Below are 116,444 nucleotides of genomic sequence, written 5' to 3'. Positions count from 1 at the left end.
AGCACCGTGACCCCGGGAAACTACAAACCCCAGAGTCCCCTGCACAGGGTTTGGGCGCCGCGAGGCGGGCGGGTGCCAGGCTCCGGGCTTTTCGGGAGCGCCGCGAAGAGGGGGTCCGCCCGGCGCTGGGGGTGCGCGGCGCCGCAAGCCAGGACACAGGCGCAGAGCACGCCGGCTCTCGGGCCCCGCGCAGCGCCTCCGCCGGCCGCTGCGCTCCGCGCCCCGGGGCAGGGCTGGCGCTTGAGCCCGCGCGCGGGAGGACCCAGCCCGCGCGTGGCCCGGGGCGGGGACGCTTCGGGAGCAGCTGGGGCAGCGCAGCCAGCGGTGGCCCCGAGGGAGATCGGGGGCGGGATTCGAGGGCACGTCGCCAAGCCCGGCAGCTAACAGCCGCCGCTCCCCGGGCACCATGAGGAACGACTTGCCGGTGTCCTTCGCTGGACTCAGCGGGCCGGCAGGCTTCCTCAGGAGCAGCGAGCCTCTGTCCTTGTCTCCCGTGCCAGCCCCAGCGACCGCTTTGCTGGAGGAGGCCGCGGATTTGCTGGTGGTGCACCTGGACTTTGCTGCCGCTCTGGACAGGTGTGAGCGGGGCTGCGAGAGCCTCGCCTCAGACCCTGACGGTGAAAGGTACGGGGGGGGGGGGTGAGTTCCCAGTCACCCCGGGGCATACAGCAAAAGAGGTTCCCGCTGCTTAGTTATTCAGGGCAAACGCAGGCAGGGCCTGTGCAGCCGGTTCCCTGCGAAATCTCAGATCCAAGCGCAGACGAAATCTGTTTCTGAGTGACCCCTGGACCGAGAAGTCTTGGCTTTTGTTCGTGAACACACTGGACTACAGCAGTCCTGAGATGTTTGACAGGACTCAGCTAAGGTCTAATGTATCAGTGTAACATCTGTTATGTCCTGCCTTCAGGGACTCCATCGTGAACTCCTAGAGGGATGCATCGACACTGACTATTTTTAATAAATCGCTTTGAAATATTTTGCTTAGAAATAATTTTGCTGTGGGTTCTGGTTTTGGATTTTTTTGCCCCTCTTTCCCCCTCAGCCTTCTACGTGGGTAGAGTTGCAAGTGTTACTGGTCAGAGTCAGTGCTGTTGTCTTTTGTGTGACAGGTAGAGATCCATGACCATCTTGGTAGTTAAAAATTTCATAGCATTTTTTTACAGTAGTGAGAGCATTAATATTAGTGTCCTGGCCAAATTCTGATTTGTCTAATTACTTTTTAACTCCATGCTGTTCCATTTGGAAATAATACATTCTTTTTTGCTTTCAACCCTGAAATGGGGTGTAATGTTGCTGTTCTGTATACAAACAGCTGATTTGTTTCAGGCAGCAGTAACTGCATGCCCTAGGTAAGGGAAATGATTCCTGTATATGAATTGCTTGGAGATCCTTGAGAATCAAGGCATTTTGATGATAATAGGTCTAAGAATGTATAAGAACTCAGAAAAACGAAGCGTGGGATTACTGATCACGCTTTATATTAAGGTTCTATTTATAAAGGATTAATGAATGATTAGTGCATGTTTTAGTAAATGGTTAATCTATTGTTTTAGAGTCCAAGTAGTCAATACACGACTGATAGCCATCTGTAACACTTGCTGACCTGCTTACAACTCTGTTTGCATTTTAATATGCCTAAATACATCTAGGAACAAAGAATGTAGGCCATACTTACATGATGGGGGACTCTCTCCTGGGAAGCAGTGACTGAAAATAATTTGGGGTTCATGGTGGATAATCAGCTGAACATGAACACCCCGCATGATGCTGTGGCTAAAAGGGCTAATGTAATTCTTGGATGCATAAGCAGGGGAATCTCAAGTAGGAGTAGGGAGACTATTTTAGCTTTGTATTTGGCATTGGTGGAACTGCTGCTGCACTATTGTGTCCAGTTATGGTGTCCACAATTCAAGACAGATGTTGATAAATTGGAGAAGGTTCGGAGACGAGGCACGATAATGATTAAAGGAGTTGAATCTGTTTTGCTAGAGAAGGTTAAGGGGTGACTTAATTACAGTCTATAAGTACCTGCATGGAGAATATTTAATAATGGATGCTTCAATGTAGCAGAGAAAGGTATAATATGATCCAATGGCTGGAAGTTGAAGCTAGACAAATTCAGACTGGAAATAAGGCATATCGTTTTAAGTGTGAGAGTAATTAACCATTGGAACAATTTACCCAGGGTCAAGGTGGATTCTTTATCATTGACTACTTTGAAATTAAAATATGCTCTGGGAATTATTTTGGAGACGTTTTATGGCCTGTGTTGTACTGGAGATCAGACTAGATGATCACAATAGATTCCAAGGATAGAAGGGACTAGGAATTTCTCTTATTGTTTATCTCTGTAACATGCTTAGAATATCTCTAATTTATTAACCCTTTATAAATCACTATATTGAGGAATAGTTTTATTCCTTTGTCTATGACTAGGGAGATGCATAGAAACAGAATCCAAGTGCCTTAGGTCATCTAGTCTTGTTCCTCATTCCCCCCCCCACCCTTCCCCGTCTGAACACAAAAATACTCCTCTTGCTCCTCTTCATTTCCAAAGCTGTGTATATAATACAGGTTTATTACTTGTGGTGGAGGAAATGAACAGCTGGAATAGATGAACTCTTAAGGGACTTAAGCATAGCTCCTCCAATGTATTTAGGCCTGTAACTCCCATATCTCTGGAGGTCCGGCCAATCAATAGATCTGGTCTGGCTCTGCTTTGCTTGTTAGTTATGATGAGTTCAAAAGCCATCAGAATGATGTAGTTTATTGACCTTATTATGCCCCACTGCAATATAGTCCAGAGGTTCTTATGGTTCTACTAGATACTAAATGACCCACAAACACATTTAAAAGTGGGGAGGGGCGTGAAGATGAGAATTCCCTGGAAGAATGTGTGTAAAATAGCATTGGAATTATGTTAGGATTAGTCACAACAAGGATAGAGCCTATACTTGTTACCTGGCCGAAGAACCAGGGAGGGACACTTAAAAAAAAATCCCCCAGATGGGAAAGGAGCAGTTTAGGTTTATATTTTACTTGCTATATTATAGTCACACTCAGAGACCCCAGTGGAGATGAAGGCCCCATTGTGCTAGGTGCTGCACAAACACATGGTCTATCTCAAAGAGCTGATGGTCTAACTAGACAAGACCAACAAAGGGTGGGAGGGAAGAATCCTCATTTTATAGGTGGGGAACTAAGGGCTTGTCTACACTTAAAATGCCACAGCAGCATAGCTGCACCGCTGTAGCATTTCAGTGAAGGCACTGCCTACACGAATGGTAATCCACCTCCTCAAGAGGCAGTAGCTAGGTCTATGGGAGAATTCTCCCGTCAACCTACTGGTTTCTACACTGGGGGTTAGATGGGTTTCACTGTGTCACTCGGAAGTGTGGATTTTTCACACCCCTGACTGACGTAGTTATACCAACCTAATTTTCTAGTGTTGACCAGGCATGAGGCAGAGAGAATGATTGAATCACTGACTCTGTGTCGCACAAGCAGGGCAAGGAATTGAACCCAGTTCTCTTGAATTTCAGGCCAGGGCCTGAACCCGTTCTCACTCACTTTTTTATTATTTGTTTTTGGTCTTAAAGAGTGTTTTATCAATCATGCATTATTTAGGTTTGGAATCTCTTACAATCACAATTTCAGCACATTGCCAGTCCTAAAATAATAATAATAATGATGCCAACGGTCCTTGTCATGATTTCTAGTCACCAAACCATTACTGGAGGCTAGATCGTTGTTAAAAGCCTAAACTAATTTACAGGTAAATTTGGCTCGTTTTGGCTGCTTTAATACCTGTGAATATAGACAACTCCTGAGGAGTATGAAAAGGGATCTGTGCATGATTGAGAGTTATGGGACTTCTGCTGGAGATCTGTAACAAACATGTCCAGCAAAAAAGGCTGAACATGGTCTGCGCTTTTGGGGAAAAGCTGCTGAGGAGGAATTAGAAAGCCCCTAACATCAGATGTGTCAGGCGGGGAAGGATTTTGAAACAGCATTTCTCACAAGTGCTCATTTGGCCTGTCTTCTCCATTGGACAGCTTTGTGGAAGTGAAGAGCTCCCTGTGCATTGTGGGGATCCAGGCCCTGGCAGAGATGAACCGGTGGAGAGAAGTTCTGTCTTGGGTCTTGCAGTATTACCAGGTCCCTGAACTTCTGCCTCCAAAAATTCTGGAACTGTGGTGAGTAATTATCTCTACTTTCCAGATATGTCCTGCCTAAAATACCCAGGTTCCACAACCTATATGTGTAGTCTGTTGTATGGAGTTTGAGTTGGGCTTTTTCCTCCTGTGTCCCTCCTCCTTTCTTGTCATCTCCCTGTGCATGGCGGGAGGGGGGGCAGGCAGAGCTGTTCAGAGGGAACCTTTTCAGAATGAAAGAACAGAGCTGAACTTGGTTTTCTGCAGCATCTTTCATTTTCAAGGAATGCCACAGTGATAGGTTAGAGACTGTTACGTAACAAGTTTTGCCTCTTCCACAGCTAGAGACACTGGAACCTGTTAGTGTGAGAAGGGATGTTGCCCTGACACCAAGATCACACTCCCCCAGTGTTATGTGATCTTTATCTAGCACCTGTAGTCAGGCAGTGGTTTAACATCTCCCCTAGAATATGTTGTCTCAATCAGTGCAGCATCTCCCTAGTGCTTTAATGCAGTGAAAGACATGTTCTTCCCTTCTCTCCTTCACTAGCAGGGCTGGACTACTGTGACTGTCTCCTGACAAAAGCGAACAGAATGTGAGGAACCATTAGGAAAGGGATAGATAATAAGACAGAAAATATCATATTGCCTTTATATAAATCCATGGTACATCCACTTCTTGAATATTGTGTGCAGATCTGCTCACCCCATCACAAAACAGACACATTGGAATTGGAAAAGGTACAGAGAAGGGTAACAAAATAATTAGGGGTATTAGCTTAAAAAGACTGGGACTTTTCAGCTTGGAAAAAGAGATGACTGAGGGAGAACATGATAGAGGTCTATAAAATCTTGACTGGTGTGGAGAAAGTGAATTAGGAAGGGTTATTTACTCCTTCACGTAACACAAGAAGTAAGGGGTCACCCAATGAAATTAATAGACAACAGGTTTTAAACAAACAAAAGGAAATATTTCTTCACACAATGCACAGTCAACCTGTGGAACTCCTTGCTATGGATGTTGTGAAGACCAAAACTATAACAGGGTTCAAAAAAAAGAACTAACGTTCATGGAGAATAGGTCCATTAATGGCTATTCGTTAGGATGGGCAGGGATGCAACACCATGCTCTGAGTGTCCTCAGCTTCTGTGTGTCAGAAGCTGGTAGTGGATGACAGGGGATGGATCACTTCATGATTACCTGTTGTGTTCCGTCCTTCTGCAGCACCTGGCATTGGCCACTGTTGGAAGACAGGATACTGGGCTAGATGGACTTTTGGTCTGACCCAGTGTGGCCGTTCATATGTTCTCATTGCAATCCTTGTGATGAAAGATGCTGTGGCAGTGACATCTGACCTATGAATAGCCAAAGAACCACTTAATCTATGAATGGAATGGGGCTATAGTAAATACCTATGAAAAATCCAGAGAATCTTCTCTTTATCAGAAGTATGTTTTTTAAATTTAGTTTTTAGCATGAAGAGAGAGTGCTGCAAAAGTTGAATATATAAAAGTATTAAGTACTTATAATTTACAGGGCTTTCCACCCGTGGATCTCAAAGCACTTTATAAAGGCAGGCAAGTACCATTCCAAGTGACTGCTGGAGCAAATCTAGTCTCCCTTAGAAGTACAGGCATCTTAGAAGAAGGTGTGTAGGAGTCTTATTACTGAGAGCATGGAGTCGTGGAAGGATCTGGCCTCTCTAGGAAGGAGGGGAAAATGGATTTGATGCTTGTTATTGGGGGAGGAGATTGAGGAGGGCTTGGCAGCTGTGGCAAGGGGGTTGGGTCATGATTAACCAAGCCTGAGCAAAGAGTATTATTCAGGGCTATGAAAAGCCACATGCACCTTGAGAGCCTTAAATGAGTGTAATGGGTCTCGGGACATTTGATTCTCAGATTACTGCATTTCACCCATTAGTCAAATCTGTGTATTTGCCAGCCTTTAGGACCCCTCATGTCAAAACCCAAAGGGTCTGAGAACTGCCCAGGAAAGTACTGCCTGATGTGTCTCGTTAAGTCATGAATTTCATGGCCTTAGCAAAGACTCAGACTCTGTGATGCCATCAGTAAGTGCAGGGAGAAGGTCACATGTCACCCCCAGTGAAGAGCATGTGTTTTAAGATGATAAAATTTACATCTTAACAGTGACTGCTGTACTAGACCTTTGCTCCCTGCATCAGGTGATGAAAGTTTGGGAACGTTGCTGGGGGAGGAAGGAAGCTTGGCCTCTGTGGGTGTCTGCACTGCACCGGGGAGGTGTCATTCCCACTGTGGGTAGATCGACTCGCCCTAGCTCAGCTCAAGCTAATGCACTAAAAATAGTGTGGACGTTGTGGCACTGGTGATAGTTTAGGCTAGCCATCCGAATCCCAGCCCCCTGCCTTCCCCTTGGGTCCGAGCTCGGGTGGCTAGGCCAAGCTGCCACCAGTGCTGTAGCAGCTACGCTGCTGTTCCTAGTGCAGTAGCTTGACCTGACCTAGGAATCACACCTCCCTGCTGGGAATCATGTCTGTCTACCCATGCTGGGAATCACACCTCCCTGCTGCAGTGTAGACACATGCTGAGGGGTTGCTTCATATTGCTTTCTAGGGACTCCCTCCCTCTCTGCGTGGAGTGCAGATTGTCACTGAGGGATCTATGTCCAGTCCTGGGTATAGATGACTGAAGTTGGTAACTGTAAGTGATCTCAACTTTGCAAATAGTTTGTAGTGTAACATTCATTTTTTTCTTGCATTCTAGCATCCTATTGTACAGCACAGTGAAGGAGCCCCACGTGATGTTGGAAGTTGACAATTATTGGCTGAGAGATCTAACCAATCAGAGTCTGCCTTCGTATGGCACCTTGATGGAGTTGCATCTGTTGCACGTGTTGCTTCCCCTTGGACAATTTGTGGAAGCAGAGGATCTGGTACAGGGCTGTGAAGCTTTCAGTAAAGAGCAACAACTTGAGGCCCTGAGCACCATTAACAAGAGGAGGTGTCAGTGGGTGCAGCAGGAAGAGACACAATCAGGCCCTGAAGAGCAACCAGCCACAGCAAGGGAGAAGTTGTTAGGTAGGCGCTCTCTCTAAGCCTCACAATCCTGCTTTCCTCTTCCGAGGTGTAGAAGAGGGAGTGATTGAACTTGGGCCAAATCACTCTTTATTTTTATTTAGACTTATGTTAAGTGTTTTACCTACTTGCTCTTGGTGCTTTCACTATAGTTACAACTCACAATGTCGAAATGCAGCTCAACGCGTACAATCTCCAGATTGCCTCTCCCCCTCACATAACCACTGTCTGCTGATAAATAATAATTCATCTCAGCCCCCTTTCTTGTACCCCAGTTCCCTCAGCTTGGCTCCTTCCCAAATGTTCAGGAGAAAAGCTAGACTTTGCAGCACATCCAGAAGGCCAGCAAATCTGGCAGGTAGAGAGGAGAAGCGAGTTTCAAATCTAAAAGTCCTTCACAGAGAACTGCCCTGCGAGTAGCCTCCTCCCATCTACAATGAGGGAGTTGCAATTTTGCAGTCCTCACAACAGTGGCAGCATTGTATGAGGGAAGAGGTGGTACCTCAACAAACCCAAACTACTTAGGGGCTTTTAAATTAAAATAAAGACTTCAAACTGTGCTCAGAAATCCACAGTATTCCAAGCTCCCCATGTCTGTTTAGTTTTTGACTTCTCTGCTGGATGCCAATTGCAATGGTGTTTTTTTGTGGGATTTGAATATTGTCCACTGGGAACAGAGGTGAAAGCTACCCACTTATTTCCACACATCAAGCTGCCAATACATGGGTTGACTGTTCAGTGTTCATTACCAACTAGGGCTAGATTCAAACTGGTGTTTTAGGAGGAAGAGGCTCTGTATCCATTACCAGTTTTATCTTTTTCTTTTTTATCATGCCCAGTTGGATGACTGAACAGCCAGTTCCCCTTTCTGAACCTATCCAAGGTTGGTAGTGACTGAAAGTCTTAGGGGAAGTGGTTTCAGTTTCAGCAAGTTTCTAGGTCTCAAAATTCCATCACAGCTGGCACTAGTTGGTACCCATTTCTGCTGCAGCAACAGGAGCAGCTACCCAACATACTGTTAGGCCTGGTCTACACTTAAAATATAGGTTGACCTAGCTACAGTGCTCAGGGGTGTAGAAAAAAGCCACACCCCTGTGCACCCTGACTATGCCAACCTAACCCCCAGTGTAGGCACAGCTAGGTTGACAGAAGAATGCTTCCATCAATCTAAAAAAGAAAAGGAGTACTTGTGGCACCTTAGAGACTAACCAATTTATTTGAGCATAAGCTTTCGTGAGCTACAGCTCACTTCATCGGATGCATACTGTGGAAACTGCAGAAGACATTATATACACAGAGACCATGAAACAAAATCTCCTCCCACCCCACTCTCCTGCTGGTAATAGCTTATCTAAAGTGATCACTCTCCTTACAATGTGTATGATAATCAAGGTGGGCCATTTCCAGCATAAATCCAAGTTTAACCAGAACGTCGGGGGGGGGGGGGGTAGGAAAAAACAAGGGGAAATAGGCTACCTTGCATAATGACTTAGCCACTCCCAGTCTCTATTTAAGCCTAAATTAATAGTATCCAATTTGCAAATGAATTCCAATTCAGCAGTTTCTCGCTGGAGTCTGGATTTGAAGTTTCTTTGTTTTAAGATAGCGACCTTCATGTCTGTGATTGCGTGACCAGAGAGATTGAAGTGTTCTCCACTGGTTTATGAATGTTATAATTCTTGACATCTGATTTGTGTCCATTTATTCTTTTACGTAGAGACTGTCCAGTTTGACCAATGTACATGGCAGAGGGGCATTGCTGGCACATGATGGCATATATCTCATTGGTGGATGTGCAGGTGAACGAGCCTCTGATAGTGTGGCTGATGTTATTAGGCCCTGTGATGGTGTCCCCTGAATAGATATGTGGGCACAGTTGGCAACGGGCTTTGTTGCAAGGATAGGTTCCTGGGTTAGTGGTTCTGTTGTGTGGTATGTGGTTGTTGGTGAGTATTTGCTTCAGATTGGGGGGCTGTCTGTAGGCAAGGACTGGCCTGTCTCCCAAGATTTGTGAGAGTGCTGGGTCATCCTTCAGGATAGGTTGTAGATCCTTAATAATGCATTGGAGGGGTTTTAGTTGGGGGCTGAAGGTGACGGCTAGTGGCGTTCTGTTATTTTCTTTGTTAGGCCTGTCCTGTAGTAGGTTACTTCTGGGGAACTCTTCTGGCTCTATCAATCTGTTTCTTCACTTCCGCAGGTGGGTGTTGTAGTTGTAAGAATGCTTGATAGAGATCTTGTAGGTGCTTGTCTCTGTCTGAGGGGTTGGAGCAAATGCGGTTGTATCGCAGAGCTTGGCTGTAGACGATGGATCGTGTGGTATGGTCGGGGTGAAAGCTGGAGGCATGTAGGTAGGAATAGCGGTCAGTAGGTTTCCGGTATAGGGTGGTGTTTATGTGACCATTGTTTATTAGCACTGTAGTGTCCAGGAAGTGGATCTCTTTTGTGGACTGGACCAGGCTGAGGTTGATGGTGGGATGGAAATTGTTGAAATCATGGTGGAATTCCTCAAGGGCTTCTTTTCCATGGGTCCAGATGATGAAGATGTTATCAATATAGCGCAAGTAGAGTAGGGGCGTTAGGGGAGCTGAGGAAGCGTTGTTCTAAATCAGCCATAAAAATGTTGGCATACTGTGGGGCCATGCGGGTACCCATAGCAGTGCCGCTGATCTGAAGGTATACATTGTCCCCAAATGTAAAATAGTTATGGGTAACGACAAAGTCAGAAAGTTCAGCCACCAGGTTAGCCGTGACATTATCGGGGATACTGTTCCTGACGGCTTGTAGTCCATCTTTGTGTGGAATGTTGGTGTAGAGGGCTTCTACATCCATAGTGGCCAGGATGGTGTTATCAGGAAGATCACCGATGGATTGTAGTTTCCTCAGGAAATCAGTTGTGTCTCGAAGGTAGCTGGGAGTGCTGGTAGCGTAGGGCCTGAGGAGGGAGTCTACATAGCCAGACAATCCTGCTGTCAGGGTGCCAATGCCTGAGATGATGGGGCACCCAGGATTTCCAGGTTTATGGATCTTAGGTAGTAGACAGAATATCCCAGGTCAGGGTTCCAGGGGTGTGTCTGTGCGGATTTGATCTTGTGCTTTTTCAGGAAGTTTCTTGAGCAAATGCTGTAGTTGCTTTTGGTAACTCTCAGTGGGATCATAGGGTAATGGCTTGTAGAAAGTGGTGTTGGAGAGCTGCCGAGCAGCCTCTTGTTCATATTCCGACCTATTCATGATGACAACAGCACCTCCTTTGTCAGTCTTTTTGATTATGATGTCAGAGTTGTTTCTGAGGCTGTGGATGGCATTGTGTTCCGCACGGCTGAGGTTGTGGGGTAAGTGATGCTGCTTTTCCACAATTTCAGCCCATGCACGTCGGCGGAAGCACTCTGTGTAGAAGTCCAGTCTGCTGTTTCGACCTTCAGGAGGAGTCCACCTAAAATCCTTCTTTTTGTAATGTTGGTAGGGAGGCCTCTGTGGATTAGTATGTTGTTCAGAGGTATTTTGGAAATATTCCTTTAGTTGGAGACGTCGAAAATAGGATTCTAGGTCACCACAGAACTGTATTATGTTCGTGGGGGTGGAGGAGCAGAAGGAGAGGCCCCGAGATAGGACACCTTCTTCTGCTGGGCTGAGAGTATAGTTGGATAGGTTAACAATATTGCTGGGTGGGTTGAGGGAACCATTGCTGTGGCCCCTTGTAGCATGTAGTAATTTAGAAAGTTTAGTGTCCTTTTTCTTTTGTAGAGAAGCAAAGTGTGCGTTGTAAATGGCTTGTCTAGTTTTAGTAAATTCCAGCCACGAGGAAGTTTGTGTGGAAGGTTGGTTTTTTATGAGAGTATCCAGTTCTGAGAGCTCATTCTTAATCTTTCCCTGTTTGCTGTAGAGGATGTTGATCAGGTGATTCTGCAGTTTCTTTGAGAGCGTGTGGCACAAGCTGTCAGCATAGTCTGTGTGGTATGTAGATTGTAATGGATTTTTTACCTTCAGTCCTTTTGGTACGATGTCCATCTGTTTGCATTTGGAAAGGAAGATGATGTCTGTCTGTATCTGTACAGGTTTTTTCATGCAGTTGATAGATTTCCACTCCATACGGCACTTTAAATAAGCTATTACCAGCAGGAGAGTGGGGTGGGAGGAGGTATTGTTTCATGGTCTCTGTGTATATAATGTCTTCTGAAGTTTCCACAGTATGCATCCGATGAAGTGAGCTGTAGCTCACGAAATCTTATGCTCAAATAAATTGGTTAGTCTCTAAGGTGCCACAAGAACTCCTTTTCTTTTTGCGAATACAGACTAACATGGCTGTTACTCTGAAACCTTCCATCAATCTAACAGTTGCTTGGGGAGGTGGATTTCCTAGAGTGATAGACAGACCCCATCCGTCACTGTAGACTGCATCTACACTACAGGGTTATGCCAGCATAGCTACAGTGCCATATCTATATTATGCTAGTTTCCATAGTGTAGACATGGCCTTAGTCTGCTAGCTTAGTGGGTATTAACTGTTAACTAACAATATTGCCAGGGGATGTTCCTTTTGACCTCTTACATGGCATGTGCATAAACAAAGTAGTAAACCAAATGCTCTTGCTTGGTAAGAGTTGCAAGGGCGAAGTTTATCTTTCACATTGGCAAAGACTAAGAAAATTATTTTCTAGTTTCTAAAATATACTACCAAAGAAATATGTAAAAACGTGCAATTAAAACTTAAGACAGATGACTTTTCCTCTAAGGGCTTATGTAGTTGCCAGTGTGAACTTTCTACTATCTTCCCATTAATAATTTTCTTTATTTTATTCTCCTTTTTTGAGCCCATGTAGTAGAATCTATGGGTGGGATTTAAGCACCTATTAAACCTAAGAATTCCCAATTAATCCAGGAATTCTTGTCTCCACGGGGCTCCAGCACCTGGCTGGGGTATCCCTCCCTTATGGGACATCAGTATTTATAATTGTATAAAGTCCTTTGGGTACAAGCTTCCCACAGAGTTTCGTCCTCAGTAACAACTACCACAAAGCTTTTAGAAAGAAAACAGGAAAAGAAAGCAACACACCTCTGTTAATAGCTGCCCAACTAGGAAGATGTGGATTGCGGGAGCCAATCTGATGTTACATCCTTGCTAATAGCAGACAGGTCAGGAGTGCTTGAGGAAACCAGGGGTGAACACAGTATTCCTCTTTGAATAGCTGCCCTGTCATGGGGGTGCATCACTCACCAGCAGGCTGGTACCTCCTCCTGGCCACTCTGGAGATTAGCTGGAGGCCACCACCCCCGTCCATGGCTTGCACATCATCACTCTGTCTCTGCATCTGGCAGTAGCCCCTCTTGCAGCCTCAGGAACCGCAGCATCCTCTTTTGTGACTTGACCCTCCAGCTGTGTCACCATCTGGGTTCCTCCCTTTTAGGGGTTAGGGTCTCAGTCCACCCACTACTCCAGGTCCCAACCCAGGGACCTTACAGATAGCAGCCTCTTGCTGCGACTTTTTAATTTCTCCCAATGCTGTTATGTTTCCCTGGGCCACTTCCCCGTGGCCCCAGCACCTTCTTCGCCCTAACCTCAGGATATCCAGCTACCCAGCCCCAGCAGCCAATTAGGAGCTCCTTCTTGCTCCCCCATCCTGTGAGTAGTTGCTCTGTCCAATATGTACTAGAGACACAGTCCTCACTCCTTGAGCTCCCAACAGCAGCTTAACTTGCTCTGCTCTGCCCTAAAGCTCCTTTTATGTGAGCTTGCTGGGCCCTGACTGGTTGTTCCTGCAACTCCTCCCTGATTGGCTGCACTCATGCAGTCTCTCTGGACCACTCAGAGGACTCACCTCCACTGCTTGCTGCTGAGGTTAACCCTTCCTAGTCTAGTGTGGGGCAGACACCCCATCACATGCTCCATCGAGAGAGTTTTTGGAACCCAGCAGCTCTTCTGTGCGGTCTTATTTTCCTTGCTTTAACCCTTTCATTTAACCACCTCTTGTCCTTGTATTCCAGGCTCTGTGTCCCGAAAGTTGTTGAACATATTAACAGTGCTGCGTAGAGCACTGGGATCCATGTCAAGCCACTTCTGTTCCAGTTCTTACAAAAAGACACTCTTGGCTGCTCTTATAGTGTGCCTTGTTGTGGTGAGACTAGACCCAGGTATGTGATTAAGGCTTCTGAATGTTATTTGTTTTCTGTCTTATGGTTAAGAACAAGAAACTGGGCATTGCTAGCGGTGGGCTTGGAAGAGGAACATTTATTCAAGCCTCTCTCCGTAGGAGTGACTGTGAGATAGGGTGCAGGAGTGGTGGGTGTGTGGGAGCTCACAGCTACTATATTTCCAGCTTTTTCCACTAAAAATCACTGAAGGCAGATGTGTAGGACAGCTGGCTGTAAATAAACCTATAGCTACTACATCCACAGCCTTTCCTAACGAAAGGTACTGTCGGAAACTGTTCTGAAGCACAGGCTATGGGCAGTTCGCAGCTATCCAGTGCCAGACTGTGCCTCTGTCAGAGAAAGATGCTGGAAGGGTGTTGGCTGTGGGAAGTAAAGTGGTAAGAATGGTTGTGATTGGTGAACTTTAGCAAAGTAATTTAGCTGTAACCTCGACCTTGATCTACTTAAGCTACAAGCCAACCCAAAACTACCCTAAAAAGCACTCATTAGCATTTAGAAAGTGTGTGGATATAGATTTCCCCCTCTGTTTTGTAATGAATGTCTCTGCTAGTCCTAAGAATCTTCATTACTGAGGCACATGCTAATTACCCCCCTGCAGAGGGGACTTTTGAGTCTTCAGTGTTGTTCTGTCAATCAGCCTTTGCAGGGTGAAGCATAGCTTACTGGGGATGAGAGCAACACCCTCTTCTCTATGCCCTGCAGCTTCTGCTAGGTGAGAGTCTGAGCACTCACCTGGGCGGGAATAAAGAGAAAGCAAAGCTGATGGCTTCCCTTGACCCGAGTGGAGATCAGCTCTTTCTAAGTCTGAGTTTATAAAGAGAAGGGTAGGAAACATTAATGAAATACTTTTGTTTTATTCTGCAGCTGCTCCCACGTCCCTACCCTTCCTTTACAGGCTGGTCCAGCTCTGCCATCAGGCATGGGTGGCTGTATTTTCTCTGCTCTACAGGCCTCCACTTCAAGACTAAGCGGCTTTATGAAGTGTTAAAAGTCTTTTGTCTCTGTCGCTGTGCAAGTGGCAGCTTGTCTTGAGGATTTTAATCAGGCTCTTCAAGGGCTCCTGAGACCAATGTACTAATTAAAATGACCACAAATGGGTCCCATGCAGTGACATCTTCCTCTCTTGCCAGACTAAGAATCTGGCCTAGTGCTGTCTGGATTTTGAAACTGCCTCCGCTACTTGTCTCCCTGTGCTATGCAGCCATGCAGCACAGTACTAACCCTGGAGGAATGTGCACATACAGGGTTTTAGCCGTGCTCCTCTAATCCATGTCTTATTTAGATGCTCCTTAAAGTGGTTGCTTTTGGTGTGGATCCCAAGTGAGAGTCTGTAGCCAAAGGCAAAGAACAATGACAGGCATTTTGAGAGATTGCACCATCCTTGCAAATGTTTTTGAAGTTGTCCAAGAAGTGGGAGTGGAATTTCAGAGGGTATGGTTATGAAGATCTGAGCACCAAGTCTACACTGAACACTAGTAGCCAAAAAACTGTCCTGCCTTGGGACCCTTTAAATGCCCAGTTTCTGCAGCATGGGATTTAAGCCAAATATGTGGAACACAATAAAATATTGCAGACTGAAATTGGAGCCCATTCTGGTCTGAAGGCCAGAGTTTCTCTTGTGACCCTGATGTGTCTTGGCATAGTCATTCTCACTTTGGATTTAACAATCGTGGCTAAGCAAGCATATCAAGGTGACGGGGTGCATTATAAAGATGGATCTGTCAGCCCATTCTGTCCCCTGTCTGGGTGTACTGCATCCAGCACAAGCAATTATAGACCTTTCTGTCTTTCAGATGATCATTAATATTAAATATTTGACACTGGATAAGTTAGAATAGGGGACAGCAGAAAAATGGAGATAGCGAGAGACAAGAGGCAACAGAGTTGCTCTTATTAATCTTAATATGCTCCATATTTATTAGTCTAACCTGCCCAATTGCTTGAATTGTCATGTAGTTTCACTGCATACTTTGTGTCTCTGTATCTCCCCTTGCTGTGCTTTCTATTTACCTATTTAGATTTAGTATATAAATAGACTCCTGGCCACATGCCTAGACATCCCAACAAGTATTTAGAATCATAATCCACAAAGAGTAATCATCCAGCAGCAAAACTGCACTCTTTCACACCAAGAGTAAATTAACAGGCCTCAAAATACATTTCCTCCAAAACCCTCCACCCCAGCACATAGTGTTCTGATGGTCAATAGATCAAAGCTACTTCAGACCAGTGGTTGGGGGAGCGACTTCCAGAGTCAAAGGGCCCTCCTGGAGAACACTGCCAGCAGTGCCTGCCCCCATACCAAGTTGGCTTCACAGCTCAAGTGCCTCTGCTGATTGTAGCTTTAGCAATATAAAACAGGGAGAGAAGTGATTATTCAGGTAGATAAATCCCAGACCACACCCTGAACTCCCCACCTCCCTGATAACCAAGAGGCATCCAGTGCAGATCCTTGTGCAACGTCCTAAATCATCCCCCCACAGCCTTCTGCCTTTGCAGTAACCATACAGTGCGGTGGGGGCTATTTCTAGTCCTTCAAAAATGGCAGCAGCACACAGGTGTCACAACAGCTGGCTGCATGCACTACAATGGTTTGTTAGCGGTTCCTCCTCGTTTAAAAGAGTCCGAGGTTCCATCTTCACTGCAAAATAACACACCTGTTTTTCTGTGGCATAACTAACATGAACTAGCCTGCTGTGAAATCCTAGTGGAGACAAGGCTCTGTCGTTTTACTGAGAGGTAAACCAGGAAAGGTCAACAATGCAGTGGGCGGTGGTAATATTATTAACTTTGCCTACCTCTCGCTCAGAAGAAAGTACAGGAAGCTTGTCTCCACTAGGATATTACAGCGAGGTAACTATTGCCCATTTATCTTGCTGTGAAAAACACGTGTAGGCAGTTAAGACAAAACCTTGAAGACCTTACACATATAAGGCAGAGCTCTTTGGAGCTTCATGTTATTATTTACGTGCATGTGTAATGCACTTATGGCCATCATATCTCCATGAGCTCAGTCACTGGATTCATCATTTCAAAGACTTTCAGCATAAAATAATCATATCAAGACTGTAAGGAGAAAGGCTCTCGCTTGTTCTTATGTTCTTGTCTACATGGTGTGGCAACGGGCCGTATGGGGGTGTGATTTCTAAAATGCACATTTGCACAATTGGTCCATGTGTTCCCTCCTGGTATGCACTAAAAGTTCCCTACTGTGCTTTAACATAGTTCTGTTTCAAATAGTACTATGTTAAAGTGTACCAAGGAACTCCTGGTGCACACCAGCATGGTCTACATGCTCTGATAACTGTGCAAACGAAGTGAAATTTAGAAATCACACCCCTGTAGAGTGCACTGCCGCACAACTTAGACAAACCCTCTCTGTAACTCTTCTAAGAATGACTAGTTTGTACTTCCCAGTCTCCTATATTGCAGGATCTACCTGTGTACATAGCTTTGTGACCTAGTCACTGTAGTATCTGAGTGAGTCAAATGCACTTACTGATCATATGTAGTCTGTCTTCTGCTAACTAGGTGGTAGTTAACATTTCCTCTGGCTCATTGTTTCAAATTTCTGTTTGTAGCCATGCTTGTGATATTGGGATTATGGTCTGGGAGGAGCATGCATGGTGATCTTGATTTCTGCTTAGAGGTTGCTTGATAATGTCTTAACTGTTCATTTCCATGGATCTTTTTAATATGTGTGAATGATGCATAGATTAGCCACCTCAAATTTCTCCTAGTACTTTGTTTTTTAATTAGAATGTTTTTCATTGTGTTTAGCACATAATGAGACAAAGGATGGTGGAAACAGAAAAATAACACTTATGCAGTTTTAATGGTTTTATTAATTTAATTTTAAATACTTAATTTTCAGAATAAAAATTACTATTTATGTAGTCCGTTATATTGTGATGCTCCGTCTGGCTAGTCACAAAACAGTCTTTCACCACACTGGCATATATTGTTAAAAATATTTACATTTAGTGCATTGACACTTGGCAATTTCCAAATAATTCTTTGGAAATAGGTTTCACTGCAAACAGTGGCCTTGATTCTGCAAACACATGCTTTAATTAGGTGACTAGTACCATTCAGTTCTATGGGACTAACTACCCAATTAAAAAGAAAAGGAGGACTTGTGGCACCTTAGAGACTAACAAATTTATTTGAGCATAAGCTTTTGTGAGCTACAGCTCACTTCATCGGATGCATTCCGATGAAGTGAGCTGTAGCTCACGAAAGCTTATGCTCAAATAAATTTGTTAGTCTCTAAGGTGCCACATGTCCTCCTTTTCTTTTTGCAGATACAGACTAACATGGCTGCTACTCTGATACCCAGTTAAGTCTACTCATGTGCAATAGTGTTTGCAGGGTCACAGCTTGTATTTTCATATAATGGATCAGAGTATTGAATATTTTTTTGCATATCTTCCCAGATGCTTTCAATTAAAGATGCAACATATATTGTTCATATGTTAAACTTTTTAATATGAAGCAGTATTTATCTATTCATGATTTATGTATGTTTGTATATACTTAAATGGCCAAAAATTTACAGAAACATGCAACAAAGAGTAAAGTATTGAATAATTCTTCATCTGTAGTTACATTATTTTCCCCTATCCCTTACCAGAGTCAAAGAGCTTGTTACCATGAAGGAAGATGCCAGTATACATACCTTCTGTAGATGTGATAATTCTGCCACCAAACCCTTGCTGTAGGGGGGAGGGGTGTTTACACTTTTTCTGACTGTCTCCAGGAGTTTGAGATGATTCTACTGCTATCTGACCTCCTGTTGTAGGAGGCTGAAGGTTATATTGACACATATTCCCTACAGGGAACTGAAAAATGCCAGGGGAGAAGTACAGCAGCATCGACTGCTTCTAAGTGGAGACTATGGAGAGCAGGAGGAAGATGAAGTTTGGTGACTTTTTGTTGTGCACAGGTGATCAAATAATCTACCACTGAGATCTTGATACATTTCTCCTTCCCTTCACTGACACATTTCAATCAACAGAATTTACCACATGCTAAATAACTCAATCACCATCATTTCTCTCCAGTTACCTCTGATGTCACGTAGGCCCACATCCTCAAAGGTATTTAGGTACCTAACACTTGCTGAATATCTGGACCTAAGGGCTTGTCTACATTGGTGCTTTACAGCGTTGCAACTGGCTCGCTCAGGGGTGTGAAAGAACACCCACCCTGAGCGCTGCAAGTTTCAACGCTGTAATGTGCCAGTATAGACAGTGCATTAGTAGCTACGCCCTTCATGGAGGTGGGTTTTTTTTAGAGCGCTGGGAGAGCTCTCTCCCAGTGCTGGGCTGCGACTACACAAGCCATGTTAAAGTGCTGCCATGGCAGCACTTTAACGTTGCCAGTGAAGACGTGCCCTGAGACACAACATGAAAATGACCTCAGCTATTGACATTGCCCTGACTATAATTATAATAATTAGATATAACAGTTAAAAAGGTTGCTCAATTACAAACATTTCTTTATCTGCAGCATATTCACCACTTAATGAGTTTTAACTATATGGAAAGTTTAGTTAAATCGCAGTTAGCTCATGTGATTAACTCAAAAAAATTAATCGGGATTAATTGCACTGTTAAACAGTAGAATAACAATTGAAATGTATTAAATATTTTTGGATGTTTTTCTCTATTTTCAAATATATTGGTTTCTGTTACAACACAGAATACAAAGTGTACAATGCTCACTTTATTATTTTTTATTACAAATATTTGCACTGTAAAAATGATAAAAGAAATAGTATTTTTCAGTTCACTTCATACAAGTACTGTAGTGCAATTTCTTTATCGTGAAAATGCAACTTACAAATGTAGATTTATTTATTTTTTTGTTACGTAGCTGCACTCAAAAACAAAACAAGGCAAAACTTTAGAGCCTACAGGTCCACTCAGTCCTACTTCTTGTTCAGCCAATCGCAAAGACAAACAAGTTTGTTTACATTTACGGGAGATAATGCTGCCCACTTCTTATTAACAACGTCCCCAGAAAGTGAGAACAGTCATTCACGTGGGACTTTTGTAGCCAGTATTGCAAGGTATTTACGTGCCAGATATGCTAAACATTCGTATGCCCCTTCATGCTTCGGCCACCATTCCAGAGGACATGCTTCCATGCTGATGACACTCATTAAAAAAAAATACATAAATTAAATTTGTGACTGAACTCCTTGGGGGAGAAGTGTATGTCTTCGGCTCTGTTTTACCCATATTCTGCCATATATTTCATGTTACAACAGTCTCAGATGATGACTCAGCACATGTTCATTTTAAGAACACTTTCGCTGCAGATTTGACAAAATGCAAAGAAGGTACCAATGTGAGATTTCTAAAGCTAGCTACAGCACTCGACCCAAGGTTTAAGATTCTGCAGTGCCTTCCAAAATCTGAGAGGGACGAGGTGTGGAGCATGCTTTCAGAAGTCTTAAAAGATCTACACTCCAGTCTGGAAACTACAGAACCCGAACCACCAAAAAAGAAAATCAACCTTCTGCTGCTGGCATCTGACTCAGATTATAAAAATGAACATGTGTCGGTCCGCTCTGCTTTTGGTTGTTATCGAGCAGAACCTGTCATCAGCATGGAAGCATGACCTCTGGAATGCTGAATGAAGCATGAAGGGACATGTGAATCTTTAGAGCATCTGGCATGTAAATATCTTGTGACGCCGGCTGCAATAGTGCCATGCAAAATGCCTGTTCTCACTTTCAGGTGAGATTGTGAACAAGAAGCAGGCAGCATTATCTCCTGCAAATTGTAACCAAACTTGTTTGTCTGAGCAATTGGCTGAACAAGAAATAGGACTGAGTGGACTTGTAGGGTCGAAAGTTTTACATTGTTTTATTTTTGAATGCAGTTATTTTGTACATAATTCTACATTTGTAAATTGCACTTTCGTGATAAAGAGATTGCACTACAGTACTTGCATTAGGTGAATTGAAAAATATTTCTTTTGTTTTTTACACTGCAAATACTTGTAAAAAAATAAATATAAAGTGAGCACTGTATACTTTCTATTGTGTTGTAATTGAAATCAATATATTTGAAAATGTAGAAAATATCAAAAAATATTTGAATAAATGGTATTCTATTATAACAGCGCAATTAATCGCAATTAATTTTTTTAATTGCGTGATTAATCGCGATTAATTTTTTAAATTGCTTGACAGCCCTAGTAACAAGCCATTTGTTAGCGATAGAAGTGTGAAAAAATTAGTTTTTAAATGAACCATTTAAAAATAATTATTGCTCAAACTAATAGATTTAAACATTTGAAAAACTCGTTATTTAATGTTTGGGGAGGATACACTAAATTATTCATACATAACTAAGAGGTTTAATCTCTGCTTTAGGTGTAAATCTCAAAGTAACTTAACTATGGAACCAGAAAGATATCTCCATAATTAAAACAGTATTAAATGGCATGTCTTCCACACAAAGATCCAACACTGCACTAAACCATTCAGATGCAATTACCTCTGAAGTGAACCCCCCCCCCCACCTATTTAGTAGTGCACAGTAACAGCACAGGAGTGAAAAATACATTAAATTGAAGGGAAACTAAGGGGGAAGTTTATGGGAAGAATATAGTTTCCCAGCTCACAATTTGACCAGAGGCCTGCTTTTTTTGTAAGTGCTGACCACCCGGATTTCCAGCTGAAGTAAAGAAGAGCTGTGGGTGCTCAGCCCCTCTGACAATCATATCCCAAGATACCAAGGCTATTCTTCTGACAAGTGTCATGAAGTCTTTAAGAGCCTCATTTCTGTGTCTGTTTTTAATGCACTCTTTTCTAGTGCAATCCAAAGGTAACACTTGTAGTTTGCTATGAACGTAGCAGTGGCACAAGCTAAACTCAAGCTAACTAATGCTCGGTGTTCACACCCAGGTGTGACAAAATTTACAAAATTACACAACTCATTTCATGGTTTGATACCTTTGCTTTTCACTTGATAAATTAATAATCACAATTGAGGGCAGTGGAAATAAACCAGAAAAAAAGTTCATGATGAATTTTGTAACATACAGTCTGCAAAGCGTAGATTTTTGTTGGTGCTCAGACTTATCAGCCATTTTCCTAAGTCCTGCAACACAAAAGCCAGAAAATATCTCAGTATTAATGAATCCTTTAAAAACAGAACATGTCTTTAGAACAAAGGGTTTTAAGATCCAGTGCAGATGTCAATCAACCTATCTTTCCCTGAAAAAAAAGTAAAAAAAAGGACTGCTTCAATGCTTTTAGCTTCATGACTAAGCTAAGCTTCATATGATTTAGTCACAGCATTTTTAGTAAAAGTCATGGACAGATCACAGACAATAAACAAAAATTCACAGCCTGTGACCAATCCATGATTTATACTATAAATACCCTTGGCTAAATCTTGGGGGGCGGGGGGGCACTCCCGGGCGGCTGCTACTGGGGGTGGGACAGTGGCACCAGCTGCTGGGGGCTGCCGGAGCACAGTCTGCTCCAGCCATCCCAGGGGCCGCTGCTTGGGCTGTTTCTGGGGCTGTCTGATCAGCTGGCCCTGGAGGCAACTGCTTTGGCAGCCCTCAGGTCAGCCATGCTGGCTGCTCCAGAAGTCATGGAAAGTTATGGAATCCATGACTTCTGCAACCTCCATGACAGACACGGTGCCCTATTCATGACTGATTGGTATTCTAGAGCTCATGATCCTGAGTGCAGAACAGAGATTCTGGGTTTTCCAGGGATATTCAGCAAAAGCATGAAAACACCATTGGCCAGATTTTGATTTTGGTTACGCTGCTGCAAATCTGAATTACCTCCATTGCCTTTAGTGGAGTTGCTCTGGCTTTACAGTGGTGTGACTGAGATCAGAATCTGGCCCCAGTTGTCTGATGATGATTTTTAAACAAATCAACTCCAGTAAAGTAAGATCACTCCAGAAATAACATTTTAGTTTTCAACATAACTCAGAGAGGTTCTCACTTGATTACAGATTCTGCAGTAAAAGAAAACATCCCTGAAGGCGGGTTCCTTTCCAAATGTTCTAGCAAGGATAAAGTTGTACACGATGGAAAACTGAATATATGTTTACGCTTTACAAATAACTTGGTAATTCATAGGTGCTGAGAAGGAATTCCATACCTTTTGCCTATATCTTCTGTGTCTTTTTTTCAGCCATGCTCCTTGATGTACCAGCTTGACTTTTTGCCACCAGCACAACCATTTTAGAGAACAAATCAGTCAGGAACCAATTTACAAAAATGACTACTAATTTTGGGTGTCCACTTTGGATACTAAGTGCCTGATTTTCAGCGATACTGAGCACTCACAGCTGCCACTGACTTACTCCATTTGGCATTGTGGATGCTTAATATGTCTGAAAACAAATCCCTCTGTTGCTCAAGTTGGGCACCCAACAGATCCAGATGAGTGGACACTTCTTTACTCATTTCAGCTCTGAGGAAGAGAAACATTTCAATGAATGAAGATGAAAACACCACTCGAATAGCACTTGGAGTCAGAATATTATTAAAGATACAGAATAAAGTGAAAATAATAGTATTTTATCTAATAGTTAAAGTTCAATGGTAATCATATTATTTTATGTTTATCTAGTTCGTTTAAAGCACTGTGGGATACATGGACTGTAGATTGGGCCACTCGCCATCAAAAAGGTATAAAGTAGAGAGGGCCGGAGAATGGCAAGTCTGTCTTGCAAAAACTTTTGGGGTTTCCAAATTTGTTTTCATTCTTCATTGGAATGAGAACAAAAACTTTTCAAAAGTTTTCATGAAACAGAATTGTGTTGACACGTCCATTTTCATATTGAAAAGGTCAGGTTTCCAGTTCAGGTCTCTCTCTCTCTCTTTCTCCACTCTGGACCTCAGAATCCTTCCTGATGAAAAAATTGTTGAAATTGATACATTTCCATGAAATGGTTCAGTTTTGATTAAATGACATATTTGGATGAAGTATATTTAGTTGAAAATCTTCCAACCAGCTCTAGTATAAAGGATTCTTTGGAAGGAAATTTTTTGTCAAGAATGAATAGAGGGTACCGGGGTGGGGGGGGGGATAAGCATGGGGGATTCCTGGAGGGAGAGAATGGAATTTGGGGTGTATCTGGTTACAGGGGGGTGGTCTTGTGTGTGTGAGAGGGTTAGTGATGCAAATAGGCAAGGGGTGGTGGAAAGTGAGGGTTGCCTTGGGGAGATTGTGACCTCCTCTCGGCACTGTGATGCTGTAGGGCACCAGCTGGTGTGGGGTGCATGGCCTGGACTCCCTCCCACCAAGCTGCGTAGAGTGATACAGCAGTGGAAACATCACTATCCAAAGCTGCTGCTTTTCATCCAAAAGGGAAGGCAGCACCACTAGAGGCACTATGGTAAGGACAAATGCAGCAACTCCCCATTCAAGGCGGGAACAAGGTATTCTGGGAATGTGAGGACATGAGACTGTAGTCTCTCTATTACCTGATCTGCTCTGGAGCTGCATGAGAGGGAGAGGATTGTGGTTGCTTTTTGCTTCAGTGTTTGGAATCTGGGATGGGGGGGCTGAATGGGACCAGAGATTGATGTCTTTGATTGATAGACTATAAGGTCTGCAGAGCCCTAATAATTCAACTAGTAATTCCTGCACTGAGCCCAATAATTTGCAACTGAACTTGAGTAAATTTTTTAGAAAGACACCCAGCCTTGTTTTAAAGACTTAGAGTGAGGGAAAATGTACTACACCCCTGGCTAAGGTGTTCCAATGTGTAATGACCCTCATTTAACAATTTATGCCTTATTTCCCGTATGACTTTTCCTAGCTTCAGGTTCCAGCAATTTTATCTTGTTACGCTTTTGACAGCTAGATTGAAGAGTCCTCTGGTTAGTACCAGATACCTTCTTCCTGTGTAGGTACTCAGAGGCCATGATCAAGTTGCCACTGTAAGGTGTGTCCTACAGTCCTGGAATAATTCTTGCAGCTCTTTACTAAATCCTCTGCAACTCTTCAATAATTGGATCAAATCTGGCATGCACAGGGTTTGGATGCACAGACCCTGTGATGCACTAGATGGGGGCTTTTTATTCTGCTCCATCTCATAACAGGGGAACTGAAATGCTGGATTTGAGAAGCTAACTAACGCTCACACATTCAAAGGGGAAGAAGAGGCAGATATGATTTGGGGAGAGACTACTACTTCCTTTTCCATCCCCCTCTCCGTCTCCGTCCCCCCCCACACACACACTCTTAAAAACATGCTGGCAAGGTCTGCATTTTTAACTGAGGTGTGAATTTTTTTTTTAACTTAATAAAATTTTTAAAGTACAATGTACCCTCAATATATCCAGATGACACACGACGAAATGCCTATAATCTAGAAAATGACAATGTTAAGTACTTTTGGATTCTTACAGTGTATGTGTACATGTCACTTCTTATTCAATCTATAACTTCAAGATATACCAAGGTAATAAATACATCCAGATTAAAACTGACAAAATTACATCTGATTAAAGGGAAAAAAACAATACTTCTAAATCGTATTATTTTTGACAACACAGCGGGAAATCCAGGAGCGTGGTGAAGTAGCGTGCAGAGAAATAGGTCATGGACATGTACAGCCTACATTTTCAGAAGGGGCTAGTGACATTGGGTCCCCAGTAGGAGACACCACCAAAGCCCGAGTCTCAGAAAGGGCTGAATACTCACCCACAGAAAAATTGGGCTCATTAAAGGGTCTCGGTTTGTAACCCCAACAGTAGAGGCATCCAAAATCATTAGCCACTTTTGAAAATTTAGATCATATTAGAAGATCTGAGCACCCATTCATTGGTGCCCACAGTCCTAGTTATGACATCATACCCCTGCTGATCATCAATGGCTTGTGTCACAGACCCCTGACCTCACTGACAGGACACTAAGTAAAGGGAGAGACTCTTGCTATTTATCACAGAGAGCACATGGGATTTATAGTGTGTCAAATACAGGCTGGGAAAAACAGTGAGGCAAATTCATCCTGGGTGAAACACCATTACATCAGTGGAATTACAAAGAGGATGAATTTGGTCTTCTGAACTATTTGGTGCCTGCTGTTTATGATTCTGTGTCTTTACTTTAGTAACATTGAATGGTTCTCATAATAGGAGATAAGATAGGAATCTAGAAACGACACAAAACTATGAGAAATGTAAAAGGGTCATAATTTCAGGAACATAATTAACAAACTATTTTTTTCTGATTATTTTTAACTTAACTCCTCATTTATGTCCTATTCATCCTTCTGATTCTCATCTAAACTAAAATCCCTTTACACAGTGCTGGAAGTATAAAGTAGCCTTAAAGTGGGTGTAAACATAATTTATTTCCACTTTAAGGTCGTTTTACCCTGCCACAGAGGGGTAAAAGGGGTTTAGTATAAATGAGAATCAGGCCCTGTGTGGGTGTGAGAAGGGTAGCAACCCCTCCAAAACAGAAAGAAAAATGGGCAAAAGACCTGATTCAAAGCCTACTGAAATAAATGGAAGCACCCCCATTTCACTCCCACTTCAATAAGCACAATCGAATTAGCCATTATTCCATGGAAATTCTCATGCTTACAATTAGCAATAGCATATTCTGTCCATAGGCCTCCTGAAGAACTATGATGGGAAGAAAACATTCCCAATTAATTCCCTTTCATTTTAGTCCCTACAATTATATTTAAATTCTTTCCTAGTACAGAGCTTTGCTCTGGAGATCCATTCCCCACCACACACACAGCTTCACCATCTACTTAGATGGATCTAACAACATGTGTGGACTCATGGTAGTGAGTACATATGAAAAACAACAAGGTAGCTGCTACCTTGAAGATAAGACTATACCTCAGTACGGATGAAGCCTAAATCAGACTGTGCTCTAAATGTCTGCAAACTGTATAGGATCTGGTTTTCTAGTACTGCAGTGTGGATACAGTTAATAAGAACAAATGTGAACCCCAAACTGTTAGACTGGGAATTCAGTATACAAGTTTGGAGTAGGGTCAGGATTTAAATATCCTAGAGATCAGTTTACCATGCCTGGGACTCTGAGGAAGGTCCACTCTCTTCATTGTTAAAGGAACAGCAACTTATTTTAAAGCCATTTACTTTGAAACCCCCTGTTTCAAATCTCTTGCTTCTCTTGGCATTTCTCCCTGTGTCAGTCAGAGCATTTCCAAATTGTAGCAAGTGCAGTGAAGAAAAGGGTTTCGTGCGAATCTGCTCTGCCTTTGGGATTTATCACAGAGAGCTGATTCAAAAGGTAGAGTTAAGATATTCACTGGAAAGGAACAATATCTGATTAGGGAAAAAGGAGGCAGATCTGCAGCCTTTATGAGGCACAAGTCCTATTATGAAATGAATAACTCTCCAGAACAAGCTTCCCACTGTGTGAGAAGATATAGAAAGAAGGTTGATTACCAGAAAACAGCTCCTGTCTTCATCTGAACTGGGCAGAGGTTTTTCCTTTTTTGATGAATGAGTTGGCATATTCAACTTATTTACAGCACAGTGCTCGTTATAACAGCAGGAGAAGACATGGGCCAGAAACCAGAATGAAATCCAACCTCATCTGATTCTTACACTCACTAAAAACAAATAAAAATCTTATTTGTGTTTAAATAAAAATGGAACATGGCTTCACTCCTAGCTTTGGGTTTGGTTCTTGAAAACCTGAGACATGGTCAACAAGGTTTTATAAAATCAAATCCACCCTTGGTTTTGGTATCTTTAACTATCAAGGAGGCTGAGATGGTACTTTAAAACTTTGAGAATACACAGCATGTTTTTGTTTTTGACTCCAGAAACACATTCCAAAGTATAATGGTCAGGATCTCTGTGCTGTGGAGAGGGATGAGAAAAAGAAACTCTTCTTGATGATCATTCAGCACATTTGTAATACACAATTCTTAGGAGAGCATGGTTGTGTTGATCCAGCCGTGTCTGATTCCTGAGCATGACTGAGCCAGGTCAGCATTCAGATAGGAAGGTTCCAAGAAAAATGGAGTCTGTGGAAGACATGCACATCTTTTGGGTATCAAATTGTTGCTTATAGACTACAACCAGATTACTGTACCAATGGGAGAAAACCAGAGTTTCTATTAACTCAGTAGGTAGCCTCACTTCTTTTCAGTTCAGAGGTCTGGGCTCCAGGTCTTGCTGGAATGGATTTCTTAGAAATAAGGATCATCTCTGGTTTAATCTTTAATTTAAAAACAAATCCTGAGCCCAGAATGTGCCACACTATTTGATGTGCAAGCCTCAGAAGCCTATAGCCAGCCTATCTTGGGGGAAATCTATAAATAGGGGTTAGGGGGTGCAGTATTACTCTTGCACGGTCATGGGAGCTGCCCTAGATATATACTGAACATACCATGTATAGTCCTTTGTGAATTGTCCCTCCATGCTGGAGCCATGAGTATGAAGGATAGGAAGACACTTTCCTTGTGAGTAGGTTATTCCATAAGTGACTTCTGCAGGGTCTCTAGCACTTTGCTTTGAAGTAGTTAATAGTGGCCACTGCTAGACAAGAAGTTAAATGATGGTTCATTGGTCTGATCCAGTACGGCAATCCCTGTATTCCTATTCCTGCTACATGAAGAGGAAGGTAATTGAGAAAGAGGTAGCAATACAATTCTATACACCTCAGAATTCTTTGATCTCTATCAGTCTGGGGTCAGACCAGGTTATAGATCTGGAACTGGATTACTATTGATGGGAGACAATCTCCTTCTAGTAATGAACACGAGTAAGATGTCCATACAGATTCTATTAACTCTCTGTAAATAGATTCTGATGCCACTGATAAGGTACTGTTGGTTCAGGTAGAACTGCGGGCTCTTAGCAAAATCGTTCTACAGTGGGTTTGCTCCTTCCTCTGATCCCAGAGAGTAATGCTGGGCTCTTAAGTGTGGCTCTGCTTCAAGAGTCACTCTAAAACTGGCAGCATGAGTGTCATGTTCGTTGTTTCATATCAAATTTGCTTAATTTACAAATAAAAAGATGCAAACTCAATATGGAAATCAACAAACAAGCTGAATTCTATCTTTCCGGTGCAGCATTGCAAGTAACAAAAGATTCTTTAGACCAAATTATGCTTTCGCTGATACCCCAGTGAATTTAGTGGAATTGCACAGGGGTATATAACGGCTTAATTTGAAGGCATGGCGTATAGCTGTTACAGCACAAGAAAACCAGCTTGATTATCGGATCTCAGGCTGAATTTCAGGGCTGGCAGTTAGGAAACCCATCCCAATCATTTCACTTGTAAGATGAGCAAATTTAAACAGACAACAACATGGAGCCGAGGATGACGTTTTTCCGGACTGAATTTCAGAGCAGGGCTGCACTGAGACCAGTTCCAGTCTGTTCAGGACTTTTATCTTCAAAGAGTGCTTCTCAGCTTATATAATGTAAAGGCAGTTAATGGCTTGTCTTCACTGCAAAGTTAACTTGAGTTATAACTCGAGTGTGGTTGTACTTGGAGCTCAGGTTGGCTAGTCTGTCAGGGAGTACAGGCTAAAGCTTGAGTTAGCACAACTCACTCACGACGGCTCTGCTGTATGGACCCAGGCTAGCGCCATTTGAATGCTGCTAGTTTAGTCCTCCAGCTTTTTCCTGTGATTCCCCCCATGTGCCCAAGCAGGACAGAGAAGTTCTACCACAATTCACTGAGAAAGAAATCATACCGCATCACAGCTTGCAGCATTGTAAAGAACCATGCGATATGCCCTCAGACGTTTCAGTGAGTGGAGCATCAGCGTGGACACAGCAGATTGAGTGTTGTTTGGCAGTGTGACTGCTCTCATTTGAGCTAGTTTAACTCCAGAGGATTAATTCAAGTGTAGATAACACAAGTTCACGCTGCAGTGAAGACATACCCTAAGACTGACTAGGAAGTGCTTGCTAAAATATCTTATGTTTCACTATACCTCATCCAGCAGCAAATGCTTACCCAAAGGGGTTTTTGTAATTCATACTCTTTGGTGGTCTATAGAGCAAACTTCGGGGCAAGAGACATTTATTTTGTTAAGCATTTAATTATTTTTGGTTTGTGTTTTAGTTTTATGTAATTATAGTGCTTAGCTGACGTGACAATAACCACTTTGGAAATTGGTTAAATATATATATGTGCTTGCTCAAAATATGCTTCAATGACACTAACTGCTGCACAGCCATGTCGAAATGTGCAGGGTGCACACCTGCACGTGTGTGAATATGAGCTCTCAGGAGATTAGTTTTCACATGTTAAGGATCTTAAGTGCCAAGGGAATGAGGCTGAGTCAACAACTGCTTGAGCTGGGCACTGATGAAAGCAGGTTTTCCCATCCTCCAGTCCAGTCTCCCAGTTGAGGGCTAATAGCACAGAAGACACCTCACCCCTCTTGAGTTATATATAGTTAGAAAATGCTGCATACTGTGTCAGGTCCCAGCCAAGAATAAAAATAAATGGACCTTGCACGTGCTGTTCATTTGGGATCTGTCATAGTGTTTACATGTTTGTGTGCATATGGGTATGCAAATACACGAGGGCATGTATTTGGTGGACACAGGTATGTGTGTGCATGCCTGAAAAGCTCCACATTTCTTTGTGATTTGCTATTTATGTCCTTGTGTAGCTCTGCAGAAAAATACATTCACCATCCTATTTGTAAATAAGAGTTGGAACTTCTACAACAGGCAAAGAACAAAGGCTAGGCCCCAGTTCCATGGGTCTATGTGCACACCAGTTCCAGTTGGGTATGTGAGGTTGGAGACTCCAAACCAGTCAAGGTTAGAGGTTGGTTTGAGATTTCTGAATGCAGCTATGACAAGCATATGTGACTATCAGGAGGAAGAAGGGTTGATGTGTATTAATTCTTCTGACCTGTGCTCTGTTCTCCCTACAGCGTGAGTGCATCTCTGTTCATGTTGGCCAGGCTGGAGTTCAGATTGGCAATGCATGCTGGGAACTTTTCTGTCTGGAACATGGCATTCAGCCAGATGGCACCTTCAAGAATCAGTCCAACAAGGTCAACGATGATGACTCCTTTGCCACATTTTTCAGAGAGACAGGCACAGGAAAACATGTGCCACGGGCTATTATGGTAGACTTGGAGCAAACTGTAGTAGGTCAGTATAGAATTAACAATGGAAAATGGAAAAGATTCTACTCTTATGTGGGTCAGGGTTGGGGTCTAGCTGTCTCCAGCATATTGGTGGGGCAATCCCTTCTTTGCATTTCAATATGACCCCATAACTCGGATAAAACTAACCTATTTCAGGCTTTTAATGTCCGGCAGTTATAAACACTCATCTCTCAAAGGAAATTAAGTCTACTGATGGGAGAAGGGGAGAACACTGACTACACTTTCCCATAAGTGCCCCACCTTGCTATCAGCTCAGTCAGACGGTTATCATTGCTAAGTATGGCTAAGTGTACCTCTCCTCATAAGATCCTCTAACTCTGATCTTGTTTGGGGTGATATTTTCCTTTGCCATTTGGGCGTTGTTCAGACTGGAGACAAGAGAAGCTGCTGCTGGTGGAAGGTGTTTCCTGAGAATTTCCCATCCCTTTTATCTGCAAGTCTCTTCTCTTGTCTGATGACTTGCCCTCTGGTCAGGTGATTTCATCCCTGGCCAAGCACAAGTCATTCCTTAAATTGGCTAACTCTGCTAAGAGAAAGAGACTGGTTTATAAAGCAACATTCACTTCTCCCTTCAGAACTTAGAGAGCATCATCTCCGTGACACACCTTCATTTTTGTACAAACTCAAGGATATTTCTAACACCCTGCTCTCCCATGTCACGTGCCTGCCAACAAACAGCACTGCCAATTAACAACTGTTTGGGGTGTTGAACAAAAATCATCAAAATTGGAGTATGTCCATTCAAGGCTTCTTATGGTTTCTCTTTCTTGGACAGATGAAGTGCGGACTGGCACTTACCGGAAGCTTTTCCATCCAGAACAGCTGATCACTGGAAAGGAAGATGCAGCTAATAACTATGCCCGTGGTCACTATACCATTGGCAAAGACAGAATTGACTTGGCATTAGATCGTATCCGTAAACTGGTAAGTGATAGTACATCAGAAACAAAATTTGGGGTTGGTGGCAGAACTAGGTGAATAGGACATATATGTCAATTGGAAGCTCTTGTTTTGCTCCCAATAGTGTCATTGGTTCGTAGTAGAGGCTGATTGTATTGTAGGTCAGATTGGATGGTAGGTCAGTTCCCAGAGGGACGGAAGATTCAGACAGAAGCCTAAAATGTAGGTTCCTGCAGCTTAAATACTTTACATTTGTCACTGTAACAGCAAACTAGAAGTGATACCTATGGAGCTTACACCATTATGTGAGAGGGTGTTACCGAGTCCTTTCCCAGGAAGACCTGGTGTGATCTCCGTGCTGTGTTACACACGTCCCGGCATCAATCTCAGGATGTGCTCAAGGAAGTCTCAGAGATTTAGACTGATTCCTTTTGTTCTCTGTTTGGCTTTTCAGACCGATGCCTGTTCTGGGCTACAGGGATTCCTGATTTTCCACAGCTTTGGTGGGGGCACTGGCTCTGGCTTCACCTCTTTGTTGATGGAACGCCTCTCCCTGGATTATGGCAAGAAGTCCAAACTGGAGTTTGCCATCTACCCAGCCCCTCAAGTCTCCACTGCCGTAGTGGAGCCGTACAACTCCATCCTGACCACCCACACCACCCTGGAGCATTCAGACTGCGCCTTCATGGTGGACAACGAGGCCATCTATGACATCTGCCGTCGCAACTTGGACATTGAGCGCCCCACTTACACCAACCTTAACCGTCTCATCAGCCAGATAGTCTCATCAATCACTGCCTCTCTGCGCTTCGATGGTGCCCTCAATGTGGATCTGACAGAGTTTCAGACCAACCTGGTGCCCTACCCTCGCATCCACTTCCCCCTGATGACATATGCACCCATTATCTCCTCCGAGAGAGCCTACCACGAGCAGCTGTCAGTGGCAGAAATCACCAGTTCCTGCTTTGAACCCAACAACCAGATGGTGAAGTGTGATCCACGTCATGGAAAATACATGGCCTGCTGCATGCTGTACCGCGGTGACGTGGTCCCCAAAGATGTCAACGTAGCTATTGCTGCCATCAAGACCAAGAGAACTATCCAGTTTGTGGACTGGTGTCCAACAGGCTTCAAGGTGAGAGGGACAAAGACACACTGGTACTGTGTATTAAGGGACATTGCCAAGTAGTCCAACCCAAATTGTGATTTCAACTCTTGAACATTTTCCATTTGTGAGAAAAGGGAATGGTTAGAAGTGAGTGTGTGTGTGTAATCTTCAGTTAGTCCTTTGGAGAATGGACATATCCTACTTACACAGCCTCTTAAGCAGTCACGTAGCTGGCAGTCTGGCAAATGTCAACTCTATGAGAGTTAAAGTGTTTAGCAGATGGGGAGATTGTTCTCTAGACTAGTAATATATTTTGTTAAAAACGAGAATAAATTCTGGTAAATTAAACATTAGGAGCATTTCTCTGTGAAAATTCTTTTTTTTAAAGAGCCTCCAGTTTCACATAATTCTCCACACATTCTATGCTCCCCTTACTGCCTATGTAGCAGCACTGACCGGCCTGATTTCCAGAGCAAAGCTGTCAAAAGCAATAGATGGAAAAATTTATCTATTTTTCTCATACGTATTAATGGGCTCTAAATTTGAAGATTTGTAGATGGAAAATACTTACTGTATTAGTTCATACGGAATAGCTGTGAGTTCAGTAAGCAACAGCAGCAGTTAAAAAAAGGAAGTAAGATGCTGGTGTTCATTAAAAGGAAAAAGATAAAGATGATTGTAGTGATGATTACAATGTCTCTGTGCTCCCTGATCTCATGTCCAGTTTTGGTTGCTCTCCCTTGTTTTCTCATGGGTTATCACTGAGAAATGAATAGTCCAAAAAGGGCAACATGGATGACCTTTGCCATTATGGTAATTTAATACTGTGGTTTCAGCCCCCTAACCCCTCTCTTGCCAACCACGTTTTAGGCTACTCCAACTTTTCCACCATATTTATTTGACTTTTGTTGTCTCTCTGGATCCTTCTTTTCTCCCTCACTTTTTCGTCCATCTTTCTTGTTCTTATTACCAGGTTGGAATCAATTACCAGCCTCCCACAATAACACCCGGAGGAGACCTGGCCCAAGTGGAACGTGCCGTCTGCATGCTAAGCAACACTACAGCCATCGCTGAGGCCTGGGCAAGGCTGGACCACAAGTTTGATCTGATGTATGCCAAGAGGGCATTTGTGCACTGGTATGTTGGTGAAGGCATGGAGGAAGGGGAGTTTGTAGAGGCCCGAGAGGACTTGTCTGCACTGGAGAAGGACTATGACGAAGTGGGAACAAACTCATTTGGAGAAGAAAATGACGGGGAGGAATTTTGAAATACACGTTGCCCCTTGCTGCACGCAGGATTGTCTTTGTGTTTCTTTATTGCATGTGTCTGCATTTCTGTTTGTTTTATACACACAACAGTTCTCATAGACTGAATATTACGAGGTCTATGTTCCAAGAATGCTCTTTCCTACCCCTCAAATCACAGGACAATGATGATATGAGATATGTCCACCTCCTCCTAAATCATAATTCCAACAAACCTTAGATACTATGCCAATGCACCCTGGGAGAAAGTTTCTTTTTGAGCCGAGCCCCACTGTATTATAATATAATATTTACTATATTTTACTAATCTAAGGATTCACTCATGCATCTCCAATATCATTATTTGACAAGTTTTATTTGTAATATTTGCTTTAAAATGCTATATACAGTTGTGGCAGTGAGACTGTGAAAAGCTAAAGGATTGCTATTGCAGGAACCAATGTTACTGAGCAGCAATGCTTATCCATAGGTTCAAATTAGTTGGAAGATAAGTCAATAAAGCCTTCCTAGTTTACAATGCTATGAGACCCCTCATACTATTTCCTGCTCTTTCAAACATTTGATGTAGGACTCCTTGTTGTAGCTTTCTGAAAACTTTGTAAATGCCTCGGATAGGGCTTTTGCAAATGACAAAAGGTCTGATTTCTCCTTTATATTAAGTGCCCTTTATACTGTTTTTGTGCTGTAAAGGGCCTTAAAGTTAGATTTATCCTCCCTTTTGGATCCCTTATTACACTAGAGCATAAAAAATAGCCTTAATGTAAAGAAGAATCATGCCCATGATTTTTAAATGTTCACGTATTCGTTATTATCAACGTTAAAAAAATATGTCTGACACTAGTCTTCATTCATGATCATTTACATGCAAAATAATAAAAGCGGTTTAACCTGATGGAGTCAAAGCAAGATGGCGTTTACAAAGGGGAAGCCACACTTCTCTAACCTAAGCAGATTAACTGAAAAAGTTGGATAGTAAATAAACAACTATTAAAACAAATAAATAACGAGTTTTTAATCATGACATTGTCACTTCCCTCACGATCAACGGATAGAAAACAGAGATGTAGAAAGAGATTAATAGTGAAAGGCTTCAGGATATATTTTTAGAAATCATGCACAAAAACATTAAGGTTGCAAAGTTGACCACTCCAAAGTTAAGAAATGCCATAATTAAGATGGCCTGTGCTACCTGAATTCATCCCCCCTTGTCCATATGCATTATGATACTGTCTTTAATTACATGATCACATCCTATTTTTCCCACAGGGCCCCTGCCTCATTCAGTGCACAGGATGGACAGTACTCACTTAATGAGCAGTGTGACAGGGTCAGGCCAGATGGCTACAGGAGAAGGCAGATATATTAGCCCGAGGTTAAGTAGGTCCCTTTTCCCTGGGTAAGGTAACAGGGAAGGTTCCAGAACAATCAGGAACTTTCTGGAAACAATTAAGGCAGACAGGCTGATTAGAACACCTGCAGCCAATCAAGAAGCTGCCAGAATCAATTAAGACAGGCAGGGTGATCAGGGCACGTAGGTTTAAAAAGGAGCTCATTTCAGTTTGTGGTGTGCGTGTGAGGAGCTGGGAGCAAGAAGTGCAAGAAGCTGAGAGTGAGCAGGCGTACTACTAGAAGACTGAGAAGAACAAGCTTTATCAGACATCAGGAGGAAGGTCCTGCGGTGAGAATAAAGAAGATGTTGGGAGGAGACCATGGGGAAGTAGCCCAGGGAATTGTAGCTGTCATGCAGCTGTTACAGGAGTCGCTGTAGACAGCTGCAATCCACAGGGCCCTGGGCTGGAACCCGGAGTAGAGGGTGGGCCCAGGTTCCCCCCATTCCTCCATTCCCCCAACTCCCTACTTGATACCGGAGGAATTGACCTGGACTGTGGGTTCCACCGGAGGGGAAGGTTTCTGGCCTGTTCCCTGATCCACTAGGTGGATCAGCAGAGACTGCGGGGATTGTTCTTCTTCCTTTTCCCCATGCTGGCCAGTGATGAGGCTAACTGAGTGAACGGCAGATTTGAGCCATGAAAGTGGCCAAACTGAGGACTGCCGTGAACCTCTGAGGTGAGAAAATCTGCCAATAAGTGCAGGACCCACCAAGGCAGAGGAGGAACTTTGTCACAGCAGCTATTCAATATTTTGTTTTCTCTTAATTTTTTAATGTGTGGTCCCTGGCCTTATTTACTTAATATTAAACCCTCTTCTGATGACAGAATCATTCATTTCTTCATGGGCTTTTCTCATGCACTTATCATTGTAGTATCAAAGTGCTTCACACATTAAATTATTTTCACAACAACTGTGTGAATTGAAGGGATGGCATAATCCCTATTTTACAGATAGGAAACTGAGGCACAGAGTGATTAGGCGAACATTTTCCACTAATTTTGGGAGTCCAATTTGAGATGACCAGGACCTGATTCTTCAGAGGACTTATCATTATACAGACCTTTATATGTTCAAAGCACAGCTCCCACTACTTCAGTTGTAGCTCTGAATGCTCAGCACATCTGCAGATCAGACCTCAGGATATCAAGCTGGGCAACCTGAAAATGAGGAACACACAGTTAGTGGCCACCTATGAAAAGTTTGATTTAAGTGACTTGCCCAGAGTCACATAGGAACTTTGTGGCAGAGGCAAGGATAGAATCCAATTCTCCAGGGCAGCATTCAACTACCTTAAACATGAGAATGTCCTTTCTCTTCCTGCAGTTCCTTGTCTCATTCACTACAGACCTTCTAACTCCTGATACAAATGAGGAAGGGTCCTATAGACAAAGTGTCCTTTACTACACGACCCTGATTCATCCCCAGAGCAGTTCTATTCTTCAGTGCACTGAATGAGAGAGAGGATTTTATGCCCTGGTTGGTAGGTAAAATATAAGCTGGAAAGCTGGATGTGGTCCCCGGGCCACCAGTTGCCCATTCCTGATTCAGGGCTTGTCTCCATTTACCGTGGATTGATGCTGTGGCGATCGATCCACCGGGGATTGATTTAGCAGGTCTAATGAAAACCCACTAAATTGACTGGTGATCGCTCTCCCATCGATTACGATACTCAACCGGAACGAGAAACATAAGATAAGTCGAAGGGAGAGTTTCTCCCATCTATCCAGCATTGTGTAGACACTGCAATAAGTCGACCTACGGTACGTTGACTCCAGCTATGTTATTCACGTAGCTGGAGTTGCGTAACTTAGGTCGACTTAACCCTGTAGCGTAGACCTTCCCTTGATTGACCTACAAGAGAATAGCATGCATTTGGACAACAGAGAAGTTTATCAGCCTTTCATGAGATAAATACGTAGTTTACCAGTGCCCTCATGCTAGCATATAATAATCCTGCAGCCAAAAGTAAAGTGAAAGTTCAGTAGGTTCAGGGGCTATACTGGGCCAAGATCAGGAGGACTTAAAAGGCTGTATATTATACAAGCAAGGTACTTTCAAATTCAGAGTGCTGACACTCCCAAACAGAGAAAAAGGTTTTAGCCGTTGTTTGGGTATGTGGACAAAAATGACACTTTGAGACTGCATTTGGTTTTATTACAGACAGTAAACCACTCAAGATTATATACACACCAAAATCAAAATCCTTTGCCAGAAGTCACAGATGGGAATTAAGGCTGTTGCAATATTGATTCAAAATTTTATCCCAACAGAGTATATGCATCAGTGCAGCTGATGCATTATCAAGGCTATCCCTCTAGAGCAAATAAAATTTGTAATCCGGCAGCAGAATATGTCTATTTTATAATTTACGCTGTTGTTCCCCACATTTTTCCTCCTTAAGGGGTAGAGGCAGCTTCTGAAAGAGATCCAGACATTATCCACCTTAGACACATTAAGGAGTCATTGAAGTGAACTTGTATAGTGGTGCCCAAAGAGCTTTGCAAACAGACATTGAAAATTAGCACATGAAGAGCTACCAGTGTTGTGTGGATGAAACCACACTGGGGAATGTTGATGGCCAAGTGTAGACACACAAGCAGAACCCACATCTGCTGCATGTCCATCCTGTCAATTATTGGGCCTTTGGCCAAGGCAAAACTTATATCCAGTACACAAATATCATTAATACCCTGTTGCCATGGTGGGCCATTTGTTGGTTCTTGTTGATTATTGTTCACAGTGGCAGGAACAACAAGGAGTCCAGTGGCACCTTAAAGACTAACAGATTTATTTGAGCATAAGCTTTCGTGGGTAAAAACCCCACTTCTTCAGATGCATGGAGTGAAAATTACAGATGCAGACATAAATATACTGACACATAAAGAGAAGGGAGTTACCTCACAAGTGGAGAACCAGTGTTGACAGGGCCAGTTCGATCAGGGCCAATAATAGATGAGGAGGTGTCCATTCCAGGAGAGGCAAAGCTGCTTTTGTAATGAGCCAGCCACTCCCAGTCCCTATTCAAGCCCAAATTAATGGTGTTAAATTTGCAAATGAATTTTAGTTCTGCTGTTTCTCTTTGAAGTCTGTTTCTGAAGTTTTTTTGTTCAAGTATACTGTCAAGGTTCCTTCCCCACTCTGAACTCTAGGGTACACATGTGGGGACCTGCATGAAAGACCCCCTAAGCTTATTCTTACAAGCTTAGGTTAAAAGCTGCCACCACCAAAGTGTTACACAAAGAACAGGGGAAGCGCCCACCTGGAAACGTCTCCCTCCCCAAAATATCCCCCCAAGCACTACACCCCCTTTCCTGGGGAAGGCTTGATAAAAATCCTCACCAATTTGCATTGGTGAACACAGACTCAAACCCTTGGATCTTAAGAACAATGAAAAAGCAATCAGATTCTTAAAAGAGAATTTTAACTAAAGAAAAAGTAAAAGAATCACCTCTGTAAAATCAGGATGGTAAATATGTTACAGGGTAATCAGATTCAACACACAGAGAATCCCTCTAGGCTAAACCTTAAGTTACAAAAAGACACAAAAACAGGAATATACATTCCATTCAGCACAGCTTATTTTATCAGCCATTTAAACAAAACAGAATCTAACTCATATCTAACTAGATTGCTTATAACTCTTTACAGGTGTTCTGACTTGCATTCCTGCTCTGGTTCCACCAAAAGCATCACACAGACAGAGAGAGATCCTTTGTTTCCGCCCCACTCCAGCTTTGGAAATTTTGGTCAGGTGCCAGTGAGATTATCTTAGCTTCTTAACTCTTTACAGGTGAAAGGGTTTTTCCTCTGGCCAGGAGGGATTTAAAGGTGTTTACCCTTCCCGTTATATTTATGAAATATATGTTCAAATCTGTTATAGAATGTCCAGGAAGATTGAAGCATTCTCCTACTGGCTTTTGTATGTTACCATTCCTGATGTCCGATTTGTGTCCATTTATTCTTTTACGTAGGGACTGTCCGGTTTGGCCAATATACATGGCAGAGGGACTTTAAGGTGCCACCGGACTTCTTGTTGGTTTGTGGATACAGACTAACATGGCTATCCCCTGATACTTGTCAGGAGCAGGAAGTGTCCATAGTGAAAAGGCTACAACCATCACCATTCTTAATAGCCTTGAGAACATAGTGGAAAGATATGGGATATCTAAACTCTTTTTCAGTGATAATGATTCTTAATTTTTGTCCAAGGAATTTTGGTGTTTGTTACTGGATAATAGTATTTTGCATGGTGTGACACCTCATTTGTCTCAAGCCAATGCGATGGGTGTCAAAATAGAACACTTTGCAAAGTACTTAGAATAGTGCTTAGAAAAGGATCCAAAAAATGAATGCCCACATTTTTTGGCATCTCATCATACATCCTATACAACCATTGGGAAAAACCCAGCAGAGCTACACTTTGTTAGGAGATTCCATACCAAAATACCAGGAGTCTCAACTGGTTTAACAGAACAGGACTGTATTGAACAAGAAAGAGACCACAAAAGAAACAACAGTGGAAATTTTGAGACCAAGAATACATTAATCACAGATGACAAGTGTCATAGTACCTGGTATGTGACTGCAACTGAGAGAGCCAATCTCAGGTCAGACTGTCAGAAAAGAGGGCGGACACCCCAAACTGGTGGTATATTCTGTAATTAGATTTCATCAAACCAGTAATAAACGGGCACTCCTAGACTATGTATTAGTCTAACCATGGAGCCAGAGACAATCCCCTTAAGCTCTCCAGCCCCTTTTTGCCACCCACACAAACTGGACTTTATGATGAAAGGTTATTAAAATTGAAATCACCACACATTAGGTTCTTCCAACCCCAAAGGATTGATCACTTACACCAGGTCAGTGGATGCTTTGGATCACACACCAAAAACAACACTGATAACCAATTTCTTTAGTAAACTAAAGATTTATTAGCTAAGAAAAAGAAATGAGAGTTATGTATATTACCTGCTTTTAACCTTTCAATAACAGGTGAGTCAAAGTTTGTAAGTCAGAGATAGCAGAGATGGGTTTCTGCTTAGTTCTCCATAAATGTCTCAGGACTGCCCAAAATGGCTTTGGGGACCTCTGCTCTGTACCTGGGATGCCCTCTGACAGCATCAAAATAGATCAGAGAGCTAAAGGATCATTTCCAGAATCCAGTATTTTATAGATCCTTCCCACAGAAGATAAGCCTAAAATAGTTTGGCAGGTGTTCCTAGCACAGCATAGGCTCTCGTTTTGTTGACTCAACACAGACAAAATTTGCAGATCTCCCCTTGTCCTACACAATGACCCATTCTTTGAAGTTAACAACCATCTCATCTAAAGTTCTAAGGTTTCAGTCATGGTTGATGGGCCATCCAATTACAGAGACATACAAAGGGAGGAAGTGTTGCCTTATATATTAAAAATGTATACACTTGGACTGAGGTTGTCAAGGTTCCTTCCCCACTCTGAATGCTAGGGTACAGATGTGGGGACCTGCATGAAAACCTCCTAAGCTTATCTTTACCAGCTTAGGTCAAAACTTCCCCAAGGTACAAAATATTCCACCCTTTGTCCTTGGATTGGCCGCTACCACCACCAAACAAATACTGGTTACTGCGAAGAGCTATTTGGAAACGTCTTTCCCCCAAAATACTTCCCAAAACCTTACACCCCACTTCCTGGACAAGGTTTGGTAAAAAGCCTCAACAATTTGCATAGGTGACCACAGACCCAAACCCTTGGATCTGAGAACAATGAAAAAGCATTCAGTTTTCTTACAAGAAGACTTTTAATAGAAATAGGAGTAAATAGAAGTAAAGAAATCCCCTCTGTAAAATCAGGATGGTAGATACCTTACAGGGTAATTAGATTCAAAACATAGAGAATCCCTCTAGGCAAAACCTTAAGTTACAAAAAAGATACACAGACAGAAATAGTTATTCTATTCAGCACAATTCTTTTCTCAGCCATTTAAAGAAATCATAATCTAACACATACCTAGCTAGATTACTTACTAAAAGTTCTAAGACTCCATTCCTGGCCTATCCCCGACAAAAGCAGCATATAGACAGACACACAGACCCTTTGTTTCTCTCTCTCCTCCCAGCTTTTGAAAGTATCTTGTCTCCTCATTGGTCACTTTGGTCAGGTGCCAGCGAGGTTACCTTTAGCTTCTTAACCCTTTACAGGTGAGAGGAGTTTTCCTCTGGCCAGGAGGGATTTTAAAGGGGTTTACCCTTCCCTTTATATTTATGACACAGAGGTTGAGATAGAAATAAGAGACAGATTTGTTGAAAGTCTCTGGGTAAGGATAAAAGGGGTAAAAAACAAGGATGATGTCACGGTAAGGGTCTACTACAGACCACCAAACCAGGAAGAGGAGGTGGATGAGGCTTTTTTTAAATAACTAACACAATCATCCAAAGCACAGGATGTGGTGGTGATGAGGAACTTAAACTACCCAGACATTTGTTGGGAAAATAACACAGCAGGACACAGATTATCCAACAAGTTCTTGGAATGTATTGGAGACACTTCTTTATTTCAGAAGGTGGAGAAAGCTACTGGGGGGAGGCTGTTCTAGATTTGATTTTGACAAATAGGGAGGAACTGGTTGAGAATTTGGAAGTGGAAGGCAACGTGGGTGAAAGTGATCATGAAATGGTAGAGTTCATGATTCTAAGGAATGGTAGGAGGGAGAAAAGCACAATAAAGACACTGGATTTCAAGAAGGCAGACTTTAGCAAACTCAGGAAGTTGGTAGGTAAAATCCCTTGGGAAGCAAGTCTAAGGGGAAAAACAATTGAAGACAGTTGGCAGTTTTTCAAAGAGACATTATTAAGATTACAAGAGCAAACTATCCCACTGCATAGGAAAGATAGGAAGTATGTCAAGAGACCACCCTGGCTTAACCAGGAGATCTTCGATGATCTAAAACTCAAAAAGGAGTCCTACAAAAAGTGGAAACTTGGTCAAATTACAAAGGATGAATATAAACAAATAACAAAAGTATGTAGGGACAAAATTAGAAAAGCCAAGGCACACGAGATCAAACTAGCTAGGGACATAAAAGGAAACAAGAAAACATTCTACAAATACATTAGAAGCAAGAGAAAGACCAAGGACAGAGTAAGCCCATTACTCAATGAGGGGGAAAAGACAACAGAAAATGTGGAAATGGAAGAGGCACTTAATGACTTCTTTTCAGTTTTCACCAAGAAGGTTCGTGGCGACTGGGCGTCTAACATAGTGAATGCCAGTGAAAATGAGGTAGGATCAGAGTCTAAAATAGGGAAAGAACAAGTCAAGAATTACTTAGACAAGTTAGATGTCTTCAAATCACCAGGGCCTGATGAAATGCATCCTAGAATACTCAAGGAGCTGACTGAGGAGATATCTGAGCCATTAGCAATTATCTTTGAAAAGTCATGGAAGACGGGAGACATTCCAGAAGACTGGAAAAGGGCAAATATAGTGCCCATCTATAAAAAGGGAAATGAGGACAACCCTGGGAATTGCAGACCAGTCAGCTTAACTTCTGTACCCGGAAAGATAATGGAGCAAATAATTAAGCAATCAATTTGCAAACACCTAGAAGATAATAAGGTGATAAATAACAGTCAGCATGGATTTGTCAAGAAGAAATCATGTCAAACCAACCAGATAGCTTTCTTTGACAGGGTAAGAAGCTTTGTGGATTGGCGGGAAAGCGGTAGATATGGTATATTTTGACTTTAGTAAGGCTTTTGATACTGTCTCGCATGACCTTATCATAAACAAACTAGGGAAATACAACCTAGATGGAGCTACTACAAGGTGGGTGTATAACTGGTTGGAAAATTGTTACCAGAAAGTAGTTATCAGTGGTTCACAGTAATGTTGGAAGAGCATAACGAGTGGAGTCCCATAGGGATCGGTTCTGGGTCCAGTTCTGTTCAATATCTTCATCAATGATTTAGATAATGGCATAGAGAGTACACTTATAAAGTTTGCGGATGATACCAACCTGAAAGGGATTGCAAGTGTTTTGGAGGATAGGATTAAAAATTCAAAATGATTTGGACAAATTGGAGAAATGGTCTGAAGTAAATAGGATGAAATTCAATAAGGACAAATGCACAGTACTCCACTTAGGAAGGAACAATCAGTTGCACACATACAAAGTGGGAAATGACTGCCTAGGAAGGAGTACTATGGAAAGGGATCTGGGGGTCATAGTGGATCACAAGCTAAATATGAGTCAACAGTGTAATGCTGTTGCAAAAAAAGCAAACATAATTCTGGGATGTATTAGCAGGAGTGTTGTAAACAAGACATGAGGAGTAATTCTTCCGCTCTACTCTGCATTGATTAGGCCTCAACTGGAGTATTGTGTCAAGTTCTGGGTACCACATTTCAGGAAAGATGTGGACAAATTGGAGGGATAGCTCAGTGGTTTGAGCATTGGCCGGCTAAACCCAGGGTTGTGAGTTCAATCCTTGAGGGGGCCATTTAGGGATCTGGGGCAAAAAAAATTGGGGATTGTGCCTGCTTTGGGCAGGGGGTTGGACTAGATGATCTCCTGAGGTCCCTTCCAACTCTGATAGTCTATGAGTCTAACAGCAACAAAAATATTAAAGATCTAGAAAACATAACATATGAGGGAAGACTGAAAAAACTGGGTTTGTTTAGTCTGGAGAAGAGAAGACTGAGAGGAGACATGATAACAGTTTTCATGTACATAAAAGGTTGTTACAAGGAGAGGAGAAAAATTGTTCTTCTTAACCTCTCAGGATAGGACAAGAAGCAATGGGCTTAAATTGCAGCAAGGGAGGTTTAGGTTGGACATCAGGAAAAACTTCCTGTCAGAGTGGTTAAGCACTGGAATAAATTGCCTAGGGAGGTTGTGGAATCTCCATCATTGGGGATTTTTAAGAGCAGGTAGGACAAACACGTGCAGGGACGGTCTAGAGATAATACTTAATCCTGCCATGAGTGCAGGGGACTGGACTAGATGACCTCTCGAGGTCCCTTCCAGTCCTATGATTCTATAACACATTTAGTTACAGACATCCAGACAATTAGTTTTCCTGAACAATGTGACATCAAGTAAACTCTTATCCCAACACATATTAAGGTTAAGTAAGAACAAAGATAGCAATCACAGGAAATAGGTGAAGACAAAAACATTATCATTTCACTAGCTTTCATGCATTTAAAGCAATTGTAATTACTGGGCACATGCCAAGTACAGGTAATGTGATAACATCCCCTTTTGTTCTGTTCTAACAAGTGACTTGGTACATTTAACACTTCCTTGAGGGTGTGACCTTAGCTGGCTAGCTGTCAGCGCCACAGCAAGTTAGATCTAGAATTCTTGAGACCAACCGAGCTGCATTGGAACAAGAACACCAGAACTAACTATTCTTCAGCCATTGCACTAAAGCCTTATTGTTTGCTGGAAAAACATGGGAATCAAGTAGCTTTAGAAAAACTGATAGAAAGAACACCTCATATGGAATTCTTCCTTTGTAAAAACATTTACTGAACCAAAGATATAACTCTCCATAGTCAAACCAGGGGAAGGAGACTTGGACACTTACATAGAGTTCCAAAATGTAGACTGTATGTACCAGAAACAAAAGGAAATTGATCAAAACAGATATGAAGTCCCCTCAAATATCTAAAAAATTATGAGTGGAATTGAAGGAAGATATAGTTAGATGCTGGGTGCCAACACAGGCTCAATAATTTACTTACCAGTATTGGGTGAAGGTAGTATACTCTTAACCTAAAGTTTAGGAATTATGTATTTAAATGGTTATTGTTTAAATGTCATGTTAAATGTAAACAGTATGGTTCTAAAGAAAGGCGGGAATGTAGAGTCTTCCGATCCTAAGGAGTTAACTGTGTTGTACTGCTTGTAACCTGAGCTCTGACACTGACAGGTGTCCTCTTTCCTATGCTCAGCCTGGAATAGAAACAGCAGACAGTAAAGCAGTAACTGGAAGCAAGACAAGTATCTTTGTATATCTGCCCATCCAGCCACTCCTTTGCTATAAACACTGCAATGAGAAGTGATTTCTCTCTCTCTCTGTTTGGGCAGATCAGTTGGACTGTGGCCCTCATGTTGCACGGCACTGCTGATGTTCCAGCTGCCTGCATATCCAGAGAGAAGCAGTAAAAGTAAATCAGAACATGAGAGGAGAGGCAGATGGGAGAAAGGACAGAAGGGAAGCCATAGAAAGGACTGGGCGACAGCTAAGACCACTCTGTGGTATAGCACTCTTAAAAAATGGTAAATGTATGTATTCTCTCTCTCTCTCTTTCTTGCTCTATTTTTCTGTCCCTCTCTTTCCCATTCATTTGTTCTCTCACACTTTTTTGTTCTCAGGCACTGGAGGGTAGGAATGATTCTCAGATGCATGTAGCGGTTATTTGTGAGGGAATATTGAATTTGGATTGTAATTGAATACTGTGGTGTAGGGTTTGAATTATTAGAGTGTGTTTGTGTGTGGAATATGGGCTGATTCTGTGTACACTCAGATGTAGTGTATATGTAGGGATTTGTAGTGAAAGAATATGGTTACCGGGCGTAGGGATGGCTTTTGTGTGTGTATGTGTGTGTGTGTTAGTAAGGAGCTGGTGATGTAATAGCGCAGAGGTGGGAGGATTGTGACCTACTCCCTGCCCTGCACTGTGACACTGAAGGATAGTAGCAGGTGTTTGGTGCATGGCCTAGGCCCTTCCTACCTATCAGCTCAGAGTGATAAAACAGCAGAGAGAGCAGTATCAAAGGCTGTTACCGCTGACTGAGACGGGAAGCAAACACCACTGGCGACAGCATGGTAAGGAGGGGACTGTGGGAACTCCACACTCATCAAGGGAACAGGAGGATTCTGGGGGGTGGGAAGAGTCAGGGAGATCTGCCCTATTGTGAAGCTTGATGAGGGGTGGAGGATTCAGATTGCTTTCTGCTTCAATGTCTGGATTCGAGGTGGGGAGAGTGGGGGTGAGACCAGAGACGGACTTGGTCAGGACTTCCTTGTGCTACACTGGATGGGCAGGGTGATCCTGGCCCCACCCTTGCAATATGGCACCCTTTTTACTGCTGGGTAAGTGCTACATCTGGACATTTTATTCTGCTCCATCCCTTAAGAGGCAGATTGAAACCCTTAAGCCTTGGAACTTGCCCTAATATGGTGCACCTCCCTCTGCTGTAGAAGGGCAGGTAGAAGAAGAGGAAATCTGAGGATGGATGAACCCTTCCTATTCAATCCCTTTTTCTTACAAAAAGCCATGCTGGCAGACTAGGAAGACAAAAAGACTAGGAAATCCAGATAACATGAAAATGACCATAACAAATAAAATGTTGGCTTCATTCATCTTCTGTGTATATGGACACAAACACTACTTTTTCCACAATCCATCACTTCAACCATCACAAAGGCAATACAACCAGACTAAAAATACAGAAATTTACACCTGATTAGTCCAGAGAGCTGGCATTTGGACTCTACAGTCTTAAAATATGTGAGCATTCCCACGTCACCGTGGGTCCAAGGCAACTTCAAGGGTGCCCACAGCTCCAGTTATGGCATCAGACCTCTGGTGATCATCAATAGTTTGTGTCACAGAACACTGACCTCACTAAGTAAAGGGGGAGCATGTGAGGTTCAGAATGGGTCAGATACAGACTGGGAAAAACAGACTGAGGCAAATTCAGCTTCACTGGAACTCCAGTTAAATCAGTGGAAGTACAATGAAGATTTTAATTTGCTTCTGTACCTCTTAACTATTCAGTGGCTTCTGCGTATGATCCTATGTCTTTCTTTTTAGTAGCATAGAGTGGTTCTCATATTGAACAGTATGAGATTTGTTAGTTGCATATCATTTGTAGAGTCCTCTAAACTCAAAAGAAATCATTTTAGAAAAATACTTAACAAAATGCTTATTTTTGTGCGTGTTTTTAATTAACTTAGACCCCCCCCCACCCAAAGACGATTTTCATCCCTCTAGACTTGTAGGTGTTTGAATGTTCCTTTTTAAATGGGAAATAAACAAGGCATTTAATCATTGGGAGTTTCTTGAAAATTCATTAAAATCTCTCAGGGCTTCTTATAAATTCACCTGCAAATCCCACCTCATCTTGCATACCAATCTACATCTGGAAGAGGGTTTTATTTTGGTCCTGAGAATTTCATTATTCTCCACTGGTATAGAGCTATGCTCTGGAGACCACTCCCACCACACATGGATACACACATGTGCAGGTGCCTCATCTACTTAGGTGGACCTAATCTTACAATTGGGCTTGCTGCAGCAAGTACATCTCAGAAATAACAGTACAGATACAGCTAGAGGATTTAAATCTACCTCAGTACAGTTAAGACCTACACCAGATTGTTCTCCACATGACTGCAAACATGACAGGGTCTGATTTTATCAAAGAACAGTGTGGATAGAAGGCCAGATCCAAAACCTACTGAAGTCAATAAGAGTCTTTCCACTGACTTGGACTTTGTATCAGATCCACAGTTAGTAAGAGCAAATGTGAGCCCCAGACTCTTAGAGAACAGATTTGAAATATGAGTTGAGAACAGGGTCAGGATTTAAATATCCTATTGGGATCAGTTTACAATGCTAGGGACTCTGAGGAAGTACTATGCTCTTCATTGTTCAAGCTATACTGACCTATTTTAAAGCAGTTTACTTTCAAAAACCCTGGTTTCAAATCTCCTGTTTTTATTGACATTTTTGTCCTTGCATGTTAGAACATTTCTAAACTGTAGCTGGTCTGAGGTAGAACTGGGATTGGTGCAGATCACCTCTGACACCGGGAAGTCATCAGAGCAGGCTGGCTGAGACAAGGAGCTGAGATATTCAAAGGAAAATGGACAGGATTTCAAATCAGAGGGACTGAAAACTCTGAATAGTGGGGAGGGGAGCAGATCTGTGGTCTCTATCAGTCATAAATTAAGCCATGAAACTACTAAGTCTCTCGGAGCAATCCCCAAGGTGTGTGAGTCTGTGAAGAAATGGAAAGGTTTAAAAGGCTGACTCACCTGTAGCTTCTTGAGAAGAGTGGCTCTGTGGTGGGTTTGCTGCTTTGTCTCAGAAAGGTTCCAGAGGGTTATGCTGGACAGGCTTTTAAATGTGGTTCTGGTCTGCAAGTTGCTCTGTAATAACCATATTAAGGGCTCGGCATGCTTTTTGTCTCTTTTGATTCAACAACATAATTGCTCAGTTTACAAGGAAAACTGTTTTTCTAACTCACAGCCCTGTAAACTCACACTGGGATCCGACAGACAAGCTAGGGTCTTTCTTTACGGTGCAATATCACCAGTAATTAAAATTCTCCAGGTCAAAATACACCTCCAGTGACACCTAAATATCCCCAGATTATACCTTCAACTACCCCAGTGTCTGTCCAACCCCATCATCTTCAAATAAAACCCTCAGAAACACTTGTGCAACTCCATGGAAGATAACATGGCTGTAAGGTGCTCCTGACAACAGAATTTGGCCTGGGGAATCTATTACATATGATGGCACTTGTGAAAGATTGTCAGACGTGTGGGTGAGTTTATGGCTTGGGGGTGGCATCTCTTATACGTATACTGAACAAATTTGATATGGAGACCACTGAGGGACATTAATCATGTATTCCCACAATGCAATTTTGGGAGTCACTTTTCAGTCTTCCTTTGCACTTCTGGGTTCAACTGAGGGTGATCGTGATGACTTCTGAAATGCAGTTCTCTTCTGAAAAAAATCTTCAGTTGGGTTTCACAGATGTAACAGGATCTCAGCTTGTGAAGACTGCTTCACAGATGTCACTGGAGGAATATTTAGTAATTAAGTATTTAAGTATTCTGTTAGTAAAAATATCTTTTGACTTGTAAACTGAACAAATTTGACCGGAATCAGTGAGACAACAAAGACGGAGTCATATAATGTTATGTTTCCAAACTTACTTCAGAACAGAACTGCACTTAACAGCCCTGAATGATCTGGAACTGCTTCCTTTTATTAGAAAGACTGCCTCCCACCTTACCCCATGTCATGGCAATTGAGACTGGCTCAGAAGTGTTTGCTACTTGAACTTGTGTTTGCACATATTATATCTAAGGCTGTGAGTTTGTCACAGAGGTCACGGATTCTGTGACTTTCTAGAACCTCCGTGACTTCTGCAGCAGCTGGTGCAGCTGGCTGGGGGCCACCTGTGCAACTCAGACAGTGGGCCACCGCCCTCCTGCCCCCCCAGCAGCGGCAGCAGGGATTTGGGTGAGTGTGGGAGGTGGCTCAGGGCTGGGGCGCAAGAGGGGGTGAGGGCTTCGGGCGGTGTTTACCTTGGGAGGCCCCCCAAAAGCAGCGACATGTCCACCCCTCAGCTCCTAGCTCCATGTGCTACCTCTGCCTGCAGGCACTGCCCCCCGCAGCTCCCATTGGCCACGGTTCCCGGCCAACGGGAGCCGCAAAGCTGGCACTTATGGGGTGGGAGCAGCGTGAGGAGGTAGGAGCTGAGGGAGGGATATGTTGCTGCTTCGGGGGAGCAGCAAGGAGCCGGGTAGGGAGCCTGCCAGCCCCAGCAAACCCCTCCCTCCAGCACCCATGGAGGTCCCGGACCAGCCCCCTCAAAAGCACCAGTGGCACACCCCAGGCTGTTCCCCCCCTGCAAGATTTAGTCAGGGGTATATAGTACAAGTCATAGATTGGTCACGGGCCATGAATTTTTGTTTACTGCCTGTGACCTGTCCATGACTTCTACTAAAAATATTTGTGACTAAAATGTAGCCTTAATTCTATCCAATAGCAGTGCTTTCCCAGATGGACCTTTGAAATACATAATCCTGTGCAGACTACTGGGCAAGAAATATTTGTTTTGTTTAGCATGTAATCACTATTTTATTTTTTGTTTTACTGTTCTCTAATTAAAGTGTCTGTCTGCTATTGTAATAACTATGTTCACAATTAAATATTTAAGCACGTGTTCTCAATATGATGTGATGATGCCAATTGATGAGCCATATCTAAACATGCAGGGTATAAATCCATGGGTATCTAGGAATGCTCAGGAACATTTGTTTCACATTTGGAGAGTCACAACTCTTTTCTTGATGTCAGTTCTTCTCAGTCTCCAGCCCAGCCTGCCATAAGAGGGTTAAGGGATCAGAAGACACTGCACCCCTCTTGAGTTACATATGGCTGGAAAATGCCACAGTGCTGTGTCAGGTCGCAGCTAGGAATAAAAATAAATGGATCTAGCACATGCTCCTCAGCTGGAATTTATCATAGTCTGGATAGGAGCAAGATAGCATGTGGTGTACTTGCATGTATTTTTACGTTTGTATGTGTATACATGTACATGAGGGCAGGTATCTGGTGTGCACAGGCATAAGTGCATGCCTGCACATTTCCAGTTTTCTTTGTGCTTTGCTGTTTATTTCCTTGCATAGCTCTGCGGCAAAACACTTTCATCTTCGTATTTGCAATCAACATTTGCAACTTTTACTGCAGACAGAGAACAGTGGCTAAGACGCAGTTCTATGGGCCCTTGCATACGCTGCTTCTTGTTGTATATATGGTGTTAGGGATGCAAACCAACCCAGGTGGAGGTTGATTTCAGAGATCTGAATAACAATGTACCAGGCACTAATAACTGTTAAGAAGGAGGAGAAGAAATGATGTTCTTTGGTTCTCCTGACCTTTCCTCCCTCTCTCTACAGCGTGAGTGCATCTCCATTCATGTTGGCCAGGCTGGAGTTCAGATTGGCAATGCATGCTGGGAACTCTTCTGTCTGGAGCATGGCATTCAGCCAGATGGCACCTTCAAGAATCAGCCCAAAGAAGTCAACAACGATGACTCCTTTAACACATTTTTCAGTGAAACAGCCACAGAAAAGCATGTGCCACGTGCTGTCATGGTGGACTTGGAACCGACTGTAGTAGGTCAGTATAGAATTAACATTGGAGAATGGAGAAGCGCCTTTTGTGTGTCAGTGTTGTGTTTCTCTAGTCCCCAGTGTATCACGGGAACAACTACATCTTTGTATCTTGGTCTAACCACTAGGATGGGATAAAATTAGTCAACCTAAGACTTTTAGTGTCAGATTCTATTCATGACAGGTTTCAGAGTAACAGCCGTGTTAGTCTGTATTCGCAAAAAGAAAAGGAGTACTTGTGGCACCTTAGAGACTAACCAATTTATCTGAGCATAAGCTTTCGTGAGCTACAGCTCACTTCATCCGATGAAGTGAGCTGTAGCTCACGAAAGCTTATGCTCAGATAAATTGGTTAGTCACTAAGAAAAGGAGTACTTGGCACCTTAGAGACTAACCAATTTATTTGAGCATAAGCTTTTTGAGCATATGCTCAAATAAATTGGTTAGTCTCTAAGGTGCCACAAGTACTCCTTTTCTTTTTGCGAATACAGACTAACACGGCTGTTACTCTGAAACCTGTTAGTCTCTAAGGTGCCACAAGTACTCAGATTCTATTCATGACTCCATTATCTCAGTAAGGAGAAGACACCTACAGGATAGTTAGGGTAGAAACTTCAGCTAGACTAAACTTTGATAATGATGCTGCTATCTTTCAACATCCTGGATCAATAAGGTGCCATGCTTAAATAGCTATCCGCTTAGTTTTGCATCTGCTCTTCGTAAAAGAGTGTCTAAGTCTCTGATTTTGTTTGTGATATTTTCCATTGCTGTCTAGGTGTTGCTTTCCTCCTACTCAGATCCAAGACAGGAGAATGAAGGGGTGGGTTTCCTCAGAATTTCCCACCCCTTTTTAGGGGGGAAACCATCATTTTACTCCTGCAAATCTCCCTCTTTTCTGATGGCTTGTCCTCAGAACAGACAGGTGATTTCTTCCCTGGCTGGGTACAACTTCCATGTTTGACTCTGGATTTCATTACTCAGGCTCCTTTATTTGGCAATACAGCAAAGCTATGCTGAGTTGATCAGACTTAAGCATCGGGGGGTGAGTTTGGGGCCTACCACACATCCAAAGTCACACAGGCCAATGGTTCTCAACCAGGGGTATGCCTATGGGGTACACAAAGGTCTTCTAGGGCATAAGTTAACCCTTCTAAATATTTGCCTAGTTTTACAACAGGCTACATAAAGCGCTAGCGAAAATTTCATACAGAGAGACTTGTTATACTGCTCTATATACACTATACATTGAAATGTAAGTACAATATTTATACTCCAATTAATTTATTTTATAATTATATGGTAAAAATGAGAAAATAAGCATTTTTGAGTAAGTGTGCTCTGACACTTTTGTATTTTATGTCTGATTTTGTAAGCAAGTAGTTTTTAAGTGAGGTGAAACTTGGGGGTAACGAGACAAATCAGGCTCCTGAAAGGGGTACGCTAGTCTGGAAAGGCTGAAAGCCACTGATACAGGCCACCTCTTCCTTTACATATTACATTTCATTTGCTATACATCAAATCACACAGTTTTGAATTGGATTGGTTACTCTGCAGGAACCAAAACCTGTAGAGCATGCTCGGTCCTTGTGCTGTTCACCTGGAACCTGATCTTTACTTTCCAAGTTTATCTTGTCCATAGTCCCTAGCATCAAGGTGTTGTTGCTTATCTTGGCAAGCAGAGACATCCTGACTCCAGCAAACTGTTTGTCAAGCCCCTATTTACAACTTAACCTTCCATTCACCTTCCCACTTATGCCCATTAAGAAATGAGCCAAGTTACTTATGTCAAGCCAGACTTACCCTTTCTACCAGTGTCCTGAAACAGAAGAAGACCCAAGTTTGTTTCTAACCCTCAGGTCTTCCTTGCCTCACATCATACAACACAGCCAGTTAGCAACCCTATGAGTGTTCAACAGAACTCATCTACACTGGAGTGTCTCCATTCCAGGCCTCTCATAGTTTCTCTTTCTTGGACAGATGAAGTGCGGGCCGGTGCTTACCGGCAGCTTTTCCATCCAGAACAGCTGATCACTGGAAAGGAGGATGCAGCTAATAACTATGCTCGTGGTCACTACACCATTGGTAAAGAAAGCATTGATCTGGTGCTTGATCGTATCCGTAAGCTGGTAAGTGCCAGTACTTTTGAAATAGGACTTGAGGTTGTTGTGAAAGAAGGGGAACAGATAGCTCCTTTTGCTTCCGATAGTGTACTTTGTTCAGAGCTGAGAACGTCAGATCCATGGGGATTCCATTGTTGGTCCAAGTGAGAAAAGGGTCTGTTGGTCTCTCAGTCAGACAGATGCTCTTGAAAGGTGGTTCTTGGGATTAAAACCTTTAACTTTATTGTGGTAATAGTAACGCAAGACTGATATATCTTGGTGCGAGAGGAGTTAGTTAAATATCTGTTCACTTTCTGTTTTAGTAAACCTAGATTCTAGAGGTATGAATTTCACCAAGATAAACTCCATAGACAGAGTCTGATTTATATTTCATTGATTGGGCTGCTGAAGGAGAGCATAGGAGAGAGCGTTAACAAGTCTTTTCCCAGGAAGACCTGGTCTGATCTCTGTGCTGTGTTTTGGATACACACGTCCCAGCATCAATCTCAGGATGCACTCATGGAAGTCTCAGAGATTTAGACTGATTCCTTTTGTTCTCTGTTTGGCTTTTTAGACTGATGCCTGTTCTGGGCTACAGGGATTCCTGATTTTCCACAGCTTTGGTGGGGGCACTGGCTCTGGCTTCACCTCCTTGTTGATGGAACGCCTCTCCCTGGATTATGGCAAGAAGTCCAAACTGGAGTTTGCCATCTACCCAGCCCCTCAAGTCTCCACTGCCGTAGTGGAGCCATACAACTCCATCCTGACCACCCACACCACCCTGGAGCATTCAGACTGCGCCTTCATGGTGGACAACGAGGCCATCTATGACATCTGCCGTCGCAACTTGGACATTGAGCGCCCCACTTACACCAACCTTAACCGTCTCATCAGCCAGATAGTCTCATCAATCACTGCCTCTCTGCGCTTCGATGGTGCCCTCAATGTGGATCTGACAGAGTTTCAGACCAACCTGGTGCCCTACCCTCGCATCCACTTCCCCCTGATGACATATGCACCCATTATCTCCTCCGAGAGAGCCTACCACGAGCAGCTGTCAGTGGCAGAAATCACCAGTTCCTGCTTTGAACCCAACAACCAGATGGTGAAGTGTGATCCACGTCATGGAAAATACATGGCCTGCTGCATGCTGTACCGCGGTGACGTGGTCCCCAAAGATGTCAACGTAGCTATTGCTGCCATCAAGACCAAGAGAACTATCCAGTTTGTGGACTGGTGTCCAACAGGCTTCAAGGTGAGACGGACAAAGACACACTGATACTGTATGTTAAGGGACATTGCCAAGTAGTCCAACCCAAATTGTGATTTCAATTCTTGATCATTTTCCATTTCTAAGAAAAGGGAAAAGTGTGTGTGTGTGTGTATATAATCTTCAGTTAGTCCTTTGGAGAATGGACATGGCCTGTTTACACATGTCCTATTTACATATCCTACTTACACAGCCTCTTAAGCAGTCACATAGCTGGCAGTCTGGAAAAAGTCCAGATGGGGGGACTATCAATGTTTAATTAAAAGCAAAAACTCAGAGATATATAGTACTCATATTTCATTTACCAGATTTTTTTTTTGAGAAACTCCAGTTTCACCAGTCATCACACAAGTGTTTATGCTCTCCCTGCTGGCTAGACAGCAGCATGGACAGACCTAGTTTCCAGAGCAATGCTGACAACAGCAATAATAAAAAAAAAATCTATTTTTCTCATACGTATTAATGGGCTCTAAACTTGAAGATTTGTAGATGGAAAATACTTACTGTATTAGTTCATGTGGAATAGCTACGGGCTCAGTAAGCAGCAGCAGTTAAGAAAAGCAAGTAAGATGCTGGTTTGCATTAAAAAGGGAGAAAAAACAACATGGATGATTTTAATGAGATTTGGTTGAACGCCTTCATTTGGGGTCCAGTCTCCATTTTTGGTTGCTCTCCCTTGTTCTCATGTGCTATAGCTGAGAATGGGTTAGTCCAGAAAAAGGCAACATGGATGACATTTTCCATTAGGGTAATTTCAATACTGTGGTTGAGATCCCCATCCCATGTCTTCTCAACCCATTTATTTTATTTTTGTTGTCTCTCTTGATCCCTCGTATCTCTTTCTCCTCCATCTTTAATCTTATTTCCAGGTTGGCATCAATTATCAGCCTCCTACTGTAGTTCCTGGGGGAGACCTGGCCCAAGTGCAACGTGCCGTCTGCATGCTAAGCAACACCACAGCCATCGCTGAGGCCTGGGCCAGGCTGGACCACAAGTTTGATCTGATGTATGCCAAGAGGGCATTTGTGCACTGGTATGTTGGTGAAGGCATGGAGGAAGGGGAGTTTGCAGAGGCCCGAGAGGACTTGGCTGCACTGGAGAAGGACTATGAGGAAGTGGGAACTGACTCATTTGAAGAAGAAAATGATGGGGAGGAATTTTAAAATACACGTTGTTATTCAATAGCACTGAATTGTCTCTGTGTCTCTTTACTGCATGTGTCTGCATTCCTGTCTGGTACCTTCTCCATGTGTGTAATATATAGAGAATGAAGATCAGAAGGGCCCTTGAAACACAAGAAAGCTAACATGTTTAGTATGACCACCTAATCCTAATTATGCATGATCCTCACTCAATACAAGGGAGTGTGACAAGCATTAGATTCTCTGCCAGTCCACCTTGAGAGAATTTTCTTTTCCAATCCCAAATGTAATTAGCAATTTAACCCTCTGCATACAAGCTAAAGTCACCATAACTGAGCATCTAATTTCAGTTTTACAAGCCTTCATAGGGCCACGGGAAAATAGAATAGACCTCACATTTGACCTACCTCTACCTTTTGCTCCTGAGGATATCAGGGAATAATGTAAGTGGATAACTGAGTCCTCCTTTGCTCTGTGGGACATGCTGTCTCATCAATCTCCACCTGAGGGATTCAAATGGGACATGTCTGTTCTTTTGTCCTGTGAAACATCCATTTCTGATATATGTGTGGAATTTCCTTAGAAATGTTACAGCAATAGGAAACTTTGCGCATATTTTTAGTAAAAGTTTGTACTTCCTTGTGAAAGCAAGAATCAGTTGTTGCTGGGTACAAAAATCACTAATAAAACTGCAGCAGACAAAAGGGGATTTTTTTCCCCTTCATGTTTATGTGAAATTGCTGAAAAGAGAACATTTCCTGGCTGATGTAAAACTTTTCCCACCATCTCTGGTCTGCCCATGGTCCTTGGTCCACATGAAGAGCTCCTTCTCTCCAAGTGAGATCCTTGCTGCATCTAGAAGTCCTCTGTTCTGTTTGTGGCATCCTTGATCTTGTGGAGGATGGTGATATCTGAAAGTGGGTTTGCAACACAGGCATTAAGTGTACACCTAAAGATACTTTACAGTGGTGCATACAGATCACAATTTATCTGATTCACAATATGCCAGGCAGTGCCAGTAATTCCTGCCAAGGAAACCTCCTTTGCATACCTTTGTCTAGCACTGTAGACATGGAGGCACAGCTTGGGTGAGTAGAGAGCAATGTAGGGCATGTACTCGGGTACATACACACACCTTTCAGGCGTGTCTGTACTCTGCCCACCTAAGCCAGGCTTTATGTCTACACTATGGCAGGTTTCAGAGTAACAGCCGTGTTAGTCTGTATTCGCAAAAAGAAAAGGAGTACTTGTGGCACCTTAGAGACTAACCAATTTATTTGAGCATAAGCTTTCGTGAGCTACAGCTCACTTCATCGGATGCATAAAGTGGAAAATACAGTGAGGATGTTTTTATACACACAGACCATGCAAAAATGGGTGTTTATCACTACAAAAAGTTTTCTTTCCCCCCACCCCACTCTCCTGCTGGTAATAGCTTATCTAAAGTGATCACTCTCCTTACAATGTGTATGATAATCAAGGTGGGCCATTTCCAGCACAAATCCAGGGTTTAACAATAATGTCTGAGGAACGGGGGGGGGGGGGGGGGGAGAATAAACAAGGGGAAATAGGTTACTTTTTATAATGACTCAACCACTCCCAGTCTCTATTCAAGCCTAAGTTAATTGTATCCAATTTGCAAATTAATTCTAATTCAGCAGTCTCTCGTTGGAGTCTGTTTCTGAAGTTTTTCCGTTGTAATATCGCAACTTTCATGTCTGTAATCACATGACGAGAGAGATTGAAGTGTTCTCCGACTGGTTTATGCATGCTATAATTCTTGACATCTGATTTGTGTCCATTTATTCTTTTATGTAGAGACTGTCCAGTTTGACCAATGTACATGGCAAAGGGGCATTGCTGGCACATGATGGCATAGATCACATTGGTGGATGTGCAGGTGAACGAGCCTCTGATAGTGTGGCTGATGTTATTAGGCCCTGTGATGGTGTCCCCTGAATAGATATGTGGGCACAGTTGGCAACGGGCTTTGTTGCAAGGATAGGTTCCTGGGTTAGTGGTTCTGTTGTGTGGTATGTGGTTGTTGGTGAGTATTTGCTTCAGGTTGGGGGGCTGTCTGTAGGCAAGGACTGGCCTGTCTCCCAAGATTTGTGAGAGTGATGGATCGTCCTTCAGGAGAGGTTGTAGATCTTTGATTATGTGTTGGAGGGGTTTTAGTTGGGGGCTGAAGGTGACAGCTAGTGGCGTTCTGTTATTTTCTTTGTTAGGCCTGTCCTGTAGTAGGTGACTTCTGGGTACTCTTCTGGCTCTGTCAATCTGTTTCTTCACTTCAGCAGGTGGGTATTGTAGTTGTAAGAATGCTTGATAGCTAGCTCGTAGGTGTTTGTCTCTGTCTGAGGGGTTGGAGCAAATGCGGTTGTATCGTAGAGTTTGGCTGTAAACGGTGGATCGTGTGGTGTGGGCAGGGTGAAAGCTGGAGGCATGTAGGTAGGAATAGCGGTCAGGAGGTTTCCGGTATAGGGTGGTGTTTATGTGACCATCGCTTATTAGCACTGTAGTGTCCAGGAAGTGGATCTCTTGTGTGGACTGGTCCAGGCTGAGGTTGATGATGGGATGGAAACTGTTGAAATCATGGTGGAATTCCTCAAGGGCTTCTTTTCCATGGGTCCAGATGATGAAGATGTCATCAATATAGCGCAAGTAGAGTAGGGGCGTTAGGGGACGAGAACTGAGGAAACGTTGTTCTAAGTCAGCCATAAAAATGTTGGCATACTGTGGGGCCATGCGGGTACCCATAGCAGTGCCACTGATTTGAAGGTATACATTGTCCCCAAATGTGAAATAGTTATAGGTGAGGACAAAGTCACAAAGTTCAGCCACCAGGTTAGCCGTGACATTATCGGGGATACTGTTCCTGACGGCTTGTAGTCCATCTTTGTGTGGAATGTTGGTGTAGAGGGCTTCTACATCCATAGTGGCCAGGATGGTGTTTTCAGGAAGATCACCGATGGATTGTAGTTTCCTCAGGAAGTCAGTGGTGTCTCGAAGGTAGCTGGGAGTGCTGGTAGCGTAGGGCCTGAGGAGGGAGTCTACATAGCCAGACAATCCTGCTGTCAGGGTGCCAATGCCTGAGATGATGGGGCGCCCAGGATTTCCAGGTTTATGGATCTTGGGTAGTAGATAGAATATCCCAGGTCGGGGTTCCAGGGGTGTGTCTGTGTGGATTTGATCTTGTGCTTTTTCAGGGACTTTCTTGAGCAGATGGTGTAGTTTCTTTTGGTAACCCTCAGTGGGATCAGAGGGTAATGGCTTGTAGAAAGTGGTGTTGGAGAGCTGCTGGAGATAGAGACTGCTTGAATAGAGACTGGGAGTGGTTGAGTCATTATAAAAAGTAATCTTCCCCCCCTCTTCATGTTAGGAGGGCTACCCAACTACATACTCTACGTGCCGCCGAAAGAAGTGTGCAGCATAGATGTAGACATAGAGTAGTACCTTACTCTGCAAGAAGAACTAATGATTTCAACAGGACTACTAGTGGATTAAGATACTTTTCAATGTAAAGGTATCAGAATCTGTCCCTGATGAGGCAAACCCTGACTGAACTAGTCATAGAAGAGAAAGGAGGGGCAAGAGTTAAAACAAATAAAAATGTGCCAAATTAGATAGAAAGCTAGTCACATAAGTTCTCATATTTATAAGTAGAAGTGGAGGTAGGTCCAGAGGGGAGTAGTAGACAGCACAAGAAGGATTCTAGCATATTAGCATAGTGGAATATAGCTCCAGGCTATAGAAAACAGCTTGAAAAACAAAGGTACAACACCAAGTTTACCAATTTTGAGGCCTTGTCTACACTACCGGGGTAAGTCGACCTAAGTTATGCTACTCCAGGTACATGAATAACGTAGCTGGAGTTGACGTAACTTACGTTGACTTACTGTGGTGTCCACACCATGCTGCGTCAATGGGGAGATGCTCTCCTGTCGATTTGCCTTACTCCTCTTGTTCCGGTGGAGTACTGGAGTCAACTGGAGAGCGCTCTTCACCCGTTAAATCGACCCCCACTGCATCGATCACAGCAGTGACGATCCCCAGTAAGTGTAGATATGGCCTGAGTAATTGCTGCACTTATAAGTCATTTTAAAAAAGTGACAAAATAACATTTTACAGAAATAGAGAGAGAGAGAGAAAAAATCCCACAACAGACAAGCCATACAACAGAATATAGGAACTACCATTCCATATCAGACCAACAGTCCATCTAATCTAGGAGGAGCCTGTTTCTGACTGGCCAGTAACAAGTGCTTGAGATCATTGAGTGGGCTTCCCTGACTCAGCTATAGTTCCCTCAGCTGGGCTCCACTTCTGGCAAGGGCCTGGGGGGTTATCTCCCTGGGATCATGTATGCTACCTTCAATTTAGCTAGCTACCAATTAACCTTGTTCTACCTTTCTCAGATGATCCACTGGGTTGGGTGCACGTACAACCCCTGGACTCTCCCGGACTCCTTAGTTGGGCTTTCTCTGGTGGGGTGTGTTTGGTTTCCCTCAGTATGAGCAGCCTGTGGGGTAGCTGTTCCTCTCAAGAAACTGAAAGGGCAGCTCCTGCAGCTGTTCTCCCTTCTCTCAGGCAGAACATCCCTATGGAAAAATCCTATAGAAGCTAATAGGAGACAGGAACCTTATAGCACTGGATCTAAATCACTGCTGGGTACAGAACTCCAGCACAGTTCTAGCCCTAATTTGCAGCCCCAGGAAGAGACAGGAGCTGTCACCTGTGGCTCAAAATGCATGGCCTTCTGCTCACACCTGGAGGAGCCATTGCTGAAACCTGTGCCCATCTGCTGTCCCTCTGAAGCTCCAGGAAGTTCTCCATTACCACTGCTGCTGCTTCCACTGAAGGGACTTGGCAGCTAGGCAACTGCATCCCTGCTAACAGAATCCTGTAACAGGAGAAGAATTCTATACAACTCTGTCAGAGGGAATGCAGTTGCCTAGCAGCTGGCTCTCTTCAGTGGAGGCAGCAAAAGTGATGGTGGCAGTGGAGAACTCGTCAATCCCTTTCAAAACCCCATAAATACTTCCATCTTTCTTATGCCTTCACTTAAATACTGATATGAGGATTTACATATATACTAGCTTTCGAAAATTTAGGCCGAAATTACTTGGCCAATGTCACAGAGGAAATCTTTTCTAGGAATAAAATCTATGTCTCCTGTTTCGTAGGTATGTACTGTGCCTAATCCACTACTAGAGCATTTTTTCTTCTACCTATAGTACATAACAAAGATATTTCCTAATATAGGAAAACAGCCTTGCCCATTATTCATGATTAACATATACATCAAGTATTTTTTTCTCCACATGTCTAATGTGAGCAATTTAAAAGACTATTTCCCACTGAAGTACAAAACAAGCAAAAAAAGTAATCTGACTCCTCAACTGCATTTCCAGGCAGCTTGACGCTCTCATTCAGCTGTTGCATCAACACATAGTGTTATGTAGCTGCTATGGCACTGTGACAGATTACACTCCTGTCTCCATACCTTACCCTACACACTATTGTAATAATCTTTGTACAAAGTATGCCTTGTGAGGTCTCATTTGAAAACTTATAATTTGCGGATCAGTATTGTCTTGGTAACATATATGTGGCAACATTGTATGTGAAGTTATAAGATTCTCCTATATGGTGTTATTAACACACGTTCCAAACCCCACTGACCTGTCCAAACAGAAGCTGGCAAATAAGTCTGTCCTAAACAAAGGAATGTGTGTGCTGCTTAATTTGCGTTTAAGAAGTAAACAAAGTCATCAGGCAGGGAAGGAAACAAAGAAACCATCCTTCCACATAGACTCTTTGTCTCGTAGTGCCCAGCAAGAAATGTTTTTCAAGAGAGGAACTGAAACTATAAAAAGGAGGGAAACACCCTGAGGCACCCCGTCCCCGCCTATCACATTCACTGCACCTGAAGCACAAAGGAATCATTTGTTGGACTCCGGGAGAGGGATTCCTGACACAGAGGGTTTGATCAGTAGGACTGCTGAAAACATGTAGTGAGAGACTTTGCTTGCATCTGATATAGTTTGTTAAGTATTAGTAAACATCTTATATTTATTTTTCTTGTAACCATTTCTGATTTTTGTGGCTCATTTCTTGTACTCACATAAAATCTCTCTTTGTAGTTAATAAATTTATTTTATCTAATCCAGTGTGTTTCAATTGAAGTGTCTGAATAACTATTTGAGATAATAAAATGCATATTAGTCTCTTCAAGGAATAACAGACTTAAATTATTTTGTACTGTCTAGGAGAGGGCTGGGAAGTACAGAACATACAGTTCTGGGGTAAAATCAGGGACTGCGGTTGTGTTGAGGTTACCCTTCAGTATAACCAAGGCTGGTGAGAGCCGGAGTGTAACCCAAGTGCGACTGGCAGGCTGCAGTTACAGACAGACACTCAGAGTTTGACTTGCGTGCTGGAAGTCTGTTTCTGAGTAGCCCAGGGAGAAACTCCTTCAGCAAAGCATTGTAAGGCACCCAAAGTTGCAAGGTAGGTGTGACACAGCTGCTCATCAGTTTGGATTGTACCCTGGTATATCACAAGCACATCCTGCCAGTTTCCAAGTGGGTTTCTATAGCTGAACTTGAACTAGATGGTGTGAATTAACCTTTGAGTTCTCACAAAAGACTGCTTGATGGCTTGTCTGCTTCAAATGCTTTCTAAATTATCTAGGGTCATTTTAGTTGCTCTGGTTCTACACATTCTGTCCTCACTGACAGATTCAGAGACTGAGGTGAGCAGTGGAGGATAAAGAAAAATAAAGATGCATTTCCTTGTCTGGAGGTCTTCTTACCTCCACTAGAGTTAGCAGCTGCCTGAATCCTGTGGTCTATAATCTCACACCTAAGTAGATATTTTAATAATCATGACGCTGGAAAGAGAATTGCCTTGAAATGGAAGGCATTTTCAATACAGATCTTGCAAAAAGATTCTAATCCTAAAACTTCCACAATTTCCATACTATTAGGACATCATCACTTAAACATTCTGGACTGCCTGTGAGTACTATTAGGATACAGCCATAGCGCTCTCTCATCCTAAAACATACTTATATGGATACTACATTGCAAAATGTATTGCTAAACTGTAACAACTAATTGGGAATGATTTCACTTTGTAAACGAGTGTAACCCCTTTGGGGTTTAGAGAGAATGGCCCCTTTAAATCTTTTTCTTGAGGGTGGGAGGGGGAGCAGTGAGAGAAAGGAGGAAAACTCCAGAATGTGTGGCTCTGGAGCTCCAAAGAGAGAAAGGCTGCAGCCCGCAGGCCCTCACAAAGTGAAGCAGCGGAGAACCTGCCTGAAGACTGGGAGGGACAGAGCAGCCGACCGGGACATGCCAGGACGAGCACCGTGCCAGGGAGGAATTGCCTGAGAAGGACAGGCTGGAGCTCGACCCAGTATCACTGCTGCCCAGAGCTGCATGGGGTTGTGAGTACTGGGGCTTGTGACTCTGCATTGGGAATAAGGAGGGAGGCTGCTAGCTAGTTAAGTTGGGAGGTGGTCGCTTTGTGTGGCTTTGCAGAGAGCAGCAGAAGAGGGTCCCGGAGGGGTTTGATGGGGAAAGTTCACTGGTGCCGAAGCTGACCACAAGCACCCAAACCTCACCACTGGACTGGAACTTTGCTCAGGACTCCTGCTCAGTATCTGCCCTTTCAGACTGGGCTACCATTGGGCCTGTGGGGCCTTGTGTTGAATGTAACCCTGTTTTACTGCTCCCCCTATATTTCCCTCCATAAATAAATATTTCCCTTTCTTATATCCATTGTACTTTTCCGGTGCATGTGTGTGTTCACTCTGGGGGCTTTGGAACAGGTGCATTCCTGTGCGCACTTTCTCTTGGCCAGAGCTGCTTGCAGAGCAGACTCCATCTTGGCTACGAGGGCGCTAAAGTTACACGGGCTATCACAATCCTTGCAAAAGTTTCTTTTTGAAAGGGCAGTAAAAGACAGTACGTCATAACACCTCATCTAATGAGTTCCTACTTCAAGATAGTACAGGACTGTTAATTCAGTACCTCCTAGCACTGAAACAGTAGCTCTAGGACTAGCCCACTGAGGTACTTATTAAAGGATTGAACTAGCTGGGGGCGGGGGAAAGGAAAGATCTTTTACAGAATTTAACCCCCCCACTCAATTTATGGGTCCTTTCAGACCTTGGTAGAAAGCCTAATCATTTCCCTAATGTGGAGGATAGGTCTGTGACATTCTATACCTTGGGAGAATGTCCTGTAACCCCCATATTCCTAATTTTCATATAATCGTGATCTTACATATAAAGCATGCCTTGTAAGGTAACAGGGGAAAGGTTATGATTTGCTGAAAGTCATTTCTCTATCCATATATGTGTATCATTAATGCATATGAAGTTATGAGACTTGTGTTGTACGGCTGTCATTAAAACATGCTGTAAACTGGGGAATCAGCCAGATACTAGCTCTGCAGAGGCAACAGCAAGGAAAGTAATCAACACCTGGATGGGGTATCAATCAACCCGTCAACAACCATTGTCCAGCAAGGGAGCTACAATGCAATGAATCATCTGCATGAGGCCACACCAGGGGAATTGATCAGCCTCACCTGGAGACTCAGAGCTTGTCTAACTTGCTGGCTCAGGGGTGTGAAAAGTCACCCCATTGAGTGCAGCAAGTTTGAGTGCTTTAAAGTGCTAGTGTGGACAGGTTCCGAGCACTGGGAGTCATACTCCCAGCGCTCCGAGCTATTTCTCTCATGGAGGTGGATTACCAGGAGCACTGGGAGAGCTCTCTCTTAGCACTCACGCATGACCACACTCACACTTCAAAGCACTGCTGTGGGCGCACTCCCGTGGCAGCACTTTGAAGTTTCTAGTGTAGAGGTAGCCTCAACAATGCCCCCCAACATGCCTGGACTTGTGTTCCCCAAGCACATGGGACTGAGGTTATAAAACAGACACAGTGGCTATATGCAGGGCCTTTTCTCCTTCACCTCCCTACAGTGAAAGCAACAAAGACACAGAGAAGAAGACTAAAGACTCCAACAGAGGAGACTGGCCCAGATTTAAGGGACAAATCTGTATATTAAGGACTGCAATATCCAGTGGGGTGAGAAAAACTGCTTAATCTAGATGTTGCCCACTCTAATAGGGATGAGAGTTTAGTCTGTGTGCTTATATTTCATTTTTTTTTTTTCGGTAGAAAAAACTGACTTTTTGCCTATCATTTAATATCACTTAAAAATCTCTTTTTTTGTAGTCAGTAAATTTGTTTTACTGTTTATCTTTATAAGTGAGTTTGTATGAAGTGTGTGGCAAATCTGCTCAGATTTTGCAAAGGCTGGTGTGTATCCACTTTCCATTGATGAAGTGGTGAACCAATTAATAAATCTGCATTGCTTGTCTTGAGCAGTGCAAGATGGTATATTCCTGAGGTACAGTGCTGGGAACTGGGGGGGGATTTGGCTCTGGTGCCTCTCTGTGTGATTCATGAGTGGCTCTGGGAGCATTCATGCAAGAAAGCTGGGTGTGGGGCTCCACACGCAGCTGCGCTGAGTGATAACAGTGCCTGGAGGGGCTTGCTGCTTGTCACTAGCAAAGCACTATGAGACAGCCCATGCTGGAGAGAGATAAGGGAGCCCAGTGGTCCCACAGTCCCAGGCTGCACCCTGGTGATCCCGTCACAAGGTCCACCAATGGCTATTAGCCAAGATGGTCGGGACGCAACCCCATGCTCCGGGTGTCCCTAAATTCCAGCTGCAGAAGCTGGGAATGGACAATGGGATGGATCTTCAAAACTGTCCTGTTCTGTTCACTCCCTCTGAAGCATCTGGCCAGGGTCATAAGACAGGATAGTGGGCTAGATGGACCATTGATCAGACCCTGTATGGCCGTTCTTATTGATTGAAATGTCTACAGCAACCGCTTCTTTGACAGAATTTGTTGTTGGAAGACTTGCAGTCTTGTTAGAGCAAATCCAGTGAGGGGATGGATTAGCAGGCAGAGGGCAGATGAGGTAAGTCAAAGATCAATTTTTTCACTTGCCTGTGCAATGCATTACGCATCTGTCACTTCTCTCAGATAAAAAAATTAAACCAACCACCAAACAATGCTGATTGAGAAAGCATGTCTCAAAAGCAGAAGACAGTTTAAAGAATGCAGACAAATATCACTGGATGGAGACGTCCCTACCCCTACCCTACCCTCAAACTGTGGGTGGAGGAGACGTCCCTACCCCTCAAACTGTGGGTGGAGGAGACGGTTGTGAAAGGATATTGCCGCACAGGAATCATGCCTTCTCTAGGAAACACCTTTTCCAATCTAAAACGTCAGGGAAATTTATCACAGACCCCTTTGACAACACCCTCCTCCCAGTAATCCGTCTTCCTGGAGCAGGCCACTTTTCAACCCCTAACCTTCTTGGAGCAGCCACCTTTTAAAAAAAAAAGCTTGCCAGACAGAAGGATTCCTCTTTCCCCCACAGATGGCAGGCACCCTGTCCCCTTCCCATACCACTGCCTGAGAGTCCGGGGCGTGAGACAGCCCTAGTGGTCCCAGAGTGCTGGCGAGACAGGACGGGTGAGGTTCTGTCTCACCCACCTGGTCTCTCCAATTGCCTTGCACTCTTGTTTTTTAACCTAACCGCATTTGAGGGCGGAGGGATTTTCAGTCCCCCGTGACTCTATGCGAGCGCCTCAGCGTAGTTTAGAGGTTTCCCTTTTCTGTATCCCCCCCTTTTGGGCTCCCGACTCCTTTCCGTCACCCCCGTACCTGTGCTGGGACTCCCCCCCGACGCAAGGGAGTGCCGCGTGGAACAGCGTTAGCAGCTCGCCTCGGAGCTGACTCGCTGCACCCTGCTAGCTTATGGGTCCCGGCTGCAAAGGGAGGAGCAGCCTCCTCCTGCCCATATAAGACCGCGGCAGCTCTTGAGTTTCACTTTCCATGCTCCTCACCGCGGATCAGTGGGAAATCAAAACTGAACGGAGGGCGGTGCGCAACGCCGCCCCCTGAGGCCGCCGCGGAGAACAGCTCCCAGGCAGAGTCGGGGGGAGCCGCCTTGAGGTCGGAGCTCTGGCGAGCTCGGGGGGCTGAAGAGACGCCGAAAGCAGTCCAGGGGGGCTCTTCTTTCTCCCCACAGCTGCGGTAAGTACCTCCCTTTTCACTCATCCTTCATATGATCGGTGTTGCTGCATGGCAGGACTTTTGTTTCTAGCGGCAATTTCTGGAGAAAAAGCATGGCTCACACGGAGGGTGACCAGATGTCCCGATTTTATAGGGACAGGCCCGATTTTGGGGGCTTTTTCTTATATAGGCACCTATTACCTCCCACCCCCGTCCCGATTTTTTACACTGGCTGTCTGGTCACCCTACTCACACGGGGTGAAGCCTTCATCTCTAGGTGGTTAGCTCACGTCTAGTCCAGGTCAATAGAAATGGGCATAACTTGGTGGCAGTCTCAGAATAAAGACCAAGCACTTAAAGGATATGGAAACCTAGTTACCGTCTCATCGCTGTAAGTGTTCTCTCCGAGTCAGGGCTTAGGCATCCTGGCAAGGGAGCCAGCAAAGTTTGTACTGCAGGTGGCTATGTGGATGTTAGGAGCAACAACGACGGATGTTAGGAGCAGCAATTCTGCAGGTTCCATCTCCCCTAAAGTAACTTTATTTAAAAAAAATAAACTTCAAATACAAACTACCAAACTGATATGTTAAAGCTTTTCAGGGGACACAGAATTATTAAGATCTATGAGCTATATTTTTGTTTTTACTACAGCACTGGGGTGAATTACTTTGTATTGAGCAGAAAAGTTTTCTTTCAAATTCCCATATCGTTCTGTGACCATTATAAAAGTAGAATTTTCAGCAGGCTCTTAATGAAGTTTCACTTGAGCCACAAACATTTTTGCCCTAGCAAACCGGGGTTCCCACTGAACCCAGAAAAGAATCTTTTTGTGGGGAACCGAGATGGGTCAAGGATATAGGAAAGACATTGAAAAAGTTTGTCACAAAGGTGCTGAAATTAGGGATGCTGCAGTTTGGTTCAATGGCTCCCAGCACCCCCACTATACAAATTGTTTCAGCGCACTTGTTGTTCTTCACTAAATCAGATTAGGAGATGTGTTTTATGAAATTAAGAGACTAGCCTATTAAATGTAACCCCCCCACAAAACTATATGCAACATTATGGGTTCACTTTCTTTTGAACTAGAGAAAGAGAAATCTGTAAATCATACAGAAGAACAATAAAACATTCTATATAGTGCAGCATAAACATTAAACAAACAAACCTAACACAACGATTCACTGAAGTTGATAATGTTCTCTCTTTTACAGATGAGACACAGAAAAGTGAAATGACTTGTCCAAGATCACAGCCAATAAGTGACAACTGTGGTTAGAACTTTTGTATTCCTAACTCCTAGACCTGAGTTCAGTTCTTAAATCTTGCTGCTTCTCACTGGACAATGGCAAATATATTTTTTCCCCTCAAACACATGGTTATATTTTGGTGTTGACAGAATTGTCATTTTCACTTAATAGTTTTTAAGGTCTATGTAAAAATTAAGATGGATCTGAGAAATCTTGTGCCCTTTATCCATTTATGATTTAGAAAGAAAATAAGTAGCTCACGTTTCAGTGTTGTGACTATCACTTCTTTAAAAAGTTTCTAATTTGACTCAGTTAGGCACAGTTAGCCTGGAAAACAGCACATTTTGAAAGGAGACATTTAACAACATTTGTGTTAAACCATTTCTCCACCTCTTATAAAGCAGAACCAGGATTTCCTGTATTTAGGAAGGTAAAAGGTACTATAGAAATTCTGAGGTTTCCTTGTATGAACATTGAAGACAAAATGTGAATATCAGATCACTGGTATTTAGATGAATATGATTCTCAGGGCTAGGGTGACCAGTTGTCCAGTTTTTAAAGGGACAGTCCTTTTTTTTTTTTTTTTTTTTTTTTTTTAAAAAGAGGGATAGTCCCACCCCCTGTCCCGTTTTCTCCGTTGTTTTCTGGTCACCCTGCTCAGGGCAAATGTAAATTTAACTCACATTTAGTGCAATGTTTGTGAAATATTAACGAGGCATATGTGATTATTAAATTTCCCCTTAAAAATGTAGGCAGATTTATTCAGATGGATATTGCTAACACATTGTGTACATGAATATGCATACTATATGAACATTATCAATTGCTAAAAGCCTGGTGAAAATGATCCCTTTGAACCTCAGTTTGAAAAGCTATTGAAGCCAGTAAAACTTATTGTGATTTGGAAATGAAACTCTACACTGATTCATAGATTCCAAGGCCTAAAGGGACCATTGTGATCATCTAGTCTGATGCCCTGTACAACATAGGCCATAGAACTTGCCCCAAATAATTCCTAGATGATATCGCCTAGAAAAACATCTAATCTTGATTTAAAAATGGTTACTGATGAAGAATCCATTACAACCCTTGGTAAATTGTTTCAGTGGTTAATTACTCACTATTAAAAGTATATGCTTTATTTCCAGCATGAATTTGTCTGGCTTCAGTTTCTAGCCATTGGATCGTGTTCTGCTAATCTCCGATAGATTGAAGAGCCTATTATTTGTTCCCCATGTAGGCTATAATCAAGTCATCCCTTAACTGTCTCTTTGTTAAGCTAATAGATTCAAGGAGCTGAATCTATTCACTATAAAACATGTTTTCTAATCCTTTAATAATTCTCGTGGCTCTTCTCTGAACCCTCTCCGACTCCAATTTATAAACTTCCTTCTTGAACTGTGGTCACCAGAACTGGATATAGTACTCAAATAACAGAACGCAGAACAAAGCCCCCCCCCCACCATTTGAAAGTATCTTCTTTCCTTTTGGTCAGGTGCCAACAAGGTTAATTGAACTGATTAACCCCTTACAGGTAAGGAGGGATATTAAGCTGTATGTTTATGACAAAGGCGAAAAACCCCCAAGGCCTCTGCCAATCTGCCCTGGAGATTGAAAATTCCTTCCCGACCCCAAATATGGCGATCAGCTAAACCCTGAGCATGTGGGCAAGACTCACTAGCCAGACACCCAGGAAAGAATTCTCTGTAGTAACTCAGATCCCACCCCATCTAACATCCCATCACAGGCCATTGGGCATATCTACTGCTAATAGTTGAAGATCAATTAATTGCCAAAATTAGGCAATCCCATCTTATCATCTGCTTCATAAACTTATCAAGCTTAGTCTTGAAGCCAGATATGTCTTTTGCCCCCACTGCTTCCCTTGGAAGGCTGTTCCAGAGCTTCACTCCTCTTATGGTTAGAAAAATGAAGGTGAAGATGACTGAGTTAGCTGCGGAAGCCAGTATTTTAAGTTTCTCATGTTGATTTGGCTGACGTAGGAGATTTAATTTTTTTTTTAATTTTCATTTAACTATTTTAGTTAACAAAAACAAACCTGATTTTAAAAAACTTGAATGTTTAACTAAGTTCAAAAATTCATATGCTTGTTTTGTTAAAATATTATATGTTTGCTGTTGAAGAAAAAAATCCAGAATACATAACAATGTTATTTTAGTTAAATAAAACAATTTAAAATGTTTGTCTGGTGATGTTCTCCTCCTAATACAGCATGGCACGAAAATCCTCCAAATAGTAATGATTAGCCTGCTGAATTGGAGATAGTTCACCTCCCAATGACTTCATAAATATTTGCTTCAATTACCTTTGGTAAATGAAATAACCAAACATGCATTCATTTTCTGATATAGCTGTAAAACTAATCTGAAAAGTTTTCAGAATAAATCACTTTAAAAATGTATAGTGTGTACCTTCTAAAAATGAAACCTACATCTATCTCTGAGTTGTGAAGATATGTATTAAGGTTATAACCACCAACAAGAATGCACTTTTATGTAGAAATCCATGATTAAGTAGAGTCTTCCCGACTAGTGATTTAAATCAAATTGATTTAAATCAAATCCACCCTGATTAGCCATATTAAAATGCATATTGTTTGCTTGTGCTAAGTTTACCAAGCAATCCAGATTGCTCCAGTGACATGTCCTCTTCATTATTTACCAGTTTCCCCAATTTGTGTGTCATCTGCAAACTTTATCAGTGATTTTATTTCAGGCCATTAATAAAAAAAAAAATTGTTAAATCGCATAAGGCCAAGAACCAATCCCTGGGGATGCCACTAGAAATACACCCACTCAATGAGGATTCCCTGTTTACAGTTACACTGAGGCTCATCATTTAGCCAGCTTTTTAATCCATGTAATGTTTAAATATTAATTTGATATCTTTCTAGTTTTTAAACCAAATATTCAGTACCAAGTAAAATGCCTTGCAGAAGGCAAAGTATGTTATATCAACACTATTGCCTTTATCAACCAAACTTGTAATCTCATCAAAAAAATATACCAAGTTAGTTTGACAGGATCTATTGCTTGTGAATGCATGTTGATTGGCATTCATTATATTACTTACCTTTAATTCTTTACTAAAGAAGTTCTGTATCAGCAGCTCCATTATCTTTTCCTGGATTGATATCAGTGTGACAGGCCTATAATTACATGAGTCATCTTGTTTACCCTTTTTAAATATTGACACAATATTACCTTTCTTCCAGTCTTCTGGAATTTCCCTTGTGTTCCAAGATTGTGAGGAGTGTTTTGAGCCTGATGAGTTATCCCTGAGCCTGAATGTTCTGAGCCTGATGAGACCTCCACCAGCAAAGATCTAACCAGATGACCCTCAAGACAAATATATAGGCTCTGAATGAAAGGAGCCATTTCAGTCAGCTCAGCATCACTACCTTGTTGGGGATACTCCCAGATGCTAGGTAGTTCAGTCATACTATTCCAGCTCTAGCCTGTACCTGCTTTTTCTCCAGCCATGGCTGGCTGTCCTTACAAATACTTATTAAAAAAAAAATAAAAATTAACAGTCCAAGGAACTCATAGGCCAGTTCTTTACAAAGTCTTGGATGCAAGTCATCTGAATCTTTTGATTTAAAAATGTAACTTTAGTAGCTTCTGTTTGTCACCCTCCTGAGATACAAGTGGTATGGAAACATCATTTGTTTTTTCCCCCCCAATACAGAACAGAAATATTTATTGAACACTTCTGCCTTTTATGTATTATTGGTAATTCTATAATTTCCATCTAATAATGGACCAACACCATTGTCAGGATTGTTTTTGCTCCTAATATACTTTTTAAAAAAAAAGTCCTTTTTATTGTCCTTAACTCTGTTAGCTATAGATTTCTCTTGGAGGCTCTTTGTTTTCCTTATTAATTTTGTACAATTCCTAGCTTCTGATTTATATTCACTGTTATCAACTTCCCCTTTCTTGCATTTGTTATGCATGTATATTTTATAGCGGCCTTCACTTCCTCTAAATCAGGTTTTTTTTTAACCAGTACATGGATTGTGGCTTTTTGGGCATCTAGTAAAGAGTTCTTAAAGCACTTCCCAATTATTATTAATATTTCTGATTAAAATTCTTCCTTCTAGCTGATGTGGCTTAATTGCCTTCAGCTCTGTGAAACTGGCCCTTTTAAAGCACCAGTTATACATACATCACTGGTTTGGACATTATAAATGTGATCAAGTCTTGATCACTTGTTCTCAAGTTAATATTAATTTTTAGTTCTGTGATCAGTTCATCTTTATCAAGACAAGATCTAACATAGAATTGCTCCATGTTGGATACAACACTTTGAGTTAGGAACCTATCGTCCAACTCCATGTCAAACTGCCTTATTAACTCAGTCAGCTTCATGCATTTTTGGCTGTTCTCTGTCAAACACAACTCAAGTACCGAAGATAAAGATTAAGAATGGAAGATGATTGCTATTGTATTGCTAGCACAATGCGTCATTACATAGGTTATATTTCTAATTTTCTCTTATCTTTCGTTCTTCCACATCCCCTTTCCTTCTGCTTTTAATTTTCTTTTTTCGTTCTCTATGCTGGCCGTTCATGAATTCTTCAAGTGTCTGTAATGGCCTCACTAATTTTTCCATGGTGTTTAACCCTTAATACATTGTCTGAGCATTCTTTTTTGTCTACTACATTCTCTACTCTAAGGGCATTTATTTTCTTTTCTGATTCTCCCTCTTCAGCTTCTAATGTTCATCTCATTCTCCCCTCTTCTCTATCCCTCCCTCCTGTCTCTGGCTTCTCTTCCCCTGCCCCTCTTCACTAGTCTCTCTGGTTTTCACCTCACATTATAAACAATTTTAATCCTTACCATTTTTCTTTCCCCTCCCTTTGTTAATCCCACTTGTCTAGCTCTGTGTCTTAAGTCCTTCCTCTGTTAACTTTCTTGCTGTCTCCCTCTTCCTCATTCTTTCAAGCGCTGCCGTTTCCCCATCTTTCTTCTGTCTTCTCCTTACACAACCACGATTCCTCCTTTTTCTCCCTTTCAGCTATGGCCACTTCAGAGTTGTAACAGATTTAAAAATCTTCACCTGCTCTTCCCCCTGAATTGTGATTGGCCTAAAGTTCTCCCCTCTTAGCTGAGGCTGGTATAAAGACTTACATCTCTGGCTATGTGTCCAGTCCTTATGCCTACCCCAGCTAAAGCTCTCTTTCTCCTAGAGCTTTGAATTAGATATATTCAAAAAGGTATTTAGACACCTAAACATATTTAAACAGTGAAGCTAGAGCCCCATGAAGGACCTTAAACTCCCTCTTTCTTGTGAGTGGGTAGGATTTAATGTTAGAGCTCATCTATAGTAAGGAAATTTGCAGCAATATGGTATAGCTATTCAGATGCAAGTTTCCCTACTATAGATGAGCCTTAAGATTAAATCCTACTCATTCACAAGAAAGAGGGAGTTTAAGGTCCTTCATGGGGCTCTAGCTTCACTTAGGGCTAGGTTTCAAATGGGCTTGGGTATATAAATATCTTTGAAAAATCTGGCCTTTAGCATCTTAGGCCCACTATTGATGGTATTCTCCCAGCCTAGCACTCAGACTCCAGCTATGCAATGAATCATTTTACTCCAGCGTTTGGTACTAGCCTGCTCCTGTGGCTATGGTATCCTGGCTATTGTTATGTAGTTCTAGATGCCAGTTACTCTGGACACTCTGGTTATATTAGTACCTGTTCTTGCCTCCTCAGGCTACTGCAGTCAATTTCTGCTATTGGTGCTTTTTAAATTGCTCATTCTTATTAAGTTTAGCATTTTTTTTACATTGTGACTGTTCAGAGATTGATGTTTGAGTTTGGCTATACAGATATGCAACTGGATGAACAGTATAGGGCATCACATTGCTTTGCAGCTTTATTGTAGTGATTTTTTGAAAGCTCAGTGTATGCTAAGGGTCCCATTCGTCAAGGTCAGTATTTCCCCAAACTTGGACGCTGCTTGTTCAGGGAAAGCCCCTGACGGGACGGTTTGTTTACCTGCTGCATCCGCAGGTTCGGCCAATTGCGGCTCCCACTGACCGCAGTTCACTGTACCCGGCCAATGGGGGCTGTGGGAAGTGGCACAGGCAGAGGGACATACTGGCTGCCACTTCCCGCAGCCCCCATTGGCCAGGTACAGCAAACCGCAGCCAGTGGGAGCCGCGATTGGCCGAACCTGCAGACGCAGCAGGTAAACAAACCGGCCCAGCCTGCCAGACATACCAGACAAGGCCAGCCAACCAGACTAAATGGATCCTGAACACGTCTCGGTTTTCCTTTGGGTCTAAAGAGATTTGGTGCTGATGAAAGATGCCTAGCAGACAGCCCTGCAGACCAGTGTCTTTAATTTAGCCACAAACCAGGTACAGGATGTGCAATGGCAGTGTGCTCTCCACTCATACTGCCCTGCAGATATATTTCTGGGGTTCCAACATGTAATGACATTAATCATGTTTATTTTACTAACATTCTTCATTGTGAAATCTGTTCTGTGTTTGTATAATAAATACAAAGATGAATCTCACTTTGCTGTATTCTGCCCATCTTTCCAGTCTCTCTAGGTCCTTTTGTATTACTGAAGTCCTTGTGTTGCCCTGTGCTGTTGATGGGCCAGGGAATTGGCTGTCCAGAGAAAAGCAGAAAGTCAGAGCTGGCATTAAACCAGAGCATGAGGGAGGAGGAAGATGGAGAAGAGCGCAGAGAGGAAGCTGTGGAGAGAGGTGACCAGCAGCTAAGAGCTCTCCGTGGTGTGGCAGACTTAAACAACGGTAATTGTTTTTTTACTCTCCTTCCCCCCTCATCCCCTTTTTCTGTGTCATTCACTCCATGTTGTGTTCTCTCCCCCCCTCCCCCACCCCCCGCCTTATTCTTTTTCCCTTTGCTAAAATTCACATATGGAGGATTTGTACAAATCAGATATTAGAACTCACTCATTTGACTCTTCCAAGTGAAAGTTTTGTGCTTTAGGAAAAGCGCTACTTGAGGATCCCAAGTGTTTTCTTCCCTTCAAAACCCTAAACTGGGCAGATTTTCTTTCTGGTTGAGGATGGTTGGATGTTGGTTGCATCTCCCTCCACACTACATCAAAGTTGCTCCTGAGTTTCCTGAAGGGTCACTTCTAGGTCATGGACCCTAATTGCCAAGTTATATCACTGGACTAGCCTCCCAAAAGCTTTCTTCACTGTTTTAAATGCAGATACTGTTTTATCCCGTGCATTTACCCTCTCTCACCCACTATATTCACCTTTCCATTGTGGGCTTTTCTTCACTGCAGTGTGAACTCAAGTTACCAATACTCCAGTTACCTCGTCTCAAGTTAGCTTAGCTTGAGTGAGCGTGGTCACAGTGGAAAACATTCTGGCTGCACAGCGTTTGGATTAGCAACACAGTAGCTGAGTCCCAGCTGCAGTAATAGCTCCAGCAGCAGCACTTGAGTTTTAACCCATGCCCTTTGATGGGCCTGCTAGGTCAAATTTTGAGCACCACTCCACTTGAGCTAGAGATTTGTATGTGCGGATGGGAGTCCAGTTACAGGCAAGAGCTCAAGGTAACACTGCAGTGAAAACAAATTCTGAGTGTGTCTGCCTCTGGGGTGAGGAGATTACCTTGCTAGGGACAACACATCTCACCTCTATCCATTTTACCCCACTTCCTATGCAAACAGAAGCTTTTGTTTCTCATACACCTCTGAATAAAAATTACTTCTCTTTACCTCCTTCCCTTTAGCTTTGTCTCTTTCCTTGAAACTGTGCAAATTGGTTGAAATACTGGCGATAGATTGTCAGACCTGAACAGGAACCCTGAATCTATTTCCTTGAACTGGTGTGACCAGAGAGCAAGTGTGAAAAATCGGGACGGGGTGGGGGGTAATAGGCGCCTATATAAGAAAAAGCCCCAAATATGGGGACTGTCTCTGTACATTTGGGACATCTGGTCACCCTAGGTGTGACAGGGCATTAAAATATGGACCCTAAGCCAGAGCTGAATTTTGTGATTAGGGCCTCGCTCCCTAGAAGTCTGAAGGAAGTCTGAAGAAACTCCCTCATCCAGACAACCCTCACATTTTTGGGGGAATGGGTTTCAAAGTCAGACTGACCTAGATCCAGATTTTGTAGCTTGAGCTCATTTTTGGAGACACCCTCCCAACTCTCCCCAGCTGTCAGAGGCAAACCAATGCTAAGATTTTAAAGGGGTGTAAGATAGGGTTGCCAACCCTCCAGGATTGGCCGGGAGTCTCCAGGAATTAGAGATTAATTTTTAAAGATTGTCATGTGATGAAATCTCATGAATATGTCCAACCAAAGTTGGCAACCCTAGTAAGAGTAGATTTGACCCTTCCTCCATCCTAGTGAAGATGCTGAGCCAATATGTTAAATAGGCTGAAAGTGCCAAAGGGAAATTTGCCATCATCTTCTCACCACCCCTTACTCTCCCTGCCTCCATGTGAGTTCTAAGCCCCACTTCCTCTTGTTCCTACAGGAGCCATTGGGCTATACAATATGGGACTGAGCTGCTGCCTGAATTCTCTGCTTCAGGTGTTCTTCATGAACACACACTTCACCATGATACTACGAAGGTAAGAGATGCACAGGAGCAGTACCCATTCACTGAGCTCAGACTGCCGGCGATAAGTCTGTTTTCAAGTGGAATGTCCATCCAAAGGAATGGATTATGAGGAGGTGCCATGTGCTTCCCAAACAAGAGTGAGCCCTGAATATGCCAAAGGCAGAAGACTAGGGCTCTGCAAAACACAGCCATTTTGATTCACAGGGGTTTGTTAGAGACTGAAAATAGGCCATATTTGCACATTAATATAATTTAATCCCAGACTGGGATATTTGAGGTAATATGTATACTGATCTAAGGATTATATTTTTCCATAACTAGGGTGACCAGATAGCAGGTGTAAAAAAATCAGGACTGGGGGTGAGGGGTAATAGGTGCCTATATAAGAAAAAGCCCCCAAAATCAGGACTGTCCCTATAAAATCAGGACATCTAGTCACCCTATCCATAACAGCACAGTTTTATTCTAATTATATCCATGAAGAATCCCTGTGCAACAATATAAACCATTCACTTTACAACTATAAACATTCCACAGTTATAGGCCCAAATTGCACAGCCTTATTCCTGCCTGGGTTAGATATTTGTTTGGGTGGATGGACAGCATGTAGTGTCCCATTGCTTTGCCCCTTTATTGTGCCACATTGACTTCAGGGGGTTGCATAGAACAGGGGAGACAGGGCAGATTTTGACCCTGTACCTTTCTGCTGCCCATACTGACAGCTATTTCAGTTTATTTAGCTCACTGCAGTGCATTTAAGTGGATAGTCTCTGTATATTCCCCACTACCTCCATATTTCCCAGAAGAAGGGTACACTCATTGACATGCTGTAGAAGGTGCACAGCCACCAACAGTGCTAACCTGTGGCAGGTTATCTCCCCATTGACAACACAGTCCTGTCCTTCAACACCCCCACACCAGGGGTTTCCAGTCCTCCCCTTTCACACAGGGATTTTGGGGACTGGGCCCTTGAACAGGCAAGATCTTTTCCAGTTGGCTTCTTACCCTCAGTAAATGTTCCTCTTATGGCAAAATCCTCTCAGAATGGGTAGCAGGGCTCAGGCCTGCCCTCTCCACCAGCCTCCAGTCCAGGGCCCAATGGTAGGCAGCTACACTCAGCATCCCAAGGTGCTAAGCAGCCACCCCCAGACCACTTCCTACCCAACTCTCTTTTAGCTTGCAGGAGTAAGTCACTCCAATCCAGTCTCTGACCTGCATTCTCAGTCACCAGCCTCTTCTCTCTGCAGGTTTGCACAGGGCTGTGGAGTCAGGTCCCAGGCAGTGAGCGCCAGGACAGTACTTTCTCCTCCAAACAGCCATTTTCTCCCTTCCACAGCCTACTTCTGAGGCTCCACCACTGTTCCTTTTAAAGCCCTGCCTCCAGCTTGTGCAGGCATTGCAGGTGTGGCTGGGTTGGGCCACCAGAGCTGTTCTTTAACCCCTTGCTCTCCAATGTGGGGGGTTTGTATTCCCCATCTTACACACCCCGGGGGAAAGAGACAGGGTTGCAGTGCTGCAGAGATGTAGAGAGAGACTAGAACTGGCATAGAGATGTCACTGATATCTGCTTGCTAGGCTTGGTACGAGGAGTGGGAAAATGAGCAGTGGAGGGTAGAGAAGGAATCCTCCCCCCATAGCCACAGGGCAACTCCAGAGCCAATATGGAAGACCCCAGGCAAAGAGATGGTGGGGGAGGGTCAGACCCATGTTTCAGCTGGTCCCATCCCCACCCTGGTGTTAAAGTAGAATGAGCCAGAAGGGGGAGCTCTTACTGCATCAAGCAGGGAGGAGTTACTCAGCTAGGGGGAGTTGAAGGGGGGCTGGGTGGGTGTGGAGGGAGCTGCTTACCAGCCCAAGGAGAAGAAGGGGAGCTCCCCTCTGCTTTCAGAAGAGAAAAGGGATGTGTGCTCACTTTTAACCCCGGCTCATTCCCCACCTGCTGCCCAGGGCCGGATTTCCAGTTAGGCGCAGTAGACACGGGCCTAGGGGCGCTGGTGTTCTAGGAGCATCTAAAAGTTAAAAGTGGGTTAAAAGTTAATATATACAGCTCCCCTGCGGGCTCCTGGCATGGGTTGGTGGCACTGGCAGAGCCAGAGCGCGGCTGCTGCACTGGGCTGCTGGAGGTACAGAAGGTACCTGGAGACCGCTTGCCGGGGGAAGAGTTACAGTGGCCCCCTTGTGCCTCACCTGGGGTGGGTGGGCTGCGCCTGGCTTGATCTGGGAGCCCCATGCGTGGTGGAGGGTCTCATGCCTTCCTGGGGTGGCTGTGTTTATATTTCTTTTGGTTTCATTTTTTATGGAAAACATAAAGGTCAACTGTAGGCAGGGAGAGCACTGAAGATGCTGTGGCTAGGGGCACATAAGGTGTAAATCCAGGCCTCCTGCTGCCACAGAACTGAGTGCCACACAGGGTACACACCCTCCAGGAGTCCCCCAAACCCTTGCGCCATCTTGCACAGCGTAAGCAATTTGAGAGTAGATAACTTGAGCTAACGCTGCAATAAAGAAAAGCCCACAATGGAAGGTCTTAATACCAGAGGGACCATTGTGTGTCGGGCCCAGTCTGCAAGATGCTGAGTGCCCTCAACTCCCCTTGAAGTAAGAGAAAGTAAGGGTGCTCAGCGCATCACAGGATTGAGCCCAAACATATCACTGGATGTGCATCTGGGTCTCCAGGACTGAAATACAACTACACAACTCCATTGCACTGCTTAGGTTCTGAAATGTGCTCCGGCCGGCCCCCTCCCTTCCTGGTGTCACCTTAATAGTAGTTTGTCCTTTGTTGCCATTTCCTTCACCCCATTTCCCCCCCCCACCCCCCCCGGCACCCTATTTCTAACCAAGAGCAGGAACTGAACGTGTTGAAATTTGCTATTTCTGCCACCCAATATGAGGCTGATTTTCAGTCATGTTAAGGCCCCTTTCCAAAGCTTTGGCAAAATAACTTCCTGGGCAGGGCACCTTTCCAGCTGGGGGAGAGTTGAAATAAGGGCTTTATACCAGCCCTGTTTGTAGCATGCAGCATGGGCAGGATTTTGGGTGTGTGGGGGCAGAAGGGAGTGGGTGAAGGGCAGGAAGAGGTACGTATGTCTGGAGCCCACTGTGTTACAGCTATTCTTTGTTTCCCAGGGTGACTTAAAGGCGCCTCTGGCCCAGCTATTCTGCCCCAAACTCAGGGATGAAGGAACTTAGAATCAAGGCCTATCTCTTTAAAACATGCTATCTGCCCCATTGGTTGAGGTAGTGCAGCTGCCTCCTGCTGGCAAGTCTTCTTTCTTTACTCTTTTATCATAGGCATATATGTAATGGTTGCCTCTTCAACTGCTGTCTGTGCTGTTTACTCTGCCCCTTTGGTTACGATGGCTGGTACTCTGTAGCTGTGATGCTTGTTCACTGCTCCTGTTGCGTTTTCTATTCACAGGATCAGAGTCCCGGTAGGACATGCAGAACAAAAGGAGAGTGTCCCATACCAAATGCTCTTGCTGTTGGAACAGATGCAGCGTAGCAAACAGAGAGCCGTGTATCCCCAAGAACTTGTCCTCTGTCTCACTGTGCACAATTTGAAATGTAAGCGGTAACCAACCAGCCCCCGGATGCTGAACCGGGGAAGTCACCAAGCACTAATAGGCTCAGTGTGCCCTCTGACTCCTCTCCTCATGTGTTCTAGGAATGGGAGAAGTGGTGGTGCAGAGTCATGCTGGTTGCAGCAGCCTGTCCACGGGGGAAGGGCAGCTGGGCCTTATTTCCAGATCAGGGGAGAGACCGACAGCCCTGGAGAGTGACCTCACTTTTGGCCAGGGGATGCGATGGCTGCACATATTCTATAGGAGCAGAATGTTTTACTGTAGGTGAAGAGAGGCACTTTGGTTCTAGACAGAGGTGTGAAATCCTTTGGGAGTAGAGGGAATCAGATTACTGCTTGACGTATCGTGTTATATTGACATGATCACATCGGGGAAGCTGCACTCTCTCTCTCTTATTAGAAAGTAAGACCATGTCTACACTAGCATGTATGTTGGCAAAACTTTTCTCTCTCAGGGGTATGAAAAAACCCACCCCCGGAGTTAGAGAATTTTTGTCAGCATCAGTGCTTGCGTGCAGAGCGCTATGCTGATGGGAGACGCTCTCCCGCCAACCTAGCTACAGCCACGCGTTGAGCTGGTTTTAATATGTCGCCGGGAGAGCTCTCTCCCATCGGCGTAACGTGGTTACATAAGTGCTCGTACAGCAGCACAGCTGTATTGGTGCAGCTGTGCTGCTGTAAGCTTGTAAGTGTAGACATGGCCTAAGTGTCAGCTGGAAGAAAGAGCAGGAAGATAAATGGATGATTGGACTCATCCCTGAGCTTATAAGACATATCCATCTTTTTAGTTCTGTCATAAATGCTGAGAGAAGACCTGATCAGATCAACCGTCCAGTTGAGCACTTGCCAAAAGCAGATCTATTATTGTACATATGCGATCAGTAGTGATTAGTGATGTGTGTGTGTGTGTGTATGTGTGTGCACACACATGTGGAAAATGTTGCATATATATTGGACTAATCTTTATCATGTAAAATGCAGAACAAGACACTGTTAAGAGAGCTATAGTGGAGATATACCAGCAAATTCAGACATGGTATAGGCAGGAGGGTAAGCACTTGAGTGTGCCTACTTACATCAGAGCTAAATCTGTCCCTTTGAGATTGAGTTGCCTACATTTAGCCTTCTCTGTTCCAATGAAAGAGAGATGGCCAAATAAATCTCACAGAGTTCTACAATGTGGCCCACATTCTCTCCTGTCTTTAATATGGAGGAATGGCGCATAGGCACAATATATCCTAGCCTACAATGCTCTGTCTGGATTGGGATGGACTACGAAATCCTGGGACCTGTAAACTCTGTGGGCTGTACCTCCATATTAAAGGCATGGATGGCTGTAATCTGCTCAGTGGTATGCAAATTAAGGAGCAGATCCCTATGCAAGAACACAGCTTAAGTATCTGCACTGGGCATTGGGCAGACTTGCAGGGAGATTGAAGGCAAAAACACTGTGCCCCAGGCTGTAGAGCCGTTCCACAAAGGTAGTTTCAGCTGCCCCTAGTGCACAGGTAGCTTCCATGGAACAGGGCTCTGTGCTGCACAGTAGGTGTGCACTCTCTGCCTGATTCCTAAATCCTGCCCCCACTCCAGCTTGAGCAGTGTAGACTGGTTCTGCTCCATGGAGCAGGGCACAGGATTTTTCCTTAAGTGTGGTTCTCAGGCATCTTCTCAACAGGGCTCTTTAAACAAGCCCTACAGAAAACTATCTTCCATGCATCTAGGTTTGTAAATGTGCCATTTGGGCCCAGTGAGAAATCCAAGTGTAAGATTCCTGCACAGTACTTGACTCCTTGAGCTGGCAGGGAGTGCTGCGGTAGCATTGTGTTCAGCCCCTGGGTTGGAAGGAGGTGCCTCATATTGTTCTGTAATAAGACAAAGAGATTGTTCCAGAGTGACATTGACTGGACTCCAGGGGAAACTCCACCCTTTCCTCATAGGTCAGGCAGATGTTTGGTATGGTATGGGGGGGTTAAGACTGGGGAGGACTGCGGATGAGAAAGTGGATGGAAACCTTAGGTCTCTGAGAGGGGCTCCAAGGAATGGAATGTGCTGTTTGCAATGCTAGCATTGGTTGTAATGTCTCTGTTTGTCCAGTGTTTGTCCAGTATGACGCTGCTCACCTCTTCCTGAGCCTCTGGAACCTCATTAAGAATCAGATCACAGACCGGCAGCTGGTAAGTGCTCTGCTGGAAAAAAGGAATGTGACACCTGCACCCTAGAGATTCCACAGCTTTCCCTATTCACTAACCGTGGTTCTCTGTGAGCCTCCATGAGTCACCTCCACCTCATCTGGCATCCTGCTACCAAGCAATCTGGCCTCTCACTTCCCAGCCACAAGGAATTGGCAATTTAAGTCTCAATTAAAATGTATCCGTACATCTTTCAGACCACACCAAGGTGGTAATTCCCTTTGTGGGGGAGACTGCTTGTTAATAAGAAAAAACATGTTCCTTCTGCAAAATTGGGTTTGGTTAACTCATGTTTCTTCCTACCTCAAATGTACATAAATATTGTTCAGTATTATCTTTAAACTTCCCCGCTTGCATTAATGTCTGTCAGCTGCCTCTAATATTCAGTCATGGTTTACATGTTATCTGGATGGTAGTTCCTCCCATCAGAGGCTCCTAGGCGAACAGTAAACAGTAATGCTGACTTTCCTCCACACCAGTAGCAGAGTTTGTTCATGCAAGTTCAATACAAAACTATACATATAAGTGTCTCACAGTTATGCCCCTATTGCTACTGTAGCCTGATTATGTAGTCTCCCATGGTGTTTATATCAATGGTTCTCAACCTTTCCAGACTACTGTACCCCTTTCTGGAGTCTGATTTGTCTTGCGTACCCCCAAGTTTTTAAGTGAGGTGAAACTTGGGGGTATGCAAGACAAATCAGACTCCAGAAAGGGGTACAGTAAGACAAGACAAGACTACTTGCTTACAAAATCAGACAAAATACAAAAGTGTCACAGCATACTATTACTGAAAAATTGCTTACTATCTCCTTTTTACCATATAATTATAAAATAAATCAATTGGAATATAAATATTGTACTTACATTTCAGTGTATAGTATATAGAGCAGTATAACCAAGTCATTGTCTGTATGAAATGTTAGTTTGTACTGACTTCACTAGTGCTTTTTATGTAGCCTGTTGTAAAACTAAGCAAATATCTAGATGATTTGATATACCCCTTGGAAGACCCCTAAGTACCCCCAGGGGTACATGTACCCCTGGTTGAGATCCACTTATTTATATTGTCCTCATTTAGATGCTGTGAGGTACTCTCTGTCTAGGCAGATGAAAGATCTGGTTTCAAGTCCTAAAGAAGTGACACTGCGTTAAGTGTCTAATACAGTCACTGTCACACCTGCAGAGGGAAGAGCATCAGCTGTGTTGTTCATATCCATTTCTTGTTCTTTTCTACTCTTTAGGCTGACAGGTTGACCACGCTGTACACTATCTGGGTGCAGGAGTATCTGGTTTGTCAGAAGTGCTCCTTTGAAACCAGGAGGGACAGCAACATGGTAACCCTTCCACTCCCAATGTTTAATGCCCATTCTCAGCGACTGAAGACACTGGTATGTTCAGCCCTTCAAAACTCCGCACTTAATGGGGAGGAACAGTCCACTCCGCTAAGGCACCAGGCATCCACTTCAGGTGCCTCTCCTCAGAGGGGCTGTAGCCAGTGTCTGTGCAAGGGATACTGGTCTTTCAGATGGATGTAAAACTCTGTTTATCCCAGGTGGATTTACAGGCGGAAGATTAAGCTCTTGAGGCTCCTTTCTGAAAAGCTTAGGGGAAAATTCTGGTGTCCTGGCTAGGATTCCCCTCTCTTGGTAAAACACCTCCTTTAAAAGCTCTGTGTGCTTATCAGAGCTTAGATATCACAATAATATATGCCTTAGAAATATCTAAGGTAGCTAGATAACATGAGCTATTGCTGAACACAGAAATACTGCATTTACCTACAGAGGCCTGGTACTATTTATGCTGCAGTACTGTGTTTAGTGATGCTCCGATACTACAGGGACGCAGGGGTCATATACATGTTTAGCTAGATAGATGCTATGGTGTTCAATGATATTTGGATTCAAAGGGCCTGATTCACATTTACACTAAGGCCCCATTGTACTGCTGTAGCAATGGACATTTAAGGGATCTTAAAGAGGTTGTAAATTACAGTTACACTTCAACACCTTTTCCCTGAATCAACAGTTCTCCTTATCTCCAACTAGTGCAGTTGTCTCAGGGACCAAAGAAAGAGGGGACACAAGTTGAGATCAATCCAAAGATTTGTTTCTTAAAACAGGAATTATGGTAGGAGTTCTGATCCAGCAGAATCAGAATATGCATGTGTGTGTGCACAGCCACTTGTGGGCTAGGAGGGCTAGTAGCAGGGCTTGAGTTGTGCCGGAATGCTCCAGAATGCAATTCCTGCATGCCAGAAGGGCGTTCCCGTACTTCTTTTTTAAAGACTCCAACACTGTATAATAGGTAAAGTGGGGATTATGAGCATTTTGCCACTGACTTCAAATGGGAACATGATCAAGCCCTGGGGCGAAGGGGAAGGTTTAGAAGGCCAAGATTTTCAAAAGTGACTAGTGATTTTATGCCCCTCAGTTTCTGGGAACCCAACTTGAGAGACCTTAAAGGCACCTGATTTTCAGAGGATGAGTGCTCAGCACTTCCCAAAAATCAGTCCCCTTTGAGCCTTCTCCAACTGGGCCCACAACAATGAAGGCATCCAAAAGCACTAATCATTTTTGAAAATGTAGGCCAAAATGTCCCCAAATGCAGTTTCATGCTCTCGGTGTAGGGTTGCACATTCCATTGTGCTTGATCCATAGTCTTTCTAACAGAACACTCCTTAATGTGTTGGCGTCAGTAAGAACAAACAATGTTTTGCTTAAGTTACTGCTTTCCTGTGCTGGAAAAGGAAATGAAATCAGGTTGTTGGGGTTTGAACTAAGCAGAAAACATAACTGGAGCTCTGTCTGGGCCTGTATAGACTAGGAGACGTGTTTTCTAAAAATGGAGTAAGGTAACTTGATGTGGCTAACATGACTTGAAACACCACCTAACACATAGTGTACACACAGTTTAACTCTTTAAAATTGTGTTAGCTTGTAACCTAAGAGGGAGCCTAAACTACAGTACAACAATATGACAAATAGAGAGAAACAGGAGAGGCAAAAATTAAACTTTTAATGTGAAAAAGAAGCAAAGGTGAAAAAAGACTTTAAAACCAGCCAACATGTCTTTTTGGATCTCTTTTATTCACAATAAAGCCGCAACAAAACCAATTTATTTTCCTTTGCTAGACACTTTGAAATACAATACCTTCTGAAGGTTTGCCTTGAAATTGCAGCCTTTGAAATGAAGCAGAAATAGAAATGTAACTTCTCAGAGGAGTTCTATTTGGCTGCTAGAATCCCTCACTGTGTTTCTAGGAGGATTCCTTGCACTGCTTTTTCCAGCCCGAGCAGCTGACTGACAACAACATGTGTCTCTGTGAACAGTGTGAAAGGAAAACACCAAGTCTGCAGGTAAGTGACTGTTCCCCTAATTCTGCCTACACATGGAATTGCCATCAGGGTCGAGGTGCTGCCACTGCAGACATATAGCAGTGCAGTAAGTCTCAATTGGCAAGACCAGCTATATTAATGTTGCCAAAACGAAAGAGAAAGACCTATCAAGCTGAGTACAACCTACCCAAGGTAGGATAGTACTGCTCAAAGTCTCCGTTTCAGGCCATTGCCCAACATGGACATTCCCTATTAGCATATCTCTCACCCATCCTGCATTTTGTAGGAAAGCCCCACTATTCTTGCCGGCATCCCACCGTGCAACTCCCATGCCTGCTTGTGCCTGCTGTGATCCCTCTAACAGGTGCTCTCCTCCATCCCCTCCTGTGTCCTTGTGTAATAGGCAGAGGGAGCAGTATAGTACATGCTTCAGGGTAAGGATAGTAGACAGAGTGTGAAGTAATGCACAAAATGGACACCTTAAGGCTGAGCCTCTGAATCACACCAAAGATGGGAAACTTGGTGATCATGGCTCCATTACATGTATGCGTTATCCTGTGTGTGTGTGTGTTTAGCACCTGCATTCCAGGATCCCCCAAACAACTGTGCTTGTATTTCTGACCTACAGCTCTTCATGCTATTCCAGTTCTAGGAATAAAATGTGAACAAGTGCCTTTTACATATGCCTGAAACTGAACTGTGGTCTTCTAAAGTGACAGGTTGGGGGAATTGATTCACTGTACCACTAACCACTTTTCACCCTAATTACACTCACACTGATCTCAGCATCTTCATCCATTCTTGATTCTTTAGTTTTCAGTTCAAGTGTTTATTGCTTTGCAGGGCATGAGGCTAACATGTCTGCCACAGACCCTCACTCTTCACCTAAAGCGCTTCTGCTACAGGAAATCTTCCTGGACTCAGAAGATCAGCTACTCTCTGCCTTTTCCACAAAGCCTTGATTTCAACCAAATCCTGACACAAGAGCAATTTCACCCAGATGCCAAAGAGAAGGTGAGACATTCTCATCCATTGTACTTGCAGGAAGCAGATTTCCTTCTCTCCTATTCACTCAGCTCTCACAAGAAGAGACTCGCAGGTCAGACAGACATTACCCTCAATGTTCTCCATCTTTCTAATAGAGTCATGCCCTGGGCTTTAGCTGTACCTAATGGTGTTCTACATCCTGTGATTTTAACCCTTTCAGGCACTATGCAACTTTTGTGCTTAGACTCTGCTAAACCAGCAAACCAAGACTGTTGCTACCAGGGCCATCTACCACGCTAACCTGACTCAAAAACTTATACCTTCCTTCTTCTGAGACCAGGTTGCATGACTGTCCCAGCACTGCCTTGTTTCCAGCTTGCTACAGAAAAGATCAAGGCACACTCCCCTTATGTCTTATTTAATCACAATTTTGTCTGACAGACAAATTCTGCCTTGGCCTGCATCCCACCCCCCAACTTTCTCGGTATTGAAGCCTCAATGAGCAGCAGAGCTGGTGTTTCACTGTGTGGGAGGCCAGGGTTTGGGGCATCCACTCACAGCAATCAACACAATTGTGCATGCCATGGAAATGTGTTTAGCAGGGATCCCATCTATGCCACTGCAGGAGGGTTTCATCTCAACAGGACAGGGACATAGCTGGTGGATATGTGCCTATGTGAAGCTGCTGGTCAAACTTCCTGCACCCCTCAAGTCATGAGGGAGTAGTAAGGCCTTGAGGTTGCAGTGCTGGCTGCAGATTGGTTTTGTTGCTGTTCCATACTTTGGTTTGGAAAGGAACTTTTCCTTTCTCCCCACCACCTAGTCTCCATGAAACTTCCCTGCTCACAACCGGTTTCTTCGCATTGTGTGGAGGAACCAGGATTTAGCTATAAGAACAACAGGAAAATCTAATCCAATTGGTGATATTTATGAAGCATTTAGCGCCTTGGTATCCAGGCACCTGTTTAGGAGAACTGAATAGTTAGGAAGAATTCTCGTTAAACTGAAGAAAATGGTCTTCATCTTCCAGACAGGGCCATCATTGTCCTGTCGCTTCACTCGACTGGGGAGGATGTTTCACCTTCTCCTGTAGGAAATGGACTTCTGTTAGGGGTGTTTGTCTCTGCTCATCAGCCAGAATTTGGTCTCTGCTGCATTGACAGTATCTCTTTGTGGCTCTTTTTAGGCAGATTGGCAGTATGATCTCTTTGGTGTTGTTGCTCATTCGGGATTAGCCAGCTTTGGTCACTACTGTGCCTACATTCGGAGTCTCACGGAAGGCAGATGGTACTGCTTCAATGATTCCAGTGTCTGTCAGGTGAGAAAACCAGACCCACAACTCTTCTGTCTTCTCTGCTGTGCATTCTTTTGATCTTTAGCTATGTCCACAAAAGAAAGCACCTCTAACTCAAATTGATGTGTGTGGCTAGACTGGTGCTGAGCTCATTTCTCCATCCCATTCCCTTATGGTACATATGTCTGTGGGTGATTTAATGCCAACCAAGCCACCAGAAGTGTCATGCTTTCCTTACACAAAGAGCAAACAGATACTTTCAGTCTGAGTGACATTAATTTTAGATTAGGAGAACAAAAAGAGGAAATAACTAAAATGGTCTCCCTGAGAGAGCACTCCCTGAGAGAGCACACCACACTCTCTTCTTTTAACAACATGCACTGAACTGAACACAGAATGGCTGCCAATTTCTGCAGACAGTATAGTCCTTAGGTGTTCAGGTGTAGTTCGCAGACACAGTCGTCCTGCATTCATACAGTTATTCAATATACCCTTTAGGAAAGGGGTAGATCGAGAGAATGGAGTTGCCTTTCACAGAAGATTATCGGGTACACCCTGCTTACTAGTGGACTTGCAATTATTGGAAGGGGAGGAGTAGAACCTTTCTGGAGAATTGCTGTGCAGTTATCATTATCAATAATTAAATTTGCAGCTGACACCAAGTTGGGGGGTATTGCCAATACAGAGAAGGACTGGAGTATCATTCAAGAAGATTTGGATGGCCTTGAAACTGGAGTAGTAGAAATGGGATGAAACTTAGTAGTGCAAAGCGCAAGGTCATGTACTTAGGGACTAACAATAAGATTTTTTGCTATAAGCTGGGGACATGTCAGTTGGAAGTGACAGAGGAGGAGAAAGACCTGGGTGTACTGGTCATTTTTTGTATGACCACGAGCCACCAATGTGATGTGATGGTGAAAAAGGCTAATGCAGTCCTAGGAAGCATTAGGTGAGGTATTTCCAATAGAGATAGGGAAGTGTTATTACCATTATACAAGGCACTGGTGAGACTTCTTTGCATCTGTTCCAGTCTGAATTCATCTTTCTTAAACATGGGAGACCAGAACTGCACACAGTACTACAGATGAACGGCTACTAAGGTGATTAGAGGAGTGGAAGACCTACCTTATGAGAGAGACTTAAGGAGCTTGGCTTGTTTAACCTAATCAAACAAAGGCTTTATAAATACATCAGAGGGATAAACACCAGGGTGGGAGAGGAGTTATTTAAGTTAATAGCTAAGGTTGACACAAGAATAAATGGATATAAATTGTTCATCAACAAGTTTAGGCTTGAAATTAGGTGAAGGTTTCTAACCATCAGAGGAACGAAGTTCTGGGGCAGCCTCCCAAGGGGAACAGTGGGGGCAAAAAAACCTAACTGGCTTCAAGTCTGAGTTTGATAAGTTTATGGAGGAGATGGTATGATGAGACTGCCTACAATAGCATGTGGCCCATCCGTCACTGCCAGTAACAGATATAATCAATGGCTGGAGATGGGACACTAGATGGGGAGGGCTCCGAGTTATTACAGAGTATTCTTTCCCAGGTGTCCGGTTGTTGGATCTTGCCCACATGCTCAGGGTCTGACTGATCTCCATATTTGGGGTTGGGAAGGAATTTCCCCCCAGATCAGATTGGCAGAGCCCCTGGGGTTTTTTTCTCCTTCATCTGCAGCATGGGGCACAGGTCACTGGCTGGTTTGAATTAGAGTAAATGATGGATTCTCTGTAACTTGAAATTTTTAAATCATGATTTGAGGATGTCAGTAACTCAGCCAGCGGTTATGGGCAGTGGTGAGCTGGAGCCGGTTCGCACCGGTTCGTGCAAACCGGTTGTTAAATTTTTAAGCAGTTTTAGAACTGGTTGTTAACCCGCTTCCCTGCAGGGGGCGCTAGGCTTTGATGGGCTCCGGCCAGGAAGTGATGTAATTCCTCCTCCGGCCACCGGGGGCGGTGCGCTGTGGGAGCCATGTGGGCTGCCTCCTGGCCCTGGGCATGAGCCCTGGCGCTGCTGCTGCTCCCCTGGCCCTGGGGCTCCCAATGCCGCCTGGTGGGTCCCCGGCTGCTCTGCTGGGCCTGGGCTGCGTCCAGTTGCTCTCCCCGTGCGTACCCACCATCCTGCCCGCAGCCAGCCCCTGCCGCACCCCCTGCCCTGCCCGCAGCCAGCCCGACTCCAGCCACCCCTGCACCCTCTGCCCTGCCTCCAGCCCCCATCTCCAGCCACCCCTGCACCCCTGCCTGCAGCCAGCCCCTGCCGCACCCCCTGCCCTTCCCGCAGCTGGCCCCTGTCTCCAGCCACCCCCGCACCCCCTGCCTGCAGCCAACCCCTGCCGCACCCCCTGCCCTGCCCGCAGCCGGCCCCTGTCTCCAACCACCCCCGCACCACCTGCCTGCAGCCAGCCCCTGCTGCACCCCCTGCCCTGCCTCCAGCCAGCCCCTGTCTCCAACCACCCCTGCACCCTCTGCCCTGCCTCCAGCCACCCCCGCACCCCCTGCCCTGCCCGCAGCCAGCCCCTGCCGCACCCCCTGCCCTGCCCGCAGCCAGCCCGTCTCCAGCCACCCCTGCACCCTCTGCCCTGCCTCCAGTCACCCCTGCACCCCCTGCCTGCAGCCAGCCCCCATCTCCAGCCACCCCTGCCTGCAGCCAGCTCCTGCCGCACCCCCTGCCCTGCCCGCAGCCAGCCCCTGTCTCCAGCCACCCCTGCACCCTCTGCCCTGCCTCCAGCCACCCCTGCACCCCCTGCCCTGCCCGCAGCCAGCCCCTGCCGCACCCCCTGCCCTGCCCGCAGCCAGCCCCTGTCTCCAGCCACCCCCGCACCCCCTGCCCTGCCCGCAGCCAGCCCCAGCCGCACCCCCTGCCCTGCCCGCAGCCAGCCCCTGTCTCCAGCCACCCCCGCACCCCCTGCCTGCAGCCAGCCCCTGCCGCACCCCCTGCCCTGCCCGCACCAGCCCCTGCCGCACCCCATGCCCTGCCCGCAGCCAGCCCCTGCCGCACTCACCCCCCTGCCCTGCCCGCAGCCAGCCCCCGTATCCAGCCAATCCTGCACCCTCTACCCTGCCCGCAGCCAGCCCCTGCCACACCCCCTGCCCAGCCTCAGCCAGCCCCTGTCTCCAGCCACCCCAGCCCGCAGCCAGCCTCTGCTGCACCCTCTGCCCTGCCCACAGCCAGCCCCTGTGTCCAGCCAGCCCTGCACCCCTCTGCCCTGCCTGCAGCCAGCCCCATACCTCCACTCAGATCCTGCCCTGTCTCCAGCCAGCCCCACATCCCCTTGCCTCCAGCCAACCCCACCCCCTCCTGTCTCCAGCCAGCTCCGCACCCCCTGCCCTGCCCTCAGCCAGCCCTGCACCCCCTTGCCTCCAGCTAGCCCTGCCTCACGCCCCTGTCTGCAGCTGGCCCCCACGTCCACTGGTGCCCTGCAGTTCCCAGGGCAGTAACCCTGCACACCTGCTTCAATGAGGGGGGCAGGGAGCAGCTGGGACCCACACATGTGCACACCCTAGGGTGACCAGACAGCAAGTGTGGAAAATCAGGCCAGGGGGTGGGGGGTAATAGGAGCCTATATAAGAAAAAGACCCCAAAATCAGTACTGTCCCTATAAAATCGGGACATCTGGTCACCCTAGCACACCCCCAGGGAGTGGCAGGGACCCACACGTGAAAGGGAGCTCATTTGTCATTCAGGCCTATCTTTTTAAAAAAGAACTTGAGGCAGGGTTAACATACATCCGTATTTTCCCGGACAGGTCAGGCTTTTTGGTTCTTAAATCAGCGTCCGGGAGGAATTTTTAAAATTTAAAAATTCCTCCCGGGAAGATACAGACGTATGGTAACCCTGTTGGTACAAAAAATACATACTGGGGCACATCCCGTAAATGAGAACTTTTTATAGGGAACCAGTTGTTAAGATTTTGGCAGCTCATCACTGGTTATGGGTCTATTATAGGAGTGGGAGGGTGAGATTCTGTGACCTCTAACCCTAACTCTGCAGGAGGTCAGTCTAGATGATCACAATGGTCCTGTCTGACCTTAAAGTCTGAGAGTCTATCCTGTGTCTAACCACCACTCAAAAGAGTTCTTACCAGCACTCTCATGTTTGATTCACTGCAGGTATCGTGGGATGATGTCAAATGTACCTATGGAAACTCACATTTCCACTGGTAAGGGGGTGTATTTTCATTTATCTGGTGGTGCTCTGGGGTAAGGAATGGGGTTAGTGGTGGTATGAAAATAATTTCAATTGTGTTTGTCTGGAATAAACTTGGGGGAAGGAGACAACTTCTCACATGGCCGTGGTAATACACTATTACCTGGCTGTAGCAATACTGTACAGTCACAAGTGTGTGAGCAAAAGCGATCTTTCATTGTTCACCCCCCATTGCCTCCCAGTCTCTAAAGAGAGCGAGGTGCTAAACACTTGAGGGTGTTATAGTCAGGGTCTCTCTCTCTCCTCCCTCTGCACTGATAAATCATCAGAGAGTGAAAGGTAGAAAGAATCCATGCTGCCAATATAGCACCTTTACTCTGTCACAATTACAGTGCTATCTGGAGTCCAAAAGGAAGGATGAGGTCACCTGACCCTGTGGTAGGACAACTGAAAAAAAGCTAACTTTGGGGAGTGTGTCTAACTACAGCCTGCCTCATGCACACATTTGTTTTGCTCTTTTCTTCTGCTAGGGGTGAAACTGCATATCTCCTGGTGTACATGAGAAAGAATCCCCAGTAGCCTCATCCAGGCCTGCTTCAGGGACTTGGGGGCTCTACGCAGGCCCTATCCTATTTATGGAATCTGACAGCCGTGCTCCAAGAAGAATATCTACAAATCCATCAGTACGGCAGAGTGGGAGACCTGAACTCAGCGGCGACACATCACTGTGTATAGTGTGTGTATGGGGGAATGGGAAGGTTCTGTGGGGGCATGAGACCGCCCCCGTGTTGCCTCTGCCTCCACCTCCTGGAACTTGATATGTATGTAGACAACAGAGAAGAGCAACCACCTTCCTCTTCCTGCTCTCTGCCCTGTGCTGCCCACAGAACTTGCAGGCATTCCTCCCTGCCTGAACAATCCTCAATCAATTTAGTAAGTGTTCAAATCAAGACCAACAAAAGGAGCAACGGAGTTGGGATGCACAGTCCCCCATGCGCCATCAGGGTGGGTGGCGCCAGGGTGGGATGGTGGTTAGGGCTGGATCACCTCACTTAACAAGAAGTTGGAGAATTATCGGTCACTTTTTGTTGGGGGTGGGGGAAATAATGACACCCCCAAATCGTCTTCCTGTTGATATGCACCTCGGAGGCTGCTGCTGCTTCAGTGCACCCCCAGCAGCAGCAAGCTGCTGTTGCGGATGCATTGAAGCAGCAACAGGGTCTGCTCCCTCTTTCCCACTCTCCTCTGAGGTTCTCGGGCTGGAGGGAGCTCCATCTTAGCTGCCTGGCGCTGAGCACCACATCACCACCATGTCGCAGCTCCTCTTCCTGATCTTGAATATGCCCCCCTGACTCACCTCAGTGAGTGGTCTGCAAAGCAGGCAGCGGGAAGCACTGGGTCTCCAGCAGCAGGGAAGGAGAAGCAGCCCCATGTAGCGGGGCAGGTGTGTGTGGGTGGGAAGGGGAGAGCTCAGCCAGATGCCCTGATGCATCCTCCCTTTCCACACTGCACAGACACACAGCCAGGGGTAGCTACTGCCTCTTGCTGCTGGGTGTCCCAGTGAGAGAGGGTCCAAGAAATATGGGGGGGCTGTGTGCTGCCCCCCCCCCCAAAGCGTTGCCTCTGCCGGCCCCCACCAATTGCCATTGTCTTTTTCTGGTGGCTGCTGCACAGAAATTGTCATTCTCACTCATGCCTGCTGCTGCCCATGACTGTGCTCTGCAGACTGCCTCTCAACCACGCTTCCTCCTGCCTTCTAGGCTGCACAAGAGGGAGTGGGTCTATGAAGAAAATGAAAATCATCTTAATCAGCAGAAAAAATCTTTATACTATGCCACATATTCATGACCTCCTTGTGCCCTTGGTTGAGCTTGCACATTGGCTCCAATGTCAGCGTCATGCAGTTGGAGGGAGGACTTGGGAATTAGGAAGGAAGCGGATTGGACATCAGTGACAAGTAAAAATCAGAAGTACACATATTTATAAAGTCTCATCATCAGGTACACGAGCTTTCACATTTTATCGGTAGAGAAAGATATCATTTTTGATTAGGACCACATTTTACAGTGCTCATGTGCAGCTAGTTCTGGGAACGAGACAGTGACATTGGGCAGTGCTGCAGAGACTGCTTTCTGTACCTAGACTAGATCATCCTGGAATATCTGCACTGGCGTTCACGTCATATCTGATAAGAATAAGTGTAGTGCTGACTGAATAGCGACACAAGCTGTGTTTGTTCTGTCTTGATTGTTATCATGATGAAATTCCCAAGATCATGCCCATAAGTCATAGATTTTTTTTTTTCTTATGTATATTTTAAATGGGCTTTCAGGATGGGGAAAGGGCAGGTGAAAGAGTGAGAGTGTAACTGAGAGACTGATTATAGTTAATTAGCAGGTAATTACACCATTGTATGGGCAATCTATTCGGTTCTACTGCATTTTATTTGAAACTTGTATTAATATTATAGTAATATACTAATATTAATAACAGTTGACAACTTACTGCTTGGATTCTGTTAAAGGGTATTCTCTGCTGTGATGGACTATGAATCAGAGGCAGGTCAAGCGTAACTTGGGCCTGGTTTAACTAAATGTTTGCCCTTCTCCCCAGCTTCCTTTACACCCCGCCCCCGCCTCTCACTGACAACCATTTCTTCGCTTCTGGCCACCTGCCCCGAGACACACTTCCACCTCAATCAAGGAGTCTCTTCTCCACTCCCAGAGCAACTGAGCTGCCCTCATTTCCTTCCATGGCCTGGTATTTGGGGATATATCTAGATCACTTAACAAAACTCTGCTGTTAACTCCCCCCCAATTTACCACCACCAGTTTCATATGTGTATGGAACACACACAGCTGTGGTCAATTCACTGTGGAATTAGAATGTTAAGATACTGGGCCCAATTCCTTTCACTTACATGATTTTCACACCAGCACAACTCATTTGGCTTCAATGGAGTTACCCCTTTCTTACACTGCTGTGAGTAAATGGAGAATGAGGCCCAGTATTTTTTGTGTGGAGGGCAATTACCCACAAAGCCATGTTAATGGTGCAATTGAAACTGGGCAGAAGTTTAGAAATTCAGTATTTTCCCCACAGCAGTAAGGTTTTCTTTACATTCTCATGCTGAGCACTTGGAGGTACTATGGGGTACATAATGCAATGCAAAGCCAGTGCCGCTGTCCATCACTGTGGATGCACAGATTTAGTATTTTGTGTTACTGGACTGCAAATATATTGTGTTATTATATATTGAAAGGCCATATTATGATGCATAGGCTAAGAAGCCTGGAATTGTGGTGGCATCTCTGACTATAAAACATTTGACTTGTGATTAAAATCCCATCCTGAATGCTGCATTAACACATGAATACATCAGTCTCACAAAACATAGTTCTACAGAATTAGGAACAGAATCAAAGAAACTCCTCTCATTAAAGACATGAAGCATGTAAGACCTCAGGGATTTCATCTCTTCACAGCAAAACTAATTTCCATCTTAACAGGGCAGAAGTCTGTGTGTAGAGGACAGGTGCCTGTCCCTTACTTTACTTCTTATCTTTTAAGTCCCCTTTCCTATGTCAGCAAAAACGAGGAGCAGTCCTTGTGGCACCTTAGAGACTAACAAATTTATTTGGGCATAAGCTTTTATGGACTAAAACCCACTTCATCAGATGCATGGAGTGGAAAATACAGTAGCAGGTATATATACACAGTACATACATCCACCAATGTGATATATGCCATCATGTGCCAGCAATGCCCCTCTGTCATGTACATTGGCCAAACCGGACAGTCTCTACGCAAAAGAAAAAATGGACACAAATCTGACATCAGGAATTATAACGTTCAAAAACCAGTAGGAGAACACTTCAATTTCCCTGGTCACTCAATAACAGACTTAAAAGTGGCAATTCTTCAACAAACAAACAAACAAACAAAACAGACCTCAGCCAGAAACTGCAGAACTGGAATTAATTTGCAAACTGGACACCATCAAATTAGGCCTGAATAAAGACCGGGAGTGGATGGGTCATTACAAAAACCAATGTCCCCATACTAATTTCCTCCTACTGTTACTCACACCTTCTTGTCTACTGTTTGAAATGGGCCACCCTCATTACCACTACAAAAGTGATTTTTTCTCCCTTGGTATTCTACTATTGAGAATAGGCTACTTCCACTTTAATTGAATTGTCTTGTTATCACTGACCCCCCACTTGGAAAGGCAACTCCCATCTTTTCATGTACTGTGTATATATACCTGCTACTGTATTTTCCACTCCATGCATCTGATGAAGTGGGTTTTAGCCCACAAAAGCTTATACCCAAATAGTTTTGTTAGTCTCTAAGGTGCCACAAGGACTCCTCGTTGTTTTTGCTGATACAGACTAACACGGCTATCACTCTGAAACCTGTTTCCTATGTCAGAATTTCCTGGTAGCCACCAGAGGGCAGCAGAGCCAGCCAGCTGCTTCCCTGAGAATTGCAGATTGCTTTAAACCCAGTGTGACCAAGCCCCTTCTTGTCAGCATATAAAAGAAATGGAGGAAAAGCAAAAGAAATGGGTGTAGTGAGAGCTTTTATTACTATGATGGAGTCAAATGAAATATGCTAAACATGTCTCTAAATGGAGCTCAGAGCTTCTATTTCCTCTTCATTTAGTTTGACAGATACTGGGACATCTTTGTTGTGAGGGCAGAGGATTGTGTTAAGTGAAAATTTGTGCCTGATGAGTTCAGTGAGATGCTAGCTGACACCAAACCTGAGCATCCTCCACTCCCATGGGAGTGCTCCAGGACTGAGCCACAAATGAGTACCTGATGTTTGAGAGACAAGGGGGGTGAGGTAATATCTTTTATAGGGCCAACTTCTGTTGGTGAAAGAGACAAGCTTTTGAGCTTACACAGAGCTCTCCTTCAGGTTGCATAGGCTATGTGTAACTCAAAAGCTTGTCCCATTGACTTACAGAAACTGATCCAATAAAAGATAATACCTCACCCACCTTGTCTACTTAAAATCCTGGAATTAACAAGGCTATACCACCACCTAATATTTGGTTAGTCACTAAGTTTTTACATACTAGCTTGGCTGAGATTTTCAGGAGGCACGGTTCATTCCAAGGGATTAAGTTCTAGCAGCTCAGAATGAAGACAAAATATTTATGAAAGATCGGGGCAGGAACTGATAACTATATTCAAAATACCCCTTTTCCCACTCAGGATTATCAAAAGCAAGAAGGCAAGTCATTGTAAGGATGAGATTTATCTCCTTACTGTGTAGGTTAAATTACACAGTAGAGAAGGTGATGGCAACAGTGTTATAAATGGTATTTTCCCTCTAGAATTGGCCCTAAGTATAGAGCATTATTACTAGTTGCTAACAACACAGGAATTGCAAATGGATCCTCTTTAATAGTCATCAGCAAATGGATACTCAGGATGGTCCAAAAATCTAAAAAACAAAATGCAGATAACAGCTGTTTAATTTCCATGAAATATCCCCATGCAAACTGCAAGCAGTTAAGATGTGACATCCATATTTGCATTATGCAAACTATGCAACACTTATGATAATCATCAAGGATTATTTAATATCTGTATAAAAGGATATAACCGGAATTAATAGGATGATGAAGACAGGTCTGACTGTCAGGAAGAGCTTCCTGCCAGTGAGATCTTTTCAGCGTCCGACCACAGCAATTACTGAAAGCCACTCCAAGAACTTTCTAGTCTGTGCTGTCTAGGGAGCAAAAAACTGATGGTGAGTCTTAGATTCCAAATTTCCACTGCCTGCTGCATTGCAGGACCTGCAGGAAGGTATCAAACCTGACAGTGCTGTGAGACTAGCCACAATCTGTCTTTTGTCCGGCTGTATGGCCCACAGTTGATTTCTGCACACTTAAAAATTCTTAAAACCCGAGTACTGCAACTCACTGTTGACACAGGTCATAGCGAAGGTTTTGGTTCAGGCTATCAATGGCTTTCATGTCCTCCTCTGTCAACTGGAAGTCAAACACCTATCAGAGAAAAAAATGCTAATCATCAGATTTGCCTATGGGATGGACCAAATTGGCCCTTCATAAAGCAGGAAGGGATTTCATTCGTTCTAACATGCTTGTCATTGAGAGTGTCAGTCACTGAAATAATAATAATAAATAATAATAATAATACCTATTTCTTATATAGCATTTTTCATCAGTAGATATCAAAGCACTTTCCAATCTTTATTGTGTTTATACTCACAACACCACTAGGAGGTAGGGAAGCATCTCAATCATCATCCACATTTATAATGGAAAACAACACTCAGGCAGAGAGAGAGAGAGAGTAACTGACTTGCCGAAGGAAGTCCATGGCAGAGTAGGGAATGGAACCTGCAACTTCCACAGCCTAGTCCAGTGCCCCAGCTACTGGACCAACTCCCTCTCCCAAATGCAACCTAGTAGAGGATGATTTCAATCCACTAACCCAGGGGTCGGCAACCTTTTAGAAGTGGTGTGCCGAGTCTTCATTTATTCACTTTCATTTAAGGTTTTGTATGCCAGTAATACATCTGAATGTTTTTTAGAAGGTCTCTCTCTATAAGTCTATATATTATATAACTAAACTGTTGTCATATGTAAACAAGGTTTTCAAAATGATTAAGAAGCTTCATTTAAAATTAAATTAAAATACTGATCTTACTCCCCTGGCCTGCTCAGCCCACTGCTGGCTTTGGGTTCTGTTCACCTAGGCCAGCAGCGGGCTGAGCGGGGCCGGTGGCCGGGACCCTGGCTGGCAAGGGGCTGGCAGCCAGAACCCCAGACCGGCAGTGGGCGGAGTGGGGCCGGCTGCCAGAACCCCAGACCAGCAATGGGCTGAGCAGCTCAGCCTGCTGCCGCTCAGCCCACTGCCGGTCTGGGGTTCTGTCCGCGGGCTCCTGCCAGCCAGGTCCCGGCTGCCAGCCCCTCTCAGCCCGCTGCTGGTCCGGGGTCCCGGCCCTGTCCACATAGAGTAGGTACCTACCTTCTCCCTGGTTCTACCCATTCTCTTCCTCTCTCTGCACTGAGCTGAGGGTGGGAGTGCGCTAAGCACAGGGCTGGGGGTGAAGGAGCAGGCTGGGGGTTGCGGTGTAGGGTCTGGCCAGGAGCTAGAATGAGGGAGGGGGCTCAGGGTTGGGGCAGGAGGTTTGGGTGTGGAGCGCTTACCTGGGCAGCTCCCATTTGGTGCGAGGGGTGCAGGTGGGAATGTGTGTGGGGTGTGTGTGCAGGAGCTCCCGTTTGGTGCTCAGAGTGGGGATGGGGATGTGGGGGGTGCAAGAATCAGGGCATGGGGTGTGGGGTGGCTGGGTATGTGTGGGGGGTGCTGGAGTCAGGGCTGGGGTGTGTGGGGGGCGCAGGGGTCAGGACAGAGGGCTGGGGTGCTCCCAGCCCCCTGCCCTGAGTGGCTCACGGCAGGGGGCTGGAGGGGATATGCCAATTCCACCCCCTTCCCCAAGGTCCCCGGAGCAGAGAGCGCGCTGTGGGTCCGCTTTTACCTCTCCCCTCCATAGCAAGGGCTGTCAGCTGATCGAGAGGAGGAGGGGCAGGAACCCAGCACGCTGGGGGAAGAGGCCGGGGGAGGGGGAAGCTTGCCTGCCTGCAAGGAGAGAGCGGTGGGCGGAGGGTGGAGAAGAGCGGGCTGGGCAGGGCAGGATTTTTAATGGCACGCTGCTGTCTGCCAGGGTAGGCAGACAGCAGCGTGTCCTTAAAAATTGGCTCGCGTGTTGTCTTTGGCACGCATGCCATAGGTTGCCGACCCCTGCACTACCCTCTGGGTTATGGGCCCAGCACACTGCTGCTAGAAGTGTGTCTGCATGTGCATCAAAGGCCAGATACTGAAGTTCTCACCCAATCGTTACTTACTGAGGACGATGTGAGTTTGCCCAAGTCAGGATTGAGTAACAATTGAACTGAACAACTGAACAGAAACTAAGTAAAGACCTCAGAATTTGGCTCTAGATTAGCAGAGAAATTCCAGACAAAACCTCTTTGCATGAATTAATTTGTGTTGCCTGAGTTGCTTATAGGTTCACTTGGTGATGAGAAACATGTACAGGATAACACTTTGGCCTTTGTCCAACAAATCTCTCTCTGAAATGTCCCTTTATAACTATGCAACCTTTATATTGCAGTAGCACCCAGTGGCCTTAACCAACCTGGGCTTGAATTGTGCGAGGGACTGTACAAACACAGGGCAAATGACAGTCCCTGTCCTAAGGAGTTTGGCTATATGCATGGAGGTGCCGTCAGTCCTCAACTTGAGAGGCCATGTCCACGTAGGGCAGGAACTAAAAGTGGTATTTTACATCCACTATTTTCAAACTTGCGAGTGTTTCTAATGGTATTTCTCCTTTCCACCGCTTTACCTTGAAGTTGTCTTCAATACGCTTTCTGGTGAAGCTCTTGGCAAGGACCACGACACCACGCTGCAGCTGGTAACGCAGGGCTACTAGAGCGGGGCTTCGGCTGTATTTTTTGGCCAGAGCGTTCAGTACTGGATCCTCTAGCAGAAGTGGAGTGCTTTGATCCACCCTGCAAGGGAATACAGACACGGAGTGAGTGTTTCTGATCTCGGGATCAGTGAGAGCTGAGCCTGTTGGAAGCAATACTTATTTATCATCAGATATTTAGCAAACTTATTAGGCCAAATTCTCCACTGCCTGTCTCCTTGTGTGGTCATTTATATCTGTGCCAAATGGGTGCAAAACACAGCCATGCCAATTTGTTAGCATGCTATGCCCGCTTTCCACCCATGTAAATGACCACACAAGATCAAAGTAGTGGAAAATCAGATGCATTCTTTTAGTAATGAGACTCAACAGTCAGCTTCTTTCCTTACCATCTCTCCTCTCTGTGAGATCCCAAGGCACTAAAAGCCACCAGCACAATATTTTTGGATTTGCAGAACTCCAGCAATTTTCTTTGGTTGAGGTAAGGATGACATTCAACCTGAAGCATTAGAAAAATGGAGATTTCTGATTGTACAAACAGTGACAGTCACACAACCCGCCCCATTATCTCTATCCTACATGTCCAAAATGGCCTTCAGTGCGGTGACCGTTGTTCAAGGCAGGCATATTTATTGGTGCCTGTAACTGCATGTCCTGAGAAATCTAAATACCTGACTGCACCTGCAAATCAGCTCGATATTTAAAAGGGTACCGTTGTAGGCGAAAAGAAATGTGCCTGCAGTTAAGCAGCTGAAATATAATTGCACACTTAATATTGGAAGCCTCACTGAAGCTTGGCTAAAAAACAAGAGTTTTTTCCAGAGAAGAAAGCCCCCAAGACAGGAGTAGATTTTCTTATACTTTCCCTTAAAATACAGTCTGATTTCTATGGAATTTCATTACTATCTGAATCAGTGTTTCCAGGAGAAAGGAGAAGCACAGCAAAGTGCAGAGTGACCTGGCTTTGCCCCACTTGGCTTGGGTTGTCCTCTAGCCCTTCTCTCTCTCCCAGGCTCTGCTGCATGACTCTTGTTTTCCAGTTCTCTTTATGGAGTCACAGCGAACCTTTCTGGGCCTTCATTTTAGCTGAAGCTCAGAGTGTTACCTGGTTGCAGACAGGTTTGTACTTGAGTCCAGGTTTGTTCAGGATCATCTCCAGCTGTCTGCGGTTGAAGTTGGACACTCCAATGGACTTCACCAAGCCTGCATCTTTACATGCCTCCATGGCCTGGGAAAGAAAATATGGTCAGGTCCATTGTCACTGCTGCCTATAGCATGAGTGTCTGCACAATGCAGCTTGCGGGACTGGCGCCTACTAGCACAGACTAGAGACTGCTTTGCTTTTTTGCTGTCATTGCATTACTACCCTACAGAGATTTGTTAGTACACTCAGTATTGCCAACCCCAAGTGTTCAAAAAGCACGAATCAGGCCCTAAAATATCATGAGACTGGTTAAAAAACCATGAGACTTAAAAAAGGAGGGGCTCTTTTTATTTACCTTTTGGTTTTTGAACCTTTAGGGTTTACCTGAGTCATGTTTAGAAGCTTCTCTCCAAACTCATGGGGGTTTAGAAAGTTACTTGTTTTGTTTAAATGAAAGCTGAGATTTGCACACAACAGCAGCATTCCAGGAGTTGTGTTTTAAGAAAAATAGCAAATATCATGAGACTCACAATTAACCTGTGAGAGTTGGGAAACCTGGGCATTTCAGTTCTGACCTAGAACCCTCCTGTGTCATCAGTCCTGGATACAGCTGGGAGGCATTTTTCCGACAAATAGTTTACTTGACAAAAAAGGTAATTTCAATCAACCCAAAACTATTCGAGAACTGGACATGAATAGTTTTGGCAATTCACAAAATGGAGAGGAGGAGAGGGAATTGTGATGATGGTGATGCGGCCATTAGGGTTACCATCTTAGAAATGAAAAAACCCCAGCACACACACCCCACAAGGCAGCTCCGCAACTCCCCCCGACAGCCACTCATCGTATCTAGAGAGATAACACATATAGACAAGACTGATAACATTGTACGTCTCCTCACGCTCGCTTGACAGAAACCCTCTCTCGCTCATATGCGCGGTGCACTTGTGTGTTGGTGGGCACTGGGCAGGCAGCTGTTGTACTTTCAACAGTTTTGATCTGTTGTCGCTTAAACTGTGCAAGTGGGAACACTGAAGCATCTTTAGCTGGACACAGAAACTTTTAACATCAGATATCCCAGTGTATTGTGATGATAATGCAAATCTTTAGACCCACATAAAAAAACCCGGCGGATTAAATGATTTTTCTGGCAACTGGCAAATCCATAAAAAAACCTGGCCAGGTTGGCCAAATACCAGCCAGGTGTTAACTCTAGCAGCCACCCCCTTTAGAACGTTTAGCCTAGTGGTTAGGGAACTCACCTGGGTTGTGGGAGGCCAAGGGAGAATCCCTGCTTTGGAACAGATCAAAATGGACTTTTTCAATTCACAGAAAACTCTGGAAAGCTTCAGTTCAACCTGAGCCATTTTTCCCCCTTTTTTTGGAATTTTCCAAATGGAAAGATCTGTCATTTACCTAGCTCTAGTCCCAGGCCTCTCACGTGACGACAACGTGAGTTTGGATGAACTATGGTTTGCCTGCTGGTTTGCCGGAGCAGTGCAAAGTAGCTGGAAAAGGGCCTGAGGATTGAACACCCTAAGTATAGGTGGTGTACATCCCCCCTTTACAGCAACAAAACAGATACAATAGTAAAGAAAAAAGCTAAGAAAATCAAGGATAATTCTTCCTCCATTTTCTTTCTTGCCCCTCCCCCTCTTTCCTCCAGGAGGTTTCCATGGCAGCCTGAGACCATGTAATTTTTAGGCCTGGTCTACACATGGTTTTTGTACCAGGTATAACTATCTCAGTTAGGGGTTTGGGTTTTTTTTTAACCAAAACATTTGTACAAGTAAACCCCCTGGTGTGGATGCTGTTATACTGATATAAGGGTGCTTAATATTGGCATAGCTTCTTTCCCCCAGAAGGGAGATAAGCAGTAACATTTGTGTTTAGAGAAGCTCTTTGTTTCTTTTAGAAAAACAGCATCAGGAGGGACCCTGTCAACACACCTTAGTCATCATTACTGGACTAATAACAGAACTGCCTTGTATCTTAACATAGTCTTACAAAAAGGGTGGTCAATTATTTTTTTGTCAAGGTTAAAATTTCTTGGTCAAGGTACAGTCAAGGTCCAGACTCCAGCGAAACATTTTTCACTCTGTAATGTTAACAATGATAGTAAGTAAATAAAACGATTCCAGGGTCTGTTCAAAAGCATCTAGCTGCCCAGTTTTGGCCCACGGCCCGCTTACTGACTGTTTCTGCTTTACAATATTCCATGCTTCCAGTCTCCCAGGTGAGTAATATTTTTCTGCAGGTGAGTAGGATCATAGGAACTACCATACTGGAGCAAACCAGTGGCCCACTTTGTCCTGTTCCAAGAGTGACCTCTACCAGCTGCTTTAGAGGAAGATAAAAGAAATCCACAATGGACAGCTATGAAATAACCCAGCTCCAGGAAAAGTTTCTTCCTAAACCCCTCTTAGAATTTAGCTTATGCCCTGAAATAGAGATCTGATTTTTTGTTTTCTCATACACTCATGGGTAAGTAGATTTTGTGCCTGGCCTGGTAAGTTTTCATTACAGTTTTGCATAGGTGTTTTCATGTTATACTTGTACATGATACCCACCTCCCATGTGGCACAAAGGTCTACGTTATCAAAAATCAATTTTCCATTTCCATCCACCGGGCATAAATCATCTCCAGGCTTAAAAACAAAAGAAACAATATAATCAGATAAACTTCCCCTTCGGTATGACACTTGATGTGAATTGCTTTCTGGAGAAATTCTGGAAATATATTAAGCTATTGTGGCATGTCAGTAACTCAATATTCACAGCACATTTAACCTTTATTATTAAGTGCAAAGTTCTTTCTGAAACCTGATGGATGTTCAGTCCATCAGTTTCCTTGATTACCTCTGCATCCCTAATATAAATGAAAGCCCATTTTACATCTGATCTGGAAGAAATATACATAGGGAAATTGTTTGGTATTGTAAAGCCCTTTGCTCCTTACAGCAATGTCTCTGAATCAAGCAGTTAACATTTGGTCTGTCTTAAAGCAAAAGGGGAACAGTGGGGACGAGATTCTCCTGTGTTCAGACAGAACTTTTTTTTTTACCTTTAAAGATAGGGGTGTATGAATAATATAGAGATCAATGTAGTCAAACTGCAGGCTCTTCAGTGACTTTTTCAGGGCTGATTGGACCATCTCAGGAGCGTTAAAGGTGCTCCAAAGCTGTAAAGAGTGAAAAGAGAATAAGTGCCATCAGAATCGTAGGTTCACAAGGCTGATTCCCCAAATAACTTTATTCTGCTATATCTCAGGCATGAAATATCATGGTATCTACAGGTTTCAGAGTAACAGCCGTGTTAGTCTGTATTCGCAAAAAGAAAAGGAGTACTTGTGGCACCTTAGAGACTAACCAATTTATTTGAGCATGAGCTTTCGTGAGCTACAGCTCACTTCATCAGATGCATACCGTGGATACTGCAGCAGACTTTATATGCACACAGACTCTGTGTATATATAAAGTCTGCTGCAGTATCCACGGTATGCATCTGATGAAGTGAGCTGTAGCTCACGAAAGCTCATGCTCAAATAAATTGGTTAGTCTCTAAGGTGCCACAAGTACTCCTTTTCTTTATGGTATCTACAATATATTATGCATTATTTTATCCAAATTTTAATTTTAATAATATACAAAGTCTATGTGTGCCCAACATTTAATTAATGTTGCATCATCATACCCTGCAGCACGAAAAAGTGAACATTCATACAGGAACTCTGTCCTCTACGGGCACCATGAGGGTAGAAATTGGAAACGACTAATGTGTCTTTCAAGATCAATTTAATCCAGTCTCGGACCACAAATAACGCACCAATCCTAATTATATGGCTATTGCACGCATAGTTACAGTTACCAGAGTTAAGATCGTTTAGGTGCCTAACCTGTGTATTTCCATAGCTTACCATATTTGGATTTCTTTCAAGTGTAACTTTAAATCTCTGTCACCTGGTCTGTAACGATTGGCTTGGGGATAATTACAGCATCCCTTCTAATGCTTTTACCCTTAGGTTACTAACACGTACTCTCCCTTAACTTCAGTAAAATATAGTTTTCATCTGGTAACTGTATATAGGCACCATGCCTGCTAAAGCTCCAGCTGGCACTAAATGCATTTAACACTTTTCCCGTGGGATTAGCACCTGGTAACAAGAGGGGTGTTTCAGGCAAATCCTGTCAGCCTGCTACAACTTGTACTAACCCCTTCACTAAAGTCACTGTTTTCTTGCTGCCGAAAGGCAGCATAGAAAGAAGCAGAGAACGAGTGATGGGATTTAGAACAAAATTACCTTTCCTGTGTAAAATATGTCCTCTCTTTTGACCGTTCCATCTGCAATCTTCTCTCGAATGGCTCGCCCAACCTCTTCCTCATTCTCATAGAAATAGGCTCCATCTATATGGCGGTAGCCAACTTCAATGGCCACCTTTACAGCCTCCTCACACTTACTTTTTGGAACCTATGAATTAAAAACAGAAAGCTTCAAACATGTCTGGTTTAGGGATGATATTTTAAAGTGTGGTTCCAGTATCAAAAGTGACCGTGTAAAAATGTCACCTTCTTGCTCAGACGCTTTCTCTGTGTGTATTCACACTCACCTCTGCTTACGTTAGTGAAAAAAGTAAATTTGCCATTATGGAAAAGTCCTATAGAATTTAATAGACAATGACCATAGTTCTACAGAATTTTTAAACCAATCTACACATTCTATAGAACAGATGTAATTCTCTAATAAAGTCTCACATTGGTTTAAAAATGTTTCAGAAAAGTGATACATTTCTATTACATTCAATAAGCTTTTAGACACCATTTAAAGAACTCTATTTAATTGCTAAAAAATCTTATTACTTTCATCCCTATTAAATTCTATAGGCCAATCTATTAAAGATAATGGGATGGCACAGGTGTCACTGAGACCAGAATTTGGCCTTCACGATCCTTTTACTGATGATGATACATAAGAAGAAAACAACACAGCTTGCCTCTCATGTTGAATGTCAATTTCACAGCCCTAGCAGTCAGAAAATACATTTTTTAGTTGTAAATTGACCACATTTAATCCTGAAATCACTTGAAAGACAATAATATGGAACCACACTGTAATTTTTACAGAATCCCTTTTCAAACTAGAACCACACTTTTAGTCACTAATCACCTAAAAGTGAGGGGGCAAGTTCTGGCCTCATTTACACCAGTGCAACCTCCATTGATTTCAGTAACCTTTGATTCATCAGAGAGTATCACAAGTTAAACCATTGGAATGCTGATAATCTGCACAATGAATCAATGTCTCAGGTCCTTATTTATCTGAGTCAATGAAAGTTCTTCTTGAAGGACTGAATAACAATCGAGAAAGGAGCAAAAGGTTTGACCCACGCAGTCCCCTGATAGGTGAACTTTTCAAATAAGATAAAATGTCCAGGATTTTTGTGGAGCAGGTGTTGCAAGCTCAGAAAGAGCTGTCTCTGTTCCCTGATTGGTCCCTCCTCTGCAGCTGCATCTGCCAGATTCTGCCCACGTAGGCCCCCACTCCCAGACCTGGGAAGGAGGAGAAGCAGGGAGGCGCTGACTGATGGCTGGCACCACGTCTTGGACCTATGCCAGCTGCCCTGCCACCGTGACAGGGAGCAACAATGCTCCCCACCTCAAGGTGAGGCTGCAGGTGCCCCCTTGAGCCCCACCCAAATACCCCCTCCAGTACACACGGCCCCCCCAGCACCCCCCAAATACCCCCTCCAGTACACACACCGCCTCCAGCACCCCTCAAATACCACTCCCAGTACACAGATCCCTCTGCCAGCCACAAAAACCCTCCTCTCACACACCCCAAGTACCTCCTCCAAGACAGGGGTACTGGAACAATTTGTATAGAGGGGGTGCTGAGAGCCATTGAACCAAACTGTAACCCTGTATATGATGGAAACCACTTCAAGCCAGTACCCTAGTTCCAGCACCTATGCTCCCAGTACACACATCCCTCCAGCACCCCCCCCAAATACCCCACCACAGTACACACATATCCCTCCAGCACCCCCCAGCTGTACCCCCCTGCAGCTCCCCCACTCCCGAGGCAGTGTCCTCTTTTTGGGAAACTGAAAGATGGTAACCTGTACATGAGTGAGTGTGACATCAAAGGGCTTTTGCATGGGCTCAAGAGCCTGCCCATGCTCATTTGATTTCAAGATTTGGGTCTTGGGCAAGTTCTTTTCTTCAGTTTCCCCATGTATAGAATTAGGATAGTGATACTTACCTTCCATTGCAAAGTGCTTGGGATCTATGGGTGAGAGAGCTGTAAGTACAATATCGTGATTTTTAGTCACTACTAATTTGGGTGGACTCTGAACCCGGGAGTGACAAAGAGATAAAAGGTTTTGTATCCCATTACCTAAGTCCCCTATTCTTTTCAAGGTCAGTCTTTGTTTGCTCACCCCATGAAGCAAATACAGTTTTGAATGGTGTCAGCACATTTATTGTTTATCTGGCACAGAACATGTATTTACATGTAGCTACACAATCAGAGAGTGAGAGAGAAGAAAAATAACAGATGCTGCTGGCAGACTCTGAGCAGTAATTAAGTTACAAATAAGATCACCAACTTCTTCTCCCTCCTCACTCAAAAGGGACACTCACCTGTCATCAGCTTAGTATTATCGTTGGAGGGATGTTCCTGAAATACAGGGTAGTGCTGAGGGCACATGTCCTGATTGAAGTGCATAACATTTTGAATGGCCCAGAGAGGATGACACAAAATTACTCAAGAGAGTAAGAGGGTGAAAAACAATGGAGCATAAATTAAAGCTCTGAAAGTCGTGTAGACATGCCTTTAAGCACAGCATGTGGAATTCAGGTGTGGAATGGACTCCCCAAAACAGCAATAGGAGCTGCAGTTGTGAACTTACAGGCACTTAGAAGATACAACACAATAGAGAACAAATAGCTGGATTCCAAATATTGCAGTATAGAAATCCTTAACAAGTGTATAAAAACTACCTGGTATAGAACAATTGACAGTTAAATGAGGAAAGAACTGGAATAGCAAAGCAAGCAGCAGGTCAGGACTGATGTGTGTTGCAGAGAGGCTGTGGGTCCATGAATGGAACAGCTAACCTGATGGCAAGTCAGAGATGAAGTGCACTGCAGAACTGCATGGGGCCCATTGTTGGAACCGCAGAAAGTGCTACATGCCAGGATGGAGAGCTCTGTGGAGGAAACTGTACAGTGCCTACCCTCACTATCTAGATCTTAGTGCTGTCAGTCGCTCATTTTCATGCACAGCACCAAACTTCATACAACAAACACAAATTTCCTACTCTGGAATAATCTATAAAAGGTTTACTCACTGTATCGGGGGCATAGGTACCAAATCCGACCACAGGAATTCCGTGCCCATCATTCATTTTCACAGATGTATCTTTGCAGAGCTCCATTGTCCTCCACTGAATGGTTTATGCTGGTTCTTTTGTGAAGCTTGAAATGTTGCTATACTTCTGCATAAGCCAGTGAGCAAATGCAGCCCCTGACTGAATATTACTTTTATTTACTGAGGCATGGAGACTGATAGAGTAACCAAGCCTATAACTGCAGTCTCCAAAGGGGTCAAAAATGCAACACAAACCAAGCTGGGAGATATTCTGCATTGCTTAATACAAGGCTCAAAGATTAGTCAGTTTTTGTAATGCACATGCTCGTGGGGAGCGGGGTGGGTGGGAGAGGGTGGGAGGGCAGGAGCTAAAATTTAATCTGATCACGCTGGAAAAACAGCTGCAAAGAGGAATTAAGGTCTCCTCTTTCCTAAAGCTGGAAAGGGGACAAAGAACTCTTTGAAATTCATTCTCTCTTTGGCACTGAAGTTGTTTATCACATCACTGGGAAAATATGACCCCAAGCTGGGACATTAACACACACATTCTCCTAACTATTCTCCTTATAGTTTTCATTGATAAAGGAAAGAATTCCAGGATAGTATTCCATGCATGGAAGAGAAGAATGAGACCCTCACCCCCACTCCAACCCCTTTGTGCTGGATTAAAGACCCAGAGTGGTGTAAAGTGGCCTAAAAACCGGGATTGTTTCTGGGTGAGGATTCCCCTGGCACAGGCTCTGTAAAAGATAGCCCTAAGGTGTGCTCTGAGCATGGTCATACAGGTGCTGTAGGAGCATGTTGGGAGGGGGAGAGGTGTGTAAGGGGTAGGGCTTTAGTCCATGGCGCTGTGGCTCACAGAACAGTCCAAGGATGCTGCTGTAACTTAGTGAGGTCTCTAGGGCTGCCGAATATACATGAGTGACCTGTCCAGCCCCCAGGACAGCCTAGGATTAAGAGGATGCAAAAGGCATTTAAAGCCACTTTAGCCTCCTCCTTTACCCTGAGCATAAAGGTGTTTTAGGGCAACAAAGAAACAGAATTGCTATAAGCTTACCAATATGTTCAATGCTACCTTTCTGAAAAGCTCTCCTTGTCCAGGGTATTTCGATAGAGGGTTTTTTGCTTTATAGAATTACAGAAATGTAGTGCTGGAAGGGACCTCAAGAAGCCATTTAGCCCTGGTCTACACTAGGACTTTAGGTCGAATTTAGCAGCATTAAATCGATGTAAACCTGCACCCGTCCACACGATGAAGCCCTTTATTTCGACTTAAAGGGCTCTTAAAATCGATTTCCTTACTCCACCCCTGACAAGTGGATTAGTGCTTAAATTGGCCTTGCCGGCTCGAATTTGGGGTACTGTGGACACAATTCGATGGTATTGGCCTCCGGGAGCTATCCCAGAGTGCTCCATTGTGACCGCTCTGGACAGCACTCTCAACTAAGATGCACTGGCCAGGTAGACAGGAAAAGAACCGCAAACTTTTGAATCTCATTTCCTGTTTGGCCAGCGTGGCAAGCTGCAGGTGACCATGCAGAGCTCATCAGCAGAGGTGACCATGATGGAGTCCCAGAATCGCAAAAGAGCTCCAGCATGGACCAAACGGGAGGTACGGGATCTGATCGCTGTATGGGGAGAGGAATCCGTGCTATCAGAACTCCGTTCCCGTTTTTGAAATGCCAAAACCTTTGTCAAAATCTCCCAGGGCATGAAGGACAGAGGCCATAACAGGGACCCGAAGCAGTGCCATGTGAAACTGAAGGAGCTGAGGCAAGCCTACCAGAAAACCAGAGAGGCGAATGGCCGCTCCGGGTCAGCGCCCCAAACATGCTGCTTCTATGATGAGCTGCATGCCATTTTAGGGGGTTCAGCCACCACTACCCCAGCCGTGTTGTTTGACTCCTTCAATGGAGATGGAGGCAATACGGAAGCAGGTTTTGGGGACGAAGAAGATGATGATGATGATGAGGTTGTAGATAGCTCACAGCAAGCAAGCAGAGAAACCGGTTTTCCCGACAGCCAGGAACTGTTTCTCACCCTGGACCTGGAGCCAGTACCCCCCGAACCCACCCAAGGCTGCCTCCTGGACCCAGCAGGTGGAGAAGGGACCTCCGGTGAGTGTACCTTTTAAAATACTATACATGGTTTAAAAGCAAGCATGTGAAAGGATTACTTTGCCCTGGCATTCGCGGCTCTCCTGGATGTACTCCCAAAGCCTTTGCAAAAGGTTTCTGGGGCGGGCAGCCTTATTGCGTCCTTCATGGTAGGACACTTTACCACTCCAGGCCAGTAACACGTACTCGGGAATCATTGTACAACAAAGCATTGCAGTGTATGTTTGCCGGCGTTCAAACAACATCCGTTCTTTATCTCTCTGTGTTATCCTCAGGAGAGTGAGATATAATTCATGGTCACCTGGTTGAAATAGAGTGCTTTTCTTCAGGGGACACTCAGAGGAGCCCATTCCTGCTGGGCTGTTTGCCTGTGGCTGAACAGAAATGTTCCCCGCTGTTAGCCATAGGGAGGGGGGAGGGTTGAGGGGGTAGCCACGCTGTGGGGGGAGGCAAAATGCGACCTTGTAACGAAAGCACATGTGCTATGTATGTAATGTTAACAGCAAGGTTTACCCTGAAAGCGTGTAGCCACTGTTTTATAAAATGTGTCTTTTTAAATACCGCTGTCCCTTTTTTTTTCTCCATCAGCTGCATGTGTTTCAATGATCACAGGATCTTCTCCTTCCCAGAGGCTAGTGAAGCTTAGAAAGAAAAAAAACGGACTCGAGATGAAATGTTCTCCGAGCTCATGCTGTCCTCCCACACTGACAGAGCACTGACGAATGCGTGGAGGCAAATAATGTCAGAGTGCAGGAAAGCACAAAATGACTGGGAGGAGAGGTGGCGGGCTGAAGAGAGTAAGTGGCGGGCTGAAGAGAGTAAGTGGCGGGCTGAAGACAGGGCTGAAGCTCAAATGTGGCGGCAGCGTGATGAGAGGAGGCAGGATTCAATGCTGAGGCTGCTGGAGGACCAAACCAGTATGCTCCAGTGTATGGTTGAGCTGCAGCAAAGGCAGCTGGAGCACAGACTGCCACTACAGCCCCTGTGTAACCAACTGCCCTCCTCCCCAAGTTCCATAGCCTCCACACCCAGACGCCCAAGAACGTGGTGGGGGGGCCACCGGCCAATCAGCCACTCTACCACAGAGGATTGCCCAAAAAAAAGAAGGCTGGCATTCAATAAATTTTAAAGTTATAAACTTTTAAAGTGGTGTGTGGCATTTTCCTTCCCTCCTCCACCACCCCTCCTGGGCTACCTTGGTAGTCATCCCCCTATTTGTGTGATGAATGAATAAAGAATGCATGAATGTGAAGCAACAATGACTTTATTGCCTCTGCAAGCGGTGATCGAAGGGAGGAGGGGAGGGTGGTTAGCTTACAGGGAAGTAGAGTGAACCAAGGGGCAGGGGGTTTCATCAAGGAGAAACAAACAGAACTTTCACACCGTAGCCTGGTCAGTCATGAAACTGGTTTTCAAAGCTTCTCTGATGCGTACCGCGCCCTCCTGTGCTCTTCTAACCGCCCTGGTGTCTGGCTGCGTGTAACCAGCAGCCAGGCGATTTGCCTCAACCTCCCACCCCGCCATAAACGTCTCCCCCTTACTCTCACAGATATTGTGGAGCACACAGCAAGCAGTAATGACAGTGGGAATATTGGTTTCGCTGAGGTCTAAGCGAGTCAGTAAACTGCGCCAGCGCGCCTTTAAACGTCCAAATGCACATTCTACCACCATTCTGCACTTGCTCAGCCTGAAGTTGAACAGCTCCTGACTACTGTCCAGGCTGCCTGTGTACGGCTTCATGAGCCATGGCATTAAGGGGTAGGCTGGGTCCCCAAGGATACATATAGGCATTTCAACATCCCCAACAGTTATTTTCTGGTCTGGGAATAAAGTCCCTTCCTGCAGCTTTTGAAACAGACCAGAGTTCCTGAAGATGCGAGCGTCATGTACCTTTCCCGGCCATCCCACATTGATGTTGGTGAAACGTCCCTTGTGATCCACCAGAGCTTGCAGCACTACTGAAAAGTACCCCTTGCGGTTTATGTACTCGGCGGCTTGGTGCTCCGGTGCCAAGATAGGGATATGGGTTCCGTCTATGGCCCCACCACAGTTAGGGAATCCCATTGCAGCAAAGCCATCCACTATGACCTGCACATTTCCCAGGGTCACTACCCTTGATATCAGCAGATCTTTGATTGCGTGGGCTACTTGCATCACAGCAGCCCCAACAGTAGATTTGCCCACTCCAAATTGATTCCCAACTGACCGGTAGCTGTCTGGCGTTGCAAGCTTCCACAGGGCTATCGCCACTCGCTTCTCAACTGTGAGGGCTGCTCTCATCTTGGTATTCATGCGCCTCAGGGCAGGGGAAAGCAAGTCACAAAGTTCCATGAAAGTGCCCTTACGCATGCGAAAGTTTCGCAGCCACTGGGAATCGTCCCAGACCTGCAACACTATGCGGTCCCACCAGTCTGTGCTTGTTTCCCAAGCCCCGAATCGGCGTTCCACAGCATGAACCTGCCCCATTAGCACCATGATGCATGCATTGGCAGGGCCCATGCTTTCAGAGAAATCTGTGTCCATGTCCTGATCACTCACGTGACCGCGCTGACGTCGCCTCCTCGCCCGTTATCGCTTTGCCAGGTTCTGGTGCTGCATATACTGCTGGATAATGCATGTGGTGTTTAATGTGCTCCTAATTGCCAAAGTGAGCTGAGCGGCCTCCATGCTTGCCTTGGTATGGCGTCCACACAGAAAAAAGGCGCGGAACGATTGTCTGCCATTGCTCTGACGGAGGGAGGGGCGACTGATGACATGGCTTACAGGGTTGGCTTCAGGGAGCTAAAATCAACAAAGGGGGTGGCTTTACATCAAGGAGTATTTCAGGCAGGACTTCACGGAGGGTTCCAATAAGAAATGGTGCACCTAAGTTATTGTTCTTATTGGAACAAGGAGGTTAGCCTGGCCTCTGATTGATACATGGCTAGATTTACCTCGCTGCACCTTCACTGTGGGTGACTGCAGTGTGACCTAGAGGAATGAGTCCCCTAGACAGGGGAGGAGGCAAATGAGTACAAAACAAATCTGGTCTATTTCTTGTTTTGATCCACTCCATCTATCTTTTACATCTTTGGCTGGCAGCAGATGGTGCAGAAGGACTGCATGCCATCCACATCTCATGGCTGCTCGGCAGAAGATGGTACAGTATGACTGCTAGCCATCCTCATCTCTTGCCTGCCCGGCAGAAGATGGTACAATACGACTGGTAGCCATCCTCATCTCTTGCCTGCCCGGCAGAAGATGGTACAGTATGACTGCTAGCAATCCGTATCGCCTGCCTGCTCACCATAAGACGGTTCAATAGGACTGACTGCAGGACTAAACAGAATGACCTGGTCAAGTCACTCCAAATTTAGTCCCTGCGCCCATGTCTGCCCAGGCGCTCCCTGACGACGTGGCCAGGAGCACCTCGGACACGACGAGGACGGCTACCAGTCGTACTGCACCGTCTGCTGCCAGAAGGCAATGGGTTGCTGCTACTGTGTAGCAATGCCGTACCGCGTCTGCCAGCACCCAGGAGACATACGGTGACGGTTACCTGAGAGGGCTCCATGCTTGCTGTGGTATGGCATCTGCACAGGTAACTCAGGAAAAAAGGCGCGAAACGATTGTCTGCCCTTGCTTTCACGGGGGGAGGGAGGGAAGAGGGGCCTGACGATATGTACCCAGAACCACCCGCGACAATGTTTTAGCCCCATCAGGCATTGGGATCTCAACCCAGAATTCCAATGGGCAGCGGAGACTGCAGGAACTGTGGGATAGCTATCCACAGTGCAATGCTCCGGAAGTCGACTCTAGACTCGGTACTATGGAAGCACTCCGCCGAGTTAGTGCACTTAATGCACTTAGAGCATTTTCTGTGGGGACACACACACTCGAATATATAAAACCGGTTTCTAAAAAACCAACTTCTATAAATTCGACCTTATTAAGTAGTGTAGACATACCCTTAGTTTGTCCGTGCACTCTGAGGCAGGATTAAATACACATAGACGATCAGTGACGCACTCAGTATTTCAGTAGAGTTAAAAGTTAATTTTCTCCCCCAAACTTCATACATCTGGCTTTCAAATGTTGTCTGTATGAACATCAACCTTCACATTGCCTCTGCTGAGTAGGAGCATGAGCCAATAGGCTGTGAAAAGAGAATGACTATTAGTGTCTTCCAAGGATAATTGCCCCAGCCAGAAATTTTTGTTGTTTGCTGAAATGTTTGCACATTTAAATCATTGCCTCCAGAGAACAAAATGCTGTGTGCTTTCAGTAGATCAGTGCAGGAATTATCTGAGAAAACATCCCGGGTTATTCCCAAGCGTAAGAGTCATGGCCTTTTCCTCCCCGTTTACAGCATTTTCCTTAGTGCGCTTTGTTTCACATTAATATAAAAGTAAGAAGCACAAAATTACGCACTGTGGGTTTCTGCAATCTCAGAAAAGGAACCGAGGAAGAAGAAAAATAAGCCGTTTAACTTTGTCTCATGCCCATCTTTGTCTTGCTCAGCTACCGTCTTCTATGAATCACAGACAGAAAAGATCTGCTACATTAGCCCCATCATGATGCCTGGTAGAGGGCTGAGGACATTAGTAGTAGTTCAACAATAATAATCCAGCCCATTTCCCAGCAAATGCAGGATTATTCCGTACAAAGTGTCCGTCTGGGAGAATTCAGATAACTCCCAATTTATCTTCTTAATGCAGAGATAAACTAAGAAAAATGGGGAGCTGCATTATAAGAGAAAGTTCCACTCTGTCATGTTAGGGGCTTTCCCTTCGCCCTTTCCCCTGGTTCTTGTCATGCAGACAGAAAGCAGAAGACCAGAAGTCCGAAGTGCAGGCAATGCAATGTTTATTGGGGTTCGTTTCAAGCAAGCATGCCCATAGCTCTGATGCCGCAGAGCCTTTACCCATGTCCCCATGCCCACCTCCTCCTAACAGGCCCAAATATACCTGCAGTGTACGCCCCTGGTCTCACCCCTTACAATTTATGGTCATGTTCCATTTTGGAGGGTCTTGAGTCTAGGGGCTTGGTACCACCTCTTTTGTATCCCCTGGGAGGGGTAAGGAGTGAGGTTGTGTCCTGTCCAAGGCCAGGCCTTTCTTTGGCTTTTAGTGTGTCTTGTGCCTCCCCCACTGTCCCCCTTGTCCCTCCTAACTGGTTGCTTGACCTTGGCTTGAGAGAGGAGCCAGGCAGCCTTCCATTGTATGCCCATATATTACACTCCCACCATACCCAGTAACATTTTAGAGCTGTTCCTTATCTTTCTCATTGTA

General features: G+C 44.3%; 5 protein-coding genes and 1 long non-coding RNA gene across 19 annotated transcripts; 4 read left to right on the top strand and 2 right to left on the bottom strand.

The window, feature by feature from the left end:
* Positions 1 to 215: 215 nt before the first annotated feature.
* On the top strand, positions 216 to 30,358 carry PEX26 (peroxisomal biogenesis factor 26). 2 transcript variants are annotated; one of them, XM_077826942.1, is made up of 5 exons: positions 216 to 624; positions 4,056 to 4,196; positions 6,897 to 7,210; positions 13,187 to 13,333; positions 30,250 to 30,358. In XM_077826942.1, exons 1-5 carry the CDS (start codon positions 407 to 409, stop codon positions 30,252 to 30,254), a joined length of 825 nt encoding a protein of 274 aa, XP_077683068.1. In that variant the 5' UTR covers positions 216 to 406; the 3' UTR covers positions 30,255 to 30,358. The 2 variants fall into 2 exon arrangements, with proteins under 2 accessions (XP_077683068.1, XP_077683060.1); XM_077826934.1 differs by lacking the exon at positions 30,250 to 30,358 and adding an exon at positions 14,219 to 17,520 and having other exon boundaries at positions 217 to 624.
* On the bottom strand, positions 4,700 to 66,489 carry LOC144270467 (uncharacterized). 7 transcript variants are annotated; one of them, XR_013347166.1, is made up of 6 exons: positions 66,345 to 66,488; positions 55,990 to 56,493; positions 48,192 to 48,305; positions 39,726 to 39,809; positions 36,215 to 36,311; positions 20,404 to 21,471 (listed from the first exon to the last, which is right to left on the bottom strand). It is a non-coding gene; the product is annotated as an uncharacterized LOC144270467 (long non-coding RNA). The 7 variants fall into 7 exon arrangements; XR_013347165.1 differs by lacking the exons at positions 39,726 to 39,809; positions 48,192 to 48,305 and adding an exon at positions 22,497 to 23,250 and having other exon boundaries at positions 66,345 to 66,489; XR_013347164.1 differs by lacking the exon at positions 39,726 to 39,809.
* LOC144270445 (tubulin alpha-8 chain-like) lies at positions 30,316 to 34,766 on the top strand. The gene is made up of 4 exons (XM_077826925.1): positions 30,316 to 30,472; positions 31,265 to 31,413; positions 31,844 to 32,524; positions 33,471 to 34,766. The coding sequence occupies exons 1-4, from the start codon at positions 30,445 to 30,447 to the stop codon at positions 33,762 to 33,764; spliced, it is 1,152 nt and encodes a 383-aa protein (XP_077683051.1). The 5' UTR covers positions 30,316 to 30,444; the 3' UTR covers positions 33,765 to 34,766.
* On the top strand, positions 48,867 to 55,603 carry LOC144258512 (tubulin alpha-8 chain). Its single transcript, XM_077806838.1, has 5 exons — positions 48,867 to 48,980; positions 50,856 to 51,078; positions 53,049 to 53,197; positions 53,745 to 54,425; positions 55,310 to 55,603. The coding sequence occupies exons 1-5, from the start codon at positions 48,867 to 48,869 to the stop codon at positions 55,601 to 55,603; spliced, it is 1,461 nt and encodes a 486-aa protein (XP_077662964.1).
* Positions 65,278 to 94,514, top strand: USP18 (ubiquitin specific peptidase 18). 4 transcript variants are annotated; one of them, XM_077826895.1, is made up of 12 exons: positions 66,624 to 66,716; positions 67,907 to 67,966; positions 74,520 to 74,735; positions 76,447 to 76,543; positions 79,955 to 80,100; positions 82,211 to 82,290; positions 83,550 to 83,696; positions 85,569 to 85,664; positions 86,487 to 86,657; positions 87,817 to 87,948; positions 92,033 to 92,082; positions 92,600 to 94,514. In XM_077826895.1, the coding sequence occupies exons 2-12, from the start codon at positions 67,927 to 67,929 to the stop codon at positions 92,646 to 92,648; spliced, it is 1,224 nt and encodes a 407-aa protein (XP_077683021.1). In that variant the 5' UTR covers positions 66,624 to 66,716; positions 67,907 to 67,926; the 3' UTR covers positions 92,649 to 94,514. The 4 variants fall into 4 exon arrangements, with proteins under 4 accessions (XP_077683038.1, XP_077683031.1, XP_077683021.1 ...); XM_077826912.1 differs by lacking the exons at positions 66,624 to 66,716; positions 67,907 to 67,966 and adding an exon at positions 65,278 to 65,589; XM_077826905.1 differs by lacking the exon at positions 67,907 to 67,966 and having other exon boundaries at positions 66,602 to 66,716.
* Positions 94,515 to 96,729: 2,215 nt separating this feature from the next.
* Positions 96,730 to 109,124, bottom strand: LOC144259294 (aldo-keto reductase family 1 member C1-like). Of its 4 annotated transcripts, XM_077807498.1 has the most exons (10): positions 109,038 to 109,124; positions 105,989 to 106,156; positions 104,753 to 104,869; positions 104,259 to 104,336; positions 101,650 to 101,772; positions 100,934 to 101,043; positions 100,461 to 100,626; positions 98,009 to 98,091; positions 97,509 to 97,526; positions 96,730 to 96,757 (listed from the first exon to the last, which is right to left on the bottom strand). In XM_077807498.1, exons 1-10 carry the CDS (start codon positions 109,122 to 109,124, stop codon positions 96,730 to 96,732), a joined length of 978 nt encoding a protein of 325 aa, XP_077663624.1. The 4 variants fall into 4 exon arrangements, with proteins under 4 accessions (XP_077663624.1, XP_077663623.1, XP_077663626.1 ...); XM_077807497.1 differs by lacking the exon at positions 96,730 to 96,757 and having other exon boundaries at positions 97,484 to 97,526; positions 98,018 to 98,091; XM_077807500.1 differs by lacking the exons at positions 96,730 to 96,757; positions 97,509 to 97,526; positions 101,650 to 101,772 and having other exon boundaries at positions 97,784 to 98,091.
* Between the last annotated feature and the right edge of the window lie 7,320 nt (positions 109,125 to 116,444).

This window comes from Eretmochelys imbricata, chromosome 1 (genome assembly GCF_965152235.1).
Source record: "Eretmochelys imbricata isolate rEreImb1 chromosome 1, rEreImb1.hap1, whole genome shotgun sequence".
Classification (NCBI taxonomy): domain Eukaryota; kingdom Metazoa; phylum Chordata; order Testudines; family Cheloniidae; genus Eretmochelys; species Eretmochelys imbricata.
The sequence above is the reverse complement of the archived record's forward strand: the minus strand, read 5'-3'. Positions and strand labels throughout refer to the sequence as shown.

Coding starts and splice junctions, on each gene's coding strand:
- PEX26 (XM_077826934.1), top strand. CDS start 407: ATGAGGAACGACTTGCCGGTGTCCTTCGCTGGACTCAGCGGGCCGGCA. Junction 4,197..6,896: donor CCAAAAATTCTGGAACTGTG/GTGAGTAATTAT, acceptor CTTGCATTCTAG/CATCCTATTGTACAGCACAG. Junction 13,334..14,218: donor TGTGGTGAGACTAGACCCAG/GTATGTGATTAA, acceptor TTTATTCTGCAG/CTGCTCCCACGTCCCTACCC.
- LOC144270445 (XM_077826925.1), top strand. CDS start 30,445: ATGGTAGACTTGGAGCAAACTGTAGTAG. Junction 30,473..31,264: donor CTTGGAGCAAACTGTAGTAG/GTCAGTATAGAA, acceptor TTTCTTGGACAG/ATGAAGTGCGGACTGGCACT. Junction 32,525..33,470: donor GGTGTCCAACAGGCTTCAAG/GTGAGAGGGACA, acceptor TCTTATTACCAG/GTTGGAATCAATTACCAGCC.
- LOC144258512 (XM_077806838.1), top strand. CDS start 48,867: ATGACTTCTGAAATGCAGTTCTCTTCTGAAAAAAATCTTCAGTTGGGT. Junction 53,198..53,744: donor TTGATCGTATCCGTAAGCTG/GTAAGTGCCAGT, acceptor TTGGCTTTTTAG/ACTGATGCCTGTTCTGGGCT. Junction 54,426..55,309: donor GGTGTCCAACAGGCTTCAAG/GTGAGACGGACA, acceptor TCTTATTTCCAG/GTTGGCATCAATTATCAGCC.
- USP18 (XM_077826886.1), top strand. CDS start 71,327: ATGAAAGGAGCCATTTCAGTCAGCTCAGCATCACTACCTTGTTGGGGA. Junction 80,101..82,210: donor CACTGTGCACAATTTGAAAT/GTAAGCGGTAAC, acceptor CTGTTTGTCCAG/TGTTTGTCCAGTATGACGCT. Junction 82,291..83,549: donor AGATCACAGACCGGCAGCTG/GTAAGTGCTCTG, acceptor TCTACTCTTTAG/GCTGACAGGTTGACCACGCT.
- LOC144259294 (XM_077807498.1), bottom strand. CDS start 109,124: ATGGAGCTCTGCAAAGATACATCTGTGAAAATGAATGATGGGCACGGA. Junction 104,337..104,752: donor ATACACCCCTATCTTTAAAG/GTAAAAAAAAAA, acceptor TTTGTTTTTAAG/CCTGGAGATGATTTATGCCC. Junction 101,044..101,649: donor ACAAACCTGTCTGCAACCAG/GTAACACTCTGA, acceptor CTAATGCTTCAG/GTTGAATGTCATCCTTACCT.